The sequence below is a fragment of the Acanthochromis polyacanthus genome, chromosome 5 (genome assembly GCF_021347895.1).
Source record: "Acanthochromis polyacanthus isolate Apoly-LR-REF ecotype Palm Island chromosome 5, KAUST_Apoly_ChrSc, whole genome shotgun sequence".
Classification (NCBI taxonomy): domain Eukaryota; kingdom Metazoa; phylum Chordata; class Actinopteri; family Pomacentridae; genus Acanthochromis; species Acanthochromis polyacanthus.
In genome coordinates, this window is record NC_067117.1 from 37,479,743 (window position 1) to 37,623,921 (window position 144,179).

Consider the following 144,179-nt stretch of genomic DNA (forward strand, 5'->3'; position numbering starts at 1 on the left):
TTTGGTCAAATATGCTGTCCATGCAATTCCTTCAACATCTTCAACATCATTTGCCATCATATAGATCACATTTGAACAAGAAATTTGTGTGTCAACATGAACTTTACGATAATGACGCTTTCATGATTTTTCTGCTCTTGAAATGCTGGTCGTGAAATCATATGCACAGTGTGGTCAAATATTCTGTCCATGCAATTGGATCAAACCAGAACATCTCAAACATCATTTGCCTTCAAACAGATCACATTTCAAGTCATTCTGCACAAGAAATTTGTGTGTCCACATTATGTTCACGTTAATGCAGGCTTCATGATTTTTCTGCGCTTGAAATGCTGGTCCGGAGCTGAAATGCACAGTTTGGTCAAATATGCTGTCCATGCAATTCCGTCGATCCAGAACATCATAAACATCATTTGCCTTCTTATAGATCACATTTCAAGTCATTCTGCACAAGAAATTTGTGTGTCCACATTATGTTCACGTTAATGCAGGCTTCATGATTTTTCTGCGCTTGAAATGCTGATCCTGAGATGAAATGCACAATTTGGTCAAATATGCTGTCCATGCAATTCCTTCGAACCAGAACATCTCCAACATCATTTGCATTCATATAGATCACATTTCAAGTCATTCGGAAAAAGAAATTTGTTTTTCAACATTATGTTCACGTGAATTCGGGAGGCAGACACCCTCTCTATTTTTAAGACCAGGCTTAAAACGTTCCTTTTTGACAAATCTTATAGTTGGGGCTGACTGGGTGACCCACAGGGGTTCGGCTTGTGTCTTCATTTGCACAGCTGACTCCTTCTTGGACGTCCCTTCGTTCTGCCTCTAGTCATGCTGCTATAGGCCTAGGCTGCTGGGGGACTTTTCTTGACGCACTGAGCCCTTCTCTATCTACCTTTACATTTAATATGTATACCGTTATTGCAGTACATTCACTCTGTTTCCCCCTGTGCTATTTCTCCGAGTGTCCCTGGTCCCAGAGCTGGATGCTTCAGATCTGCGGTTGATGTTCCACCAGCTGGTCCAGTCTCCACCATGTCCACTGTGGGATGCTGCTGCTGACCTTCCTCCAGCCCTCTGCTTCCAACTCCCTTTTTCCACCAGTCAACTCTGCATTGCCTTCACTATACTGTTATGCTAACTTACATACTGTTTGAATTTTACTGCTAGCTATATATGGTGTATGTTTAATGTCAGAGCCGTACATCATAAGAGTAAATTATGAGTCAGTTTTCAATGTTAGCTTATACTTTGTCTGTGTCACATATCCTGTCATGCATGTATCCAAATGTGTGTTGTGTTTTCCTTGCTTTCCCACCCCTCCCTCTTCTCCCATCCCTCCCCCTTGCCCTCTTCTGTCCTTCTCAACCCGCCCGGCCAGCAGGCAGATGGGTCCCCCCTATATAGAGCCGGGTTCTGCTCGAGGTTTCTTCCCTGTTAAAAGGGTGTTTTTCCTTGCCACTGTCGCCTTTGGGCTTGCTCTGGGGGTCAGGCATTTGGGTTCTGTAAAGCGTCTTGAGACGAGTTGACTGTAATTGACGCTATATAAATAAAATTGAATTGAATTGAATTGAATTGAATTCAGGCTTCATGATTTTTCTGCGCTTGAAATGCTGGTCCGGAGCTCAAATGCACAGTTTGGTCAAATATGCTGTCCATGCAATTGGTTCAAGCCTGAACACCTTAAACATCATTTGCCTTCATATGGATCACATTTCAAGTAATTCTGAAGGAGAAATTTCTGTGTCCAGATTGTTTTCACGTTAATGAAGGCTTCATGATTTTTCTGCGCTTGAAATGCTGGTCCGGAGCTGAAATGCACAGTCTGGTCAAATATGCTGTACATGCAATTTCTTCGACCCAGAATATCTTAAACATCATTTGCCTTAATACAGATCACATTTCAAGTCATTCTGCACAAGAAATTTGTGTGTCCACATTATGTTCACGTTAATGCAGGCTTCAGGATTTTTCTGCGCTTCAAATGCTGATCCTGAGCTGAAATGCACAGTCTGGTCAAATATGCTGTCCATGCAATTCCGTCGAACCAGAACATCTTCAACATCATTTGCATTCATATAGATGACATTTCAAGTCATTCAGCAAAAGAAATTTGTCTGTCCACATTATGTTCACGTTAATGCAGGCTTCATGATTTTTCTGCTCTTGAAATGCTGGTCGTGAAATCATATGCACAGTGTGGTCAAAAATGCTGTCCATGCAACTGGATCAAACCAGAACACCTCAAACATCATTTGCATTCATATAGATCACATTTCAAGTCATTCTGAAGACGACATTTCTGTGTCCACATTATGTTCACGTTAATGCAGGCTTCATGATTTTTCTGCCCTTGAAATGCTGATGCTGTGCTGAAGTGCACAGTTTGGTCAAATATGCTGTCCATGCAATTCCTTCAACATCTTCAACATCATTTGCCATCATATAGATCACATTTGAACAAGAAATTTGTGTGTCAACATGAACTTTACGATAATGACGCTTTCATGATTTCTCTGCTCTTCAAATGCTGGTCGTGAGCTGAAATCGACACTTTGGTCAAATATGCTGTCCATGCAATTCTTTCGAACCAGAACATCTTAAACATCATTTGCATTCATATAGATCACATTTCAAGTCATTCTGAAGACGACATTTCTGTGTCCACATTATTTTCACGTGAATTCAGGCTTCATGATGTTTCTGCGCTTGAAATTCTGGTCCGGAGCTGAAATGCACAGTCTGGTCAAATATGCTATCCATGCAATTGGTTCAAACCTGAACATCTCAAACATCATTTGCCTTCATACAGATCACATTTCAAGTCAATCTGCACAAGAAATTTGTCTGTCCACATTATGTTCACGTTAATGCAGGCTTCAGGATTTTTCTGCGCTACAAATGCTGATACTGAGCTGAAATGCACAATTTGGTCAAATATGCTGTCCATGCAATTCCTTCGAACCAGAACATCTTCAACATCATTTGCATTCATATAGATGACATTTCCAGTCATTCTGAAGACGACATTTCTGTGTCCACATAATGTTCACGTTAATGCAGGTTCCATGATTTGTCTGAGCTTAAAATGCTGGTCCGGAGCTGAAATGCACAGTTTGGTCAAATATGCTGTCTATGCAATTCCTTCGACCCACAACATCTTCAACATCATTTGCATTGATATAGATCACATTTCAAGTCATTCTGCAAAAGAAATTTGTCTGTCCACATTATGTTCACGTTAATGCAGGCTTCATCATTTTTCTGCGCTTGATATGCTGGTCCGGAGCTGAAAAGCACAGTTTGGTCAAATATGCTGTACATGCAGTTCCTTCAACATCTTCAACATCATTTGCCATCATATAGATCACATTTGAACAAGAAATTTGTGTGTCAACATGAACTTTACGATAATGACGCTTACACGATTTCTCTGCTCTTCAAATGCTGGTCGTGAGCTGAAATCCACACGTTGGTCAAATGTGCTTGGACATGTAATTCCCTGAATCCAGAACATCTTAAACATCATTTGCCTTCATACAGATCACATTTCAAGTCATTCTGCACAAGAACTTTGTGTGTTCACATTATGTTCACGTGAATGCAGGCTTCATCATTTCTCAGCGCTTCAAATGCTGATCCTGAGCTGAAGTACACAATTTGGTCAAATATGCTGTCCATGCAATTCTTTCGAACCAGAACATCTTAAACATCATTTGCATTCATATAGATCACATTTCAAGTCATTCTGAAGACGACATTTCTGTGTCCACATTATTTTCACGTTAATGCAGGCTTCATGATTTGTCTGCGCTTGAAATATTGATCCTGAGCTGAAGTGCACAATTTGGTCAAATATGCTGTCCATGCAATTCTGTCAAACCAGAACATCTTAAACATCATTTGCATTCATATCGATCACATTTCAAGTCATTCGGAACAAGAAATTTGTTTTTCAACAATATGTTCACGTGAATTCAGGCTTCATGATGTTTCTGCGCTTGAAATTCTGGTCCGGAGCTGAAATGCACAGTCTGGTCAAATATGCTGTCCATGCAATTGGTTCAAACCTGAACACCTTTAACATCATTTGCCTTCATATGGATCACATTTCAAGTAATTCTGAAGGAGAAATTTCTGTGTCCAGATTATTTTCACGTTAATGAAGGCTTCATCATTTTTCTGCGCTTGAAATGCTGGTCGTGAAATCATATGCACAGTGTGGTCAAAAATGCTGTCCATGCAATTGGTTCAAACCAGAACATCTCAAGCATCATTTGCCTTCATACAGATCACATTTCAAGTCAATCTGCACAAGAAATTTGTCTGTCCACATTATGTTCACGTTAATGAAGGCTTCATGATTTTTCTGCGCTTGAAATGCTGGTCCGGAGCTGAAATGCACAGTTTGGTCAAATATGCTGTCCATGCAATTTGTTCAAACCTGAACACCTTAAACATCATTTGCCTTCATATAGATCACATTTCAAATAATTCTGAATGAGAAATTTCTGTGTCCACATTATTTTCACGTTAATGAAGGCTTCATCATTTTTCTGCGCTTGAAATGCTGATCCTGAGATGAAATGCACAATTTGGTCAAATATGCTGTCCATGCAATTCCTTTAACCCAGAACATCTTAAACATCATTTGCATTCATATAGATCACATTTCAAGTCATTCTGAAGACGACATTTCTGTGTCCACATTATTTTCACGTTAATGCAGGCTTCATGATTTTTCTGCGCTTGAAATGCTGATCCTGAGCTGAAGTGCACAATTTGGTCAAATATGCTGTTCATGCAATTCTGTCAAACCAGAACCTCTTAAACATCATTTGCATTCATATAGATCACATTTCAAGTCATTCGGAACAAGAAATTTGTTTTTCAACAATATGATCACGTGAATTCAGGCTTCATGATGTTTCTGCGCTTGAAATTCTGGTCCGGAGCTGAAATGCACAGTGTGGTCAAATATGCTATCCATGCAATTGGTTCAAACCTGAATACCTTTAACATCAATTGCCTTCATATGGATCACATTTCAAGTAATTCTGAAGGAGAAATTTCTGTGTCCAGATTATTTTCACGTTAATGAAGGCTTCATCATTTTTCTGCGCTTGAAATGCTGGTCGTGAAATCATATGCACAGTGTGGTCAAAAATGCTGTCCATGCAATTGGTTCAAACCAGAACATCTCAAACATCATTTGCCTTCATACAGATCACATTTCAAGTCAATCTGCACAAGAAATTTGTCTGTCCACATTATGTTCACGTTAATGCAGGCTTCAGGATTTTTCTGCGCTTGAAATGCTGATCCTGAGCTGAAGTACACAATTTGGTCAAATATGCTGTCCATGCAATTCCTTCAACATCTTCAACATCATTTGCCATCATGTAGATCACATTTGAACAAGAAATTTGTGTGTCAACATGAACTTTACGATTATGAAGCTTTCATGATTTCTCTGCTCTTCAAATGCTGGTCGTGAACTGAAATCCACACTTTGGTCAAATGTGCTCGACATGTAATTCCCTGAATCCAGAACATCTCAAACATCATTTGTCTTCATACAGATCACATTTCAAGTCATTCTGCACAAGAACTTTGTGTGTTCACATTATGTTCACGTGAATGCAGGCTTCATCATTTCTCAGCGCTTCAAATGCTGATCCTGAGCTGAAGTACACAATTTGGTCAAATATGCTGTCCATGCAATTCTTTCGAACCAGAACATCTTAAACATCATTTGCATACAGATCACATTTCAAGTCACTCTGCACAAGAAATTTGTGTGTCCACATTATGTTCACGTTAATGCAGCCTTCATGATTTTTCTGCGCTTGAAATGCTGATCCTGAGCTGAAGTGCACAATTTGGTCAAATATGCTGTCCATGCAATTCTGTCAAACCAGAACATCTTAAACATCATTTGCATTCATATCGATCACATTTCAAGTCATTCGGAACAAGAAATTTGTTTTTCAACAATATGTTCACGTGAATTCAGGCTTCATGATGTTTCTGCGCTTGAAATTCTGGTCCGGAGCTGAAATGCACAGTCTGGTCAAATATGCTGTCCATGCAATTGGTTCAAACCTGAACACCTTTAACATCATTTGCCTTCATATGGATCACATTTCAAGTAATTCTGAAGGAGAAATTTCTGTGTCCAGATTATTTTCACGTTAATGAAGGCTTCATCATTTTTCTGCGCTTGAAATGCTGGTCGCTAAATCATATGCACAGTGTGCTCAAAAATGCTGTCCATGCAATTGGTTCAAACCAGAACATCTCAAACATCATTTGCCTTCATACAGATCACATTTCAAGTCAATCTGCACAAGAAATTTGTCTGTCCACATTATGTTCACGTTAATGCAGGCTTCATGATTTTTCTGCGCTTGAAATGCTGGTCCGGAGCTGAAATGCACAGTTTGGTCAAATATGCTGTCCATGCAATTCCTTCAACATCTTCAACATCATTTGCCATCATATAGATCACATTTGAACAAGAAATTTGTGTGTCAACATGAACTTTACGAACATGACGCTTTCATGATTTCTCTGCTCTTGAAATGCTGGTCGTGAAATCAAATGCACAGTTTGGTCAAATATGCTGTCCATGCAATTGGATCAAACCAGAACATCTTAAACATCATTTGCACTCATACAGATCACATTTCAAGTCATTCTGCACAAGAAATTTGATTGTCCATGTCAGAGTGTAGCTCCGCTGAGAGCTCCCACATATCAAATGAAGATATTCACTGAACCAGAAAGAAACGGAGACTGTAACTTTTTACTTGCAAGGGTAACAGCACAGTGTAACAAGACACATTAGTGCGAGCTACAAAGACTGCTCCCATACGAAGTTTATTTTATACACAAGCAGAAACGAAAACATAGCATAAGATAAGAAATAGCTCGAGTTACACAAGGGGGTGTGCTCAGCTGTAAGAGTGGAAATATACTGACTAGAGGAGCAAGATGTGTGTGTGTGGGTATGTAATGAAGATTATTCTATAAAGACACTATATACAATCAGTTAATGCCCTAGGGCTTGATTATGATAAATATATTCTCAAATTCAACTCTAACATTCCCTCCTGTTTATCATGATCAAGAAGTGTAAAGCTCAGTTAACAACATCTTGTAAAAACATATTCTGCTGTCACGTCATTAAACTACACTTCAACATCATCATTCTCATCATAAGAGTCACATTGTGGTTCTTCCATTTCAAGTGCAGCATAAGCAATAATAGAAGTAGTTATCATTTTAGAAATTATGGATCTCAAACATGGTAAAATGCAGGTAGCAAAAATGCAAAATAGTAACAAAATACATATACTTATAATTACAAATCTTTTAATAGTCTGAAAAATACCACCAGATGTAAACCAAGAGGTAAAATCCCAGCCTGGAAAAATACCTTTGTCTTGGTTTCTTAAAATGTCTATTTTAATCTCATCCAATTTCTGTCTGATTAAAGTGTAATTGCCTTTGTGATCAGGGATGTATGTACAACAATGGTCATTAACAACTTCACAAACTCCTCCTTGTGCTGCTAAAAGAAGGTCTAAAGCTATTCTGATTTGGAGTGTCATTTGCTTGATAGCCTTAAGTTCAGGATCGTTTTCTAGCTGATCAGTTATGTCGATTAGTGCGTTAGTGAGATTATTGAGAGAAAACCAAAGTTTATTTACACTTGCGGATAATCTTGATGTACCATATGAAGGAACTAAAGACATAAGAAAACGTTTTGGTTTACTGAAAGCAGGTTGTTGTTCTTCTTTAGTTTCATGGCTTTGGATTCGGTGTGTGTGTATATATGTCCTGTTCTCTAATTGTTGGTCAGTAATGACAATTACAGCAGGTTGCAAATGAACTAAGGTACAAGTACCGCACCAATCAAATGGCAAATACCAATAAAGAAGTCCTCCACATTGCCACATCATTTTGGGTGGAGTGGAGATTTTTGGTCCGAGATTAAAGGTTGTTATGTTTCTTCCAGTCCTATATTTATCTTCAGAAAACCACCAAGATGTGTTAAATCCTCCAATAAAGGGAACTGATGATAAGATAGCAGACGAGTTACTGGAAAGTGATATTATATGGATGCAATTAGGTGTTCCTGGTAAGTGATGCCTGTACATATTGCCACAGGTGCGTTGGAGACACAATGGGAAAGGAATGTTAGTTCGTAATGGTGCAATTCCCACTCCTAATGTGGTGTTCGTAGCCTGTGAAAAATTAGTGGGATCCAGCCATTTTTCCTCACGAATAGTACAATTTGGAAACCAGTATGACATGTTACCAGTGAAATTTTTTAGCATTCTGAGTGTGCTTTCACCAAACATACACAATGTTTCTGATTTATTAAGTCCTACAGGAGTGAAAATGGTCTGATGTGTAGCATGATGAGGTAATTGTGAGCACACGTAGCAATTGGTGACATTATTCTGTTGTGCTGTAAAATTCATAGCTTTATACCAGAAGTTCTGTTCCCAAGTCGCTGCCATGGAGTGTTCATGGGTCCTTTTAGTCCTGTGAGTTCCTGTAGAGGAGAGAGAGAGGAAGAGGAACCACAGGAGTGACAAAGTCACCCCTGCGACTAGCAGAAGTCGCCAGAGAGCCATTCTAAAGTTGGGCGCGGATTAGTTGGGTTCTTCACCGGATTGAGACGTCAGCACCCTATTGTGCTACTGACCCCTTTGTATCGGACTTCCACCACTACCCCGTCGGTTGATCTGGCTCGGCTTCCAGTTGTATCAGCTTACAGTGCGATTGGTGGATCCACGAAGGCCGTTCAGCAATTTTTATTGCCGTGGGTGTCGTCAGCAGTATTTGATACGGCCCTTCCCACCGAGGCGACTTCCAATTCTTTCTCCTCAGGACTCTGATCAGGACCCAGTCTCCAGGCTGGAGCTTCTGTGTAGACAAAGGAGAAGAACACTCTGGCAGATTATTGGAACTCTGAACTTCTCTCGTTTTTAACATATGCATCATCCAATCTGCTAAAGTTACTTCTCTCTCACTATGATTCAGTGGATTATTGTTTTGTGGAAGTGGAAAAGGTCTCCCATCCACTATCTCAAAAGGTGTTATTGTTGTGTCTCCTGTAGGCGTAATTCTCACCCACAATTTAACCAAGGATAAACAATCTGGCCAAGGCCTCTTGGTTTCTTCCATAGTTTTGGCTAGCCTGTTCTTTATTGTCTGATTCGTACGTTCTACAAGGCTGGCGGAATGTGGATGATATGCGCAGTGATTTTTTAGTGAAAAACCCAATGCCTGTGAGCAATGTGTCATAATTGCATTTACAAATGTGTACCATTATCTGATCTAATTATGGCGGGAATACCATAAGTTGGAAAGTAATGGTTGCAGAGAGCTTTTGCTACAGTTATGGCTGTTATCTTTGGTTGGGTATATTTCAACCCATTTTGAAAACACATCTACAACCACTAAACAATACTTTAGTCCTTTTGATGCTGTTAGCTCAATAAAGCCCATATGAATTGTGTGGAAGGGGTGTTGTGCTGGAGGAAATTGCCCTCTCTTTGGTCTCATATTTCCTTGCAGATTGTTCGTACAACAAATTAAACAATTCCTACAGTATTCCTTGGCAAAGACAGAAAAGTTTACAGAGAAAAACTGTCTCTGTACCATGCATACCATCCCTCCTGTTGAGACATGGGTAAGACCATGGCTCACGAGGGCGGCTGTGGGGAACAGAGAACGCGGAAGAACGGGCTTATTATGAATATGATAAAGGCCATTTTGCAAAACAGCTCCACGTCTGAGCCAAGAAGCTTGTTCAGCCGTGGGAGCAGTGTTTTGTGCGTCTGCCAAGATGTTTAGGTCTACTGAGAGGAAAAGGTCATTCTCAGAACATGGTGTGCCAAATGAAGCTTGTTTCGCAGCAACATCTGCAAGGTTATTACCCCGTGTTATGGCGGAGTCATCCTTTAGGTGAGACTTACATTTACACAGCGTCAATTTAGCAGGAAACTGAATCGCTAAGAGAAGATTTTCCGACAGAGAGGCATGTGCAAGAGGTTTCCCACCAGAGGTTTTCATGCCCCTGTTATTCCAAATTCGAGCGAAATGGTGGACAGAAGAATACACATATTGACTGTCTGTGTAAATGTTAAGTGATTTCCCTTCAAACATCTTACAAGCGTTAATGACTGCTAGAAGTTCAGCCGTCTGTGCAGAATACGTGTGTGGCAGGCGTTCTGCTTTTAGGACCGTAGTTACTGTTGTTATTGCATAACCTACACAATTATTATTATTATTATTATTATTACAGGGCTAATTTCAGATTTTTAAAAGCTTCCTCAGCCTGTACAGTCCAAATAATCTCATCTGTTAACGACATGTTCTTGCCATATATTAAATCTTGCAGTGGCTGTGAGAACACTGCGTAATCTGGAACCCAGGATCTGCAAAAATTACAAAGTCCTAAAAATGACATCATTTGTTGTTTTGTTCGCGGCTTTGGAGCATTTTGGATTGCAGTTTTTCTGTCAGTGAGGAAAGACTTCCCATGTTTTGAAAGATTATGGCCCAAATACACCACCTGCGGAGCCCACAACTGAAGTTTGTTTAATGAAACCTTATGACCTGTTTCACGTAAGTATCGTAACACTGCCATCGTTGTCTGTTTACAGTGTTCCTGCGTGTCTGCAGCCACAAGAATATCAACATACAACAGAATTTGGCTGTGTTCTGGAATTTGAAATGTTGACATGGAGCACCTGAGAGCCTGAGTGTATATGTGGGGGCTTTCCGTAAAACCTTGTGGTAATCGTGTATAGGTGTACTGTGTACCTTCAAATGTAAACCCGAACCAGTGGTGCGAGTTTGAATGTAGTGGTACAGAGAAAAAAGCATTACTTAAATCTATAACTGAAAACCACTTTTTATCTGAAGTTACTTCATTTAATAATGTATTTGGGTTTGGAACATCAGGTGTAGTTTTCTGTACAACATCATTCACCGCTCTCAAGTCTTGAACCATCCTCCATTTTCCTGTATGTGCTTTTTGAACAGGGAAAATGGGTGTATTACAAACGCACTTTTCCTAATTCACAATAATCCCTGATTTTTCCATATCTGCAATAACAGGTCCTATACCTTCTATCGCTGATTGCTTCAGAGGATATTGAGAAATCTGTGGTCGACACGGAGTGGCTGCTTGTACTTTAACAGGTGGAAAATGTTTTATCAGTCCTACATCTGTAGGGCTGTTGGACCAGAGATCACTGGGCAGGTTTTTTTTTTCAAATTCTGGGTAATCCTCTATGGACAAACAAATTAATGATCAGGTTTCTTTTCCATGCAAATGTGTGGAGGGTGTGGTGTTTACACACCACCCAAGAGGCTGTTTCATGAACCGCAAAAGTTGTAGTAATTTGGGTGTTTAGCTCTATTACTCTGGTTTTCAGGTCTGCACTCTCATGGGATAGAGTTTGTTTTTTTTTCCGTCCGTTAAGAAATATGCAACCACATCTATATATTAATATCTTTATATAGTAATACATTTATACTTTATTACATCTATGCTTTATCAACATGAAATTTTACTTTAGCTTGATCTGTTGAACCGTGTGATAATTGTTCCTGTGGTCTTAATACTGCATACAGAGTGAGGTGTTTGAAATGTACCAGGCTGAGCTGCATTCCAGAGATAAAAAGAACCTTGAAGCAAAAGCAGCTGAAAAGAAACCATTTTAAGCACTGAGTTCTCATTGTGGTACGAATTAACAGCAAGAATACAGTCTTGGTCTTACAGGAACAATTATCTCACACACCTCATAACAGCTCGTTAGTGAAAAATCCCAAATCTCGAAACATATGAACAACTGAAAATTAGATTCCTATTTCACTGACCCTATCGCAGGTGTCTATAATCAATGTTACAAAGCAAATCTGACCATAAAGAAAGAGGTCATTTATCTGGTGCTTCAGCTGCCGCGGCGCCTTCGGCCTCTGATGCACCAGGCCATCGTTGTTGTCTTTGTGTTTTTGTACACTATCTTATCACCTTCTGCTCTGGCTGCACAGGCCTCAGTTTTTTATTTGTTGCTGTATTTCTTTTTTTCCTCTTTGTGCTTCTTCCAGCCATATTTCTGCGTAATGAAGCTGTTTTTCAGTTTCTTTTGATTTCTTTTATCAGTTTGTTGTTTTGCAGTTAATTCTGTAAATAGCTCTGTGCAGCCTCCTACTATTAATTTGCTATTAAATTCATATTTCTTTTCCCAATCTGACAAGAATTGTATCGAATCTGGATGCTTCTGTTCTGTTCTGCTTATTTTGCATCGCCTTATAGTGAATTTTTTTCCTGATTATTTCCCATTTTTGTTTTGTTTTGTTCAAAATTATTTTTATTTAGAATTTGTGGGAAACAATGTGTCATATGCCAAAATTCAGCCCTTGGAAAACAAGCTCCTCGGCCAGCTCTATTAGCTAGTCCGGTTTTCCACTGGGGGTCCAATATCAGGACTAAAGGTCGTTTTAGAGTTTTCACAAAGTCCTCCTAAATCTTAATGACTGTTTACACTCAGTGATTTACTTCAACTGACAACAGCCGTATGTTCACACCGATAGGTTTCAGGCTGTCCGCTGCTTCAATCACTGACCAGTCCTTTCACACTCACAGTTTTACACATGCACACATTTTGTAAGTTTTGGCTTCTCTTAGCTCAGGACTTCACTTTCCTAAAGCGCTTTGTTCGGATGCCGTCAACCTGGAACCCCGCAGAACCCGGACAGGGTTTTAACCGGCCGACGTGGAATTCAACCACGGAGGGCTTTCGTCCCCAAACCTAGTTTCAGGGGGCTGTGCACAGACTTCGGTCTCCCTCGAACAGCTCCTTAGGTTCCCAGGTGTATTGGCATCCTTTCTGCGCTTTTTTTTTGTTCACTCTTTATCTGAAGGATTTCAGTTTTTATTTTAATATGGAGTTCTAAGATGTCTCTCTCATCTAATTTGCCTGAGAAAGTATGTTTCTTTCTCCGTCTTTTTTGACTTATTTTTCCTGATTCTTCCACATGTCCTTCCATAAATTTCTCATCGCCTTCTAATACGCTTTGTTTTTGTCCCATAGCTGCTTGTTGTTGAGTTCTCTGGCACGAGACAATGGGAGGACACTAACACATCCTTCTACTGCAGATAAGCTGCAGCGGTGTTAGTTTTTATGAGTCTAGCTCGCCCTTAATCCCCTTGTCACCAGTACGTCGTCAACAACAAGGAAAATAATAAATCAGAAATTCAGCAAGGTATTCTAGACCTTATAATATGCTTGAAGTTCTCAATCACTCTTCACATTCACACCGTGTACACCTTGTCGACGGAATCTCTTTCCTTATGTCGACGGAATCTTTACACTCACACCTGTGTACACCTTGCCGACGGAATCTCTTTCCTTATGTCGGCGGAATCTCTTTTATCATGCTAGCGGAATCTCTTTCTCACCCGTGGTTCTGATCGGTGTCACTTCCTGGATCGGATCCTTGGATTCACACCCAGCGCCGAGGGACCGCTTTTCCTTTCACCGACCTGGCCACGAATTCACGTCCCAGGATTTTCAGATCTCGCTGCTTGGAGACGATCGCTGTCGACAGACTTCGGTGTCGGCTCTCCTCGATGTCGGGAAGGAATCCTCGGATCCGGCTCGAAGGACCAAGTTATATGTCAGAGTGTAGCTCCGCTGAGAGCTCCCACATATCAAGCCCCCTAAACAACTCGACCCCCTAAACATGCTCAAAAACTCACTACATTTTGCACAAAATTCAGTTCCTTATTGACCCTTCCTACCTGGACACATTGACAATGAAATTTTCACAATCAGCGTTACAGCGCCCCCTACAGAATCAAAATAAAATCTGTATGGGGAGTAAAATTATTAGTTTGTCAGAAATGAATGAAATTTGGGTGACTATTCCCTCATGTGGTCTTAATCAAAAAAGCAAATGGTAACCATGTCGTAATTTTAACGGTGTTGCCATGGCAATAGCTGAAGTTCCCCATGTTAGTCTAATGGGTCCAAGTGAAAAATCTCCCATCGTCATAGTTTTCCAGGACGTCGTACAAAATGTTCGTTTTGATGGCGCGCTTCTCCAAATGAGCTGAAATTTGGTGGACACCATCTACACAAGTAGACAAAAGTTATCCAAATCATAAAATTTCATTTCATGGTTTCCACATGGCAACACCGCAAAGTTGATGTCCAATTTTGCCATTTTTTGTGCGTGATAAATGGCTGCCATTCGTACATAGCGACTCCAATCCGAACCAAATTTTAAATACTTATTGACCCTTCCTACCTGTACAGATTGACAGTGAAATTTTGACAATCGGCATTACAACGCCCCCTACAGAATCAAAATAAAATCTATATGGGGAGTAAAATTATTAGTTTGTCAGAAATTAATGAAATTTGGGTGATTATTCCTTCATGTGGTCCCGATCAAAAAAGCAAATGGTAACCATGTTGTAATTTTAACGGTGTTGCCGTGGCGATGGCTGAAGTTCCCCATGTTATTCTAATGGGCCCAAGTGAATAATCTTCCATTATATTTAATTTACCTGTTACCATGGAAACGTTCCATATTTGACACATAAATTCTGACACATGCAGGTCAAAAACATCAATGTATCCATGCAGTATTTTGGACGGTGTTGCTGTGGCGATGGCCAACATGTCACATATTGTCATAATGCAGCAATGAAAGAGCATGGCTCCTGTTTGCTGCTGTTTGCACATTTGTAAATATTTTGATGAAATTTTGATGTACGCTCGCCAGAAAAAAAGGGGGCGGATCAGGTCGGTGGCCAGCGAGGTCCTTTTGATGCTGCTTGTGGCTTTAATATTATTTATTTATTTAGTTTTCTTCTTTCTTCTGCTCTTTAAAGTGGAATTTGACCCCCTAAACATGCTCGAAAACTCACCAAATTTGGCACAAAATTCAGTTCCAGCGAAAAAGTTTTTAAACAGGCGTTTCAAAATTGGGACTTAAAAGTTGGCCCTACAGCGCCACCTACAAAAATCAAAATGCATTGTGTCAATGGGAGGGGGTCCGACATCAACTTTGTCATACAGCCACCAAATTCGGCACACACGTGTCTTGTTCGGACAAACAAAAAATATTATCACCCCGCCCTCAGACAAACAGTAAGGCAGCTATTTGGGATTGAAATTTCAAAAATGCTGAGTCAACATTTTCCAGGATGTCGTACAAAATGTTCGTCTTGATCGCGCACTTCTCCAAATGAGCTGAAATTTGGTGGACACCATCTACACAAGTAGACAATTTAAAGTTATCCAAATTGTAAAATTTCATTTCACGGTTTCCGCGTGGCAATGCCGCAAAGTTGATGTCAAATTTTGCCACTTTTTGTGCCTGATAAATGGCTGCCATTCGTACATAACGACTCCAATCCGAACCAAATTTTAAACACTTATTGACCCTTCCTACCTGGTCACATTGACAGTGAAATTTTGACAGTCGGCATTACAGCGCCCCCTACAAAATCAAAATAAAATCTGTATGGGGAGTAAAATTGTTAGTTTGTCAGAAATGAATGAAATTTGGGTGACTTTTCCTTCATGTGGTCCCGATCAAAAAAGCAAATTGTAATCATGTAATTTTAACAACTTTGCATGCATCCCATGATACAGATGGGGATACATCACCATTATCATTTAGTTCTATGTATTCAGAAATATCCTTTTCAATTTCTTCTTTCATTGCCATTGAGGCCATTGAGCAGGCTTGAGTTCAACCGCCACATTGTTGATTTCCTTTTAGGTCCCATGCATAGTTTTAAGAATACAGGGCAATGATCAGATAAATCCATCACTCCAATGTTACAGCTTATTACCTTACAACGATCCTTAATATGCAATAAACAATAATCAATCCTTGTATATACAGAGTGAGGAGCAGAGTAATAGGTGTAATCCTTCTTATGTGGATTAAGCTCCCTCCATATAGCGAAAATTCCGAGTTCTTACATTAATTTACAATTTTTTACAAATAATATTTTTTTGAAAGACCTGATGAATCTAAGTGTGGATTGAGCCTCTGGTTAAGATCACCTCCAGCAACCATCACCCCCTCACTCTCTATCGTCACTAGATCGAAGAAATGTTTATAGAATCCCCAGTCAGAGCCTGGCGGGGTGTAGATGTTAAACAAAGTTACCAGGACTCCCTCCAATCTTCCTATTACTCTTCAATTTTTCATGCTCTTTGTCCGTCATATGTGTCTCCTGCAAAAAAAGTACCTCCACTCCATCTTTTTTCATCGTATTCAGAACCTTGCTCCTCTTAATTGGGCTGAGCAGCCCATTAACATTGTAAGAGGCAACTTTTAAATAGTTATTTGGTGACACCATTTTATGCATAAAGCAAAAGAAAATAATCCTGCTCCACCCCTTGTGCTACAAGTAAAGAAACTTTGAGTACAATAGTAACCAATGAACATTACAAGAAAACAGAAAACACAGACTTCCAAACATGAGGTCCAAGATTTAACCTTTTCAGATCTAACTCTTAACTCTAAGGGATAACCCCATATCCCAAATGGTAGGGGGCCCTCCTGGCCACTTTTGGCCCTGTCCATTTCAACAAGTCTTTTTTTTAATCTCAAACATAGAAAATGCTCACCTCCCTGATCAGTGCTTCAAGACATTACTGAAAACCCTCATTTGTCCATATTTCTTGTCCACTGGGTTACTAATTATAGCAAGTTACCTTAACCTTCCAGTTATCACCTTGCTGGTTATTGGACTCCTGCCCTCTTGGTGCTCTCACACTAGACCTCCTCCGTGTTTCTTCTGAAGGCCTGTAATTTTTGTTTATATCCCACTGACACCTGGTCCGACCTATTTTCCCCGTGGGTGGATTGCCACATCTGATACAGTATCTTCTCCATGGGGTCATCTGCGGGCTTGACAATGCACACCTGGAATCCTCTTGCAGCCATATCTTTAGTTGCTTCTGTTGCTGAATACACGGAGCCTTGCAGAAAAAGGTGTTTGAAATCTTTTTTTTTTCTCTTTCAACACCCTCTTTACTTCAGTGTATTCCTTTCTCTTTTTCATCACATCAGGTTATGGTCCACATACACTCGCTGCCCCTCATAAATGAAGCCTCTCTTCTCCCATGCTTTCTTGATTATTTCTTCTTTGCATTTGTAGCTAGATAGCTTCACAATAATCGACCTCAGAGGAGCATCTTTGGGGGGGGTGAACTCCCAGCGCTCTATGTGCTCTCTCGACATTCAGCGGAAAAGTCGTCGGTAGCTCCAGCTTTTCTCTGGAAGGGCCTCCACAAAAGACCTAACGGACCCCACACTGTCCTCCGCCCCCCTCCTTAACACCGTGAAGACGTATAGTGTCTCGCCTGGCGCGACCCTCCTGATCAATCATTCTCTCCTCTAACCTTTTTCGCCGTTTGATGAACTCACATGTTGCACCCTCAATGCTCTGGACTCGCTCCTCTGTGCTCACAATGCACCATTCAGCTTCGTCAATCCTGCTATTAGCCTTTTTAATTTCGTCCCTTATGCCTCTGAGGGACTCTTTTATCCCCCGCAAAACGGTTTCCAAGTCGGACATGTCCACAGCCTCTGGACTTATCTCGGGAGAGTCTGGCACTTCCTCTGTATCCCCGCCTCAGCTTCTGTTTGCTCCGGTGCTAGCTTGGCTTGTTTCTTGTTGTCGTTCGTGTCGAACCCAGCGGTATAGCTTAACTTTTTCTTGGTTTTACCGTTTGTCATCATCAACGGCCCCGATAATGTCTTAATATATAGTATTTTCGCTTCAGAATTTGGCCATGTGGGGCTTATTCTCAACTCAAAAATGGGGAGCGAACGTTTTAAGCTGTCGCCATGTTGAAATTCCGGCCAGATGTCCGACATCTGTTTCATTTTTAAAAGTGAATAACTTTTGCAAATCTTAAACTGGCAACACAAAACAAGTAATCTGAGACAATAACATCAAAGTCAAAGGAAATTCAATCGCTGCAAACTAGAATTTTGCAATGTGTTTTAGTCCTACAAGACTAAACAATTTACTTCGGTGGTATTCACAGTTTTTAATAATTTCAACAAGAAAATGGTATTTTGGGCTGTACAATGAGAGTGTAAGCTCTCAGTCATGAATGAGGGGAGCTCCCCTGCTAAAAACTATAGATTCAGTCATTAACAAGTATTCACCATAGTCATTTCAGAACTTGGTGAGTTTGAACTTCTTTATAGCTGCAACAATATGGTGACTGGGCAATTTAGAACAGGTGAGGTTTTATGATGCTTTCAAGGAGTGTGGGGGGAAAAATGAAAGATTCAGGATGTGTCAAAACAAACGTTCACCCAAAGGACAAAAACACCCAGACACATTCACAACAATGTTCACTCTCAATGCAGTGAAGTAAACAGTGATGCAACAAAACTCAGCAATCCACCTGCACCTGAAAGAAGCAGGACACTCCTTTGAGGACAGGAATGTCCAGGTTGTATTCAGGGAAGACTGGTGGACAGGTGGACTCAGGAGTTAGACATTTTTTGTCAAACTGGAGACACCATCTCTGAACAGAGGAGGAGGATGCATCCAGGTGCAGCTGCGAGTTGTGGATTTTTGAGACAAAGTTCAATACTGCATTGTATAATAATCCTTTTTTTGTCTGCAAGTCCGCTCAAAAATGACACCAACCAACCATGGTGTCATTGCTTAAGCTTCATGCAATTTTTTTTCTTCTTTGTGACTGTGACCATCACCTGCCCTCATGGCAAATTAACCTATCATGTTTATTTCAAGCTGTTTCCTACATTATGCCATTGAGGGCTGTGCACACCCAAGTGAAACATAAAACAAACACAGGACAGACAGAAAGGTGAGGCATAGACAGTGTTCTAAGAGAAAAGGTGCATTTTATTTGTTTGTGCTCTTTAATTCACACCTTAAAACCAGTTACAAATCTAAGACCCTTCACAAACACCAAATACGACAAAATCCCAACTGGATCAATCATGAAGATGTCAGGAAACCACAAGATGGATAGATAAAGCAGAGTGAGATCCACAGACACTAACCCAGCAACCTCCACTGACTCAGCGCCCGGAGGAACAAACTCTATTGAGTTTTGGTAAGTGCCGGTGTGGTGAGTCTGGCATGCATGAAAAACCTCCACCAAAAGGAGGGAGCTGTCTCCTCCAGCACAAGGAGGTCCACACAGCCCCCCCGCAGGAGCCACCGAGCGGAGAGCCAGCCCAGGAGCCCGGAGCGACCCCCGCCGACACAGCCAGAGCCCCAAGGCCCACGCAGCAGAACGGGCCATAGCAGACCCACACGGCGCCCCACCGGCCCACAGCCCCACTTCCCCCACCCGCATACCGGAAAACAGCACCAAGGGACCGGGCAACAGCACTGCAAGGGCAAACGAGCCCAGCCCACCCCTGGCCGCCCAGAGAGATGTGATCCTGAGGGAGGGAGGGAGGGAGGGAGGGAGGGAGAGGAAGGAGCACCAGGGGAGGCACAACGACCCGGGCCCTTGGGCCCGGCAGGGAGAAGCCCCGGAGGTCACGCCAGTAAACCTATTGTGATTTACCCTGTTACTCAGTTCACCAGTTCCCCGACTGGTGAACTGCACCGTGAATGTGACCCACCCAAGTGTATATGCAAGTGTGTGTGGTGCCTTAAGATTGGGGGTCGGTGAGGCAGAGCAGACGGTAACGAACCCCCCCCTCAGTCTCCCCGCAAGCCCAAAATGTGAATGTGTATGGAGTGCGTTAAAATTGTGGGAAGAAGTGTCAGGGTGGGGGCATAGACGGGGGACCACAGTACAACATTGCACTGGGGCCTATCCCGTCTAATGACATCCCACCCCGTAACCACCAATCCCCCAGGTAGTGTGGTGCATTAAAATTGGAGGGGAATTGTGGAGTAGGAATAGAGTGGGCAGCCCTGTCTGGTGCCTCTCTGTAAGGTGAAAGTCTTTGAGGCGATTCCATTAGTGGTGACAGTAGCTTTGGGAGAATCATATAGTGCTGACACCCAGTGAATAAATGACTCTCCAAAGCCAAGCTTATTTAGAACAGTAAAGAGGAAAGACCAGCTAACTTTGTCAAAGGCTTTTTCTGCATATAACGATATGATAACTGCCTTTTTTCCCTGCCGTGACATGTTAATCAAATTTAAGAGCCTTCTTACGTTGTTGGTAGAGTGTCGACCTTTAATAAAGCCGGTTTGATCATTATGGACAATTGTCGAAATTACTGTCTCTAGTCTAGATACCAAGGCCTTTGCAATCATTTTAATGTCGGTGTTAATTAGTGATATCGGGCGATAGCTTGACGGAAGGGCAGGGTCTTTATCTGGCTTTAATAAAAGTTTAATTGCTGCTGTGTTCATGTGAGGCCGTATGTGACCACTGGTTTTAATTTCTGTTACTAATCTAAAAAACAGTGGAGCCAGCATTGACCAGAAATGCTTCAAAAATTCGGCCGGAAAACCGTCCGGACCTGGTGCCTTACCATTAGGCATACTGTCTAGAGCACTGGACAGCTCATTTATGGACAGTGGAGCATCTAGGGTATTTTTATGTTCAGTAGATAACTGAGGCATATTTAAACTACTGAGAAATGCCTCAGTATGCTCAGGGTTGGGTTTGTTATTTTCTGAATATAGATTCCAATAATAAGTGTAAAAAATATGATTAATTTCTTCTGGTGATTGCGTATACTCACCAGTTGTCCCTTTTATCACTGTTATGAGAGATTTTTCCCGATTGCATTGGAGTTGGTTTGCAAGAAATTTACCTGATTTGTTATTATGCTCAAAGTTGTTGTATCACAATTGTTGTATTATGAACTCGGTCCTTTTGGATAACATATCATCTAGCTGTATTTTTGTATTTTGTAATTCAGTCCATATCTGATTATTTTGGTTTGTTGTATATTCATCAGTTAGTTGTTTAATTTTATCTTCTAGATCTCTTTCTAATTTTTGATCTTGTTTCTTTTTATAAGATGAATATGATATAATTTTACCTCTAAGTACTGCTTTCCCTGCTTCCCAGAGTAAAGCTGGAGATGAGTTTGGGGAATCATTCATTTCCAGATAGTCTGCCTACTCTCTCCTTATGATCTTATCGAACTCTTCATCTTTTAACGGTGAGATGTTAAAACGCCATGTCGGAGGTGGTTTAAAGGTGAGGTCAGTTTGTAAGGAGAGGGAGACTGGTGCATGGTCGCTGATAATAATGGGATGTATTCTTGTAGAAATTTTCTCGGCAATAGAATTATTTGTAAGAAAAAAATCAATTCTTGAAAATGATCGATGCACCGAGGAATGGAAGGTGAATTCCTTCTTTGTTGGATTTTTTAGTCTCCAGCTGTCGTCAAGGCCAAAATCATCCATATATTCCTCTATTACTTTAGCAGATTGAGATTGCCTTGTATGTGTTGTGTTATTGGAGCGATCTACTAATGGATTTAGGACTGTGTTGAAGTCTCCTCCAATGATAACAGTTGAATTTGCTGTTAAATCAGATAGTTGAGAGAAAAATGAATGAAAAAAGGCTGGATCATCATTATTAGGGGCGTACAAATTCCCAATAGTATATTCTTTATTGAATATAGTTGCCTGGATAATAATGTATCTGCCTTCTGAGTCAACTATTATGTCATTTAAAGTGAAAAGTAGCCTCTTATGAATAAGTATACAGACTCCTCTTTGTCTGCTGCTATAAGAGGCAGAATAAACTTGATTGAAATTCATGCCAATAAGTAATTTTTTTTTCAGATTTTTGTAGGTGGGTTTCTTGTAGGAGACAAATGTCTGCTTTTAATTTTGAAAAATGGTCTAGAATTTTTATTCTTTTTGCCTGTGAGCGAGTGCCACACACATTCCAGGAGACCAGATTTAGTTTATACATATAGAAAGTTCAAATTCAGCCTTGGATGTATATCTATGTGAGCTGCTTACTGGTATTGGCATGTTATGAAATAAAGTCAGTCTACTGATAATGTTGGATGGGTGTATAGCGGGATTTTAATCTATGATGGGTCTGGATAAGAAGACTGTAAAACATGTCAAACGTGAGCACAAAAGAACAAATAGCACTGGTGCCTCGACATATACAACACACAAAAGATTTAAATAGGGAGTTTGTGTGGGGAGAGAGGGGAGGTGTGAGTTTAGGTGGTTAGGGAAAGGAGAGAGAGGGGAGATAGACATGAAGGTGAGCAGAAGGGGGTCAAACATAAAACAGTGAGCCAGTATTCTAAGTATAGTGAGATTAAATATATACATATATATATATATATATATATATATATATATACACAATATACACATTATTTTATAATAAATAAACAAAGCTCTTTTATTTCACCAGCACTGATCAGAACAGCCAGGGAGTGGTATTGGGGTCCCGGTACAGTTGGTCGTCGATATAAAGTTTATCAACGACCAACGTAGACTGTTTACCCTTCTGCCTGTTCTGTCTCAGTATCGGAAATAGTACCTTCCGCCCCTCGTTGATCTCTCTCGGGAACTGATCGTTCATACCGAAAAAGGTTCCTTTAAGCTCCCGTCCTTTGCTTTTAACTAATTCTTTCTTTTTAAAATGCTCGAATTTAGCTATAATAGGACGGGGCTTGTTGCCTCTGTGGGCTCCGAGCCGGTGAACTCGGTGAAAGGAAATATTATTCACCGTTTCCTGGGGAATTTTTAACGCCGTTGTCATGAATTTTTTGATTTCTGTTTCCAGATTGTCTGTGGTGCTTTCAGAAATGCCTGAAAATATTAAGTTGTCCCGCATACTATGGGATTGGACATCCAGTACAGTCTCTTTAAGCGCTTTATTTTCCCTTTTAATTGTCTCCAACTCGGACGTAACAGCTGAAAAGGAAGAACGTAGTTCAGCGTGGTCCCGCTGGAGCTCACTTACCTGCAGGTATGTGTTTTCCAAACTTACCTTCAAGTCCCGGATTTCGTCTCGAAGAATGCCGAGGACATCTAGTTTTTTGTTTATGGACTCCAGGATATTAACCGGGATGTCCGCCGTAACTAAATCTTCCGTATCAGTCGAAGAGTCATTCTTCCTCTTTTTAGACGGATTGTCGCGGCTTGGGTCCTCCATGACGCAACTGTTAAAATATTCATCAATAAATCGCTCGAGGTCCTCCACGCTGGATGGTACTCCAAATCCGCAGTTTGAGGGAGAAAATATAAATGAGTAAACTCAAGTAATGCGGTGATTGAATTAAATTTTGTTTAGAAAGAGCTGAGAATAGCGAATTCTACTTCAGCAGCAGGGCGCCGCCATGTTGTCTTCCAAAATCTCACTAGCGGTCTCGCGATAGTTACAGCATAGCGATCTCCCCCATTGTATAATAATCCTGACGAGACCTAGTCCCTGGCTAAACACAGAAAGACGCTCCAGAAAACACCAACAGTCAGTCGTGAGCTGTTGAAGGTACAGAAATTGTCCAGAAATGTACTGACCAGTCTGGTCACTGAGACTGACAAGATCCAGAATCACTTAACAGTGATGTAACACTATACCAAACATGTCACTCAGTCTGAACAAAGCATACATAAACAAGAAAAGAACTCAGAGCATAGACCACCAAAATGTAATATTTTACCCACTCCCACTCTGGATCCAATAGAGCCATTTCAACTCTATTCCACGCAACATGTGAGCTGGGATTTTTAAGCATGATTCTAAAAAAAAATCCAAAAAGAAACTCGGAGCATTGAAGCACATCTTTGTGTGCATTTCCCCCCAGTTCCTGCAAGAATATCAACTTTCTGTTCTACAAACAGGGCCAGATTTCACACCGAAACAAAGGGAGAATACTGTTTCATTCTATTTCATAACATATCTAAAAATATGACGGTTTTTCTTGTGATTTTTTTAATGTAAAATATGTGTCATGGTTAAGAAAAAAGGTTTGGGAAACACTGACTTAACACTCAGAACAATTCATCCAATCATTCCACTGAGCATCATGTCACCAAATGGCTGCCATTATAGCATGAACAAACTCACATTCTGCCATCTTGTGCTGCTGAGACAGAGTCTGGCACCATGCCAAGCTCTGCTATGCAGTGCTGCTAAAAGACCACACCCATTGTTAAGCTGCTAGCTAGCGCAGCCGCATATTTGAATCATACACTTCAACATTCTCAAAATCTCTATGTATCATGGTTAAGAAAAAAGGTTTGGGAAACACTGCCTTAACACTCAGAACAATTCATCCAATCATTCTACTGAGCACCATGTCACAAAATAGCTGCCATTATAGCATGAACAAACTCACATTCTGCCATCTTGTGCTGCTGAGACAGTCTGGTATCGTGCCAAGCTCTGCTATGCAGCGCTGCTAAAAGACCACACACATGGTGAAGCTGCTAGCCAGCGCCACCACAGCTAGCAGCATCATAAACTTTAACATTCTCAAAATCTCAAAATGCAGATAACAGTGTGCCACTCAACAGGTCACCAAAATACTTTGCAAGTTGTATTACTAAGACAATATTTAATTGATGAATCTCGAAGCAGGCCACACCCAATTTTTATCACTAGCTAGCACAGCTCGACTGCAACATGTGCTCAAAATCTTACAGTGCACTCACATAAAAAGCTAAGAAAAGCATTGAAACTAAGCATACGTTTGGAATAAAGCATTACAAAGACAATTTCTTACCTTTCTGCCAAACAACGGTGTTTTTGCTGCAGATCAGATGAAGTCTGTGCAGTCAAAAACAAATCCGGTGGCATAAAAAACACAAAGACAAACCTACTCCAAAAATGTTATAGTGTAAAAAAAACACTTAGACAACAACAAAAAAAACCCAGTAAATCCAAGCTCCCACGATCAGTTCTTGAAAAAGTGAAGCAGTGCAGTCCATCCAGCTCAGAGATTCTGAGTGGAATACGAGCTGCGCTTCTTCCAGGCTTAAATAGAGTTACATGAGGTGACCTGTCTCAACCAATCAGGAGTTAGGAAGACAAAAGTCGCCAATCAGAATGCTCTGACACCAGTGACAAATATGGCTGCTTCGTTTTTGATGGAGAGGTGATTCTCTGCAGTCAAATTTGGTCATATACATCAGAAAATTCAACACATTTTTAGACATATTTTGATTTGTTCTACTTCATCCCAATGTGTGAAACATTGTTTTTATTTTAACAAGAAACTTTAGTTAGAAAGAACAAAACTACATACAATATAAACAATAGCATATATCCAGTATAAATGCAACATTAATAACTAAGCAGATGTAAATGAAAATTAAGAAAGGCAATAATATAGGACAGGAAGATAAGTAAAATTTATAAGAGTGTAAGAATTCTGAGTAGGACATAAGTTGACCATTACTATTAAATAACTGAATTAAAAAAAATGTTTCAACCAAGCTGAAACAAATAAAGATTTATTTTTGTATAATATATTCTTATTATTCCAAATCAAATATTTAAGAGGTGGAGAAGCATTAACTGATAGTGGTTGTCATGAAATTACATAATTATATATACCGGGCTTTGCAAAAGTTCTGTTACACTCAGTTTCATGATCTTTAGAGACGTTTACATGTTGGAGTGAAAAATTCCATTAAATAAACTGAAAGTTCTACCTTATAGGCAGGTGTCCTTAATACAAATTTTGTTCTCCGGTGAAATTGTATCAAGATGGAAGTCAAAAGAGTTGCGATATCTTCTCTCCTTTGTGCTGAACATCAGCCGGATGACCGTCCACAGAGTCGCGGAGAGGCTAAAGAATGGTGAAGATCTTTCAGGTCTTCACCATTCTTGAAAGATCACTGAAAGATCTTCACCATTCTTGAGCCTCTCCGCGACTCTGTGGACGGTCATCTGGCTGATGTTCAGCTGCTTGGCTCTGTCAGACTTGTTGTGGCCAGCATGAAGGAGAGCAGATATCTCAACTCTTTTGACTTCCATCTTGATACAACTTCACCGGAGAAAAAAACTGTATTAAGGACACCTGCCTATAAGGTAGAACTTTCAGTTTATTTAATGGAATTTTTCACTCCGACATGTAAACGTCTCTAAAGATCATGAAACCATGTAACAGAACTTTTGCAAAGCCCGGTATATATATACCGGGCTTTGCAAAAGTTCTGTTACATGGTTTCATGATCTTTAGAGACGTTTACATGTATATATATATATATATATATATATATATATATATTTTATATATATATATTTTTTTTTTTTTGGTCTGAATATCTGAATATTTTGGTCTGGCATTCAGGGGAAAGCATTTCCATCACACCACAAAAAAAAGTTGTTTTTCAAATAAAATTGCTATCACAACCCATTTTTTCAAAACATTTAATGAAATTTTACACATAGATGTACCCAGCTGTATAACTGTACTTATTTTAAACATTTATAAAGTAAGTTTCTCATAATCTAGATGACAAATACCTATTTATTAACATCTTAGTGAGGTCTTTCAATCAAGTTTTTACATGGGAGAATCATGACTTTTCTAATCCCAGACACAAATTGCAACCATACATATGTGATAGTACTCTACCAGTCACTTCACCATGGCATTAACTTCATGTTTGCTGGTCTATCTGGAGTCTCCAGTCACTCTTGCAATTGAAATCATGTTAGTCATCGTGTTTCTGATGAGTCGGCAGAAGAGTTCCTTGGATAATGGCTCACACACTTTCCCCACCTGTTTCTGCTCAAAGTAGGACCGTCTGGCTTGCTCAAGCTCACTGTCTGTGAACAATATGTATTGTGGGTTTGACAGTCACAAACTTTGAAATGTCCTTGGAGAGTTCACTTCCTCGACTGGTTGGTGGTGTTTTCTCAGTTGTGTCCTCCTAAGATACAATTAGACAGTCATTAAAGATTTAAAAAAATTTCAAAAGCAAATCTCAAAGCATAAAACAGAAGAGATTATGTGCATTACCAATAAAATGTAAAACAATTATTCATCCAGGACACTAAATACCCATCCATTTTTTCATTGTTTATATCTGTTAATGATAAAATAGATCAGATATTACTCTGGGACATCTACTTAAAATATAATTGGTGTCATACGACTGCCATTAAATTAGAATGTTAATATTTTACCTATTCAAATGCTGATTTAAATACTTTTACAACTTACAAGTGTTCTCTGAGCAAAACTGCTAAATATGAAGAGAAAAACTTATTTTAATAAGACTCTGAGTCATAAGCAGAGCTGTCTGATGAAAAGCTTTACAATGCCATTGGTTCCTTAAAAGAACTGTTTTTTTTCCGTCCCCAGCATATCATCATCATTTTATATTAAATTTTTGTTATACAGAAATTACATTTTCATGTTGATTCACCAAACTACATAGAGCCTGCACGCCTGAGGAAATTTTGTGGACCAGGAAATAGTTCTTTGATGTCATCCCGGGAAAGCGTTGGCAGTAAATCTTCTCCAATATTTGCATCTGCAACAGAAAAACAGAAAAGTTAAAATTATCAGGGATATATTAATCAGAGAAAATAACTACAAATCACGCAGCTTGTTCCATATATTGAACATAGTATTTTATTTGAGAGATATGTATAATTAAATTAAATTATGAATTTTTATATTTATTTTTTCACAATTTTGTAAATGTTATTCTTAACAACAACTGGGATAGGCTCCAGCACCCCCCGCAACACTAGTGAGGATAAAGCGGTGTATAGAGAATGGATGGATGGATTACAATTATTAAGACAGATAAATTACATTACATAAATGATATTTGCCTACTTTATATAATCTTCTGTAAATAATTATTTGACACTGCTATTATAAGTTTGTGAAGAGTATTTTCACACATCCACTGTCAAGTGTACTCCCACTTTCAATGATAGTTGATTCTCATTGACAAGGGCGTAGGTTTGGTCTCAACATTGGTAGGGACGATATAACAGCATAACCTGCATGTACACTTTTTGCTGGGGATGGGATATTAATAAGACCAAACAGATTGGGTGAACGGGGGTCAGGGCTACATTTCTCACGAATATTAACCTAATTAATTGATAAGCTAAATGATCAATGCAAAATAAATCTGTATTGACTTATACTAACTTTCATGTGTATTGGTTCAGGTGATAGTAATTAAATACATTTTAATTAATAAATAAATGCACTAATAGGTATTTGGTTTCAAAAGTGTAAAGTCACAACATGCTCTAGCCTTCTTTCCTTCTAAACCAGGCCGTTTACAAGAAGAAAAGCAGCAGCATGTTTTTTTTTTTGACTGTCAACACTTTCCTGTGAAACACAGACTGGGACCTCCCTCTCTAAGCAGCTTCTTGCTCACGTTTTTCTGGTTCTATATTTTCCAGCAGAGTTCACTACATTTCTCACAGTTTAATTAACGTTAACAGTAGAAAACACATACAGGAGCACAATTCTCTCTAAGCAGCTTCCTACTTGAGTTTTGCAGGTTAGCAAGTTCACACAGTTTAATGTTATGCTAACTCTGATGCAGGTCGGACTTTCAGTAGCAACATTAGTGGTGTGTTCCCCACGTCCACAACATTGACGTCTTTTTACATTACTTTACATTACTTTTACATTACATTGTCGTCTGCTGCTGCTGCTGCTGGCCGAAAAAACTTCTAATATCCCTCCTCTTCGAAGGCGGCGGAGAAGGCGGCATGTTTATTTCTTGTGTATTTCTGTCGGGGCTGTGTGAGTGTGCGTGTGGGTGGGGGTGGGGGGTCAAGTCATCAGCCAATCAAACGCACGTTTGATTGGACCGGCACATTCAGCAAGTGAAAAGGGGTAAATGTAAGTCTGAACCTGGTCTGAACATAATGAAAATAATTCACTTAATAATGGTAGGGTCAATTCTATCCTTACAACATATGGGAAGACAATCAAAATTACCTATATAACTGAACTCATTATATAATGCAAATAAGGTTGCTTAAAAGTTGGTGGGGACAATTTGACCCTCTTGAAAAGTTGGTAGTGTTATGTCCCTACCGTCCCTATGTAAACCTACGCCCTTGCTCATTGATGATTTTCCTGAGAGTTTGTGTGCAGTTTCCCCACTTGAAAAAGGATGTTCATCTATCCAGGGTTTGAGCAGGACTCCACTCATGAATCAGACAGTTGCTTTCTTTCTTTTCCCTCTTTTATTTTGCAGTGGTCGCAAATTCATGAGATACAGAGGTGACTTCCAACTTCCATAAGTCCATACGTTTAGTTGTTAGATTAAGGTGAAAAACTTTTAAACAGAACACAAAAGAACACAGTTCGCATTACTGCATTCAGCAAATAGTAATCATTCATTTGTACATTTTCACCACATAAACTAAAACGACAAACAATGGCATGAGCAATATTCACCCCCATCCTGTACCACACATGAATGTATCTGCATTTTAAAGAGTCATTTTTAAATCACAGTTTAACAAATTACTCTTAACATTTTTATCAAATTTTTCTAACCATTTTATACTTTTTACTTCATGTTTTTTTTAAATTATTTAAAGTGCATAAAGTCCTTTTAAAGTGCAATCCTTTCCAGATTCAATAAATAAATAAATCAATAAAGTGCATCGTAAAACCCCACCAAACAGGATGAATGAACTAGTCTCAGCTGGAACCCTCTAGTTGCACCAATTAGCCTGCAATCTTATTCCCAACTGAACAATTACAAGACAAACGGCAGTTATTGATAAACAGACAAAGTTGACAGCAAGTGGTTGACGCCGATCTCTGTGGCTAATGCTAATGCTAACACACACTGCAGCGGCACACATCGGCAGCTCAAACAGTCTCTTAGAGTCTTCATAATTCTGCTCTTACCAGCTGCAACCCGGATTTTGTAGATGAAAAACAATCCTGCACAGTTTACCGCAGATCTTGACGCTTTTTCCCAACAGAAACTCACGGCCACTTTGCTTGAACACGGTCACTTCGTCTCAGTTCGGCTGAATCCCAAACCGCCCCCTACACACTATCCCTACACACTACAGCTGAATCCCAAACCACCCCCTACACACTGTCCCTACACACTACCCCTCTGTTTGCGCGTTCCCGCGGAGGGTCCTCCATATTAAGGGCCGTCCCAAACCGCGTAGTGCGGAGGGGGAGTGGACTGTTCAGCCCTTAAATAGCGAGTCTGCATCGATGCTCACTCTCGACAACTTTTTCAGGAAGTGCAACACCGAAATGGAGGAGGAAACAACATATCGATGTAAGTTCCACATGCGTCCATTATTTCTCCCACGCCTTTTTCACACTGACAGAACATCACAAAAAGAGTGGTGAAAAAAGATAAAACAAAAGAAGCAAATCTTTTTCTCTACTGACATCTGATTTAATTGTGCACCCCCTGACACCTTAAAATTTGAACACAACTGACAGAATTCATTTATTCATTCATTTGTTGGATTTGAAATGCCAGGTAATAGGATTGGAAAACATGTGGGATGACTTCAAATTATTTGAAGCAGAATTTAGGCCCTACATCATTGCCTGCAACCTGTGCCACAGCGCTACAGCCATGCACAGTAGGCGTCTTTGTGTTACCATGGCGATGACGTCTTCCATTTTCCGGTGAGGCGACAGGGCGTCCCATTCCTGACGATCGTATTTATACCCTCCCCCTTCAATTAAACTTCCCTCCACAGCTGCGAGTGTGACTTCTTTTGGAGTGACACTCGATATTGTAGGGGGCGGTTTGGGATTCAGCCAACATATCGATGTAAGTTCCACATGCGTTCATTATTTCTCCCACGCCTTTTTCACACTGACAGAACATCACAAAAAGAGTGGTGTAAAAAGATAAAACAAAAGAAACAAATCTTCCTCTCTGCTGACCTTTGATTCAATTGTGCACCCCCTGACACCTTAAAATTTGAACACAACTGACAGAATTCATTTATTCAATTCAATTCAATTCAATTTTATTTATATAGCGTCAATTACAGTCAAATCGTCTCAAGACGCTTTACAGAACCCATATGCCTGACCCCCAGAGCAAGCCCAAAGGCGACAGTGGCAAGGAAAACACCCTTTTAAAAGGGAAGAAACCTCGAGCAGAACCCGGCTCTAAATAGGGGGGACCCATCTGCCTGCTGGCCGGGCGGGTTGAGAGGGACAGAGGAGGGCAAGGGGGAGGGATGGGAGAAGAGGGAGGGGTGGGAAAGCAAGGAAAACACAACACACATTTGGATACATGCATGACAGGATATGTGACACAAACAAAGTATAAGCTAACATTGAAAACTGACTCATAGTTTACTCTTATGATGTATGGCTCTGACATAAAACATACTCCATATATAGCTAGCAGTAAAATTCAAACAGTATGTAAGTTAGCATAACAAGTATAGTGAAGGCGATGCAGAGTTGACTGGTGGACAAAGGGGAGTTGGAAGCAGAGGGCTGAAGGAAGGTCAGCAGCAGCATCCCACAGTGGACATGATGGAGACTAGACCGGTTGGTGGAACATCGACCGCAGATCTGAAGCATCCAGCTCTGGGACCAGGGACACTCGGAGAAATAGCACAGGGGGAAACAGAGTGAATGTACTGCAATAACGGTCTACATATTAAATGTAAAGGTAGATAGAGAAGGGCTCACTGAGTCAAGAGAAGTCCCCCAGCAGCCTAGGCCTATAGCAGCATGACTAGGGGCAGAACTAAGGGACATCCAAGAGTGAGTCAGCTGTGCAAATGAAGACACAAGCCTGTGGGTCACCCAGTCAGCCCCAACTATAAGATTTGTCAAAAAGGAACGTTTTAAGCCTGGTCTTAAAAATAGAGAGGGTATCTGCCTCCCGAACCCAAACTGGGAGCAGGTTCCACAGGAGAGGCACCTGATAACTGAAGGCTCTGCCTCCCATTCTACTTTTAGAAATTCTAGGAACAACAAGTAAGCCTGCAGTTTGAGAGCGAAGAGTTCTACTAGGATAATATGGTACTATCAGATCTTTAAGATATGATGGAGATTGGTTACTAAGAGCTTTATATGTCAGAAGAAGGATTTTGAATTCTATTCTGGATTTAACAGGAAGCCAGTGAAGAGAAGCAAGTATAGGGGAAATATGATCTCTTTTGCTAACTCCTGTCAGTACTCTCGCAGCAGCGTTTTGGATCAACTGTAGATGTTTGAGAGAGCTATTTGGACAACCCGATAATAAGGAATTGCAATAGTCAAGCCTGGAAGCAACAAAAGCATGAACTAATTTTTCTGCATCACTCTGAGACAGAATGTTCCTGATTTTTACAATATTACGCAGGTGAAAAAAGGAAGTCCTACAGACTTGCTTTATGTGTGAGTTAAAGGACATGTCCTGGTCAAAAATAACTCCAAGATTCCTCACAGTAGTACTGGAGGCCAATGTGATGCCATCCAGAGTAATTATTTGCTTTGAAAGCGAGTTTCTAAGATGTTTGGGGCCAAATACAATGACTTCAGTTTTGTCTGAATTTAGCAGTCGGAAGTTAAAAGTCATCCAGGTTTTACTGTCCTTAAGACAATCTTGCAGTCTTGCTAACTGATCAGTTTCATCTGGCTTCATAGATAAATACAATTGTGTGTCATCTGCATAACAATGGAAGTTAATACAATGCTTCCTAATAATATTGCCTAAAGGAAGCATGTATAATGTGAAAAGTATCGGTCCTAAGACAGAACCCTGAGGAACTCCATGATTAACTTTAGTATGCGCAGAAGAGTTATTGTTGACATGCACAAACTGGAACCTATCTGATAAGTAGGATTTAAACCAGTCCAGTGCTGTCCCTTTAATGCCAATTGAATGTTCTAGACGCTGTAATAAAATTATGTGGTCGATTGTGTCAAACGCTGCACTAAGATCTAACAAAACAAGTATAGAGACTAGTCCATTATCTGATGCTATGAGAAGGTCATTAGTAACTTTCACCAGAGCTGTTTCTGTGCTATGATGCACTCTGAAACCTGACTGAAACATTTCAAACAAATTATTCCTTTGTAAGTGTTCACATAATTGATTTGCAACTGCTCTTTCCAGAATTTTAGAGAGAAATGGTAGGTTGGATATTGGTCTATAGTTAGCTAACACATCTGGATCTAAAGTGGGCTTTTTAAGCAAAGGTTTGATGACAGCAACCTTAAAAGCCTGTGGTACATAGCCTGTTACTAGAGAGAGATTAATCAGATCTAACACTGAAGAATTAATTAAAGGTAAAATCTCCTTGAAGAGTCTAGTTGGGATAGGATCTAAAAGACATGTTGATGGTTTGGATGTAGAAACTGTTGAAATTAGTTCAGAGAGACATATAGGAGTGAAGAATTCTAAATATTCATCAGGTCTAACAGCCAATTCAAAAGCATCTGTGACATTTGTAGGAAGGGCCAGATTAATTTTATCTCTAATCATAACTATTTTATGTGTAAAGAAGCTCAGGAAGTCGTTACTGGTTAAAGCTAAAGGAATACAAGGTTCAACGGAGCTCTGACTCCGTTGTCAGTGTCAGCCTGGCTACAGTGCTAAAGAGAAACCTAGGGTTGTTCTTGTTCTCCTCTATTAAAGATGAATAATCCTGTCCTGGCATTACGAAGAGCTTTTTTATAGATTACTAGACTATTTTTCCAAGCCACATACACTTCCTCTGAATTAGTGGAATACCACTTTCTTTCCAGCTTTCGGGATGCCTGCTTTAAAGTCCGCAGCTGGGAATTATACCAAGGAGCAAGTCTTCTCTGAGATATAACTTTCTTTTTTACAGGTGCAACACTGTCAAGAGTTATACGCAGTGAGGCTGTAGTATTATTAACATAATAATCCACTTCTGTGGGGGTAAAATTATAATATTTGCCTTCTGATTTATCAGTAAATGTTGCTGAAGTAAACAGTGAGGGTATTATTTCCTTAAATTTAGATACTGAATTGTCAGACAAACACCTACTGTAATGATATTTGTTCTCAGCTGCTAAACAATCCTTTACTTTAAATTGAAATGTTATCATAAAATGGTCAGAAAGAAGAGGGTTCTGGGGAAATACTATTAACTCTTCAATTTCTATGCCATAAGTCAGGACAAGGTCAAGAGTGTGATTAAAACTATGAGTTGGTTTATTTACATGTTGAGAAAACCCAATTGACTCTAATAATGAATTAAAAGTTGTTGTAAGGCTGTCGCTGTCTATGTCAGCATGAATGTTAAAGTCACCCGCAATAATAACTTTGTCTGAACTGAGCACTAATTCAGATAAAAAGTCTGAGAATTGAGATAATGACTCAGAATAAGGAGCAGGAGGACGATATATAACAACAAATAAAACTGGTTTCTGAGCTTTCAAATTTGGATGGGAGAGACTAAGAGTGAGATTTTCAAATGAGCTGTAATCAGGTTTAGGTCTCTGGTTCAATTTTAAACTAGAATGGTAGATTGCTGCTACTCCTCCTCCTCGGCCTGTGATTCGAGGAATGTGACAGTTAATATGACTAGGGGGAGTTGATTCGTTTAGGCTAACAAATTCTTCCTGCTGCAACCAGGTTTCAGTCAAACAGAGCAAATCAATCTGGTGATCAGTTATCAACTCATTTACTAAGAGAGATTCATTTGTCGGATTTGAAATGCCAGATAATAGGATTGGAAAACGTGGGATGACTTCAAATTATTTGAAGCAGAATGTAGGCCCTACATCATTGCCTGCAACCTGTGCCACAGCGCTACAGCCATGCACAGTAGGCGTCTTTGTTTTACCATGGCGATGACGTCTTCCGTTTTCCGGTGAGGCGACAGGGTGTCCCATTCCTGACGATCGTATTTATACCCTCCCCCTTCAATTAAAGTTCCCTCCACAGCTGCGAGTGTGACCTCTTTTGGAGTGACACTCGGTAGTGTAGGGAGAGTGTGTAGGGGGCGGTTTGGGATTCAGCCTTCCTCCTCAGTGCTGCGTGTGTCCCCATTTATGCCGCCAGTGGCAAACCTGCAACCGCAGATTGGTTCCGCCCCAGCTGAGCGTAGCACCTGTGTGTAAATACTTCTCCTTGGAGTTTTCAGCTCCTTCCAGTTTGACTTGACATCCACTAATGGACTAAACCATGTCTTCAACCCTGTCAAGATGTTGTTGCAGAACATTTTCTCTTTTGATAATGTGTCATTGTTCTCTGGATTTGACCATGGACTCCACACATCACCAAGACACCCGTCGTCCCAGATTATGGATATTGTTTGCCCCCGTTATTGGTTTACAGTTGAAAATACTAATAGAACAGCATTTAAAACATGTGAAAAAGCTTTTCCCAGACAACGATATAACACCAAAACAACATTATTTGATTCATATTCCATCCCAAATTAAACAATTGGGACCAATGGTCTGGCACATGTGTATAAGGTTTGAATCAAAGCACTTCTTTTTGTAACAACGGGCCTCAAAACTTAATTTTAAAAATGTCTGCAAGTCATTAATGAGACATAATCAAATGTATGAATGTTGTCATAATGTAAGTAGTTTTGAAAACCCCATTTTTTGTAATGAGTGTACTTTGGGCCCAACATCAGAAGTAAGTGTCAACCGCCAAGTGGTTTTTGGAATTAAACAGGAAAATGACCAAATTAATAATATTGCAAGAGTTTTGTACTAGATTCTTTAACGATTGGGTGGAGCACCTTGTCAGCAACGGTAATACACAGAGGGCGAGAAAACCAGATGCCGGTGGCAAACAATCATTTAATCACAAAATGAATTCTTCTCATACAGTACAGTTCAAACTCCTATGTCACGTTCCTCGGGCCTGTAGCTAGCAGGGAAACAGTTCAACGCCACCTCAGTCCTTCGTTAAAATCCACTAAAAGATAAAGTCTCTCAGTAAAATCCACCATCCAAATCGTCTCGGGGACCGTGGGACGCGGGGCACTCAATTCGGCCGTCACGGGATCCGTCCACCTTCCTCCTAAGCCTGGGCCGTGTCCAGGGGGAAACCACCTAGAAGACACAGATCCACTGCCAGTACGGAAGTCTCTTTCTCTCAAAGCCACAATCACAACAACGTGCACACACCAAAATGCTACTACAGAGTCCCCGAAGGATACTCACCCGCCAGGCAGAGCTTAATCGCCCTGCCGCTCCGAGTATGTCGCGTCGTAGCGCTATGGTTTCCTCTCCGGCTTTTTGTCTCTGTGTCACCGTCTGCCTCTGCCCTCCGTGTCGTCCCTCTCTGCTGGGCCACCCTTTGCAGCTTTTCTCCTGGAACGCTCTCTCCTGTTGTCCTCCGTCAACTCATAGCTCTCTCCACCAGCCGCTGGCACCTCCAGCCCCGCTACCTTTGGCTCCTGTGGAAGGAAGGGAGAACCCAATAGGTGCAGCCTGTTGTCTCAGAGGTGTTTACGGGTAGTGGGAAACCCAAAAATCAATACAAAATCCCTGCAATAATACAGAAAACATGCAATACAACCAAAACACCAACAGTAAAGCCCCAAAACATGCAACATATACAAAAATGAAAATATCTAACAGACAATAAACACAGTCCCCACTACCCCCATAACATAAGCAACTTAAAAGAAAAGATGAGGGCATTCCTTGAACTCCAGGCCTGCACCTATCCCATCAGCAGGGCCTTTCCCATGTCCTGCCTGCAGAAAGTTTCAAGTTATCCTTTTGAATCCAATCTGAAAGGGAATTTTACTCAAGTTTTTCTTGGACCTGTACCAGGTGGTTGGCCCATCACTAACAACATGCAGTGTGCTGCATGTGCTACTGAGTTCAGTGCTTTAAGGTAGGGAAGCACTGTGTTCAGATGAGCCCAGATGGCTCATGGCGCACTGATGGAACAGAGAGACACCACCCCGTTTTTAGTGTGAGCCACACCTGTATGGAGAGTGACCTGTTGGTGGGAATCACTAAAATGTACTACTTGAATCTCATTTGCATATTTACATTTATAGTTTTCTGCAAAATAATATCTTCTCTCATGGTTTCCTTCAGGGCCCTGAGAGCAGAATACTGATGAATGATGTGCTTCCTTTTTTTGTTGTTGTTAAGTTGCTCTGAAAAATCATCCAGCAGTGTCTATAGTCCCATGGACTTTTTCCTTGGTTGTGGGATGAACTTTGAAAATTTCTTTTGTTTCCATCTTTTTTTAGTCTTTTCCCTCTCTTTAACCTTGCTTCTCCATTCAAACCACCAGGTTTGTTCTCCTGCGTCAAAGTCATAGGTTGGCAATTCCTTGGCCTTGCGGTCAGGGCACTCCCTGTACATGTAATGGGTTATGGGAAAGGGGTGAATCATGGAATGTATGAGTAAATGACCAAGGGAGCAAATATTGCAAAGCTTGGGTAATGACCGGGTGGAGCACACTTGGAATTTGCCAAGGAGGACAAGACAGGGAGGTGCAATTATTCAGATTTAATACAAAACGTTATTAAAACCCATTTAAAAATGCCCATGAATAAAAATAGTTTTATCCTAAAAGCCCATTAAAATACAATAAAAACAGTGGGCCAAAAATGCACAATGTGAATAAAAACGCTTAAAACAAACTAAAAATGGCACCGTCCTTAAGCAGGGGCTAAAGTGCAGTCGGGGATGCAGGCAGCCTTCCGATCCAAGTCGGTGAAGTCCCCTCAGTCACACACACCAGGTCACACAACCCGGTCTCACGGGGATTCGTGAAACTGTCACGTAAGTTTTAGTTTCGGTTTCGTGCGCACCAACACGATTTCGTCATGTTTTTCGTGCCGCTCACCACGAAATGTTTTTCGCTGTGGTAATCACATCTGAAAGTGGTTTATACCGGCGGATTCATGACGATCTAAGCTGTCCATCGGCGTATACTGCTTGTGTGATCGCGTTTGCGGCCGCCGGACATTCTTGAAATTCCTATGCAAATTGGTAAGTGTACCACCGGCTTATGGTTAGGTTATGGTTAGGGTTATGTTTAGGAACGATGTCATGCAAAATATAGCGTTGGATTCGCCACGGTTTTACATTAAAAATATAATATACACATTCTTTTGAAATACGTTCTGAGTGGCACGAAAAGTCCGCCGTTTAAAATACATTGGTGCGCATTTCGTGGTGAGCGGCACGAAAAACATGACGAAATCGTGTTGGTGCGCACGAAACCGAAACTAAAACTTACATGACAGTTTCACGAATCCTCGTGAGATCGGGCTGGGTCACACCAGAGGTGAAGGAAACCGCTGCCCCTACGTGTGTCAGCTCACAACGCCGCTTCACTCGTCTCAGACTTCCACCCAGCTGGCCGCTCCACTGGCACGCTGGGAACCCTTACGTAGACACAACAACAGCGGCAGTATGCGTTCTCATACGACAACAATATTAGCTTAGCTCATGCCCGCCAAGTGCTACTACTTTCTCTCTCGGTACTTACACGGCAGGCAGGGACTTCTCCCTGCCGCTGCGTGTGAATCACGTCGTAACACTTGCAGGCTCGCAGTCTCCAGTGCGTGTGCCTTTCTTTCAGCCCCTTTAGCCCGGTTGCGATGTGGCTTGGCGTCTCTTCGCTGCTCCCGGCATCTTGCTCTCTCTGCTGCTCTCGGTGTCGGCTTGGTCTTCTCCTGCTGCTCCCGTTCAGCTGCTTTATTCTCCCTGGCTTCAATCACACACAGCTGAGAGTAATTGCCTGGGACTCAGTGATTGGGGAAAATCATCATGTGGCCTGGGGCAGCCACGGCAACGACAGGTAGGTGGCAACTACTAATTTAACATGCAAATAAACCCAAAAACACACAGCAACCCAGTAAATCAATACATGCACAAAAAAAACCCCAATAAACCATAAATACATGCAAAACAACCAAAGGTATAAGGAAAAACACAAATTAAATGCCACATCCCCTTGTGCTGGCTCACATACATGCATAACTTTAACTGATTAAACATTTCGAAATACCAGTCCTTGATGTAACGTTGATGTAAAATTTTGCCATTTTTTGTGTGTGATAAATGGCTGCCATTCTTACATAACGACTCCAATCCGAACCAAATTTTAAACACTCATCGACCCTTCCTACCTGGACAGTGAAATTTTGACAATCGCCGTTGCAGCGCCCCCTACAGAAACAAAATAAAATCTGTATGGGGAGTAAAATTATTAGTTTTTCAGAAATGAATGAAATTTGGGTGACTTTTCCTTCATGTGGTTCCGATCAAAAAAGCAAATTGCTGCCATGTTGTAATTTTAACGGTGTTGCCGTGGCGATGGCTGAAGTTCCCCATGTTATTCTAATGGGCCCAAGTGAAAAATCTCCAATTATATTAAATTTACCTGTTACCATGAAAACGTCCTGAATTTGACACATAAATTCTGACACACTTGCAAGTGAAAAACGTCAATGGTATCCATGCAGTATTTTGGATGGTGTTGCTGTGGCGATGGCCAACATGTCACATATTGTCATAATGCAGCAATGAATGAGCATGGCTCCTGTTTTCTGCTGTTTGCACATTTGTAAATATTTTGATGAAATATTGATGTACGCTCGCCAGCAAAAAACGGGGCGGGTCAGATCGGCGGCCGGCGAGGGCCTTTTGACGCCGCTTGCAGCTTTAATTCTTTTTACATCCTTGTGAAGACGTTTATCGGACTGATCGGTGGCACGATGAGTCAGACTGTGGTCTCTAATTTTATTGCTGGATTCCATCGTTTCCTCTCACCGTTCATAAAAGTATGTGTTTTTTTGTTTCGGCCAGCACATTTCTTTTTACTGTCTGTAGGTGATATTTACATGATATAGACTTTATTATGCAGTGATGCCGAAGTTTTTCGGCTAGGTCTTCTTTATCTAGTATCTTTTTTTCCACACACAGCGAGGTCAAGTCTGGTCAAATCTGCGATGAAACATCTAGAGACGGAAACTATCACCAGTTAACCTGATCACCAGTTAAATTGGAACAGCAGCACCAATAGATGACCAGTATCCCGTCATAAACTGTATGTCGGACTTGTCTGTAAAACACACTAAAGTGAAAAGTAACATTCTGTAGTTATTAAAGTATGGCACTGAAAATAACTTAACAAATTACAGCTCTCTCCAAATCAGCATTGGACACATGGTTGCATCTTCTTACATTGTTCTCCATGCAGAACCTCCTGACACTCATTACAGACTCTATAATATAATTATAAACTTGGTAATATAGAACAATGTGGAGCTCCATGGTGATGCAAAATGTCGCTGATTTCTGTGTGGGTTTTCCAATCTCAAAGATAATGAAATTGGAAAAGGGCTCGAGTACAGCCATTCTTGATGTTCACGGTCCAGACCAGCTTTAAACTGTTCTTCCTCAGCGACTTCCGGTGTTGCAACAAGTTAAAACAAGAGCCATATTATTGTCTAATAAAATTCTACTTGATGCAATCACCTTTTGTTCTTTGTTGTCTTACCCTCTATCATTGATTAACAAATATATGCAAATTAACCACTGTTCACTTTGGGATTTACATACAACCCGTTCCTACCCTCTAACCCACTCTTTCACCATCCCTGTAAAAAGTCTACTCTGCGAATGTTCTGGGTCAGCTTACCTTTGCAGACTCATAATCTGTGTCGGTAAACCCACCATATACTGGAATATAATAAACACCCCACTCCAGCAAACTTCAAAAGACTAAGCGAAAAATTTCTTCAACAGTGCCTTGGTGGCATCCCTCACTAGTATATTCCTTCACTCAGTCTTTGAGGATGACCTACTCTGGGCAGATTTACACTAGTCATATTCCTTCCATTTCTTAGTGATGGATTTAATTGAACTTCATTGGAAATTCACTGACTTTATCCCTGTAGTTATGCTTTTCAATAACCTTTTTACTTTCTTATGGTAAGTAATACAATTATTTGAAATGAAAAACTACGTATAATAATAATTGGAAAATGTAAATAAATTTAATGTAATTGTTTTACAGTGTACCAAAGTATCAATACAACACCCCAATACAGCAACTTTAGATTAGGAACATTGATTGATTTCTTTCTTCTTGACATAAGTCATCATCTGATTTTCTTTATCATCTTCTGTGTATGTCAGAATTTCACAAGGGAGCTCAGGTGCAGGGAATACACAGACGGATGTTTAGAAGGAAAGAGGTTTATTTCTCCTCACAAAGACTACAAATTCCAGAATGCAAACTCAAAACAGGAAGTAGTTAAACTGGCACTTGGGCCGAGAACCACAGCGAGGGAGAGAGAGTTTTGGTGGAAACGGAGGGCTGGAGTTTTTTTTTTGGCTGGTAGGAGCGAATTGGTTGGCGGGTCGCATAAACTGTACTTTGACTGTATCATCATGTCAGCTGAGTCAGATGGTGTTAACGAGAATGAAATGGAGTGGATGATATCCAGATCTGCAAGACAGAAAAGGGCTGCTAGAGAGAGGAACAGGAAAGAACGGGAGTTAAGCTGGTCTGATGGTAGTGAAGTAGAACCGAATCAGAGGAAAAAGTCAAGGCATAGTCCTCAAAAGCAGTCTGGATATGAACAAACAAGTGAATGGAAGGTAGTGATTGAGTTTAATCAAGATGGAGGTCATTATCACCCGATAAAGATTACTAAAGCAATCGAGGAGGAGATTGGTAAAATCAAGTTCGCGAGGTTCATGAAAAACAAACAAGTTATGATTTATGCAGACAGTAAGCAACAGCAAGAGAAAATCCTCGGCATGAACACCTTGCTTGGGGAGAGAATGAAAACTCACGTTCCTGGGGTTATGGCGAGTGCTCGAGGTGTCATTACGGGAGTACCGTTAAGTATGAAGACAGAAGACATTAAAAAAGAAATTAGAGGAGGCAAGGTGGTTCAGGTAACAAGAATAAAAACTAAAAGGGATGGAGTATTGAAAGATACTACAGCTGTAATTCTTCAGTTTGAGAAAGAGTTACCTGGATCAGTACAAATGGGGTACATAAATTTCAGTGTAAGGGAATTTATTCCAAAACCTCTCAGGTGTTTTGCTTGTCAAAGAATGGGGCATATAGCCAAACACTGTAATGGTAAACTTAGATGTGCTAGGTGTGGAGGACAGCATGAGTATGGGAAATGTGAAAAAGAAGCTAAAGTTAAATGTTGCAATTGTGGTGGGGATCACAGCGCAGCTTATGAAGGCTGTATAGTGCAAAAAGAAGCCAGAGAAGTTCAGAGGGTTAAAATAACAGAAAGGCTGTCATACTCAGAAGCACTCAAGAAAGTCAGAGTGAAGGGAACTAATCAAAACATTGTAAGTGAGCTGGTCCAAAGGAAAACATGGCAAGACAAGACCCATACAAGAATGAGCCAAATTCAGAATCCTGTACAGAGTGACTGTAGTCATAAATGCAATATTGGAGAAAATAACATAGTTGTCAATAAAATCCAGTTTGTGGCCTTTATCTGCCATACCATTAATGTTGCCACACAAATGACGAGGAAAAGTGATAAAATCAAAACTATTGTGGAAGCAGCAGGAAAGTTCTTGGAAATGAAAGATCTAAGAGCTGATCAAATACATGCGTTATTATCAGCAGAGGAAGCAATTGGAAATGGACAAACAGTTGAGTAAAACATCAATTATGGTTCTCTTTATTCTCCAGTGGAATGCGAGGAGTCTTATAGCTAATGGACAAGAACTCAAAAGTTATATTTATTCACTAGAGACTGTCCCAGATATTGTATGTATTCAGGAAACTTGGTTGAGACCCCATTTAGATTTTATAATTCCTGGATTTAGTTCAATTAGACAAGATAGGACTAGAAATCAGAGTGGTGGAGGGTGTGCTACTTTTGTTAAAGAGGGATTAGCTTACAGGAGGATACCAACAGCTAGTGATATTGAGGGTGTGAGCCTTGAAGTATGCAGTGGAAGAACTGAAGGAAATATTAAGATAATAAATTTCTACAACCCGTGTAAAAATCTGGAGGTAGAAGTGTTAGAACAATTAGCTGGTAATCCACACAGAGGAGAAATATGGTGTGGTGATTTTAATGCTCATAATACCTTATGGGGTAGTAATCATACGGATAGAAATGGTTCAATAATAGAAGAAATTTTAGATGAAAGGTCACTGGTTTGTCTAAATGATGGACAAGGGACTAGAATTGATGTAAATAGAGGTGCCATTTCATGTATAGATCTCACAATAGTGTCTGAATCGTTAGCTAATTGTTGTGAATGGAGAGTTAGGAATGAGTCTCTGGTAGGTAGTGATCATTTTCCAATACTAATTAAAATTAATAAAGAGGTATCCAAACAGATGGGCTGCACCTTTACGAGATGGTGCTTTGATAAAGCTGACTGGAAGAAATTTAAACATAGGTGTGAAGTCACAGTAGGCCTCATTAGTCTAGAAGGTGATATAGAGGATAATGCTAAACAGGTTGCAGAACATATTATAGATGCTGCAAACTTGAATGTTGGTAAGAAAACAACAGGGAGTAGGAGAAGGGTAGTTCCATGGTGGAATGAGGAATGCACTAAAGCAATTAAAGAAAGAAACAGGGCTTTTAGAAAGCTAATGAAAAATATGATACAAGAGAATTTAATAGAGTTCAAAAGAAAAAGGGCGTGTGTTCGGAAAATAATTAAAGAGGCAAAGAAGAGATCATGGAGAAATTTCTGTTCCACCATTGGGAGAGAAACCAAGTTAGATCAGGTGTGGGCCATGTTTAGGAAAATGAATGGTAACAGGAACTCAGGTAAATCCTCAGTACTGATTCATGAAGATGAGGTGATTACTTCAGATAAAGGAAAAGCAGAATTACTTGGGAAAACCTTTGCTGCCATTCATAGTGGTGATCATCTAGATGATTTACACAGGGAAAGGAGAGAATTGGTTCTTAGGGAACATGGAAACATCTGGGAAATAAAAGAAAATTGTAGCTCACCATTAGATATGGAGTTCACAATGAAAGAGCTAAAAGCAGCCTTGCAAGGCACAGGTAACACGGCTCCAGGACAAGATCAACTATGTTATGCAATGTTCCGACAGCTTCCTGAAGTAACAATGCAAATAATATTGAATCTTTTCAATAAAATATGGAGAGAGGGACAGATACCTAGGAGTTGGAAGGAGGCAGTTATTCTGCCTTTTAGCAAGCCAGGAAAAGATCCTGGAAATCCAATCAATTACAGACCTATTGCATTAACATCACATATTTGCAAATGGATGGAGAGAATCATAGTAAATAGATTAGCTTTTTATTTAGAGCAGAAAGGATTGTTGAATGTTAGGCAGTATGGGTTCAGGAAAGGGCGATCAACAGTGGATGCCTTAGTTAGAGTGAGTAATGAGATTGAAAAGACTTTAAAAATGAAAGAAGTTATGATTATTGTTTTTTTTGATATTGAGAAAGCATATGATTCAGTGTGGAGAGATGGTATACTCATTAAACTTAATCAAATGGGTATTGGTGGAAGAGTTTATAACTGGATAATAAATTTCTTAACGGATAGAAAAATTAAGGTAAAAGTAGGAACAACGTTGTCTCAGGATTTTGAGGTAGAAAATGGTATTCCGCAGGGAAGTGCCATTAGTCCAATATTGTTTAATGTCATGATTAATGATATTTTTTCAAATTTAAACTGGAATGTTAAATCAGCCCTCTATGCAGATGATGGTGCTATATGGATGAGAAGCAGAAATGTGGCTCATGTAACCAAAAATGTGATGAATGCGATTCAGGAGGTAGAGAGGTGGTCATATGAGTGGGGGTTCAAACTTTCAGTCAGTAAATCTTGTTACATGATAATAACAAATAAAAGGGAGATTAATAATATAAATCTAACGTTGTATGGGCAACCTTTGCAGAAAGTGAATGAGTTTAAGTACCTAGGTCTATGGCTGGACAATAAATATACATGGAAAACTCATATTCAACATTTAGAAACAAAATGTAAAAAATCAATAAACCTTTTACGAGCTGTTGCTGGGTGTAATTGGGGAGCAGATAAACAAGCATTACTGGACATATATAAAGCATTGATGAGGTCAGCCATAGATTATGGTTGTATAATATATGGAGCGGCAGCAGTAACTACTCTCAAAAAATAGACAGGTTACAATATAGGGCTTTGAGAATCTGTACAGGACTCATTAAAACAACACCAACTAATGCAGTCATAATTGAGGCAGGAGAAGTACCACTGGAGATAAGAAGAGATATATTTGCATTAAATTACTGGGTAAAATTAAAAGGGTATGGAGGTGAGAATCCCGTGACTAATACATTAGAACAGTGCTGGGAGTATTCCACATTTAAAAGGAGAGGCTTTGGATGGGAGATAAATAATAAGGTGAAACAGCTTAACATGGAGAATTTGGATTTTGCAATAGCTAATCCAATAAGTAATGTGCCTCCATGGTTGTACCCAGAAATAAAAGTGGATATGTGTATTTTAGAAAAGAAAAGAGAATGGTGTAGGGCAGAAACTGGGATAAAAGTAAATACATATGTGAGGCAAAATTATTACAGCCACCTTAAAATATTTACAGATGGATCAAAAAATGAACATGAATATGTGGGTATTGGTATTTTTATCCCAGATTTCAATATATGTATATCTAAAAGAATTTCGAATCAGTTATCAGTTTACACAGCAGAGGTGGTGGCCATTATTGTATGCTTGCAGTGGGTGGAGGAAGTCAGACCAGATCGGGTGGTGGTGTGCACTGACTCTGCAGCAGCTTTACAAAGTATACAGACAACTAATTCAGACAGAGAAGATCTTCTAATGGAAATACAGCATAGCCTATTTAGACTACATCGGGGTGGTATTGATGTTCAGTTTTGTTGGGTACCAGCACATGAGGGGGTGAAAGGGAATGAGATGGCAGACAAATTAGCCAAAGCATCACTTAAGGGAGAAATAGCACTGCATATTCAATTAGGCAGAGGAGAAGGGAAAACAATAATTAAAAGGAAAGGACTGGAAAAATGGCAGAAAAAGTGGGATGAAGATAAGAAGGGTAGGGGATTTCATAAAATTCAAAAATCAGTGAAAGTTAATAATTACGAAGAAAGGAGCAGGAGGGAAGAAATTGTCATCTCACGTTTACGAGTAGGACACACTGGGCTTAACAATATCATGTATCTGTTAGGGAAACGAGGAGATGATCTATGTGAAACATGCAGAGTTAAAGAAACCGTGGAACATGTGGTGATGCAGTGTAGGAAATTTTCAGTGGAAAGGGAAATGTTGGAGAGGAAAGTTAAGGAGTCGGGTAGGAAGTGGAGTATAGTTGGAATGTTGGGAACAGAAGGAGAGGGGGAAGAGATAAGGAAAGGGAGGAGGGCGCTACTTGTGTTCCTGAGGGACACAGGGTTATTAAATAAGATATAAATAGGTAAATAGAAATGACTGAATGATGATACACACTCTTGTGCAGTAGGTGGCGGTATGCACCTTAAGTTGTTTGCGACCCGCCATTTAAAAAGAGAGAAGAAGAAGAAGAAGAAGAAGAACCACAGCGACACTAGTGGACTGGAAGTCAACTCAAGGAAACATAGAACAATAGTTAACGAGGCTCTCTAAACAAACAAAGCTACACTAAACGCTTAACTACGGTAGTCGAAAACGAAACTCACTTAATCCAGCAGCCGTGCAAGCTTAATCTTAACTATTACCAAGTTTCTTACTACACAAATCAGCAACACAGGGCTATCGGGGTTCAATACCACTTAGACAGAAATGAACGGAGATGCTCGAACTAGGTTCCAGCAAGCCTGGCGGAACGGATGGCTGTGGCTTGGAAAGCTGGTGACGTGGCGACAACAGGTGAGCGGAACGAACGTCTGACGGTGTGATGACGGTGGACAGAAAATCTCTTCGCTATCATCATTGTAATATCCTCAGTAAATATAATATACTCAGTTTTAACAATCTCATCTTGTATTCAAATTTAAGAACAGTTTTTAAAATTGTAAATAACACTGCTCCACCTCCATTAGAAAAAATCATACATTTTTATTCCGAACAAACAGCTCGAACATCTCGTTCCACTGCACACCAAAACTGTGCCATCCCAAAAAGATACTCTGCCTTTGCACAGACAGCCTTTTCATTTGAAACCATTAAACAGTGGAATTGGCTCCCAGACAGTCTGAAGGTGTCTGTGGATTTGAACATTTTTTCTAGGAACTTAAAGAAATACTTCCTTGATAGGCAACTGTGTTGCATCAGTCCACTTAAATTGTTCATTTCCTTATTTTACGTAAATTCCAGCCTAGCTTTTTTAAATGTACATACTGTAAATTGATTAGTATTATTAATATTGTATTTAGTGCTACTGTTAATTGTAATGTGTATTTTACTTGTGTGACCTGCCCAGGGACTGCAGATAGAAAATAGCAATAGCTAAATCTGGTACAAAGCATCTCTTCTTTTCAAGAATAATGTATTCGTACATGGTCCCTGACAAATAAACTAATAAAATAAATAAATAAATAAATGATGTCCACAGGTGACAGTGGCGTACTTGGACTCGGTCGGAGAGGTTGGAGACGGTTTGGAGCATGAACCAAACAGGAACAGCAGAGCCAGGAGCTGAGACAGAGAGCGAGGTTAGAGTGCTGACAGAAGTGTTTACAGGTGGAGTTGTACAGGTGGCGTCTGCTTATATGTAGAGAGGTGGAGATCTGGTTAAGCGCTCTCAGCTGCTCCTGCACCAGCCAATGATTACAGCGATAGGGAACACCTGTTGTCAGTCATGCCACTGGATGTCACTGGATGGATAGGAAGAAGAGAGGGAGAGAGCAGGGACAACAAAACTAACCAGGCCCAGCAGCTGCTGGCCTGACAGTGTGTTTACATTCTGTATGACCTGATTTTTGCAAGTCAGGTTTATTTTATTGTGAATTAGAACAGAATCTTCCAAGCAAGCAAGGTGACCCACGAAAAAACAATATCTGAGTAATAATAATAGATTACATTTATATAGCGCTTTTTTGGCCACTCAAAGCACTTCACAATGGATCCATTATTCATTCACTCACACATTCTCACTCTGGTGGTGGCAAGCTACATTTGTAGCCACAGCTGCCCTGGGGCAGACTGACGCAAGCGTGGCTTCGGCCCCTCCGACCACCACCAACATTCACACGCATTCATATACCAGTGTGAGAGCAGCACTGGAGACAAGGCGGGTAAAGTGTCTTGCCCAAGGACACAACAGCACATGACCTGACAAAAGCGGGAATCGAACTGCCAACCCTTCGATCATTGGACGACCTGCTCTACCACCTGAAAGTTTTCTTTCACTTCACTTGTTAAGCAGCAAGGCTTGTGTGGGTGCATGCGTGTGTGTTTGTATCTTAAACAACTGTAATGTTATTTGGGTATTTCTGTGTTTTGTATTTGTAAACCACTTCCTGAGTGTCAATGCATTGTGGGTTCATGTTGTCTGCTTTCTGTTCCTGCAGAGCAGCCCAGAGTAGACAAACATCCTCTCTCTCTTCCTCTCTCTCTCACAAAAATACATTTTAATATTCCCTTTTTGACCATAAAATATGAATGAAACAAGCTTTTTCTCACACTTGAGTGACTCATGGTTCTTAAAGCAGCTGGCAGACTCCGTCAAAGAGACAAATCTTTCTACAAATTTTGTGTTTTCACACACAGCAGGAAATCATTACAAGGGCGGCTGCTTGTTTTGCTTTTTTTTATCTGGTGTCTGTCCAGCTATTGGTTGGTTTTTGGCCAATCACATTGACTGAGGACACCCTCTGTGGAATGCTTTTGGACTGACAGAAAAGGCAGAGCTTAAAGCTTTCATTGTTCAGTCAAAGTGTTGCGTCTCTTTCTTCATTAACTGCCCTTCTGACTTTGAATAAGCGCATCTAACTGAAGGCTCAGCAGCAGATTCTCCTCCCCCTGCAGGTGAGAAACAACTTGTTTTTTTCCCCCACAGTAAGCTGAATACCTGATGTGTGTGTTAGACGGCTCCAAACAATGAAACAACATTCCTCCTTCTGTGTGTTGAAAAAAACTTTACAGGTGGAATAGCAGCATGTAACTTTTGTTACACGCTGCTGATTTAAATTTAATATTTGAAATTTAAAAAAGAGCAACATTTGCAAATATTCAAGTACATCATTTTATACAGTTATTAATATACAGTATTGCTGGCATCTTTATTTTTTAATGTCCCACCTCTACTCTCCATGCTTTATATTTTAAAGAGAAAAGCTGTACTTTTCAAACCATTATAGGTGAACACATAATTAACACATAAGCACACAATTTAGACCCACTGATTGTGAAAACCTCTACTTTTGAAAAATTTGTCATTTTTAACTCCTTTTACAATTCCTGCACACACAATATTCTAAGTGTGCATTTGCAACTTTAACCAATTCAAAGAATTTGACTATTTTTCCACCTTTTGCCTGTAATTGTCTGCAGCTCAGCTGATCACCTGATACTGATCAAGAAGACCAAAGGCTGTGAAACCTGAAGCCCTCAGCAAGCTGTGTGCTTCATTCGTGTGTGAAACACACCGTTTCACACACGAATATTTGTGTTAATATTCGTGCTGTCACATACAGTTTCACTGTGGATGGCATGTAAAAGATCAGATATTTACAAACTTCCAAAAGCTGCATCCTGAGGCAGGTACCTGAAAAATGACATGTTGTTACATAAATTTGAATGGCTTATTCTCTATACAAAAGCTATTTTAGGTAGCTGTTTTATTTATTTTTTTGCTTTTTTCAGAGACTTTCTCTTTGCTCACAAAAATCAAAACTGTAAGCCAGTACGGGATTTATGACATTACCACTAGCAGAAAAAAACAATGTAGCTCATGAAATTGGGTGATGGACAAATAGAAATTTGTACCTGATGGCAGATTGTATATAATTTATGTTTAATGTGGTGGTGTCAGATCAGAAAATTTCAGTTTTATGCCAATTATTGTAACCTCCCCCTGAGAATCTTTAGAAATGTCAGTATGGGTCTTTCTGGAAGGAAACTGTAAACATCACATTTTGTTGTTTAGTTAATTAGCTGCATGAAAAGCCCAAATAATTTGAGTCAGTCTCTGGGGGCCATGAATATTCATATATATGCAGCACAACTGAAATACATCAGCATGTCTGATTGTTTGACAAACATAAACAAGGGCCTGATTTTTAGTAGTTTCTCAGAGTGCAGCTGTTCATTGTGTGGAGCTACTATTAGAAACTGAATGAGACTAGACTTCAAGATAACTATGTTAGATTTCTGGGTAAGAGGCTTTAAAAATAAGGAGAATGCTAGTGGCTCTAAAGTAAAAAACACAAGTGAAGAAACACCTTTTGCCACTATCTTTTGTGGAATAATGTGTATTTTTTAAATATGTATAACTGTCACTTAAACATCAATAAGCAGGCAGGAAAATTCCATTGCAAACTTTCATGTTGACACTTATTTTAAGCTCTAGATTACACCTCCAAAGAATGCTGTTCACAAGTTGTGACATGTTCTGACCACTGCTATTAACTCCACCTCCTGACTGAAAAAAATTAAACTTAGAGGAACTGAAACATGCAGGTAAAGTTCTTCTTAAAGATGGAAGTGAACAGGAAACCTGAAAGGTCCTGTTGCTGCAACATTCATGAAGATATGACTGATTGTGTTTATCCAAAATATATATTTTTTCACAGACATGCCGTCACTTGTATGAGATTCATGATCAGAGACAAATTCTATTTTAGTCTGACAGTTTCACAGCAGGTGAACATCTGATTCCAGTATTTACACACATCATTTTGTTTTAGTAAGTGCTTGCTGGCAGCTGTCTACTAGTGTAGTACTAATCTCTTGAGCAACAGCACAAATAGATGGACGAGTTGGACAACTTCTATAGCACACATGCAAGGGATTTAGTTATGGTTTGTAAGTCAACCAGCTCATCCCCCAGATGTGTTGTTGAGTGTTGTGGGGGCAGGGAACATAATCAGACAAGCCTCACCCTCACGTTTCTCAGTCAATAGAAAAATAGACGCACAGATAAATGCAGATTATTATCTTGATTAAGTAAATTAGACTGTTAAAGCTGAAAAGCGTTTTCTGGAAGTTTATGGCTCAGTATATTTAAAACTCCTATTTTACATCAAATTATAATTAAATGCATTTTCAGTCTGTCAGGGTCCCTGCCTGCCCCCCTTTCTGTCTGTTGTTCTGTCTTCCTCTCTCCTTCTCTTCCTCATTCTCTCTTCAGCCTTCTCTCTCTCTCTCTCTCGCTGTCTCCCTTTTGACTCTGTCTCTCTCGAAACCACCTCTCTCCTATCTGTGTCTCTCCTGTCTGTGTCTCTCCTGTCTCCGTCTCTCCTGTTCTGTCTCAGTCTCTCATCCTCCTCTTCTTCCCAGTCTGTCTGTCTACCGCTCTTTCTCTTGGTCTCTTGCTCAGTTCGGTAAAGTTGGAAAGATATTGACAGATTCGGACTTTCAGCATCAATAACTCATTAGATATACGTTGTTAAAACATAAACAATGCCTTTTTCCCGTCGTTGTAAGGTAGTGTTACACGAGTTACATACCGGGATAGACACAACAGTATAGTTTTTAACAGTATAGTTTTTAACAATTATGTAGGAGAAGTGGGTGTCCCCGTTTACTTCATCACTTTGTCTCTTAACCTCGTCGAACCTGATTAATTTTACAGCACCACAAATGGCGGATCAACCCGCAGGTATATAACATGCATGAATTCACTCCAAACTTAGGGCACAGCAAAAGAACTGCAAGCTCATACACCACACATGAAAACGCACCACAAGATCGGGTATGGGGAGTCAGAGCACAGATGATACTAAAAGGGGAAGTGACCCAAACAAAACAAAACATAAAACAAAAGACAAGAATAAGGAGTTAGTTCGCCCGCACAAGTTCTTTATACTTTCCCACAGCTATAGTGTATTACTGGGCGAACTATCCATCCATCCATTCTCTATACACCGCTTTATCCTCACTAGGGTCGCGGGGGGTCCTGGAGCCTATCCCAGCTGACTCGGGCGAAGGCAGGGGACACCCTGGACAGGTCGCCAGTCTGTCACAGGGCTACATATACAGACAAACAATCACTCTCACATTCACACCTACGGGCAATTTAGAGTTATCAATTAACCTCAGCATATTTTTGGACTGGGGCTGCACAGTGATGTAGTGGTTAGCACTTTCACCTTGCAGCAAGAAGATCTCCGGTTAAAATCCCAGGGTGGGCCTTGGATCTTTCTGCATGGAGTTTGCATGTTCTCCCTGTGCATGCGTGGGTTTTCTCCGGGTACTCCGGCTTCCTCCCACAGTCCAAAAATTTGGATTTTAGGTCTTTATTGACTTTTTAATAGTTTTTAAACTGTAAATATTAGCCTTTTTGCTCAATAGCTCGCAGGTCATGTGACCTATTGACCCCAAACCAGTGCAGAATGATAGTTCTACTAAGAGTCTGTCCGAGACATTGCCCGTCACTTTAATGTCAACATCACCACCATTTACCGTCTTCAGCGTCGATACAACACCACACAGAGCACCGATGACCTTCCCCAAAGCGGACAGACTCTCCAGCTTGCAGACGTCCGATGGCTTGGTTCCTCTCAATTTGGTTTAAGCGTGGCATAGTTAAACAGCAAGTGAAATGCCCATGATCTTGAATGAAATTTATACCCACTGAAGGTGTCGATAAATTGTGCATATTCAACTGCACGTGCAAAGTGTGAATCATGTCCACATCATCAATGCATTGGTGTATTGCGACGAGTCGTTTTCCGTTTTCCGTTTTCACACCAACCTTACAAAACCCAACAGAAAATGTTAAGAACACACCATGCATTTTTGTTTTGGGAAACCAAATTTAATTTTTCATCGGGTAAAAGAAACTTGCGTTTCTTTTGCGTGTGAGTATACTTCAAGCTATTTATTTAGTGTAAATATTAGCCATACAATTCGATAGTTAACAGTTAAGTTGAGTCAGTTTCTTAAAACATCGCTGTATAATACATCTGCGAATGCAGCGCTTTATTTTTTAAGCCGGAAATAGTTGCTGCGTATCGGTCGTGCATTTACCGTAAGCTGACGGTAAGAGTGCACTGAAAATGTAGGAGCGGCTGGCTTGACTACGGAGAAACGAGAGGTGGCTGGCTTGACCGCAGTACAGGAAATTGGCGTCTTCTCCGGCAAACAGCCAACTTCCTTTTTAAAGGAAAATGCCCAGGAGAAGGGCAACACCACGCGGTGTCATATGCTACAGTAGACAATGTGCTACAAGCCCATTTTTATTAAAAGTCGCTGTCTCTTAAGCTGCAGAAACAATGTTGGTGTTAATGCGCAGCCGACTGTGCGAAGAGTGAACAAGGACTGTCTGCAAATTGAGAAGAGAGACACGACACAAATATTCAGTAACTGAACTCTTATACACTATAGTGTCACCAAAATCACTGCAGCCTTCAACTGGCTCCTGTTGATTATACTACAACACTTGGTTTGGTATATAAAAAAAAATAAAAATCTGAATTTTAAGGAATTTTTATAGGTAAAAAAATCAATAGTTTCACTCATGTACTGTAGTGTCACCAAATTTACTACAGAAACAAAGGTTAAATGCAAAGATACTAAAAACATCCCATGACATGAATGGCATTATAAATAAAAAGTAGATAAACACAGCAGAGTTCAGAGTACATTTCTCATAATAAATGTGGTACCTTCATAATCATCTCACATTTCCTGTGCCTCTTAAATATCACCCTTTCTTAAAAGGTGTGAAGTATAAAAAGCTATTCAGTGCCAAACCATTTGTGGATATTTTTTCCAGCTCTAACCAGGGCAAGAATATATCATTAGAAAAATAAAACATTGTGGCTCTTAACTAACCGCCCAGTAGTACCACTGCAAATTGGGCAACTGTAATCCTCCCCTGTCATGAGGGAAATACAAAAGAGAGAGTCTGAGTCTTGGCTTCCTGCTATTCCAAAGAAAATTTAACAAAAACTTTCTGACTTTAAGGAAAAATGAAGGAGTGGGAGCTAATGGCCTATTCTTCCCACTATAGAGGCAATGTCGTCTACCTTGTTGAGCTAAGATTGTGGATCTTTGGGGTTATTTTGATGCCTAGGTAATCAAATCCCTCTCTCCCTTCATTAAACAAAGTGCTTTTAAACAGCAGTTTTCCCTTTGCACAGTAGCAGTAAAAACATTTCTTGTAAATCTCAACCTAAACATTAATGTAATCAAATCACATAAAACCAAACGTTTTATCTAGTTTATTATAGAGTTACCCCTCGAGTCCAGAGCCAGGATCTTTATAACAGGAACCTTCCCAGCACCAGCAAGTTAACATTTATACATCTGTATTCTTATTTTTCTCTGAACAGGTGCCAGCAGAAACATTTTTCTTTTATCAGGGAGCAGAATAAGCAGTCTGTTCAGTAGTAGCTGTCCCTGTCAGAGTGAGGCGAAGTGGTCAAACGCAAAAAAAAGTACACAGCTGGGAATGACTGTGCAGAAGACTTTTTAGTCTGTGAAGTCCTTCTTTGTACTTCTTTTTCTATTTTGGCCTATTTAGGCTTTAATATATAGGACAGATGGAGAGTGACAGGAAACGTGGGTAGAAGAACAAATGGCTGTGGGTCGGACTCAAACCCATGACCGTGGCGTCAGGGACTAGTCCCGGTTTATATAGTCACACACAAAACCTTGCAGTGATGCAGGTTGAGGCTCCTACATGCCGTCATTCATTGCAATCCTAAGAACGTTCCTCAGATAAACATCTTCCACAATACTTATCAGAATTCTGTCTGTAGCTAACTACTTTGCTACAGCATTAGCTTGTCTTGTTTTAGTTTATCTCTATTTATCCCACAAGCTGCATCCAACCAGTCTGTCAAAGCCTCCCTCCACTGTTAGTTTGGATGAGACATGAAGTCCATCCCAAGTCCTGGTCAACATCCAGCCCTTCTGTGATCCATGGTTTGTCTGTCTGTGTATTCAGAACCAGTGAGCAACAGACTTTCGCATGTAGTGACCCTCTGTGATGAATAAGTGAGACTATATCTCTTTCTCTGGTCGTTCATTGAACCTTCACACAGGCTACTGTGGGCTGTAGCCATTGCCAAAAATAATTACAAAAACCCTATTACTTAGCTCCAGAATTATCTGCTGTTCCCAGCTCTCTCTTTCTCTCGACACATACACCGGACTCTGAGCCAATCAGAGGTGAGCTAACTAAACATGGAGCACCCGGTGAGAACCCAGCAGGGAGAATAGGTAAGTTCCACACAGAAAGACTCCAGGCCCAGATTCAAATCTAGGACTTTCTAGGTGTAAGGGGACAGTGCTAACCACTGCCGTCCTATAAAGTAACATATAAACATTAAATAAAAATGTTCAAGATAAGCAGAAGTAGGGCTACACAGTAGTGGCGTAGTGGTTAGTACTTTTGCCTTGCAGCGAGAAGATCTCCGGTTCGAATCCGAATGTGCATGGAGTTTGCATGTTCTTCCTGTGCATGCATGGGATTTCTCCAGGTACTCCGGTTTCCTCCCACAGTCCAAAGATATGCTGCTATTGATTATTCTAAACTGCCTGTAGGTGTGAATGCGAGTGTGAGTGTTTGTCTGTATATGTGGCCCTGCGACAGACTGGCGACCTGTCCAGGGTGTCCCCTGCCTTCGCCCGAGTCAGCTGGGATAGGCTCCGACACCCCCCGTGACCCTAGTGAGGATGAAGCAGTGTATAGAGAATGGATGGATGGATAAGCAGATGCACATCAAAATTGTGCATAAATACAGCACAGCAATTGTGTTTAGTTACTTTTCACCACTAAAAATCCTTTTTTTGTCTTACGTCAAAGTCAGTGGCTGCTCTATCAAACTTTAGTATAATAAAATATATACTGTGCTGTATAGAGCTGTTTGACATTCATGTATTTATTTTTCTCTGCACTTAGTTTCTTTTTCCTTCAAAAGGGACATTTCTTTAGAGTTATGAAGTAAAAGACAGACTACAATGGTGTCCATATGATCCACTGACAGACTGGTGCTTAAAGCTAATTATACAGTGCAATGTTGGTACAGTATGTCCTATGTTGATGTAAAGCAGATGGCTGCATGTAGACTCAATGAAGACAGGGATTTGGGACGAGGTTTTGTAAAGGCAGTGACTGTTGAAACAAGTCTTCTGCTTTGTGGAAGCACTAATCTCAACAGTAGTCTGTCTGGAAGAAATTTGGAATTTAGAAAGCTGTTAATTCCTTTGATACATTAATGACTCATCAGTAACACAAATGTAATGTTTTTAATGTGAACTTAGTTTTTAAAAAGGCTAATTAAAGAGCTGTTATTTTTAATTCAGTTCATGACTCTTTTTGCAACTTTGCCACAAATTGGCAGATTGTATTGAAATGTACAGTTTATATTTAACTTATAAAGCCATGTAATACCTGCTCAAATTCAGTAGTCCACACATGGAGGATGTTGGAGCAGGATGGATTAGCTATACACCTTTATAGGTGTGTTTGTTTTTATTTTCTTACTTAAGTATAACCTACCATAAGTTTTTTTTGTGTGTGTGTTTCATATTTTCATTCCTCATTGTATTTGAAATGTTCTAGTTGTTTGATTTAACATATTTATTTTCATTTTACTGTTCTTCTACCTTTAGTGATTTCTGGACTACTCCTCTCTAATGATGATTTAGCAACAGTCAACAGTAACTGAAAGAAATAGCAAATAAATGACATAAATTCCCCCTAATAATTTTTGATATTAATAAATTTAAATTTAAATTTTGCTAAACGTCTTTGACATTGTATATGTTTTATGATGCCTCCTTTCAGGTGTCAAGCACTGCCATCTATGTAATATACGTGCATTACTGTTGTTTCTTCATTGAAATGAAGGTGAAACACGTGTTGCATAAAAGGACAAAACACCGAGACAGGCTGCCAACTGACTTTTATCTTTATAGCCTGCACTTAAATCACAACAAATATTTTCTTTTCCTTTGAAGCCTGATACTCAGGACTTTAACATAGAGCTTGTTTACTATGTATACTGTAATATCACGCATGTCTGGGCATGTTTAGAAACAACAGACTTATTAAAATTCCCTAAATATATTCTTTTCTTTTCCATCAAGTTTTCATTCTGTGCAGCCATCATGAAAATTGCATCTTTCAACATTCAGAAGTTTGGACGGAACAAAGTGTCAGACCCAGATGTTCTCAATATCTTAGTTAAGGTAACAACTAGTGTGAAAGCACACACACAGACACACACACAAAATATAAAACTGTAAGACTTCCAGCACAGGCTCTCTTTAAAATTAGTTTTTTCATTTGAAGAAGAGTACAAGCACTGCCTTTGGCTCACTTCTGCTTCTCTTTATCTCCCAGATAGTGTCTCGATATGACATCCTTGTGATCCTGGAGGTTGTGGACGCCAGCGGAGCATCTGTTAAAACCTTAATGGATGCACTCAACAAGTAGGTGGATCATTTAGCTCCTTATTCTTATTAGAACTACTGTGCTTGATTTAAGTTTGTGCACTCACAATGCATCCCTACCGCCTAAAAATTACACTCCCATACAGCTAAACTGAATTCTCAGTTATATTCTGAGGAAAATTAAATAATCATGGTTACATTTGTAACACCCAGAGAGCACAGTAGTCCACCAAGGCTGCTAATTCCTTGTATTATTTCCAATGACTGAAATCTTTAAAAAAAATTTGGTTGGTCCTTGTGACATTTCTGACCTTCCCTGAAAATTTCACTGAAATCTGTGAGTTTGTTTTTGAATAATGTTGCTATCAAACAGACAGGCAGACAAATCAATGGCAATCGTCACGGAACTCCACTGACGCACCGCCTCCTTGAGTAACAGCGCTAGAGCTGAGTAATAAAATTTTTATCAACATATTTTCACCATTTTTTTTATTGCTTTATTGTCGGGCTCCTTTTCAGCCAACCAATCATATATGAGGGTTATTCACAAGGTTCTCAGACTCACCTGCATGGCTCAGTGGGTAGAGTGGCCGTCTTGTAACTGGAAGATTGCCGGTTTGATCCTCAGCCCGTCGTGCTCATGTCGAGGTGTCCCTGAGCAAGACACCTAACCCCTAACTGCTCCTGGTGGGTCGTGGTTAGCGCCTTGCATGGCAGCTTCCGCCATCAGTGTGTGAATGGGTGAATGTGATGTATCATGTAAAGCGCTTTGGATAAAAGCGCTATATAAATACAACCTGAAAATAATAGGCGTAATTCCTATTTTGGGGAATAGCTTTACGGTAGTGTAATGTCTGTAGAAACTTATCTTACTGACATAAAATAATGAGTTGACTCCAGAGGTTTTGTTATTTCACATCCAACGTTTACCCGTGTCTTCTTCACCAACATAACATATATAACGGCACTTCCGCATACTTCATCTCTAACACGCAGACGCACCTCTGGTCTGGATAACCCAATAACGAGAATATTATAACTGGACAACTTCCATTCATTACATCTCCCCCTCTAAAATGTTTATCTGTGAGATCTCTCTGAACAATAACCCTAATGAACTATACCTTTGCAGTATAACACTTCTCATAAGTTTCTCTGCATTGTGAAAATTAACAAGCATTTCTTTCTACTTTTTCATACTCTTTAACAAAAAATAACAAATCACTGTTCACTGTCTGACGTATGACAGGTATAGGGTACAAATCCTTCTTTCTAAACAAAGCTATAACTTAACCAAAATACTTCAATGTCAGTGTTAACTGTACCCAAATCCTTCATTCTCTCCCCCTTTCACCAGGTTAAAAAAGGAAAAGAAATTCTCACAGTTCATAATTTCACAGGTCCAGTCTGATTACTGGTTTGCTCACTCTGCCAGAGCGAGTAACATTAGTCTCTTGTGTGAGAGTCCCCATTGTCCTTGCGGCTGGGGCCACATCACTGTCCTTGTCTTTGTCTTTGTCTGGCCCTACCGGGCCAGGAATCCCACCAGAGGACATAGGTGGTTTGGGAGTGGCCAGCAGATGGCGCCTGTTCCTTCTGTAACGCTCGTCTGGCCCTGTCTCCACAATGTAAGATCTGGGAGTGGAGCTGGGACCGTGGACAACAGCTGGAGATGTCCATTGTTTGTGTCCATCCAACTTTGTAAGCACGGTGTCACCTGGGCTCAGTGGAGGTAGAACCCTCACTCCATTTCTGCGGTTATAGTAAAACGCCTGCTTCTGTTTGGCCGAGGCGTCCGCCTGTTTTATCACTTCCTCATTCGGCCAGCCTGATCTCAGATTGTCCTGTAAGGTGGGCAAGGTGGTTCTGAGCTTCCTGCCCATCAGAAATTCTGCTGGAGTGGCTCCGGTAGAACAGGAAGGTGTGGCTCTGTATGTTAATAGGGCTAGGAGGGGGTCTTCCTGTCTCAGTATCCTTTTTGCTATCTGAACAGCCCTCTCTGTATGTCCGTTACTCTGAGGGAAGTGTGGGCTTGACGTCATGTGGAGAAAGTCATATTCCTTGCTAAACTCCCTCATCTCTGTGGACGCCCATTATCACTCACTACCACTTCAGGGATACCATATCTTGCAAAAGTAGCTTTCAGCCTAGCTACCACCTGACTGCTCGTGGTTGTTGGCAGATGTCGGATCTCCAAATATCTAGAGTAATAGTCAGACACTATTAAGTAGTTTTGCTTCTTGAACTCAGAAAGATCTATTGCAATTTTCTGCCAGGGTCTAGACGGGAGCTCGCTTGGCATTAAAGGCTCTTTTCTCTGTGTGTTTGTGCATTCTCTACAGAATGGACACTGCTGCACTTTTGTTGTGATCTGTTCTGAAATTTTAGGCCACCATATAGACTGATTAGCTCTCTCCCTGCACTTAACTAGTCCTTGGTGCCCGTCATGGATTCTGTCCAAAATCATTTCTCTCATGCTGACAGGATTAACGATGCGACGCCCTCTGATGACTAAGCCCTCTGGCTCAGATAACTCCCCTCTCACCTGGTAAAAGTCCCTCACTGTCTGAGGCACCTTTTCACTGTACTCAGGCCATCCATGTCTGATGAAGTTCAGGACCATCTGGAGTGTGCTGTTTGATCTCTTTCATGCGCTGGGGTGTGGCAGGAACCTGCCACACGACTGCATCAATGTGTGCCGCCACATCGTCATGAGAAGCTCCATCACCACAATGTTGCTCTGGGCCCCTGGAGAGAGCGTCAGCCACAGCCAATGTTTTGCCCGTTGCATATTCAGCCACAGCATTGAAACGCATTAATCTCATCAGTAACCTCTGACATCTGATGGGGACATTGTCCAGATCTTTGCTGTTCATGAGAGGTACCAAAGGCTTGTGATCAGTGATGAGCCTGAAGACATCGAGTCCAAACAGGTACTTTTTAAACCTTTCACAGGCCCATACACTGGCCAGGCACTCCTTCTCTATCTGCACGTACCTGGTCTCTGCATCACTCAGACGTCTGGAGCAGTAAGCCACAGGCTTCCAGTGGTCCCCATGTTGCTGGAGCAGGACTCCTCCCAGCCCGTAGCTGCTGGCATCTGCTGAAACAACTGTAGGCTTGTTAACATCATAGAACATGAGTACTGGGGCAGTGGCTAGAGCGGCTTTAAGTTTGTGGAAAGCTGTATGCTGTGCAGGCCCCCATAGCCACTCTGATTTTGCTTTTAACAGCTGGTATAGTGGCTGACCCAATGTGGATAGTTCCGGTACATACTTTGCCAAGTAGTTAACCATCCCGAGGAACCTCTTTAGCTCTGTCACATTTTGTGGTTGGGGGAAGTTCTCCATTCCAGCCACTTTGTCTGGGTCGGGTCTGATGACTCATCGAGGAGGTGGCCGAGGAAGCAAACCTGTTTTTGCTTGAATTTGCATTTTGCTTTATTCAGCTTGAGACCTGCTGTCTCAATGACCTTCAGTGCTTCTGCCAGACGCTGGTCGTGGATTTCCTCATTTTCTCCATGTATGACAATGTCGTCCATGTAGACTTCCGGACCTTCAAGTCCAGCCAAGGTTTCTGCCATTTTCCTTTGGAAAATTTCTGGAGCACTTGTTATTCCAAAAGGGAGACAGCGAAAGGCGTACCTCCCAAATGGGGTAATGAAAGTCGTCAACTTCCTGCTGTCTGGGTGCAGAGGGATCTGGTAGAATCCACTTGCTGCATCCAATGACGTGAACACCTCTGAGCCTGCTAGTCTTGGCATTATTTCCTCCATGGTGGGTAGTACATACTTTTCATGTTTCACAGCTCGGTTCAGTCTTCTGAGGTCTGCGCAGCAACGTACCTCTTTCTTGTTAGGTTTCAGCACTGGTACCATAGCAGCACACCACTCAGTTAGCTGAGTAACCCTTTCCACTATGCCCTCATCTTCCATGCGCTGCAGCTCTTTCCTAACCAACGGCACCAATGGCAAGGGTATCCGCCTGGCTGTATGCACTGCGTATGGTTGGGCGTCCTCCTGTAAGGCTATTTTTACTGGCTCTGTTTTCAGAAGTCCACCTGAGCCGAAAATGCTGCTGATCTCTACCTCACAGCTTTTGAGTGACATACTCGTTCCCAATGTCCCATTTTGTGACACTTATTCCACTTACTCTTCAAAGCAGGGCACTTTCCTTCATCAGAGTGTCGAGGCTTGCCGCACTTCCCACATTCCTCCTTTTTGTAGGTTGACCGACTGTTGCTTGCTTTCCACCGCTCACCTTTCTGTCGGAATTGATGGCCATCCCGCTGTCGGACGGTGTTAACATTAGCCAGCTGAGCCTCCGGTTGGTTGGACTGAAGGCTAACCTGTTTGGCTATCTGCTCCGCCTGGCGTACTTGTTCAATTGCTTGCGCCAGCGTCAAATCCGCCATGAGCTGGAAACGCCGGGAGAGCTCTTTATCCTTAATGCCGACCACCAGACGATCTCTGATATGCTCATCCCTCTGTCCCCCAAACTCAGTGTTCAGCCAAATCATACAATTTCCGTATATACATCTTCGCTGTCTCCTCTGGTTGCTGGCTCCGTTGATAAAAACATGCACGTTCATGTATGACGTTGTGCCGAGGGACGAAGTAATTTTCAAACTTTTGCAAGACTACATATTTGTCCTTATCCTCCTCTCTGGCGAACATAAAGGAACTGAAAATCTTTTCCGCTTCGCTGCCCATTGCATATATCAACAAACTCACTTGTATCTTCCCGTTGTCTTTATCCAGCTTGGTAGCTAGCCTGAAGCGTGAAAATCTCTGTTTTCACTCCGGCCATTCTGCGGGGCAGTCAAACTTCAGTTCACTCGGTGGATTAAACTTCGGCATGACAAAAGTCCGTGTTCTTACACCATGTAATGTCTGTAGAAACTTATCTTACTGACATAAAATAATGAGTTGACTCCAGAGGTTTTGTTATTTCACATCCAACATTTACTCGTGTCTTCTTCACCACCGTAACATATATAACGGCACTTCCGCATACTTCATCTCTCACATGCAGGCGCACCTCCGGTCTGGATAACCTGGTAACGAGAATATTATAACTGGACAACTTCCATTCATTACAGGTAGTAAGCCTTATATCAGTGTCAACAAAATCTTTCAAAACAATCAAATAAAAAGAAGAGGAAAGTTATAAGCTGGCTGCTGTTGCTCCAGGACAGTGTGTCCATCTATACAGGAGAGGTGGCAGAAACAGCCAAATGCAGCTTTAAGTGTTTGCTTCATGAATCTTAGTCATTCGATCTGCACCATCTGACTTTTGTTTTCCAAAATTGAATCCCACTTGCATGGTCCTTATTTTTCTATTGACGATGAAGTCTTGCAATGCTGTTGAGGAGCATCTGGAGACTAAGGATGTGACATTCTTGTGTGAAGTTTGAATATCAGTGGATTAAGTGCACTGAAGTTAAAGGAGACAATGTTGAAAAATAACATCTCTCTCCTTTGATGTTTTCTGGTGAGCCAGAGAACTTTTTGAAGTACCCTCGTATTTAAAGGGGCTGGACTTGTCGCCTTGGTAACCCAAAAAATGGAGAAGAAAATTAAAGCTAAACCTAAACCTAGTGCAGTAGTTTTGGTGAAAAAACTCAACCAAACAGCAAGTGAAAACCAAACTTAAGTCTAAGAATATTGGTCCTCACAGGAATGCAAAACCCTGTCTCCTCTGCCTCACACCTCATAACCTTTTTGAAATAAAATAGGCCTGCTTTTCTTTCCAAACAAAAATGAGAATGCATTTTAGTCCTTTACTAAAGTAGCGTTCTTTTTTTAAGACAAGGTTGCACAATGACAACACTAACAAATGCCAATGTTAAGCAGGTTTAATGATTTTCATGTCTATCTTAGTTTAAAATTTACACAACTAACACTTTATAACAACTTGCAAATTACACCTGGATCCAATAGGAAAGTTGGGCAAGTATTTGGTTACTTGAACAATCTAAATGTTGACTTGATGATTAAACTAAATTAAAATCGCATCTCGTAACAGCTCATCTAACAGTTCTTGATTTCTGTTTATGTCTAAATCACATGTCGATGGTGATGGATGAGGTCCAAGATTCAGAAAATTTACCAGAATTCATCCTTTGATGACTATGACTGTATGTACAAAATGTCATGGTTATCCAGCGGATGGTTGTGGTGTGTCTGAATCATCTGTGGACTGACAGACCCACGGTGCTACCGGCATGTGTGTGTCTGAACTAAAAATGATGTTTTAACTTTGAATTTCTTTCAGCATACACAATGTGTGACGTTTCTACACAGTGCTGGTAATGAGATATACAGTGAACCCTCGTTTATCGCGGGGGTTACGTTCCAAAAAGAACCCGCGATAGGCGAAATCCGTGAAGTAGTCAGCTTTATTTTTTACAGTTATTATACAATACTGCACTTGGGGGAGTGCTGCAGCTGCAGCCAGGTGGACGCCGTGGCGGTACTCTTGCCTCAGAGAGTGGGCCGGCTGAATCAATTGGAGCAGTCGGGGGTGGGGAAGGCTCGCGCTCTTCTCCTGGGGAGTGCGGCTGCGGTGGCCAGAGACGGCGGGGGGAAAGAATAAAAGGCTGCTCCGTCAGCTGTCTTTCAGGGTGTCTCTCTACATGGAGACCAAGGAGAGAAATGATCCAACGCTCCACAGCAGGCAGCGCTGGCCTGTATGGCAGAGGAGACGAGGCGCGGAGACTGTTCACGTTGGTCAGTCCCTTAGCCAATCAGGATGCAGAACACAATGCACTGTTTAAAAAAAGCATTAAAAAACTGCACTAAAAAAATCCGTGAAACAGCGAAGCCGTGAAAGGTGAACTGCGTCATAGCGAGGGTTCACTGTACTGAAAATGTTGTAGAGATGTCTGATTTAACTTCAAATCTATTAGATGCTAATGAAATTAAAATTATATTCCACATCTTTATGTCTGCTCAGTTCCAGCAGTAAACATCACTACACTCTGAAAATCAGCAGTCGCTTGGGTCGAACTCGCTACAAGGAGCAGTTCATGTTCCTGTACAGGTGAGAGTTCCTGAGAACGTAGAGCAGTTTAACAGACATAGAAGTTAATCTGCAGATGCCTGTTCTTCATGCATGGGGAAACAAATTAATTGTAAGAGATAAACGAATGGGTGCAAGAGCAAATCTCTGTTTGACGCTGGCTCGAATTCTTGCCAGCAACAATGGGCAACACATCCCACTTGTGCACAAAGTTAAGCTCTCAGATGTTGGATTGAGCCATTTTGGGGTAAAAAATGTAAAACATGGGTGGAGGAACTATTCAGACTCTACTTCAGTAAAGGCACCAATACAGCAAAGCAAAAACACTAAAAAAGCAAATTTCTAAATGAAAAGTTTTACTCAAGTAACTGTACATAAGTGTTAGCAGCAAAATGTAGTCAAAGTGTTAAAGTTCTTTGTTCCTTTTGACTGATACATGATTATATCTGCCATCATTACATTATTAACAGTGAAGCATCAGTGTGTTAGCAGATTGTTACCATTGTAACTGCTGCAGGTTTGAACTACTTTATATCCAGTTTTTCACTTCCCCCCATGTTAAAAAGAATGGAGAGAATTTCATAAAACAGAACAAGCAGTGTTTGTGTTTTTGTTTAGAGTGTATCGTATTGATTAACATGTTTGTGTGTGTGTAGGGATGATCTGGTAGACTTGGTGGGCTCCTATCAGTTTGATGATCAGGTGACTGAGGGAGGAGACATTTTCGCCAGAGATCCCTACATCCTGAGATTCAGATGCCTTAGTACAGGTAATAGATGTCTTTGGTCCACATTTCATTTAATACAAGAGCAAATATCCTTAAAAACATTTTAAACACAGATACAAAAAGACCACAGGGTTAAGTGTGGGTATAAATTAGTCAAAAGTGAAGTCTGCAGCAGGGAATATCTGCTGCTGGTTTCTTCTCAGCTGCAGGTGTGTGTGCGTGCGTGTGCGTGTGCGTGTGCATGTGCATGTGCGTGTGCCTGTGCCTGTGCCTGTGATCCCTCCACCACAGTCCTGAAGGACCTGGTGATGATCCCAGTTCACACCAAACCAGAGGACTCAGACAAGGAGCTGGACGAACTTTACGATGTCTTCCAGCATGTCAAGAAGAAGTGGAGGACTGATGTAAGGACAAACATAGGCAGCAGCAACAGAACCTGGTCTTATACAGTGTTTCTTAACAGGTAGAGTACAGTGAGTACGGAAAGTATTCAGACCCCTTGGAATTTTTCACTCTCTGTGTCATTGCAGCCATTTACCAAAATCAAAAAAGTTCATTTTATTTCTCATTAATGTACACTCAGCACCCCATCTTGACAGAAAAAAAACAGAAATGTAGAATTTTTTGCAAATTCATGAAAGAAAAACTGGGATATCACATGGTCATAAGTATTAAGACCCTGTGCTCAGTATTGAGTAGAAGCACCCTTTTCAGCTACTACAGCCATGAGTCTTCTTGGGAATGACGCAACAAGTTTTTCACACCTGGATTTGGGGATCCTCTGCCATTCTTCCTTGCAGATCCTCTCCAGTTCTGTCAGGTTGGATGGTGAACATTGGTGGACAGCCATTTTGAGGTCTCTTCAGAGATGCTCAATTGGGTTTAGGTCAGGGCTCTGGCTGGGCCAGTCAAGAACGGTCAGAGAGTTGTTCTGAAGCCACTCCTTTGTTATTTTAGCTGTGTGCTTAGGGTCATTGTCCTGTTGAAAGGTGAACCTTTGGCCCAGTCTGAGGTCCTGAGCACTCTGGAAGAGGTTTTCCTCCAGGATATCTCTGTACTTAGCCGCATTCATCCTTCCTTCAATTGCAACCAATTGTCCTGTCCCTGCAGCTGAAAAACACCCTCACAACATGATGCTCCCATCACCATGTTTCACTGTAGGGATTGTATTGGGCAGGTGATGAGCAGTGCCTGGTTTTCTCCACACATACCACTTAGAATTAACACCAAAAAGTTCAATCTTGGTCTCATCAGACCAGAGAATCTTATTTCTCATAGTCTGGGAGTCCTTCATGTGTTTTTTTGGCAAACTCTATGCGGGCTTTCATGTGTCTTGCACTGAGGAGAGGCTTCCGTCGGGCCACTCTGCCATAAAGCCCCGACTGGTGGAGGACTGCAGTGATAGTCGACTTTGTGGAACTTTCTCCTATCTCCTGACTGCATCTCTGGACCTCAGACACAGTGATCTTTGGGTTCTTCTTTACCTCTCTCACCAAGGCGTTTCTCCCACGATTGCTCAGTTTGGCTGGACGGCCAGGGCTAGGAAGAGTTGTGGTCGTCTCAAACTTCTTCCATTTGAGGATTATGGAGGCCACTGTGCTCTGAGGAACCTTGAGTGCTGCAGAAATTCTTTTGTAACCTTGGCCAGATCTATGCCTTGCCACAATTCTGTCTCTGAGCTCCTTGGGCAGTTCCTTCTACTTCTTTTCCCTTCGGCTTTTCACTTCAGGGGTCGCCACAGTGAATCAATTGCCTCCATCTAACCCTGTCTTCTGCATCCTCTCCTCTCACACCAGCTACCTTCATGTCCTCTTTAACCACATCCATAAACCTCCTCTTTGGTTTTCCTCTAGGCCTCCTGCCTGGCAGTGGGAAACTCGGCATCCTTCTACCAATATATTCACTCTCTCTCCTCTGGACATGTCCGAACCACCTCAGTCTGGCCTCTCTGACTTTATCTCCAAAGCACCTAACATGTGCTGTCCCTCTGATGTACTCATTCCTGATCCTATCCATCCTGGTCACTCCCAAAGAGAACCTCAGCATCTTCAGTTCTGCTACCTCCTGCTCTGCCTCCTGTCTTTTCCTCAGGGACACTGTCTCCAAACCAAACAACATGGCTGGTCTCACCACAGTTTTGTAAACCATTTTAGCTGAAACTCTACTATCACACATCACACCTGACACTTTTCTCCAGCCGTTCCAGCCTGCCTGTACACTCTTCTTCACCTCTTTTCCACACTCTCCATTGCTCTGGACTGTTGACCCTAAGTACTTAAAATCCTCCACCTTCTTGATCTCTTCTCCCTGTAACCTCACTCTTCCACCTGGGTCCCTCTCATTCACACACAGATACTCCGTCTTGCTGCGGCTAACCTTCATTCCTCTCCTTTCCAGGGCAAACCTCCACGCCTCTAGCTTCTCTTCCACCTGTTCCCTGCTCTCACTACAGATCACAATGTTATCTGCAAACATCATAGTCCATGGAGACTCCTGTCTAACCTCGTCTGCCATCCTGTCCATCACCATAGCAAACAAGAAGGGGCTCAGAGCTGATCCCTGATGTAGTCCCACCTCCACCTTGAACTCCTCTGTCACACCTACAGCACACCTCACCACTGTCTTACAGTCCTCATACATGTCCTGCACCACTCTAACATACTTCTCTGCTACTCCAGACTTCCTCATACAAAACCACAGTTCCTCTCTGGGCACCCTGTCATAAGCTTTCTCGAGATCTACAAAGACACAATGCAGCTCCTTCTGACCTTCTCTGTACTTCTCTATCAACTCATCAGCTTTATTCCTCTATAGTTGCCACAACTCTGCACATCTCCCTTGTTCTTAAAGATGGGCACCAGCACACTTCTCCTCCATTCCTCGGGCATCTTCTCACTATCTAAGATCCTGTTGAACAACCCAGTCAGAAACTCTACTGCTCCAAGACACTTCCATACCTCCACAGGTATATTATCAGGACCAAGTGCCTTTCCACTCTTCATCCTCTTCAATGCCCTCCTCACTTCATCCTTACTAATCTTTGCTACTTCCTGGTCCACAACAGTCACCTCTTCTACTCTTCGTTCTCTCTCATTTTCCTCATTCATAAACTCTTCAAAGTACTCTTTCCATCTTCCCATCACACTATTGGCACCTGTCAACACACTTCCATCCTTATCCTTTATCACCCTAACCTGCTGCACGTCCTTCCCATCTCTATCTCTCTGCCTTGCCAACCTGTACAGATCAGTCTCTCCCTCCTTACTGTCCAACCTAGCATACAAGTCATCGTAAGCCCCTTGTTTGGCCTTTGCCATCTCTACTTTCACCTTACGCTGCATCTCCCTGTACTCCTGTCTACTCCCTTCAGTCCTCTCAGTGTCCCACTTCTTCTGAGCTTACCTCTTTCTCTCGATCCACTCCTGCACCTCCTCATTCCACCACCAAGTCTCCTTATCTCCTTTCATTCCAGATGACACACCAAGTACTCTCCCACCTGTCTCCCTGATCACATTTGCTGTAGTTGTCCAGTCATCTGGAAGCATCTCCTGACCATCCAAAGCCTGTCTCAACTCTTTCCTGAAAGTCATACAACACTCTTCCTTTTTCAGCTTCCACCATTTGGTCCTCTGCTCTGCCTTTGCGCTCTTCATCTTCTTCACCACCAGGGTCATCCTACACACCACCATCCTATGCTGTCTGGCTACACTCTCACCTGCCACTACTTTGCAGTCACTGATCTCCTTCAGATTACACCGTCTACACAAGCTGTAGTCTACCTGTGTGCTCCTACCTCCACTCTTATAGGTCATCCTATGTTCCTGCCTCTTCTGGAAGAAAGTATTCACTACAGCCATTTCCATTCTTTTTGCAAAGTCAACCACCATCTGTCCTTCTGCGTTCCTAGATACCAAACCTGCCCATGACCTCCTCCTCATCTCTGTTTCCTGCACCAACATGTCCATTGAAGTCTGCACCAATGACAGCTCTCTCACTTCTAGGGATGCTCTGCATCACTTCAAGGTCCAACCAGAATTTCTCCTTCTCCTCCAGCTCACATCCTACCTGTGGAGCATACCCACTAATAACATTGAACATCACACCTTCGATTTCTAGCTTCAGGCTCATCACTCGATCTGACACTCTTTTTACCTCCAGGACATTCCTAACAAATTCCTCCTTCAAGATAACTCCTACTCCATTTCTCTTCCTATCTACACCATGATAGAACAACCTGAACCCTGCTCCTAAACATCTAGCTTTACTACCTTTCCACCTGGTCTCCTGGACACACAGTATGTCCACCTTCCTCCTCTGCATCATGTCAACCAGCTCTCCACTTTTCCTGTCATAGTTCCAACATTCAAAGTCCCAACTCTCAGTCCTACACTCTTGGTGTTCCTCTTCTCTCTCTTCCTACAAACACACCTTCCTCTCCTCCTTCTTCGACCAACAGTCATCCATTTTCCACCGGCACCCTGTAGGTTGACAGTACCGATGGCGGTCGTTGTTAACCCTCGACCGATCCGGTATGGAAGTCATACATTTCATTTGCATGTTTGATTTGGCCAAAGTTTTACGTCGGATGCCCTTCCTGACACAACCCTCTGTATTTATCCGGGCTTGGGACCGGCACAATAAGACACTGGCTTGTGTCCCCTTGTGGCTACATTTCCTTGGGCAGTTCCTTCGACCTCATGATTCTCATTTGCTCTGACATGCACTGTGAGCTGTAAGGTCTTATATAGACAGGTGTGTGTATTTCCTAATCAAGTCCAATCAGGTTAATTAAACACAGCTGGACTCCAATAAAGAAGCAGAACCATCTCGAGGAGGATCAGAAGAAATGGACAGCATGTGAGTTAAATATGAATGTTGCTGCAAAGGGTCTGAATACTTATGACCATGTGATATTTCAGATTTTCTTTATTAATATATTTGCAAAAAATTCTACATTTCTTTTTTTTTCTGTCAAGATGGAGTGCTGAGTGTATATTAATGAGAAATAAAATGAACTTTTTTGATTTTGGCAAATGGCTGCAATGACACAGAGAGTGAAAAATTTCAAGGGGTCTGAATACTTTCCGTACCCACTGTAGGTGAACTAAGGAAAAAAAATATCAATGTTTGATGAAGAAGAAAAACATTCGAGCCAGCTGCGTAATGAAGATTATGTATGCTCTTAGGAATGCATAAAATGAGACAGCAAGAGAGCAGAGAAACACATGACTTACACACGTGGACAAAATTGTTGGTACCCCTCAGTTAAAGAAGGAAAAACCCACAATTCTCACTGAAATCACTTGAAACTCACAAAAGTAACAATAAATAAAAATTTATTGAAAATTAAATAATCAAAATCAGCCATCACTTTTGAATTGTTGATTAACATAATTATTTAAAAAAACAAACTAATGAAATAGGGCTGGACAAAAATGATGGTACCCATAACTTAATATTTTGTTACACAACCTTTTGAGGCAATCACTGCAATTAAACGATTTCTGTATTTGTCAATGAGCGTTCTGCAGCTGTCAACAGGTATTTTGGCCCAGTCCTCATGAGCAAACAGCTCCAGTTGTCTCAGGTTTGATGGGTGTCTTCTCCAAATGGCATGTTTCAGCTCCTTCCACATATGTTCAATGGGATTCAGATCTGGGCTCATAGAAGGCCACTTTAGAATAGTCCAACGCTTTTCTCTCAGCCATTCTTGGGTGTTTTTGGCTGTGTGTTTTGGATCGTTGTCCTGTTGGAAGACCCATGACCTGCGACTGAGACCAAGCTTTCTGACACTAGGCAGCACATTTCTCTCCAGAATGCCTTGATAGTCTTCAGATTTCATCGTACCTTGCACACTTTCAAGACACCCTGTGCCAGATGCAGCAAAGCAGCCCCAAAACATTACTGAGCCTCCTCCATGTTTCACCGTAGGGACAGTGTTCTTTTCTTCGTATGCTTGGTTTTTGAGTCTATGAACATAGAGTTGATGTGCCTTACCAAAAAGCTCCAGTTTGGTCTCATCTGTCCAAAGGACATTCTCCCAGAAGCTTTGTGGCTTGTCAACATGCATTTTTGCAAATTCCAGTCTGGCTTTTTTATGAGTTTTTTTCAGCTGTGGTGTCCTCCTTGGTCGTCTCCCATGAAGTCCACTTTGGCTCAAACAACGACGAATGGTGCGATCTGACACTGATGTACCTTGGCCTTGGAGTTCACCTTTAATTTCTTTGGAGGTTGCTCTGGGCTCTTTGGATACAATTCCAACGATCCGTCTCTTCAATTTGTCATCAATTTTCCTCTTGCGGCCACGTCCAGGGAGGTTGGCTACTGTCCCGTGGGTCTTGAACTTCTGAATAATATGAGCCACTGTTGTCACAGGAACTTCAAGCTGTTTAGAGATGGTCTTATAGCCTTTACCTTTAAGATGTTTGTCTATAATTTTTTTTCGGCTGTCCTGGGACAATTCTCTCCTTCGCTTTCTGTTGTCCATGTTCAGTGTGGTACACACCTTTTCACCAAACAGCAGGGTGACTACTTGTCTCCCTTTAAATAGGCAGACTGACTGATTATGAGTTTGGAAACACCTGTGATGTCAATTAAATGACACACCTGAGTTAATCATGTCACTCTGGTCAAATAGTTTTCAATCTTTTATAGAGGTACCATCATTTTTGTCCAGGCCTGTTTCATTAGTTTGTTTTTTTAAATAATTATGTTAATCAACAATTCAAAAGTAATGGCTGTTTTTGATTATTTAATTTTCAATAAATTTTTATTTATTGTTACTTTTGTGAGTTTCAAGTGATTTCAGTGAGAATTGTGGGTTTTTCCTTCTTTAACTGAGGGGTACCAACAATTTTGTCCACGTGTGTAAGTTTTTGGATATCAACAAACGAGTCAAGTTGAATGTAACAGATAAGTCAGTCCCTCAAGGAATTTGCGATGTTGTAATCGCACAAATTCAACCAAATCAACCAATCTCTGTGAATTTTGCGCGGCCTTGCAATTTTCTCCAATCACTGCAACTTGCCCGCAATTTTGGCCCGCCTCCCATGAGTTCCATCAATAATAGCAGTTCTTGCGCAAACGTAATACACATACATCACCAAATTCCCTTCCTTGTTTATGGTTTGAAGATGCAGACATATGTGATATCGCACATGTAGCTGTGTGACTGCAGTAATTTTTATTTACCAATAAAAATTTTTTTTAAAATCATCGGTTGATAAACACTTTTTAAATTTTTTTTTTTTTTTTTTACCACCAAACATATTTTAACGGCTGAAATGAGCGGACAACAGACCAGACAAATCACCATGATGGAAACTGTTCCAACCAAATCCGTTAGAGCACTGAAAGAATGAAGGTAAATTAGCTTATTTATTCCACCAAAGAACATGGCGGAGTTATGTGACGATCGGCATATGTGAATCATTCCTCTGTTAGCAACACTACTCAAAAACGGACTAAGGGATTTGAATGAAATTTTCAGGGAAGGTCAGAAATGACAAGAACCAAGTGATTAGACTTCGGCAGTGATGAGGCTTAAAGTTTGGATGCATGGATTTGTTAAGGATTTCCCATTGAGGTAGCGGCACGGCATCTGATAGCAGCACGGTAACCACGGCAACAAGTGAACGCTACCTCAGCGGCCTGCTGACGATCACATCATCCTACTACATCCACCACTGTGGACGAATGGAAAGGATATAAGGAACAGTTGATTAAATTGTGGGGGTGTTTCTGAGTCCCATTAATTCTCGTCGCCCACTACATATTTAAGTAACACTATTCGGTATGTACACATTTATAACGCATGCCTGTGTTCAGCCCAAGGTCAGAGAATGAACAGTCTTGGTGGAGTACCAAGAACAGCTCCCAGAGCTGTTCTTGTTTGACGTGACAAGCCGTGAGAGTGTGTGGGTGAACACGTGTGTGCCAGGAAGTGAATTAACTTTTGGAGCCACTGACAGATAGGCCTATGTCCAAATATGATTCATTCACTAGTAAATTATCATTTTGTGCCACAAATCTACCAACCATTTCATGTTAAACCAGTATCTGGCTGCTGCTAATTTCCCACCATGGTGTGCCAGTGTCGTGGGCCAAGCAGTCAAGCACAAAATAACACGTTTAAAGTTTAAAAAAAAAAGAATTTATTTTTCAAAAGCAACTTTTACAAAACAAATGACTAAAGCTAATTAAATCAAAGCTTTGGGGACCTTAAAAGAAGTCACCAAAATAACTATTGAAAGTAAGACTGACAGAACCTAGACACCAACTGTTATTTAACAGACCTGCCAGAATGAGACACTGGGGCAACATATATAGTGATGGATCAGACCACACTGAACACATCGGGGTAAACTATATACATAACAAATAAAACTAACTAAATGAAACATAGATATGCCAGCGCGCTGTAGCAGCCTATGTGGTGGCCATCTTGGAGGGGGCAAAGTTCCCATTCAAAGCAATGCATGTACATTGAAAATAAATCATAATTTGCTCATTTCTCAACCGATTTTCGTGTGGTCTACTTTATTGTCAACGTCAAAACATGTGCTATTGACAGAGAATATTTGATCTGAAAAAAAAAACACAGAAAAAGGCTTCCTCCAAATGTAGCCTGCAATTTTAGTTATCTTATTTAGGTCCAGAAGCCAGGGAATCTTTTCAGTTCAGCCATTACATATATAAATGTAAATACTTAGATATGTAGAAAATGTTTTGAGATCAAAAGATTTAATTGCAAATGTAATCTGTTATCTCTTTTTAATATTAATTTATTATTGTTTATTATTTATTTATATATATAGATATCTGTCTAGGCTGTTATATACATATAACAAGGAACTAGACTAGAACAGGATAGAGTTTATTTGCATTTACAATAAACAACAGAATTATTATTAATATTAAATATTTATTTATATCTCTCTCTCTAGGCTGTTATAAAGTTGCAGCAAACCCCTCTCTCCTCAGAGCTGTTTCCCACTTCTTCCTCAACCCATAGTCTTTGGGAAACCTACATGGAGTAAAGAAAAAAAAAAGTAGAAGTAAATAAGTATGTACACAACAACATAATCAAAAAGAAATCATGCAAAAAAAATAAGTACAAAGAACTGCATTAGCCAATATACTGGAGCCCAAAGCTATTTCATTTGATAAGTATAACCTTGTTTAGTAATATTTCAATTATTTGAGAGCAGTCCTAAAGAATTGCCTATAATCCCAATCATAAAATGGGTTTGGAGGAATAACATAGATGCTAATCTGGATATATAGGAGTTAGGTTTTATTACTACTATTGGTAGTATTGTTGGTCCTAATAGCAATGCGACTACTTGTAGTAGTAGTGGTAATACACCAACTACTGCTACTGATATTGTCACTGCTACTACAACTTCTAATACAAGTACGCATGCTAATACTACGTCTATGACTCCAACAGCTACTTATACTACTGTGTGTACTTTTAGTATTACTACTACAGCTTGTACAACTATACTACAGCTACTATTAATCGTCTGGTATTCGGTTGTCCAGCTGTAAGCTCCTGTTAGTGTTTTGCTAGTGGCTAACTAGTTAGCTCTCATAGACTCTCAACAAAATTTAATAGTGAAAAAACAAGAACTATTCTTACCTGTGGAAAGTTATTCCAAGTTTCCTTGTCTTGATCGTCCGACGTAGTGTGCAACTGTATGCAGCACAGCGAGCCGGAATTCTTCTTGTTTTAGTTTTCGTGCCATTGACATCAATGGAAAACACTGAAACTTTGCCCCCTCTAGCTTAGTGTCTCTGTAGGCATGCCACTCTGAGGGGCGTGTCTTATCGACTCTTCTATGTATCTATGAAATGAAACCCTGATTCCCCCCCCCCCCCCCCCCCATGCTGTAATAGCTCTTGGTTTGGTCCATGAGAGAGTCTTCAGTATAAAGCCCTGCTCCACCCTAGCCCCATCTTTTGTTTGTCCAAGCACGAAAAGCAATGCAGCAGCCAGGTAACTCAAACAGAGAAATGAATTACCTTTGTGTGGCTGTGGGCACGGCCATCACTGCCAGCTTTTGTGTAAATGTGTTGGAACATTAAATAATTAATTTCGGAATAAATATTGTCAATTACAGTGTTGATACGTGTTCTGCAAGCTAGTAAAAATGCAGCTTTTTAACAGCTGTCACTGTCTCCCACAATTTCATTGCAACAAATATGTCATGAACCGATGAGCGAACCCAAGCAGCAGGCACAGACAGGCGGGTGAATTAATGATGATTTAATAAATAGATATACATACATTTATAACAAAAAAAAAACTCTTAATCAGGGAAGCAAGGGGAAATAACAGAATGGAGAAATGAACTGAACTGAACTAAGGGCGGACCCGAAGGCCGAGGTAAAAACTAAACATAAAACTAAACTAACCAAGGAGGGAACTCACTGAAAGGTCCGGAGAACGGGAGACAAGGTCAGGGGGAGCGGAGCAGAGGGAACCGGAGATGGGGGGGGCATAGCGATGGCCGAGGAGCAGATTGTCCAAGAGCAGACGGAGGTGGGAAAGCGGAGCCGGCAGGGTAATCAAACTGAGTGAAGTGGAGTCCAGGTAGTGGCATATGGTGAGAAGCAGGTGGCATGAGGCAGGGCGTGAAGCATGAAACAGAGTCCAGACAGCAGAGTGTATGTGAGAAGCAGGTGGCATGAGGCAGGGCATGAAGCATGAAACAGAGTCCAGACAGCAGAGTGTATGTGACAGCATGTGGCTTGTAGAGTCCAGAGTGCAAGTGTAATGATCCAGCACTGAGGAGTGGAGAGAGCTGGGCTTTATGCAGTGCTGATTGTTCATTCGCTCCGGCTGTGCTAGAAGCACAGCCGCTCTTCATTAGACTGACGAGCCAGATCACAGGAGTAGGAGGGGACGTGACAAAATAAGCCTAAAACATCGCAACTTACATCGCAATTTTTTAGAAAAGCTGCCACGAATTCAGGCATTTTAGGCCACAATAATCTCGAAAAACACGCGAAATCCTGGAGGGACTGAGAAGTGTTTGAAGACAGCTGAAAATAATGTACTTACATTTTAAATTAATACCGCGGAGGGAAGATTAAATAGTCAGAATGGGTAGTATTAAAGAAAAGCACTGGAAAAACATTCAAAAAGCTGCTAAAAGCAGTGAATAAATTAGTGGAATAATCAGTGTAGCTAATGAGTGGATACATGCAAATAAAGGATTAACCGTTGGATAAATACTGGAAAAGCTAAAAAAAAATAATGAATAGATTAATTGAGGTTTACTGCGTAACTGATAAATGCCTGAAATAGCTATTTAAAAGTAACAAATAAACAATAAAAAGAGTTGTTGCTGTGGATAAATACTGTGACAAAACTAATGTAGTGAAGAAAATTGTTGTATTAATTAGTATAATTAAAAAATGGATATTTAAAAGTAAAAGAAAACCAGTTACAGTAGTTGTAGGTGATGGATAAATGCTGAAAAATGTAAATGGAAATAAGCAAACGTACCAAACGTATCATTTAAAGCAGAAACACACAGTGTCTGCCTACAGAACCACTAATCTGACAGCAGGGCCATGAAAATAATGGCAACTGGCTTAAAAATCTTTAATATTACTGAACTGTTTTTCTTCTTCAAAGATTTCATATATAGATCATTCCTACATTATGAAGAAAGGAAACCTGTCTGTCTGACTGGATTGCCTCTGAGTGGTACTGATCTACCGCCTCTGTGCTGCAGAACATCATGATCCTGGGAGACTTCAATGCAGACGGTTCCTACGTTACCAAGAGCGATATGAAGAACATCCGTATCCGTAGTGACAAGAACTTCCACTGGCTGATTGGAGATGATGTCGACACCACAGCCAGCACTGGAAATGACCACACATACGACAGGTAGAGCACACTGATGGGAGTAGACAGCAATTAGAAGAAACATAAGTAATTCAACTTGCCTCTATCAGCTTAAATGTTTCAATGCAAGGTTTAAAAAACTACATATATTGTTAAGAAAAAGGTTCATTAAGTGGTGAACAAAATAAACTTATTGATTATTTTTAACATTGGGCTGCACAGTGGAGTAGTGGTTAGCACTTTTGCCTTCCAGCAAGAAGATCCCCAGTTCCAATCCCGGGGTGGGCCTGGGATCTTTCTGCATGGAGTTTGCATGTTTTCCCTGTGCATGCATGGGTTTTCTCCGGGTACTCCGGCTTCCTCCCACAATACTGAGCACAGAGTCTGAATACTTATGACCATGTGATATTTCAGTTTTTCTTTTTTAATAAATTTGCAAAAATTTCTACATTTCTGTTTTTTTCTGTCAAGATGGGGTGCTGAGTGTACATTAATGAGAAATAAAATTAACTTTTTTGATTTTGGCAAATGGCTGCAATGACACGGAGAGTGAAAAATTTCAAGGGGTCTGAATACTTTCCGTACCCACTGTACATCTAAATATAGATGTATATATACACACACACGTGTGTGTGTGTGTGTGTGTGTACATATATATAGGTGTAAATTACATTTCACCATTTCATTGTGCATTATACTATGTATAATCGCATTTGTGATAAATAACGGTCTGGAATCCTGAATTTTACTCTATGTTTCATTCACAAATTACATTTCAATCATGAAAAAATAACTGATAAATGCGTAAAAAAAAAAAAAAAAAACCCTGCCCTTAGAGGCCATAACTGACTGAGCCATAAATAGGTTTTGTCTTGTGATTACAAGACAAAAGTTCAGAGATTGTGTCTACACAGAGCACAGAGAGGAAACAACAAGAGAAACTGAGGCGAAAATAAATGTATTTGATGTATAAAATAAATGCACCATGTCTCCTAAAGAGTATGTAGAGAGACAAATTATGAGCAAGTGGTTGAAAGATGGAGCAGAAGATACATTCAGCATGGTAAAATATTTTATTAGAGCAAATGTCCACAGTAATGTAAAAAAAAAAATCTAGTTTGTATAAGTTGTAAAAAGATAAATAGGCCAAGTAAAGAAGTGTATCTCTATCATGTGGAGCCCCTATTTACTTCCAGCATTGGTGACACTTGTGAAATATTGTTACAGAGTAAACTGGGGTACAAAGTGCCCCTCAACATAATTTCCTTCCTAAAGAAATTTGGTCTTAATTTCAATTATGCTAATCTTACTGATCTACGGAGCCCCTAAGGTGCCACCGACGAAAAAAAAAATATAAATCGTGCTCACAAGATACTATTCGTGCGCACGCGATATGAAAGCGTGCTCACGAGATACGTATTCGTGGGCACGCTTTAGCTTAAACGTGGTCACGTTTAAGTTAAAACGTGAGCACGATATGATAAAGTGTGTGCACGCTTTAAGATAAAACGTCAGCCGGCGGGAGGAGGACTCAGATTTGGTAAATATCCCTGTGCGCACTGACCGTGCGGGAGCCGTCTCTGCGGCTGGCGTCTGTGCGGAGCTGTTCATGGTCCTGAATGCTATACTGACCTTTTGACCAGAGCTGTCCATACTCCCCTTATTTATTCAGACAAGCAAATTAAAGTAAGAATAATTTTGCACAACAGAAAACAGAGCACAGAGCTTAAAATAATGTTTTAAAACAAAATAGGTATAGTTTATGTTGCGGGTCTGAGGTGAGAGGGGAGTGAACCTGGAGATGAGTTCGGTCCGGTGGAGGGGGACGAGTGTGGCGGCTGATGGTATTTGGATCCCTGGCGGCAACGGAGTTGGATTGGGGCGGAGATCCAGGAGGATTGGTGCCGGCAGGACGGAGCGGGCAGACGTAGATGAGCAGTGGAGAGGTTCCTTCAGTCAATGATGCAGCGTTGAAGTGGTGGAGAGCGCCAGGCTTTATGGGGGCGCTGATTGTTAATTTTACCCAGCTGCGCTTCTCCGCACAGCCGTTCACCATCACACTGATGAGCCGGCTCGCTGCAGCCAGAGGGGCGTGACAGTTTCTGTCAGAACCCTCTCTTCTCCCCGTTTCCTATCTGGCATCCAAATACATTTTCCCCATCTTTTCCCCACTTCTCTCTCTCTCTCTCTCTCTCTCTCTCTCTCGGTTCCGGTCGGGTGTCTTTTGAGAGAGTGTGGTTTCGTGAGGAGAAAAATAAATATTTTTTTGGGATATACTGACTTTTCTCACCCGTTGTGCCTAGTGGACCTTACCTGTGTAGGTGTGCGCTGGCCGCCGGGTGAGCATCATGCCCGTGCCGGCCGGTGTGAGTGACTTTGAACAGCTGACACGCCGGCACGCTGTCAAGCTAGTTCCTAGCGGTAACTGTTCAGTGGAGGAAGCCGCCCTCGCAGTGAGAAAGGAGATTGGATATACCAATGTCAAATCAGCCTCCCGGATGAATGGAGCGATTGTGATTTTCTTGTCCAGCACAGAGAAAGTTGCGGAAGCGGTGGAAAAAGGCGCTGATATCCAGGGCACATACACACCTGTGCTTCCGTTGGTGAGTCCTGCTAAGCGAATCATCATCTCCAATGCTCCACCGTTCATTAGAAATGACATTTTAGTGAAAGAACTGTCCCGTTTTGGTCAAGTTGTGTCTCCAATAAAGATGCTGTCGCTGGGCTGTAAATCCCTGCTCCTCAAGCACGTCATCTGTCATCGCAGACAAACGCTGATGGTACTACGGGACAATGAATCTGATCATAATGTTTCATTTAGTTTCAAAATAGATGGCTTCAACTACATGGTTTTCGCTACATCAGAGACTATGAAGTGTTTTGGGTGCGGTGCAGAGGGACATTTAATCAGAGCATGTCCAGAGTGAGTGGATGGCAATGCGCCCGTGCGTAATTACGCACAGGCTGCTGCTCCTGCAGCGGCCTCCGCCGATCCAAGCGTGGCGGAGCAGGTCACAGAGGCTGAAGTAGATGATCCGGATGTTTTAGCTGCTCCTTCTGTAGAGCCCACGGACGCACCATCGGGCCCCCCGCCTGCAGTGGCGGGTTCGAGTACAGATCTCTCTCTCTCTCTCTCTCTCTCTCTCTCTCTCTCTCTCTCTCTCTCTCTCTCTCTCTCTCTCTCTCTCTCTCTCTCTCTCTCTCTCTCTCTCTCTCTCTCTCTCTCTCTCTCTCTCTCTCTCTCTCTCTCTCTCTCTCTCTCTCTCTCTCTCTCTCTCTCTCTCTCTCTCTCTCTCCCGCACCGAATCCTCCAGACGCCGTGAAACCCCCTGAATCCCCTCCTAATTCCGGTACTCCTAGTGCCCCCCTGGAAAGCCTCCATCTCCGTTCAGCTGGTTCTTCGTTCCTCCCTGCCTGGATCATCTACGTCTGCCCGCTCCGTCCTGCCGGCACCAATCCTCCTGGATCTCCGCCCCAATCCAACTCCGTTGCCGCCAGGGATCCAAATACCATCAGCCGCCACACTCGTCCCCCTCCACCGGACCGAAGACGGCCGCCGATAAGACCCGCAACATAAAGTATACCTATTTTGTTTTAAAACATTATTTTAAGCTCTGTGCTCTGTTTTCTGTTGTGTAAAATGATTCTTACTTTAATTTGCTTGCCTGAATAAATAAGGGGAGTATGGACAGCTCTGGTCAAAAGGTCAGTATAGCATTCAGGACCATGAATAGCTCCGCACAGACGCCAGTCGCAGAGACGGCTCCGCACGGTCAGTGCGCACAGGGATATTTACCAAATCTGAGTCCTCCTCCCGTCGGCTAACGTTTTATCTTAAAGCGTGCACACGCTTTAACATATCATGCTCACGTTTTAACTTAAACGTGACCATGTTTAAGCTAAAGCGTGCCCACGAATACGTATCTCGTGAGCACGCTTTCATATCGCGTGCGCACGAATAGTATCTTGTGAGCACGATTTATATATTTTTTTCGTCCGTGGCACCTTAGGGGCTCCGTACTGATCTTTAAATAGCACTGAAATATTTTACTGATGGGAGGAAATCTGAAGAAATAGTTTTGAGGTAACTTGATAACAAATTTTGACAACATTGAATAACTGTTTTTTAATGTGACTATATATTTACCAACTTTCTTTAATGTTAGAATGACAGCCATATGGAGGTTTATCAATTAGTTTTTAATTTTTAAAAATGGAAAACTTTTTCTTCGTGTTGCCTGAAATAAAGTTGCAAAATTCCTCGATCCTTTTTTAATGCCATGTTTCTAAATTTTATTTTTTGCCTTTATGCATTTCAGTAGTTCCCTTTTATTGTTCCTGTTTTCTAACATTTCGATGTATTTGTTTTATTTTAATGTCTTATTTTTGTTGTTGTTGAAGTAAGTAGCATACAACCTGTGACACTGTGTGAACATCAGATGAGACCAGCTCTGGTAATATGAGCTGGTCTCTATATGACTAAAAATACATGTCTTATATCTTTGTTCAGGATAGTGATCTACGGAGACGACATGTTACAGGCTATTGTACCAAGCTCTGCCAAACCCTTCAACTTCCAGGAGGCTTATGGACTCAGTGAGGAGCAGGTCTGTTCCTTTATGCTTTCCACAAAGCCTGACATTAATTATTGCATACTTTCCAAGAGGCTTAGCAATAAAGTCGGATCTTACTCTGGCATTAATTCAAACAGGTTCTCTCTGTATGGGAGCTACTCTTTGGTGCACACACTACTCCACACAGGTTTCATCCTCAGATAAGCTTTACATATATGAGCAGGAACTCTGACGGTTGTTTTATGTATTAAATTATTAAATCGATGTTCTATATTTTTTGTAAGCCAGTCTCATTAAAGACGAACTTAATGGTTGGATTTCTCAGCAACATTAAATACAACTGTGAGTGTACAGAGATGTTTGCCTGAGCGTGGAGCTAGAGTGAAGCTCTTGGAGTGAAGGTTACGGTACTCATTAAAATTCCTCCAGAGACCATCCATATCCATCAGGAATGTTTTTGAAATAAAGTTTTCCTTGCAACTCTGAGCAGCTTTGACTCTTTAATTCCAGGGACCAGAACAACAAACTCAAGCTGAAAAAATAAATGAATACAAATAAACTTGAATCATCTCCTTTTGCAAGTGTCTTTTCAGATATCTGTGTAAATTGTACTTGAGTACCTGGGTTGTTTATTTTCCAGGCCCTGAAAGTGAGTGATCATTATCCTGTGGAGGTGGAGCTAAAGTCCATAGCTGCAACAACAGATGAAGAGATTGGTAACCATTATAATTATACTTGCATGCTATAATTTTTTTTATTATTTTAAACGGTAAAATCAGAGTTTATGTTTTGTTTGTGATAAATGATGGTTGCTTTGGGTCTTTGGGGCCTGATTATGCACCACAGTAAGAATGACTGGTCCACAGAAAGCAAAGCCTTTTTGTATTGGTATTGGTATTGGTCTCTAAGGTATTGGTCTACAATACCTTATTTGACACAAATATATGCATTTTCCTGCTATTTTTGATAATTTGAAGAAAAAATGTCCTTTATGCTCAGGTAAATGAAACCCTAATTAACAGAACAAATTTAAAAATTTGTTAAATGGAAACTTAATGTATGTGAGGAAATAAATGAAAGTAAGGAAATCTCTCAGCCCTTGGATGCATTGAAGGAAACAATGCCAAGTTGCTAATGCTGAAAATAAAGAAAAATAAACATGGGTTATGTTTCCAGATACAAGCTACAATTACAGTAACTTTAACTCCAAAAGGGATTCAATTGTCCAACCGAGCACATCGGCTTGGTCAGAGTTAAACAACTGTGAACTCTGACCTACGAAACCACCAGAACTGGGTGGCATTTGCAGTGAAACAGGAATGCACAGTTGTACGTGTAAACGTTAAAGCATAAGTGAATGGCAAATTGAGCAAATATTTGTTTACTGAAATTTCAACGTGACTGCCCTATATCTTTATCAGTTGCCCAATGAGAACTAGGGATACACGTGGCCTCCAAAGGATGCAACATAAAAACTTCAACATAAAATAAATAAAATAAAATACATAATAATCATATGCTAGACAAAAGTCACTAAAAGTGCAAAATTTTAAATCTATCATTAAAAAATGCTTACTCAGTTCAAATAACCTTTGTTTTCCTGCTTCAAACATGTATACCTCAAACTCTCAAAAACCTTAAGTGGCAACCACAAGGCACAGTTTGGCACTCATGAGAACCATATTAAATATTAGATTGCATTGTTGTGGCCTAAAAATGATTATGATCTAAAAAATTTTGTTTTTTGGTGAGTGCAGTGTGCATCCAAAACACTCAGACTCTGTTGGTTTACGGAGGTTTGGAGGTTTTTCGCTCAACTATTCTTGCTAAGAACCTGTGGAAATGTTACAAGGTCAAGAAAAATGTGAACTGCAGGGCTGAGAGAATCTGACTGCACATACACTAGACTTGGTAATCGTGCGATGGCAGATGTTATTGACATAGGTCAGATGTAGATAGTACATCACAAAGAATTGTGGGACAGCATTATCTATCCTTAACTATCCTTTTACAAAATATGCTTCAGTGAATCCTAAGCTAAAGGAGATGAGGGGAAAAAGAAGCACTGAAGCACCTTTCCTTAGCATTTAGAGAATTCAAGTTTGATACCTCAGATCATTTCATTCATTTAGGAACCTTAATAAGCAAAAAGCAACAAGTCCTCCAATTCATACGACCGCATCGGTCGTTTTCACCGTGCACCGGAATACGACCTATGCGGTCGTATGAACGTTTGCGCCCCTACGGGGAAAACGAACGCATTACGGGATTTAATTCGCAAAACGGCTTTTCCGTCGCAAAACGGCTTTTTTCTCACTTTCCCAACACGTTTTTAGGGTTATGGTTAAGGTTAGGGTTAGAGATAGGGACAGGGATAGTGTTAGATAAAAGTTTGTTCATGATGACGTTTCACCTGCGACTCCAGAGTGTCGATATTTACTCAACCGCTAGAGGTCGCATAGTCAAAACGTAACACTGGGTCGTAATACTGGCATGTACAGACGACCTATGTGGTCGTTTTTTGTTTGAGGACATGCTCATATATATATATATATATATATATATATATATATATATATATATATATATATATTTGAAAATCTACTTCCTACCTGAGCTCACATAGCTGCAGGACTCAGTGGATCATGTGTTTATTCCTCTGCAGATCTGAGGAAGCCGAAGCCACAGCAGTTTCAGTCGCTGGGACTTGTGCTCATGGACGGAGATCTACTGGAGCTGAAAAAGGGAAACCTGCTGCTGGAGAGGGAGAAGCTCAGCCTGGAGATCCAGATCCTGCAGCTGAAGATGGCCAAGATGAACTGTAATGATGCAGTTTAATCTGAATAAAGTGCCAACCAAACAATATATCTCTACCTTAACCCATTATCCACAGAACCACTAATGACTGTATCACTGTTACAAGCCATGACAACAGTTATTCTGGGTTTGGTGTACTGTACTGAACTATCAATCCTGGATGGCTGCTCTTACTCAATTTTCTGGATGACTACAAATATGCTTCGCCAATATGAACTGAAAGATACGGAGACTTTCCTGTTTTCACTTTAAATTTCGACTGAATCTAAGTATTGAGTTATCCATCCTTTTCATCCATGCTACACAAAGGTAAAATTAATTGTGTGGGTTGTGTGTAATTCTTGTCTAGAGTGTTGTTTTTAAATGTAGAAGGCACATTTCACATTTTTGTAATCAATCACAGTTCTTCTCAGGAGGTAAAAATCATTTTATTGCCCGTTTTCAAATTTAATCTTCTACTTGTGGAGCACTGAATAAATGTTCTTGTTAATCTTCTGTCCTAACTGTAGGTGCACAGCTGTGCAGCAGAATAAACATATTTGCAATAAAGGTCAAAGACAGTGGTCACCTTTGAAGTTTTTACTGGAAGCCAGGGTTTTTGATGGGAGCTATTTTTGTCAGTGTCAAAAAAGCTAATTTAAATCTCAACTACAGTTCTGTTTTTCCTTGACCACAGTTTGCGTGAAGGCATGTCTGAGACTCAGAGTTGTGTAGCAGATGAGATCAAAATAGAGCTTTTTGGAAGTCAGATTAGACACTAAACACTGCACAACAGCGCAAGCATCATCCCTACAGTGAAGCATGGTGGTGGCAGCATCATGATGTGAGGAACGTTCTTAGTGAAAAGGTAGAAGGTAAAATAGATACAGAAAAGTACAGGGCAAATATGAATACATTTATTTTGCATTTTATTTTAAAAATTATGTTGTACAAATCTGGTTTCTACTTCAATGTTGAAAAGCAGTAAAAGGGGGACATTTCCAAGGAGGCTTCGATACTTTTAGACACAGTAAACTGACAACAGTATAACCATCCATCCATCCTCTATAGACCGCTTTGTCCTCTGGTGGGTGGTGGAGAGGCTGGAGTCTATTCTAGCTGACACAGGGTGAAGGCAGAGTTCATCTGGACAGGACAGCAGTCTATCACAGGGGTCATATGGACTCAGACAATCAAGCACACTCAAATTATTCACATCTATGGACAATTTAGAATCACCAATTAACCTCAGCGTATCTTTGGACTGTGGGAGCAAGCCAGAGAACCTAGTGAAAACCCGTGCAGTGAGAACATAAAAACGCCACACAAGAAGACCCCAGGCCCAGATTCAAACCCAGGACCCTCTAGCTGTGAGAAAATTATGGAATCATGAAAAAAACAACAAACACAACGCACCACTAGTACTTTTTTACACCACTTCTGGCTTTTGTAACAGCTTGTAGTCTCTGTTACTCGTTAAGTCCATGCCTCAAGCAGTACTCTTAATCAATCTGGCTCCAACTTGAAAAATGATGTCATCCTCCCCAAACATCCTTTCAACTGATGGAATAGGAAACGTGTCCAAAATATCAACGTAAACTTACGCATTTATTGAAGATGTAATGACAGCCATCTAACCAGTGGCTTTACCTGACATGCAACTTCAGATCATCAATGAATGTGGAAATTTGCATGTTTTCTTCAAGCAGTCATTTTCATAAATCTCATTGGAATGGCATCAAACCAGCTTCATCACCTTGCCCAATGCAGACTAGCGATTCATCACTGATTGCGACTTTCATCCAGTCATCCCCTGCCCATGATCGCTTTTCCTTAACCCATTGCAACCTTGTTTTTTTTCTGTTTCGGTGTTAGTGATGGCTTTCGTTTAGCATTTCTCTATGTAAATCTCATTTTCTTTAGGTTGGTTTCTTACAGTTCGGTCACAGACATTGACTCCAGTTTCCGCCCATCTGTCCCTTATTTATTGCGGTGCATTTTCTGCTATTGCTTTAAGTTTTCTGTCTTGACACTTTATCTTCCTTGATCTACCAGTATGCTTCCCTTCTACAGCTTTCCCATGTCGTTTGTACTTTGTAGAGATTTTGCACATCTGACTATGCTCAACCAAGATCTTTTGCAACATTCCATGATGATTTACCTTCTTTAAGAAGTTTGATAATCCTCTTCTTTGTTTGAGTTGACATCTCTGGTGCTGGAGCCATAATTCATGCCAATCCACTTGGTGCAGCAGCTCTCCAAGGTGTGAGATTCCTTTTTAACTGCAGACTAATGAGCAGATTTAATCTGATGCAGGTTTTAGTTTTGGAAATGGAAACATACAGGGTGGTTCAATAAATCCTGACACAGATGAGGCAGTTAAAATGGTGTAAAAGAAAAACTTGATTACAGTTATCACTCAAAATGTTCGTTGATAGTTGGGCTTCTTGACTATTTTTTCCCCCCTCCGTTGACCAAGAATTAAAATAACATGCTGTAATTACAAAAAACTTTACTGGTATGTTTTTCTTTACAATACAACAAAATCTTCTGCAGATTTGTATTTCCGATTATTTTTTAACATGGACACAAAACAAAATAAAACAGAAATCAGGATTTTTTTCACACTTTCCATTTGTAAAACTACAGACCTTCATTTCTATATTTGAAAATTTTGGTCAATGCAAATGCCTCCTGAAAAATCAGTGTGAAACCTCTAATTAAGCATCATTAGGGAGTGATGGTTTGTGTAGTGGGTCTGACCAGCAACAGGTGCTCCTGCCCTTAAAATTGTGAAAATTGTTAAATTAATTTCTTGTACTTGTACTGGATGAACTCAGCACTGATTCAGGTCTTGACTTGGACTAGGTTCCTGTCTAACAGAGAAAAACATACTGGAATCTTTCAGCATACAGAAGCAGGAAGCAAAGCCATGAGCAAACTAATACAGTCATCAGATTTTACTTCTTGCCCGATTTCTTGATGCCACTGCCACCTGGAGGAAACAAAAAACTGTGCGTTAAAGAAAACCTCGACTATGATCAATTGACTCCAGTGCTCACAATTAAGGCTGCAATTTTGTATTTTGAAAATCTCAGATTTTGAAATAACTGAATGAATGACAATAGAGAAAGCTAAAACAGCTGGTTCACAGGCTCATATTATTATGAGAGTAGCCTCGGGAGGACTCAGCTGTCACTATAGCCATCACTGTAATTTGAATTGTTCGATTCTGGTTGTGAAACATTGATTTTTAATGGCTGTAACACACCATAGCGTTGGTGACTGAGCATTGTAGCAGCACAGCTGTTTCTGAACACCTGTAGTGCCCTGGCAACATCTCTCTCTCTTAAAAAGCACTAAACAGAAGCAGCTAAAGTACAAACAATGGGCGTATATCCAGCCACAGCTTCACCATCACAGAAAGTAGAGCAGCTACATTGTTGCTCAGAGCCAGCAGCTGGATACTATTGGAGAGTCACTGTTTTTTTTTTTTTTTTTAAATGAGGACTAAATGCATCAGGGGAAGTGCCATATAATAACCAATTTCTGTAGTATCTGTTGTTTCCCCTAAACTGGCAGTGTAATATTACTGGACTGGTCAAAACCACCAACTGTTCAGATGGATCATAGGACCATCATAGCAAGGTAACACAAAATGGGGCATAAAAAATCTTGCCATTACACCTTAGGAGCTCCATAGGTTTCAATCTGAAGCTGAACACTTGAGTATGTGTTACATTCAGTCACAGTGAAGAGTACCTCTGTCCTGACTGTCCGCTCTGACACAGTCCAAGGAATTTATAGTATATTGAAATCAAACTCAGATTGTCTAATTTGGATTGCTAAAACTACAAACATTCAGATGAACATTTTGATGTTTTTCTACATGGAACACAGACTTGTCCTGCCATATTTGTTACAGGCACAGTCCTGACGATGACAGACTGGTACTGAATGATGAACTGGACAAATAAAGTCAAGCTTGGGTTCAATTATCACTGTGTAATAAGTCTAAAGTATAATGTCGCATTATGAGAAGAAATACCATTAACAGTGTAACTATCACAGTGGGGAGACATCATATTATAAAACAATTACATTATTTTAAACCCTGTGTCAGACGCGCTGCACCCTAAATTGTAGCTTTTGCAATTGGTAGTGTCTACAGATACGGACCCGGACCCGTAGCCTGTGGGCTACGGATACGGCACTTTCCATTTGCCAGACAGATACGGACCCGTACGCGAGTCTCGCGAGTCAAGAAGCTGCTAACCACTGCAAACTGTTGAAAGGTAAGCAAAGGTTAAGGTTAGGGTTAGTGTTAGGGTCAGGTTTAGGGTCCGTACCTGTAGTACCGATGCTACGGGTCCGTACCGCTGGCGTCTACCGGGAGTCACGTGACCAGATCTCGCGTATCTGATTGGCAAATGGCATATCCGTAGTCCACAGGCTACGGGTACGGGTCCGTACCTCTCGCAACAACCTTTGCAATTTTAGAATTGCATTGTTTTTAATCATGATTTCAATGTAAAGTTGATTAATTGTTCAGTTATGAGACAGATTTTAGAGACAAATAAACTGGATTCATTGTATTTTACTCAGCTCCAGACCTATGGATAAAGCTGATATAGTCATATACACACGTGGACAAAATTGTTGGTACCCCTCAGTTAAAGAAGGAAAAACCCACAATTCTCACTGAAATCACTTGAAACTCACAAAAGTAACAATAAATAAAAATTTATTGAAAATTAAATAATCAAAAACAGCTATTACTTTTGAATTGTTGATTAACATAATTATTTAAAAAAACAAACTAATGAAACAGGCCTGGACAAAAATGATGGTACCTCTATAAAAGATTGAAAACTATTTGACCAGAGTGACATGATTAACTCAGGTGTGTCATTTAATTGACATCACAGGTGTTTCCAAACTCATAATCAGTCAGTCTGCCTATTTAAAGGGAGACAAGTAGTCACCCTGCTGTTTGGTGAAAAGGTGTGTACCACACTGAACATGGACAACAGAAAGCGAAGGAGAGAATTGTCCCAGGACATCCGAAAAAAAAATTATAGACAAACATCTTAAAGGTAAAGGCTAAAAGACCATCTCTAAACAGCTTGAAGTTCCTGTGACAACAGTGGCTCATATTATTCAGAAGTTCAAGACCCACGGGACAGTAGCCAACCTCCCTGGACGTGGCCGCAAGAGGAAAATTGATGACAAATTGAAGAGACGGATCGTTCGAATTGTATCCAAAGAGCCCAGAGCAACCTCCAAAGAAATTAAAGGTGAACTCCAAGGCCAAGGTACATCAGTGTCAGATCGCACCATTCGTCGTTGTTTGAGCCAAAGTGGACTTCATGGGAGACGACCAAGGAGGACACCACTGCTGAAAAAAACTCATAAAAAAGCCAGACTGGAATTTGCAAAAATGCATGTTGACAAGCCACAAAGCTTCTGGGAGAATGTCCTTTGGACAGATGAGACCAAACTGGAGCTTTTTGGTAAGGCACATCAACTCTATGTTCATAGACTCAAAAACCAAGCATACGAAGAAAAGAACACTGTCCCTACGGTGAAACATGGAGGAGGCTCAGTAATGTTTTGGGGCTGCTTTGCTGCATCTGGCACAGGGTGTCTTGAAAGTGTGCAAGGTACGATGAAATCTGAAGACTATCAAGGCATTCTGGAGAGAAATGTGCTGCCTAGTGTCAGAAAGCTTGGTCTCAGTCGCAGGTCATGGGTCTTCCAACAGGACAACGATCCAAAACACACAGCCAAAAACACCCAAGAATGGCTGAGAGAAAAGCGTTGGACTATTCTAAAGTGGCCTTCTATGAGCCCAGATCTGAATCCCATTGAACATATGTGGAAGGAGCTGAAACATGCCATTTGGAGAAGACACCCATCAAACCTGAGACAACTGGAGCTGTTTGCTCATGAGGAGTGGGCCAAAATACCTGTTGACAGCTGCAGAACGCTCATTGACAAATACAGAAATCGTTTAATTGCAGTGATTGCCTCAAAAGGTTGTGCAACAAAATATTAAGTTATGGGTACCATCATTTTTGTCCAGCCCTATTTCATTAGTTTGTTTTTTTTAAATAATTATGTTAATCAACAATTCAAAAGTGATGGCTGATTTTGATTATTTAATTTTCAATAAATTTTTATTTATTGTTACTTTTGTGAGTTTCAAGTGATTTCAGTGAGAATTGTGGGTTTTTCCTTCTTTAACTGAGGGGTACCAACAATTTTGTCCACGTGTGTACGTCAAAAAATACAGAAACTACGGAAACAGCATGTAAAGACAACACGTAATACGATGAGTCAATTTTAGTAGCTTGTGTTTTGTCTTGTAGGCTCATTCCATGCCAATTCACCCAGATTTCAGAACTTTTTCCAGTTCATGTTATGTTTTTTTTAATCATGTAAAAACTTCTATCTTGTAAAATCCTACAGTTTGACTCCAAATATTTACCGAGTTATGAATGTTTGAAAATAGGCCAACATGACAGAGTTAAGCTGTTCACACTCCCCAGATCCAAATCTTATTGAGCATCTGTGGGATGAGCTAGGACAAGCTTGCTCAAGGTAGGTCCTTGCCACCATCCCGGTGCCATAGGATATCCCCAGAAGTCCTGTGTCCATATCCTACTGGGTCACAGGAGTCTTTCCCTTTAGGGCGCACATACAGAATGTATACATTTTCTGGTCTTACCTAGAGGTCCTTTCCCTGACGCTTTGGCCTTCATTGCCTCCAGGGCCTTCTGTTCTTCCTTTTGCTTCTGCTTGAAAGCCTTATCATCCTGCAGACAGACACAAAGTTTACAATTATGACTTGTCTCATCTTTCAGTTCATATGTTTCAGTACATTCATCTACAACTAGTTTTGCCCTTTAATGATTAGAAAATCTTCTCCTGTCGAAGATGGACATTAAAATTTTCAAGAGCCAAAACAGCAAGCAACCTCAAAAATGAACTTTGCATCAGGTCATTTTCATCCATCTTTTACAATAAGATACTCAACACATTAGGCTCTGAGGAATAGTAAATGGGATATATTTGTCATTATTTTCATGTTTTATTAGTCGACAAAAAAACCCCATCACAATAACTTACCATAGAAACAACCATAAAGTCTAATAGGAGATACACTTACTTCATCCACGTCCTTATTTTGTTTCTTAGGCGCCTTCAGTGGTTTCTTTTTGCCTCCTAATAAAAATAAAAGTAGAAATATAATAATAATGGTCTGTTAGGAAAGCTTATTTGTAAAGAGATGCTGAACGTGTTTGTTGGATAATTAAATGGTTAGTTGAGCTCACAGGACTTAATTCCAATACGAGATTGTAAAAACAAGTCATACAAACACCACTGACAAAAAACGAATCCCAGACCACCAAACTGACTTGTAAGAAGACTCGTTCTTTAGCTATACATGTGTCCAGTGCAGCCTGAAGCATCTGCTACTGTTGACAGTTTCAAATGTTCGAATAATCTCGCACTAATCTGTCTGTTGATAGCGTAGAGAAATGAAATTCACATTTTTAATAAATTATCTGTTGGTCAGAACGTAATTCAGTGCCAGGTATGTCTCAAAGGAACACAGAGACTCGTCTACGGTCAGACAAAATCGTATTTTCTTATGTACATACTATACGACATAGAAAACACGTTAACATGGCAGATTTTCAACGTAGTTTGATGAAAGACAGTCGTCGGCAACAGCTAGCTAATCCACTCAGAGAAACACGCTTCACTCAGTTTTGTTACGTTGTTAAAATCAGTCAAAATCTGCATTTTCAGTTTGTTCCGTGATGAAACGACATCTCACCTTCTCTTCCAGACATATTTACAGCTGGTTGAAAAGATATATAGAGGAAAGAAATAAATTTGTATCGAACACGGAGGACTAAGCCGCACTGCGAGGACCCCGGTGAACTCTAACCCGGAAACAGGACGACCGTTATATGCCTGAACGAAAACTACTGTTAGTGGTCTCAGTTAGCATCAAGATGAGAGCAAACTAAGAAACTTTATCCACGTGGCATGTGTGCTCGGAAAGGATTCAAGAAAACAGGTATGTTTCTCTGGATATTTTGTTGTGTGAGTGAAATAGACAGGATTCTTCAGATTGTTTTACATTGTTGAAAAGTCAGCACTGGCTAACTGTAGCGGCGTGGAGCTAAACGTTAGTCAGTTGAGAGTGATGCAGCTAACCTTGAAGGAAAAATTGAAATTTAATTTTACCAAAGAAGTCGCTGTAAACTGTGTGTTCCTCCAGTCTGTGTGATGTATCATTCAGTATATTGGTATTTTCCGTGTTGAAATTATCCATCATGCTGAATGTGCAGTCCATATTAATTACGTTTTCTTGCAGTGTAGCAGTTTGATGTGTGTAGGAAGTTAGCCTTGAAAATGCCTATAACTTGTCGCTTTCGTCTGATCTTAAATTAAAAGACAATAAGGTCCTTGTTAATTGCTGTCACAAATACATCTCTGGATTGACTTTGCTCTGTATTTTGAACGTAATAGTTGCATTTCAGCATGTAAACAATCAGGTTTTGTCAAACGTAAAGAACATGTGGTTTTTAATTTGAACCCCCCTGGATTGCTTAGTGTTATCAAAAATATTTAACGAATCTGAATAAAATTTACCCATTGTAATTTTCTCCCCTTTTCCTCACAGATGCCCATTCCAGTGTTTGCCCTGTAGCTGCAGTGGTGAGGAACTCTGACTGTTTTTAAGCTGCACTTATGACTGCTGCCCTTCTCAATGAGGTACTTCTACACTGAAATGTGGAGCAGTTTTAAAAATGTTTTCATTGTGATGCCAAGATAGGGGCACTGGAAATCCAGGGGTGCCACTAAAATACCATAGTCCATAACTAAATTTCAAAGGCTTTTACTATGCTGTTGTTGTGTATAGTTAAGTGAAAACTATGTGAATATGAGACTTAAGTGATGACACACTTTGGGTTTATGTTTTACAGTTAATGTTAATTAATGGTAATTATCTGATGTACATAGACTAATATAAACACAGTGAGCATTTTGGTATTTTGAGGAATCAGCATTGTTTAGGAGAAGAGTATTTGAGGGGGGAAAATTCACCCATAAACAAGACATCCGTAGTTTATTCAACAGTGAAAATTCTGTCCATGTGTGATGTAACCGATCAAACTACAGCAAATTTATAAAGTTACTGCCATGTTGTTGTGCATAAATATGCAAAGTTTTCTCCTTTGAAATCACTCAGGATCTTCCTGCTGTTTGATGCTGCAGTTTAATAAACTCAAACTCCTAGAAGTAGCTGGAAATAACACACAAAAGTTCATCTTTGTTTTTGCGTGTGTGTGCGTGCGTGCGTGTGTGTGTTGTGTTTGTGTGTGTGTGTGTGTGTGTGTGCGCTGCTGTGAAAAACGCACACAAACTGTCTTTTGTGACTGCTGGTCCACATAGTTATTACTTCTTCCAGTGCTGATTTCATTGCCCTCAAACACTGCAGTTGAATCCAGTTAAAGTTGGACATACCGTAGGAGTTTTAGTGAATGAACTTCATCTTGATAGATCTGGGGTGGCCACAGGACTGACCAATTAATAAAAAAATGAGATTTTAGGGTTGCTCATGAGCTGATGATTAACAGTATGTCATGTGCTTTAGGTATAGAGGAGCTACAATCTGTCTCTGGGCACAAGGCTCATGCTGTCTGTCCCGCCTCTGCCCTCCCAGGGGAATCACTCTGGTCCGAACCTATAGCACTCATCATCAACCTGGCTTACCACCTCCCTCTAACCCCTCCCCTCCTGATGGTAAAGGAGGAGCTGAGGTGGTGAAGGAGCGCACACTTGCAGCCTTACAGGTGGAGAAAATCTGTCTTCTCAATATTCTTAGCTATTTTCCAGACCACAACCATCACTTGCAATATGCTGTGTGTGGCTGACCAGTTTGAACTGCATTAATAATTTTGTAATTAATATTATCCTTGAATACTGCAAAATAAATGCAAATCTTAACACAGCTATCTTTTTATTCTCTTCTCTCCATCTTCTAGCATGCAGGTGATGTGGGGCGGCAGTGGGGTCAGAGGTCGGCGCAGACAGCCACTTCCACGGTCAACTACTGGTGGGAGAGATACGAGGAGTTTGTGGGCTTGAATGAGGTCCGCGAGGCTCAGACAAAGGTCACAGAGGTCAGCAGACAGTAGGAAGAATCTCAGCTTTCATGTTTTTAAGGGACCGAATACAATTTAACTGCACTGAAAACTAGAGCTTCCAAAATCAACATAAAGTTGATTCAACACCTTCAAAAAACTCACTAAGATTTCTGTTTTTCAGTAAGTATCAGGTACTTACTGGTAGTCTAGGAAAGTACTGATGCATAACAGATGTGTTTCTTCCAGGCGGAAGCAGGGTTCATGGTGGCCAGGGGAATGGTGCGTGAGGCACATGGCAGCCTGGAGGCCCTGCAGGGCAGGCTGAAGGAGCTCAGGGATCGGCTGGACAGAGTCTCCAGGGAAGAGGTTCACTATCTGGAACTGGCCACACTAGAGCACAAACTGCTGCAGGTTAGCTGAAGCATTTTAAAATACACATAAAACCCAATGTTATAGTAACTATTAGCTTCGAGTTTGTCTTTGCAATCCAAATATTTTGAAACCAGAACTTCTTCTGTGCACTACCACTTCTTGTAGTGCACTAATTCTGCAGAATAATATCTAGACTTAACCACAGTATTATTTAGTAAGTATTCAATTAAAATTAGGATTGTTTGCAATGATATTATAGAAAGTACAGCAACTAGTTTATTCAGCGATATCTGTTCAAAAAAGTACTAGAGTACAATAACAAATTTGTTTTATAGAATTTATTGATAACAAACTGCCCACCTGTAATGCTTTGTCCTGACCACAGGAGGAGCGTCGTGTCCGGAAAGAGTATGAGAATGCAGAGGGTTTGGAGAGGGAGAAATTTGCCTTGTTTTCAGCAGCAGTTAGGGAAAGCCATGAGAAGGAGAGGACGAGAGCTGAACGCACCAAGAACTGGTCCATAATTGGCTCAGTGCTCGGAGCCCTGATTGGGGTCATGGGATCAACATACATTAACCGCGTCCGCCTGCAGGTGAGGAGAGATGCTACATCCTGTACTCTGTAGTTTTACATTTGGTTAAACTGAAGTAGTTTGGTTTGTACTCAAGGTGTTCAGTGTATGTGCTAGAGTTTTACACCAAATTGCTAATCTGAAGTGACTATGGTGAATACTTGTTAATTACTGAATCTGTAGTTTTTAGCAGGGGAGCTCCCCTCATTCATGACTGAGAGCTTACACTCTCACTGTACAGCCCAAAATACCATTTTCTTGTTGAAATTATTAAAAACTGTGAATACCACAGAAATAAATTGTTTAGTCTTGTAGGACTAAAACACATTGCAAAATTCTAGTTTGCACAGATTGAATTTCCTTTGACTTTGATGTTATTGTCTCAGATTACTTGTTTTGTGTAGCCAGTTTAAGATTTGTAGAAGGTATTCACTTTTAAAAATGAAACAGATGGCGGACTTCCGGCCGGAATTTCAATATGGCGCCAGCTTAAAACGTTCGCTCCCCATTTTTGAGTTGAGAATAAGCCCCACATGGCCAAATTCTGAAGCGAAAATACTATATATTAAGACATTATCGGGGGCGTTGATGATGACAAAACCAGGAAAAAGTTAAGCTATACCGCTGGGTTCGACACGAACGACAACAAGAAACAAGCCAAGCTAGCACCGGAGCAAACAGAAGCTGAGGCGGGGATACAGAGGAAGTGCCAGACTCTCCCGAGATAAGTCCAGAGGCTGAGGACATGTCCGACTTGGAAACCGTTTTGCGGGGGATAAAAGAGTTCCGCCAGGAAAACGCGGAGTCCCTCAGAGGCATAAGGGACGAAATTAAAAAGGCTAATAGCAGGATTGACGAGCTGAACGGCGCATTGTGAGCACAGAGGAGCGAGTCCAGAGCATTGAAGGTGCAACATGTGAGTTCATCAAACGGCATAAAAGGTTAGAGGAGAGAATGATTGATCAGGAGGGTCGCGCCAGGCGAGACACTAAACGTATTCACGGTGTTAAGGAGGGGGCGGAGGACAGTGCGGGGTCCGTTAGGTCTTTGGTGGAGGCCCTTCCAGAGAAAAGCTGGAGCTACCGACGACCTTTGCGCTGAATGTCGAGAGAGCACATAGAGCGCTGTGGGAGTTCACCCCCCCAAAGATGCTCCTCTGAGGTCGATTATTGTGAAGCTATCTAGCTACAAATGCAAAGAAGAAATAATCAAGAAAGCGTGGGAGAAGAGAGGCTTCATTTATGAGAGGCAGCGAGTGTATGTGGACCATGATTATGCACCTGATGTGATGAAAAAGAGAAAGGAATACACTGAAGTAAAGAGGGTGTTGAAAGAGAAAAAAATAAGATTTCAAACACCTTTTTCTGCAAGGCTCCGTGTATTCAGCAACAGAAGCAACTAAAGATATGGCTGCAAGAGGATTCCAGGTGCGCATTGTCAAGCCCGCAGATGACCCCATGGAGAAGATACTGTATCAGATGTGGCAATCCACCCACGGGGAAAATAGGTCGGACCAGGTGTCAGTGGGATATAAACAAAAATTACAGGCCTTCAGAAGAAACACGGAGGAGGTCTAGTGTGAGAGCACCAAGAGGGCAGGAGTCCAATAACCAGCAAGGTAATAACTGGAAGGTTAAGGTAACTTGCTATAATTAGTAACCCAGTGGACAAGAAATATGGACAAATGAGGGTTTTCAGTAATGTCTTGAAGCACTGATCGGGGAGGTGAGCATTTTCTACGTTTGAGGAAAAAAAAAGACTTGTTGAAATGGACAGGGCCAAAAGTGGCCAGGAGGGCCCCCTACCATTTGGGATATGGGGTTATCCCTTAGAGTTAAGAGTTAGATCTGAAAAGGTTAAATCTTGGACCTCATGTTTGGAAGTCTGTGTTTTCTGTTTTCTTGTAATGTTCATTGGTTACTATTGTACTCAAAGTTTCTTTACTTGTAGCACAAGAGGTGGAGCAGGATTATTTTCTTTTGCTTTATGCATAAAAGAGAGTCACCAAATAACTATTTAAAAGTTGCCTCTTACAATGTTAATGGGCTGCTCAGCCCAGTTAAGAGGAGCAAGGTTCTGAATACGATGAAAAAGATGGAGTGGAGGTACTTTTTTTGCAGGAGACACATATGACGGACAAAGAGCATGAAAAATTGAAGAGTAATAGGAAGATTGGAGGGAGTCCTGGTAACTTTGTTTAACATCTACACCCCGCCAGGCTCTGACTGGGGATTCTATAAACATTTCTTCGATCTAGTGACGATAGAGAGTGAAGGGGTGATGGTTGCTGGAGGTGATCTTAACCAGAGGCTCAATCCACACTTAGATTCATCAGGTAATGTCTTTCAAAAAAATATTATTTGTAAAAAAATTTGTAAATTAATGTCAGAACTCGGAATTTTGGATATATGGAGGGAGCTTAATCCACATAAGAAGGATTACACCTATTACTCTGCTCCTCACTCTGTATATACAAGGATTGATTATTTTTTATTGCATATTAAGGATCGTTGTAAGGTAATAAGCTGTAACATTGGAGTGATGGATTTATCTGCTCATTGCCCTGTATTCTTAAAACTATGGATGGGAACTGAAAGGAAATCAACAATGTGGAGGTTGAACTCAAGCCTGCTCAATGGCCTCAATGGCAATGAAAGAAGAAATTGAAAAGGATATTTCTGAATACATAGAACTAAATGATAATGGTGATGTATCCCCATCTGTATTATGGGATGCATGCAAAGTTGTAATGAGGGGAAAGTTGATAGTAAAATCAGTTCACGTGAAAAAAAAATGAAACAAGCAGAGCTAAAAAAAATTGCAAACTGACCTGGGAAAATTGGAGGAAATACATAAAAACAGTGTAAACAGTAAGATCATTGATGACATAAAGATGAAACGGGCAAGGATAAATGGTATTTTATCGCAACAAATTCAGAAGAAAATGATTTTTACTAAGCAAAATCACTACGAGGCTGGGAGTGAATCCACAAAACTATTGGCATATAAGCTTAACAACAGACAAGAAGACATGTTTAAAAGATGAAAGATCCACAAACAAAACAAACTGTGTATAAGAAAGAAGATATCCATACGTGTTTTGAATATTATTATAAGCAGTTGTATGCTCAAGTAAACAATGACAATATACCCCAAATAGACAAATTCCTGGAGGAGTTAAATTTGCCACAGTTAACGGAGGACCAGAACAATTAACTGCAGAAATAACAACAAAAGAAATCAACTTAGAAATTTCCAGGCTGCAAAATAAAAGTCCTGGGGCTGATGGGTATGGCTCTGAATGGTACCGAACCTATAGGGAAACTCTAATTCCATTACTACACAAAACTTTTAATTGGATTTTAAAAAGAGGGAATATTCCTGATTCTTGGAGAGAGGCATTCATCTCTGTGATTGCAAAGGAGGGTAAAGATGGAACAATATGCTCTAGTTACAGACCAATAAGTACTCAATGTGGATTATAGAATTTTTACAGCAATCTTAGCCCAGAGAATGGAGAACATTTTACCCGAAATTATTAGTTTAGATCAAACTGGATTTATAAAACAAAGGCAAACACATGATAATATCCGTTGGACTCTACATATCATACAGCATATCAAAGAAAAGAAATTAGAGGCGGCAATTTTAGGAATGGATGCAGAAAAAGCTTTTGATTCCGTTAGTTGGGATTTTTTTGTTTAGAGTAATGCAGAAGTTTAATTTTCACAAGGGTTTTATTAGGACAGTGCAGGCTCTGTACACAGATCCTACTGCAAGGATTAAGGTTAATGGTAGTTTGTCTGAAGTAATCAAGCTAGGGAGAGGGTGTCAAGGTTGTTCAGTCAGCCCACTCTTATTTGCCATCTTCTTGGAGCCGCTAAGCCAATGGATTAAACAGTGCGATCGTATTAAAGGTATAGCCATGTTGGGAGTTCAACAGAAAATTGCTTTGTTCGCAGATAATGTCTTGATTTATTTGGAGGACCCAAATTCATCTCTACCAATCCCGATGACTTTCTTGACAGAGTTTGGAAGGCTCTCAGGTTATAAAATCAATGTTCAAAAAACCCAAGCTCTTGCTTTTAATTACAAGCCAGATCAAAATATAAAACAAAACTACTCTATAAATTGGGATCAGCAGTCGATGGAGTATTTGGGTATTCACTTAACAAAAGATTTTGGAAGCCTGAAAGCAGTTAATTACAATCTAATAATTTCTAATATAAAAGCAGACCTTTCTAAATGGAACTTAATACCATATCTGTGGTTGGCATCAAGAGTAGAGGTGAATAAAATGAATATTTTGCCTCGTTTGCTATATATATTTCAGAATCTCCCAATTAAGTTAAGAAATAAAGACTTCAAAGAATGGGACAAGTTTATATCTAGATTTTTATGGGAAGGCGCAAGGCCCCGCATTAAATATAGAACTTTACAACTGCTAAAAAAGAAGGGCGGTTTATCTTTGCCTTGTTTTAAGAGTTATTATCAAGCTGCTCAGATGAAGGTCTTGATAAATTTGTGTGACCTAAAGTATGCAGCAAAATGGAAAGACATCGAAGAGAAAATGGCACCACCAATACAAGCCTTAACGTGTGACGTGAAATTGTAGCTTGGAAAATCCAAACTGAATCTCCATGTAATCTCCTATCTCCATGTTAGGAGATACAGGAGAATCAGTTTGGCATTGGGCGAATTGAATCGCGTTTCCCTCCTGGGGAAGTTTGGTACGACCAATCATAGCACAGGAGGCAGGAGTTAAGGCTGCGTCATCTTCAGCGCCTGGATTACGCATAAAACACCTGCGCACCTTTCGGCTTCCTGCCATTGTTTGTACAGAGGAAAATCCTGTTCCAAACGTGAGTAAATTTAGGCAACTTTTACACATACGCACCGACTTGGTTTGGCTCCGATTTAAAGTTATTCCTAATACCGCTAATCGTTCGGAAGGAGTCTTTTGTTGCTTAGCCTTTTCAAAAATAACTGTTGTACTTGAGAGTACCCCATGTATTCACATCCGTGTTACACTGATTGGTTCTTTCTCGTTCAAGCTGCATTCATTAGCCCCTCCTTTTTGAAATCGTCTCTTATCATCACAATGCCAGACTGCCTTTATTTGTATTTATATTAATGCATAAATAAAGTCAGTCTGGATTTTCCAGGCAAGTGAAATTGCAGACAGATTGTCAAGAAAGTGTTAATCCTTGAATGTGGGCGTCTCTGAAAATGTGGTCAGAAATTATGAAAAAGTATAACTTAACAGAACAATGTAGATTTTTGAGATGGATCGTATACGACACTGACTTTTCACCACATTTAAAATATGGGAGAATGGTCCAAAAATGTATTGGGAGATCATTAAAAAGGATAATGTGATGACTTTTCAGCAGATGAAGGATTTATATGGTCTGGGTAACCGGGATTTTCATAGATACCTGCAGTTGAGACATTATGTTAGACAAGAAATGAAAAAAGTGAAACTGGATTTCTCTCAACCAGGTATTTTGAAGATTATACTGGATGCCTACAAATCAGAGCTCAGTTGCAAAGTTATTTCAAAATTGTACAAGGCATTGGAGGATTTAAAAGAGGGCACCTCAGATTATGTGAGAGAAAGATGGGAAAAGGAAGCAAAAATCAGCATTGGAGAGGATTGGGAGTCTGTAAATGCATATCTATGGAAAACTACAAATTCTCTGTTTTGGAGGGAGCATGGATGGAAGAATATAATAAGGTTCTTCTTGACTCCTGCACAGAGAAAATATGCAGATACAAAATGTTGGAGGTCTTGTGGTGCTCGTAATGCAAATCATTTCCACATCTTTTGGGATTGCCCCATGATAAATCAATACTGGATGGAAATTAAAAATGTTGTAGATAAAGTATTAAATATTAAAGTTCCGTTAAGTTTTGAAATTTTGTATTTGGGTATGATTGATATATTACATTTAAGAAGAAGGGATGACTATAAAATAATGATGGCTGATAAAAAGGCAATCACCAGGGGATGGAGAACTGATTCGGTGCCTCAGGTGGATGAATGGCTGGATGTTATGCTGAGTATATATAACATGGAGAGAATTACTGCGGCTGTTAGGCTGGAAATGGACAATTTTAGTAATATATGGAAAGGATGGTTACAGTACATAAGACAATATAGATCAGACTTTGTATAGAGGGATCGAAACTATCCAAGCAGTGTGGCACTTTGATTTCTTGAGTGTGGGAGCTTGCTTAAATATTACCTGTATTTTGTGAGACACCAAGTGGTATATCTGTTTACACCCTGGTTCAATGCTACAGTGTTCCTTAGTTTTCTTTAACTTTATCAGGCATATTCAAACTGGATAAACTGTTGGTATAAAAGAAGGGCATTTTGTAATTTGGTTTGGAGCTGTCTGTGAAAATCTATTGTGAATGTTTATTATATCATGTGATAACTTGTATTATTTGAATTTGGAAAAAACAAGAAAAATAAAATTTTAAAAAATGAAACAGATGAACCATAAAACTGCACCTTGGAGAACCAAACCCAGACAACAGTTGAGCCATTTGCCCAGTCAGTGAATTAAACAGTTGATCTGTTAACGATTAAACTGGTGTAAAACTGATTGTCAAGATTCCTGAGAAGGCCATTGAATATTCAATTAGTTGGACTAACTTACTTGTTTTTACAGCAGTAATTATAACATTCTGAATTAAAATAGTTAAATTTTTTGCTCCGAGAGGTTGGTCTCAGTATGAGGGAATAACTTTCTGGTATTAAGTTATTTTTATTTGAATAAAACTTTACATTTTAAAGAATAATTTAAATGAATCATTTTTACCCATGCTTCTAGTTGTCAGTTGGTTAATTGGTTCACCACTTCTCAACAACTGTGGGTTATCACTTTTCATCAGCTCCATCATCAAATCAACATTTATAGTTTTTCTCTAGCTTGCTTTATGACTGAATACCAGCTAAACAAACTTGTCAGCCTCAGCAGGACTTTGTGTATAGAGTCAATTGACAGCTGTTAGCATGCTAAAATGTTAAGCTGAGATGGTTAATCTTCAACCTGCTAAACATTAGCATGTTATCATGCTAGCAAATAACCATCCTTTAAAAAATCAGTAAATGTCCATAATTACAATGTTGTTTGTAGCCTAAATTTAACGTAAAATTATTTATTCTTGAATGTTAGGATATTTCATGTGTTTAAACAACAAAAATACCTGTAATGTATCATATTAACATATAATGGCATAGATCAATAAATAGATGTTATGATGAAAATGCATTATTTTCCACAGTTTTGCTGTGAAAACTGTATTTGTGTAGCTAATTATGAGATTTCTCTGTTTGTACAAAAAGTCTATCTAAAATTACAGAGCCATTATATTTTATCAGTTAATTGTCACTGATTGTATCAAATTTTAGACATATTTTTACACTATTAAACTGCAATTTAACTAATTATGTTAAATGAAAAGGAAATATCTGTAAAATTTGTGAATGCATTTTAGCAGTCTTGTTATGACAAACTTTTTTTTATTCAGTTGTTCAGAGTCATAGGTTGTAAATGTTATTTTACAATCAACTTGTGAACTACTACAAAGTTCTTTTTTTTTTGTGCAGCGTACTTTTAAAATTTTAATGCTGCTTGTTTTCTGCTACCAAAAATCTCACGTAACATGTAAAGTTTCCCTCTGAAGCTGCTTTTGTCATCACACCTCTCTATTTCAATGGTCACTCATTTGTAGGAGCTGAAAAGTCTGCTGCTGGAGGCCCAGAAAGGTCCAGAGAGTCTCCAGAAAGCCCTTGAAGTCCAGGCTGGAAACCATCGCTCGCAGCAGGACGAGCTGCGAATGCTTATAGACAGCCTCAAAGTCGCCCTGAGTGACGCCTTCACACAAAGGAACACCAACCTGAAAGACAAAGAAGGTCCAACTTCAGATTCACATAATGTGCCTCTTTCAGCCTTTAAAGATCTCTACATTGGCAGAAGAAGAACTGAGTCCCTCCTGGAGTCCCTCACACCGCAACTGGGACAGCTGGAGCAAGGACTCGGGAGAGTTGAAGGGGGATTGTTAATGGTGAGGAAGTTGCTGGAGAGCCGGCCACAAAGGGAAGTGCAACCTGCTGAACTGCAATTTGAGAGACCAGAGAGAGGGGACCAGTGGGAGTCTGAGGCAGCGCTTAGGAGTCTAGAGGAGACCCAGAGGACGCTGGGAGAACGAATCAGGACAAACACGATATATAATGCCATGTTTACCTACACTGCCACTGCCATCACTGTGTCTGCTGTCTACCTTTTGCTCAGAGGAACTGGTTAGACTTCAGCTTAAATATGATCACATACACTGTAATACTGTCAGGCACTGGGAGCAATTATCTAAATGAATCAATGCAGAAGACAGCTTATTCAGAAACTGACTACAAGTGTTGGTTTGAGTTTCATCATCTCTTTCTGCTTTTTACTGCAGTAATGAAGCACATAAGTACTGTGGCTGCTTCAACGTATTCTTGGTACTTCTCATTTATTGCTCATCGATGTAGCTGGGTATTTTCCCCAATTGTCATACTGACACATATTTTCCCACCTACTTGCAGAAAACATCAGGTATCCTATTATAGCACATTACTACGTGTACTATTTTTGTGGTTCCCCACTGGCAAGCCCAGACATAAAATACAAAGCTTAAACATTTCAAATTTATTTTAATGTAAAGTCCTCAAACAAAACTGTGAACTTTTGCCCTGACAGGTATTATTTGCCTGTCAGTGGTCTTTTTGAGCCAGTGCTAAATTTTACTTGCTTTGTATCAGTGGTTCTCAAGCTTTTTCTGTCAGGCCCCATTTCAGAGGACAAAAAACTTTCGGGGCCCCCTTTGCCTTAAATACTCATGAAATAAGTAGAGTTTAAATTTTTTTAAATTAAATAAATATTACAAGCAGTCCAATTATGCAACAACTTAACATGTTCAGCGATTAGTAAAATTAACAGTAGGGCTGCGCGATATGGCCTAAACAAAGATCTCAGATTCTTTCACAAAAAATCGCAATTCACGATTTATTCGATTTTTTTGGACCCCCTACCTAAAATCAATTTGCAGATTACAAAGAAATTGTTCAAAACTAGTGATGTCACATAACCTGAACCAATTCCAAACAAGAAAAGCACTCAGAGAGTGCAGTACTCCGCCAAGGATGCTCAATTGACGTATCATTTCCGACGGATGACATCTTCAATAAACAATTACCCTGTGCTAAGTACAGGCATATGTTATGCATGTGCATGTCATGTATTTATACCGAATCACGTGTAAATTACTCTTTTAAAGGTCTGTTGATCACTTCATCAATTTTGGCAAGCCTTTTGCACTTGTTAAAATAAGCGTTCCCTCCAGGCTTTTATTTTGAAGGCGTATTTTGAATGCTACAGGCTTTTATTTTGTAACCATTACAGCGGCAGAGGAAGTGATTCTCTAAGAGAAGGTTACTTGACATGACGAAGACGCTGCAGAAAGTCCGAAAATTCACATAAAGAAAGAAAACGGTTCCACGCTGTTGCTGTTTAGCAAAGGATGTGTCTAAACTTAGAAGCAGCTGGAATGAGGACAAGGTCTCACGGTGAATTTGTGGTCACAATAAGGCTGATGACTGAGCTCAACGTGTCTGGCTGGGGTTTGCTACATCGTGACCTAAATATGTAGCGGGTGCTAGGAATTAATGAGACTCAGAAACTCCCCACAGTTTAATCATTGGTAGTGTCTACGGATACGGGTCCGTATGTACGGCACTTTCCATTTGCCAGACAGATACGGACCCGTACGCGAGTCTCACGAGTCAAGAAGCTGCTAACCACTGCAAACTGTTGAAGGGTAAGCAAAGGTTAAGGTTAGGGTTAGTGTTAGGGTCAGGTTTAGGGTCCGTACCTGTCGTACCGATGCTACGGGTCCGTACAGCTAGCGTCTACCGGGAGTCACGTGACCAGATCTCGCATATCTGATTGGCAAATGGCAAATGCCGTATCCGTAGTCCACAGGCTACGGGTACGGGTCCGTACCTCTAGCAACAACCTTAATCATTTGTTCCTTGTATGATTTCCAGTGTTTCCCCTTGGATTGGTGCCTTGGGGGGGGGGGGGGGGTGTTTGTTTTCGCGTCGGTCGTTGTCGCCGTCGTACAAAAACTCGAAATAAGGAATTTGAGTCATAATATGTTTTAATTACCTACCTACATTTATGTAATGTATGTATTTTTATTAATTACTTGCTTATGCCTAGAGCTAACAACACGATATCAGGCCGATTTTGGCTAGGTTTTTTGTCGGAGCTTGTCTGCTCTTGTCTCACCCGACACTAAACTAAAATTGGCCTGATATCGCGTAGTGTGCTCTTAGCATTAATTACTTACCAATATCAGTTTTGTACAGCCAGGGGGAATATTTCCCCTCTGACAACCAAGCTGGGTCAAAGCCAGGCATAAACTAACCGTGACGTCACCTGTTGGTTTCAACGCCGAGAAAATGAAGCCCGGATTTTGCTACTTCCTGGTCGCCGTTTTGGATTTTTTGGAGCCAGTGACGTAAAAACTGAAAGACTGGACCGGAGAGCAACTCGGGGCAGGATTGGCTGAGGACTCTCTTATCCCGCCCACATTTTACCGCAGAGGCTTCTGTTGCTGTCTATCCAGTATAGTCACGCCCCCTGGCTCCGCCAACTTTAACGATTTATTTAAAATTCAGTATTGATTTATTTTGAGATCGGCCACCTGATCTCTCACTTTGACCATGAAAACTCACGGGAAAAAAATCCTGAGCCGTAGAAAATCAGTCTATCAAATTTTATTTTTTCCAAAAATGAATTGGGGTCTATGGAGAAAAAGCTTTTTGGAGCCAACCCTAGCGGACGGCGTGATATTGCAAGTTTTTGACACTTCCGGGTTGGCTTCAATTCTGGAGCCAGATGCTACGTCCACTATATATACACACGTGGACAAAATTGTTGGTACCCCTCAGTTAAAGAAGGAAAAACCCACAATTCTCACTGAAATCACTTGAAACTCACAAAAGTAACAATAGATAAAAATTTATTGAAAATTAAATAATCAAAATCAGCCATCACTTTTGAATTGTTGATTAACATAATTATTTAAAAAACAAACTAAGCTCAGCTTTTAATTTTTTTTAGAGGGATTAATGAACATTTTGAGACAACGGAGGAATTTTTGACCATGGAATCTATGAAGGGGAAAACACGAGGATGGGACTTGTAGGATAGTGTGTCTGGGGTCATCCAGAGGATGAAGCTGCCGTGGTGTAAAGTCGCCAGTGTCACCATGGATGGATCGTCAAACTCGACAAGAAAAAACATTGGGCTGCTGAAAAGAATGCAGGATAAAGTGAAGGAGGAAAACCCTGAGCTGGACGTGATTTTCCTACACTGCATAATCCATCAGGAAGTGCTCTGTAAGTCTGTTTTGCATCTTGATCATGGCGTGAAGCCAGTTTTAAAACTCATTAACTTTGTATGAGCGAGAGGGCTTCAGCATCATAAGTTCATTAAGTTTCTTGAAGAAACATTATGCTGATCACCAGGACTTACTTTACTACTCTCATGTCTGCTGGTAAAGTTTGGGGAAAGTATGTCAGCCAGTGTGGGACCTCAAAGGCAAGATTAGCTCATTTTAGGAGTTAATCGGGAAAACCGATGATTTCCTGAGCTGCGCGACAGATTGGCTCTGTGATTTTGCTTTTGCTGTAGACATACTGTTGCACATGAATGAACTGAACGTGAAGCTGCAAGGGAAAGGTCAATTTGTGCATGAAATGTACACAAATGTGACAGCCTTCAAAGCCAAACTGACTTTATTCTGAAGACAAATGTCAAAAAAAATCCTTCACTCATTGTCGTACACTTATTATCCCTTAATGTTATCTCTTTAATAAGATTATAACAGGCAAAATGCTCTTAAAATACACCTGAATGCAGGAAATAGGATAAATCATTTTCAAAATTTTCTGGGGGAGGGCACCCAGACCCTGGTCAGCATCCTGCACAAACCAAATCTCACTCTAAGGTCTGGCCAAAAGTTGGCAACCCTGTGATTGGGGATGAAAAACTGTGACCTGCTGGTTGGGTCCTCTCCATTCTCATGTTTCTTACATGTTTGCCTCCTGATGCTGCCTTACTTCAGCTAATCCATGAGAAACAGAAAACACAGTTTGCCCTGTACGTATTGCCACTACTGCTGTCAGGCCAGGGGTTTGAGTCTTTCCACTCGCGTCGGTACATGTGCAAACGATTTTTCTTCTTTGGATATGGTGGAGTTCCGAGTGGAGACATTTTTAAACGCGCGGGAGCAGCAGCGTCTGTAACCAGGCAACCCACGACAGGACCGGACACACAGAGAAGCATAGATATGTATAGAACACTAGATACGCTAGTGCACCATAGCAGCCGGCTAACAACGGTGGCAGGCTGCACATAAGGACGCTTGTCAATGACATTGATTATTTGCATAAATACGTATGTGAATCGCATCATTGGCTGGAGCACCCTGTCACCGGTCACTCACTGACTCACATTGAAAAATAGCACATAATAAATTGTTATGTATTTATTTTATTTTCAATTTAGGTTGGATTTTTTTTGTGCGCAGCGCAGATTTTCTGTGTGCGGAGACCATGTCAGCAGTGCACAATTGTGCACACGTGCAGCTTAGAGCGAACAGTGCCCACTACAGTGGCATTGTGTGCAAACTTTACAACCGTGTTTGTGGAGCAGATGGCAGTGCAGTTGCTGGTGAATACTGTGAAGTGGGCTGGGCTGAACATGCCGCCCTGTGGTATGCCTGTGCTCAGGACCAGTGTGGAGGATGTACTGTCTCCCATTCTCACCATCTGAGGCCTGTTGGTGAGGAAGTCCCCGATCCAGTGGCACAGCGATGTGGACAGTCCCAGGTTATGGAGCTTCGGTGACAGTTTGTCCGGACACACTGTTTTAAAAGCTGAACTGAAGTCCACAAACAGCATCCTCACATAGGTGTTAGAAAGCTGCAGGTGGATCTGGGCTGTGTGAAGTGCTATGGAGACTACATCCTCTGTCGATCTGTTCTCCCTGTAGGCAAACTGATATTTATCCAGACCAGCAGGGATGACATCCTTGATGTGCTTTAGGACGATCAAAGCACTTCATAATCACTGGAGTCAGAGCAACAATACGGTAATCGTTCAGGCAGATGACAGCAGATCGTTTAAGCACAGGCACAATGATGGAGGTTTTGAGGCTAATGGGGACTGTGGCAAGCTGCAGGGACAGGTTGATAATGTCCAGAAAAACTCCTGCCAGTTGTTCGGCACACAATTTCAGAGTGCGACCCAACACCCTATCTGGTCTTTCAGCTTTATTGGTGTTGATTCTCTTCATGGAAGAGCTAACTTGGTGCAGCTGCAGGACCAGAGACTGATGCTGTTCCTCCAGTCGGGATAAATGAGCACTCTCTGCTGCCAGATGTGTCAAAGCAAGCATAGAATATGTTCAGGGTGTCAGGGAGAGTGGAATCGTGGATAACCAGCTGATGTTTGCACTTGTCTGTTATCATCCTGATGCCTCTTCACATACTTTGTGGGTTGTTAGTAGCAAAGTGCTCCTCAATGCGCTGTTTGCACCTGCATTTTGCCAGCTGAATGCCCTTGTCCAGTTTTTTCCGGGCCCTGCTGTAGGCCAGTTTGTCACCTGACCTGAAGGCAGCATCACGGGCTCCGAGTAGGGGCTTCACTGTGCTATCCAGCCATGGCTTTTGGTTTGGGAAAACCTTGATGGTCTTTGTGGGCAGGACAGAACTTACAGAACTTCACATATGACAGAACCGATGATGTGTATCCATCTAGATGTGTGCCCTCCTTGAGCACTCTCCAGTCAGTGCACTCAAAGCAGTCCTGTAATGCTGTAGATGCCTCATAAGTCCATACCTGTACGGTTCTGGTGGTCAGTCTCACCCTGCAGATCAGAGGTTTATAGGCTGGGATCAGATTCACAAAGATGTGATCCGACATGCCCAGGTGTGGTGCTGCAACAGCCTTGTATGCCCCTGGTATGTTACAATAAACCTGATCCAGGATATTATTGTCTCTTGTGGGAAAGATTATGAAGTGGTGAAATTTGGGGAAAACTGCCTTTAGCTCGACAAGGTTGAAGTCTCGGGGCACGATCAAAGCCACCTCTGAGTTGTCATTCATCTGCTGACTGATCAAGCAGTACAACTCCTCCAGTGCTAATTTAGCATTAGCTCGCGGTGGTATGAGCTAATAGACATCAACAGTAAGTTGCTGCAGATGTTTTATCAATCTGTGGTGGCAAGTGTTCTCTTTTATGCTGCAGTCTGCTGGGGAGGTAGTATAAAACACAAGGATGCAAGGCGTCTAAACAAACTGGTTAAAAATAGCTGGCTCTGTGGTCTGAATCAAATTCAACTAATTGGAGAATGAGGTGGAGAGACATGCACTGAGCAAGGTGGAGGCCAATCTGAGAAACATGGAACATCCACTTCATATCTCTCTCAATGAGCAATGAAACATCGGTGGTGGATGGCTCCTATCCATGCACTGCAGGACAGAAAGATTTAGAAAATCTTTCTTGCCATCAGCAATTAGACTAGTTAATTCTAAAGTAAACAGATGAGACCTCAGGCGATTGAATTTCCCTTTGTGGATAAATAAAGTTATTGTATTGTTCATTAAATGTGCCATATACTCCCACGAAAACATGTATTCTTTGTCACGAACTAGGGAGGGCTGGACCCGAGCAGAGAGCCACACTACCAAGGCTGGCTGGAATGAAAGTGCTTTATTGTTGGGGGGTGAATAGTGGCTCGGTGGGGGGAAAACCAGAGTGCAGGAGCGGGGAGCGGCTGGTGTAGTGGGGGGTTTTGGCCAGGAACGGGGGGTCCAGGCAGGAACGGGGTCCAGGCAGGAACGTGGGGGTCCAGGCAGGAGAAAACCGGTGATGAATGGTCTGGGGAGAGCCGGAGGGGAAGGAGGACGGCGGGGATCCCAGACAGCTGGGTCTGGCGGAGGCAGAAAGAAAAAAAAAACAAACAACGTAAGGCAACTGGCAAACTGAACAGATTTTACCGGAGGCTAGAGAGCGAACTGACTGTGGGGTCTTTGTTCAACAATCTGGCAGGGAGTGGAAGGATGAGCCGGTTCTTATTGCTGAGGTGAGTAATCAGGGTGATGTCTGTCAGCTGTCCGGGAGCCGTAGAGGTGGTTGATTGCCTGAGTGGAGTCAGCTGGGAAGCTGAACTCTTGGATCGGGGCCACTCGCTCCTACAATGCATTACTTCCATAGAGGAATGATGTGCTTATACAATCAAAGTTGTCATAAATCGCTCAATTCTCAAGCAATTTTGATGGAGTTTGCTTGTAACAAACGCCAGACACGCTAGATAGATAGACAAATAGACAGACAGATACAAATTTAAAAAAACAAAAAACAAACAAACAAAGTGCTCAGATGTGCTCAGGTTTTTATTAACTTTACATTTACAGCTTTACATTGCACTGGAGTACAATTATTATTTTTGTATTATTGTACTACTACTGTAATTCTGTTATTGCTATTCATTTAATTACGTATCATTATATTCCGATAATATTGTATGATTATTGTTTATTATTTTTTATATTACAGTTACTGGTATTATTATTATGATTATTATTATTACTACTACTATTATAATTACTCTTCATATTGTTACTGCTATTATTACTCTTATTTTTTATCGTTATTATTTTTATTACTGTTATTATTACTACTATTACTATTATATCACGTGTATAAATGACGTTCTTTGGGAAAGCTTAAACATGTGAGAAAAGTAGCCAGAGATAAAGAATTTTCTACAACAAAAATAATTCCATCATAAGTCAGGGCTATTGTTAGATCTATCAGATGCTGTATTCTAACCCACCAATTACTGCAGTAAGTCTGTTTTTTTCTGTGTAACAGGCAGTTGCTAGGAATGCTAGATTCATAACATCGGATTTTAAACAAAAAACTGTCTCAGATTAGCTATTTCACCGGTAAGCAGCTGTGTAATACACAGGATGATTTAGAGAGCTGGTTAGATCATGGGTAGAAGCCAGACACGGAGCTGATGGGGTTCTATCCGTCTTGTCGGCGTTTATTTCACTCCAGCTATGACAATCTGCTTACAATATATTATCCTTACATACATCTTACATGTGAAAAGTAATCCCACGAGCTCTTGTTTCCTTACAGCTCTCATTAGAGCATCCATAGGCTGAACAGAAGTCGGACATCTTTAAATAACTATGCTGGAGTCAGAGGGAGATGGTGTGTAGCTTAAGTGTTGAGTAGCAAAACCTGCATAATAAAAATAATCCGAGCAGCTTGTACACACGTGGACAAAATTGTTGGTACCCCTCAGTTAAAGAAGGAAAAACCCACAATTCTCACTGAAATCACTTGAAACTCACAAAAGTAACAATAAATAAAAATTTATTGAAAATTAAATAATCAAAAACAGCCATTACTTTTGAATTGTTGATTAACATAATTATTTAAAAAAACAAACTAATGAAACAGGCCTGGACACAAATGATGGTACCTCTATAAAAGATTGAAAACTATTTGACCAGAGTGACATGATTAACTCAGGTGTGTCATTTAATTGACATCACAGGTGTTTCCAAACTCATAATCAGTCAGTCTGCCTATTTAAAGGGAGACAAGTAGTCACCCTGCTGTTTGGTGAAAAGGTGTGTACCACACTGAACATGGACAACAGAAAGCGAAGGAGAGAATTGTCCCAGGACATCCGAAAAAAAATGATAGACAAACATCTTAAAGGTAAAGGCTATAAGACCATCTCTAAACAGCTTGAAGTTCCTGTGACAACAATGGCTCATATTATTCAGAAGTTCAAGACCCACGGGACAGTAGCCAACCTCCCTGGACGTGGCCGCAAGAGGAAAATTGATGACAAATTGAAGAGACGGATCGTTCGAATTGTATCCAAAGAGCCCAGAGCAACCTCCAAAGAAATTAAAGGTGAACTCCAAGGCCAAGGTACATCAGTGTCAGATCGCACCATTCGTCGTTGTTTGAGCCAAAGTGGACTTCATGGGAGACGACCAAGGAGGACACCACTGCTGAAAAAAACTCATAAAAAAGCCAGACTGGAATTTGCAAAAATGCATGTTGACAAGCCACAAAGCTTCTGGGAGAATGTCCTTTGGACAGATGAGACCAAACTGGAGCTTTTTGGTAAGGCACATCAACTCTATGTTCATAGACTCAAAAACCAAGCATACGAAGAAAAGAACACTGTCCCTACGGTGAAACATGGAGGAGGCTCAGTAATGTTTTGGGGCTGCTTTGCTGCATCTGGCACAGGGTGTCTTGAAAGTGTGCAAGGTACGATGAAATCTGAAGACTATCAAGGCATTCTGGAGAGAAATGTGCTGCCTAGTGTCAGAAAGCTTGGTCTCAGTCGCAGGTCATGGGTCTTCCAACAGGACAACGATCCAAAACACACAGCCAAAAACACCCAAGAATGGCTGAGAGAAAAGCGTTGGACTATTCTAAAGTGGCCTTCTATGAGCCCAGATCTGAATCCCATTGAACATATGTGGAAGGAGCTGAAACATGCCATTTGGAGAAGACACCCATCAAACCTGAGACAACTGGAGCTGTTTGCTCATGAGGAGTGGGCCAAAATACCTGTTGACAGCTGCAGAACGCTCATTGACAAATACAGAAATCGTTTAATTGCAGTGATTGCCTCAAAAGGTTGTGCAACAAAATATTAAGTTATGGGTACCATCATTTTTGTCCAGCCCTATTTCATTAGTTTGTTTTTTTAAATAATTATGTTAATCAACAATTCAAAAGTGATGGCTGATTTTGATTATTTAATTTTCAATAAATTTTTATTTATTGTTACTTTTGTGAGTTTCAAGTGATTTCAGTGAGAATTGTGGGTTTTTCCTTCTTTAACTGAGGGGTACCAACAATTTTGTCCACGTGTGTATAGTAGCTAAACCTGTGATGTTTCTAAAAAATCAAACAGTTTGGCAATCTGTTCAAAATTCAGCGAATAATTCCACTTTGAGATTCAGCAGTACCTCTTGCCTCCGTAAATGTCTATGCACCGCTGCCTCCGCTGGCCCCGTTTCAAGATGGCGGCGCTGTAAGCACGCCTCTCGACAGCCTATGAGGCGTCTATGTATATATGTCTATGTGCTAAGCTGCCTGCCTGGCTAAATACTGGAGCTATGTCGAAAATTCATTTCTCCATCACTCACATGTATGAAATGACATATGAAAACAGACCCCAGGTTGAAAAAAAACAAAGTTCCCCTTTAAGGCGAAGTGCGTCTGAAGTGATTTTTAATTTTTTATTTTCTATGTTAGTATTTTTTGAATGTCAGCGCTGGCCAATCATGTTCTACTGTAACATCATGTTATACTGTAACATGACTGGCCAGCGCTATCGTCATGGCATAGTTCTGACCAACCGGGTTGAGCCCTCATAGAAGACGGGAGCTGGCGGTCTTTCATTTCCATTGCGAGGAAAAGCTTGGTAAGTCGAAAATATAATATGAATGATATTCAAGTCAACGTGAGTCAAAAGCGTTAAACTTTAATGTTATGATATACATGTTCAAGTCAAGTGAGTATGTGTAGCTAACACATTGGAAAGCTAGCGCCGTTACAGCTAACGTTTGTAAATATGGCTAATTAGCTAACTTGTTACCCGCCTCTGACCTCCGCCACTTTGTGATTTAAATTACTGCATCTTGTTTAGTTTGTCTTAATTTGAAGTTTGCTATGTGTGTGTTTTGCCTGTCAGTACAGCCGATATTTTTCTGTTGAGAATAGGGCTGAAACGATTGTAATTTGATTACTAAAGAGTCTTTTTTGTAAGGCCTCCTTTAAATCTGAACAACTGTACAGCCCACTGTGTTTCACACTTAGGGGTGGATACTGAAATGATGTATTAAACGGCTGAATTAATGAAGACCGGAGTACTAATAAGCTTCAACATTTGAGTTTTTTTTCTCTGAAATATTTTTATTGTTTTTTTCTTCTGTCCAGTCTGTGCACATATAACATATACATCAGGGATGGCCATTATGCAAAAGGCTGCAGTAGTACACATTTGCTCAAACAGAGACAGAACAACAACTAATGTAACAGCAGTATAGACATGGCAACAGAATAAATCCCATGCGGTAACCCAAACCCCCACAGATCCACAATGTGCTAACAGATGCTTAAATGAGTAGGGAAAAAAAAGGTGAATAAATAAAGAAAGAAAATTTAAATAATAATACTAAGAAATAAATTAAGCTAAAAATAACTAACTAAATTAATTAATTAATTTAAAAAAGAGAGAGAGAGAGAGATCCTAATCTGGAGTATAGCAATGAAAAGAGCTGGAAGTCAGATGGAAGTCAGGGTATTTTGTAGTGGACAAGAAGGGAAAACATAGAGCACCACTACAGTAGATTGGGACAAGAGGAGAGGCTTAGTTGGGAGGATAATTCCTGAAGTATTCCAGGAAGGGCCCCCACACTTTTTTAAATTTCAAATTTGAGTTAGAGATTGAGTAGTGAATTTTCTCCAGTTTCAGATAAGACATAATGTCTCTGAGCCACTGAGCATGGGTGGGCGGGGCAGCATCTCTCCACCTTAGTAAGACAGCCCGCCTAGCAAGGAGAGAGGCGAATGACAGAGTACGCTGCTTACTTGAAGTTAGGCAGGTATCCTCTTCTCCAGTAGTACCAAAAAGAGCGACCAGAGGGTTCAGTTGTAAATTGAGGTTGAGAATTATGGAAAGAGTATGAAAGACCTCTCTCCAGTATTTTTCCAGGCTGGGGCATGACCAGAACATGTGGATAAGAGAAGCCTCACACAACCTACATCTGTCGCATCGGGGATCGACATCTGTACAGAAGCGGGATAGTTTGGCTTTGGAAATATGGGCTCTGTGCAAAACCTTAAACTGTAGCAGGCAATGACGAGCGCAAAGGGAAGTTGAATTAACCAGCTTGAAGATAGAATGCCATGTGTGACTCGGAATTGACATATTTAAGTCCTGCTCCCAGGAGGTCTTAATTTTGACAAGTGAGACCTGTCGTATATTGACCAGTCTGTCATATATGATGGATATTAAACTTTTTCGCGAAGGGTGCAAATTCAGAAGAGCATCCACAGCATTCAGATCAGGAGCTCTAGGGAAGCTTGGTAGCTGAGCCTGTAGAAAGTGCCTGACTTGTAGATATCTAAAAAAGTGGGTGCTTGGCAGGCCAAACTTTTTAGAGAGCTGTTCAAATGAGCCAAGGCTATTTTCTATAAAAAGGTCTTTAAAACATTTGATGCCCCTTTTGTGCCAATCTTGAAATGTAGAATCGGATAAAGAGGGTTGAAAAAGATGATTGGATAAGATAGGACTCAGGAGAGAGAAACCACCGAGATCAAAAAACTTCCTGAACTGAGCCCACACTCTTAACCCGTGCCAGACCACGAGGTTATCCACCGGTTTGTTTGGGGGTAGGGGGAGGGAGCTTCCAAGTAGAGCGGGGACCGAAATATTCATACAGGAGTTCAACTCCATTGCCACCCATCTCGGACAATCAGGTTGATTGCGAAAGTAGTACCAGAATGTGAAACAGCGTATGTTTGCCGACCAGTAATAGAAACGGAAATTAGGCAGTGCCATGCCTCCGTCATTTTTAGATTTTTGAAGATGGACTTTACTTAATCGGGGCCGTTTCCCCTTCCAAATATAGGATGATATAACTGAGTCTAGAGAGTCAAAGAAGGATTTAGGAATAAAAGTTGGTATGGTTTGAAACAGATATAAAAATTTGGGGAGGATATTCATTTTGACCGAATTAATCCGACCAACCAAAGTTGTAGATAAGGGTGACCACTGCGTTAGGCTCTTTTTCACATTATTCAGAAGGATGTTGAAATTTTCTTCAAAGAGGCACTTATGTTTTCTTGTAACTGTAATTCCGAGGTAGGTAAACTGTTCTTCTGCAATCTTAAAAGGGTGGTTACTGTGTTCAAATGTAAGTGCTTCCTCATTCACAGGGAAAAGCTCACTTTTGTGTAAATTTAGCTTATATCCGGAGAATTGACTAAATTGGGTGAGTAATGACAGTATTGGGGGTGTTGAGGTATTAGGGCTTGACACAAAAAGCAAAAGATCGTCGGCATAAAGAGACACCTTATGTTCGACTCCGTTCCTTCGAATTCCTGAGAAGTCCTTACAGCTGCGGAGCGCGATGGCTAGCGGCTCTATGGCTAGATCAAAAAGCAGAGGGCTCAGGGGGCATCCCTGGTGAGTTCCCTGTCCCAAGTTGAAAGGTTTAGACTGCTGGGAGTTCGTACGGATCGAGGCGGTAGGGTGCTGGTATAACTGTTTTATCCATGCAATGAAGTTCGGTCCAAAATCAAATTTTTCTAGGACTTCAAATAGGTAGCCCCACTCCACCCTATCGAACGCTTTCTCCGCATCCAGAGAGAGAATACATTCTGGAGCTGTAACTGAAGGCGAGTATATGATAGATGACGTGTGTTGAAATAAGAGTGGCGATGTTTAACAAATCCAGTTTGATCTTCTGATATGATTGATGGTAGGATGGATTCTAGTCTGCAGGCTAAGACTTTGGCCAGAATTTTCACATCAACATTGAGTAGAGAGATTGGCCTGTAAGAGAGTCTGTTGGGTCTTTACCTTTCTTTAGGATAAGAGAGATACAGGCTTCACTGAATGATGTTGGCAGATTACCTAGCTTAAATGAGTCGGAAAGAGCTAAAGATAATTTGGGTACAAGCAGCGTGGAGAATGTTTTAAAAAATTCTGTAGGAAATCCATCCGGTCCGGGGGATTTCCCGGATTGCATTGATGAAATGGCTGCCGCAATTTCCTCTTTAGATATGGGGTCGTCTAATTTTGTCCTTTTGTCAGGGGAGATCTTAGGGAAGCTTAAATGTTTTAGGAAATTTTCCACTGGGGTATTTTCAGAGGGATATTCAGAAGTATAGAGACGAGAGTAGAAATCCCTGAAAGTGTCATTAATTTCTGAGTGGTCAAAAGTAAGATTGCCATCCTTCGTTTTGACTTTTGTAATCAGCTGTTTCACTTTAAATCCTCTAAGTTGGCTGGCTAACATCTTGCCAGATTTATCACTGTGAATGTAAAATCGGCTCTTACTTTCCAAAAGCTGGCGTTCAACCTGATGTGTCGAGAGAAGGTCAAATTTAGTTTGTAGCTCCACACGTTTTTTAAACAGTTCTGGGTTTCTGGTTTGAGCATATTGCAGGTCTGTTTCTCTGATCTGATTGGCAAGTTCTTGTCATTCTTTATTGGCCTTTTTTCTCATATTTACAGAGTAAGCAATGATTTGCCCCCTGAGGAAAGCCTTCATGGCGTCCCATACTACCAAGTTGGAGGTTTCAGATGAGGAGTTGGTTTTAAAAAAAAAAGGTTATTTGCTCCTCCATAAATTTAACAAAATCACTGTCTGACAATAGAGTCGAGTTAAATCGCCAATGTCTTCTCACTTGAGGACTGCCCGGGAGAGTCAGAGATAGCGTTACAGGGGCATGATCAGATATCACTATGCTCTGATAGTCACAGGAATTAACTGACGAGAGCAGTTGGTTATCAACCAGGAAGTAGTCAATCCTTGAAAAGGTGTGATGGACATGAGAGAAGAAAGAGTATTCTCTCTTCTGTGGATGTAAACAACGCCACACGTCAGAAACACCATAGTTGGAAAGATAATCCAGAATAAAAGAGGCAGACTTGCTCATTATGCCGGGTTTGGGGGAGGAGCGATTTAGTACCGGATCCAACCAGCAATTGAAATCTCCACCTAATATAAGGGAGTGTGAGCCCAGCTCTGGCAAAGAAGAAAAAAATTGCATAAAAAATCCCACATTATCTGCATTAGGGGCATACACATTAGCTAGAACTACTAAAGAGTTATATAGCTTCCCTGAGACAATGACATAACGACCATTTGTATCTGAAATAACACTGTGATGGTCAAAGGGAATGTTTTGGTCGATTAGAATTGAGACCCCCCTGGCCTTGGCCTGAAAAGTAGAGTGAAAGTGCTGCCTCGCCCACCGCGACAAGAGGCGTATATTATCAGAGCTGCGGATGTGCGTTTCTTGTAAAAAAATAATCGCAGATTTAAATTGCTTCATGTGTGAGAGCACTCTCCTTCTTTTAACAGGATGGTTTAGACCCTTAACATTCCAGCTCATGAAATTTAAGGGACTAACCATCGTCCCTAGTTAGAGGTGCAGGTCTGTAAACAAGGATGATATTGAAACTCCAGATGTCGGATGGGAAATGAAAACATAAAGTAAATAACATTGGGGTCCGTGTATGACCAGGATCTATGTAGGCCACCCAACTGACCTTGCAGAACGATCCCCCTTCCACCCCCTACCCCCTCCCCAGAACAAGACAGCTGCTAGTGAACACAGCAGCAAGCTCTTCACAACATCCATCATTCACTAGTGAACAATCTTCCTGTTCCACTTAGCTCTATCTACAGCTTGTCAAGTGGGGCCTAGTTATTTGAGATCCCAGGAGCAACCACCACCTAAATAAAAGCTTTAAGCAAACCAATGAAAAGTTAAAATGAGAAACTATATAAGTTAACCACATGATTATGCTTATGCTTGATGCAAGAATGATTTTAATAGGCTGATATATATTCTGAAAATGATGATTGCTATAGAAGAGAATGATTTAAAATGAGTTATTTGATCATGCTAAGAAGAATGATTTAAAAAGTGATTCAATGTAACTGATTGTGTCTTTAAGCTGTGATATTAAGTGACTGTTCTGAGCTGTGTGCAGGGCAAAAAGCAGAAGTCACCATGACACTGCAGAAAGGAGGACATTGAGGAAGTTCTGTGGCCAAATATGGTCTTGGCAACATGTCTCAAGCAATGTGTGTGTGTGTTAACAACGGAAGGTGGATGCTGTGTATTTGCTGTAAAACCATGACTTCTGTATTACTGATGTATGTGATAACAAGTTGATTGCATGAGTTAGACGGTGTCAGGGGCGTACCTAGCCAGAGATGTGTGTATTAGAGGATGACACTATAAAAGAGAGAGTCAGAGACACTGAATTCGGAGTTCTCCCCTGGAGGGGGGAGATGCTGCTCGCCGGAGCTGCCGGGGAGCATCGCCAAAGTTCTGAAGAGTCGACACCGGACCCTTTTGCCCAAGAGACGTGAAGACAACGCGGGACTTAGGCTCCAGAGTTCGCTGAGAACATCGTTGGAGGCAAAGTCTTTGTCTGACTTTGTTCAACAAGCGAGGACCACACTCTGCCAGACGGAGAGTCCTGAGAGGTCTACAGTTGTCCAAAGAGATGAAGAGAGGCAAGCACCCATGGCATCCAGAGAGGCACAGGAGGCAGCAGCAGAGGGCTGCTCCACTCCAGGGGCTGGAGGACCCAGTGACCCACCACAGCCTGATGTGACAGGGGCTTTCCACCACCACCATCCGACTGAGAAGACAGCTGAGACGCCCGCACTTGTGTTCCAGCTGCTACTAAAGATAACTGCCAGACCAACGATTGGCTATCGGGACCTTTCCACTCCCCCTGCCTATGAAGAACACCCTCTGCCCACAAAGAAGACTTCGTACCGAGTCTGCTGGTCCACGGAGGAGTTCAACTAGACGCAGGTCAAGACCGGGCGTGGCAGCTAAGGCCTGGCTGTCCGCTCTCTCTCCTAAATTTACTAATCAGAGAAGATTCTTAGGTACGCTCAGCTTAGTTTAGTTTAGTTAGAAATAATCAGAAATAATTAAATTGTTTAATCATGAATTAATGCTGTGCCCCTGCTAATAATTGCTTAATAAAACGCTATATTGCATTTAAAGAGAAGTCTAATGAAATGATTATGATTCACCTATTCTGCATAGTGGTAAAAAGTTAAGTTGATTGTGTGCATTAAATCTAATGGTTCTTAAAGGTTACTTTAATCCAACTAGTTATTTAAACATTACCCCTGAGGTTAGTTATCCAAACCTCTAAAACGAACCTAGGAATATCAACAAGTGCCACAGTTTTAAGAGGAAAGCTGTCGTTAACAAACGTGGTCAATAAATCAATTCTACTACTTAGGTGGGCTGCTTAGTAAGAGAGTATTTATTGGAGTAAGAGGGGTAAGACGTTTGGAAGAAGACAGTTAGGACCTAGGCGAGTATTCCTCGACACCAGCTTAATTATTCTGCTGAAACCTGTTAGGTGGAATACTAATAGGCAGATAGAATCTAACCCTTTAAACGGAGAGCTGGTCCTGAATTAACCTGAGGAAAGGGTTAAAGAAGGCTATACTGACCGACAAGCTCCATTATTGTTATGGATGTACACTCTCCTAAAACACCATATGACATTGAGTGAAACACAACCACAGGGAACAAAAAGAAAACCAGGAAAATAAAGATTATTGATGGCTTAGCAGAGCACACTATAAAATAAATGTTAAACTGTAACTTACGAATCAAAATAAATTGAAACCAGCAAATAGCAGGCTAACAATGTTCTAGACAGAGAGCTCAGGTAGCTGTGTGAGTCCGTTAAGCATGGCAGTGAGCCCGTCCTCCTCGCCTGAAAGGTATATAGCCAAACACTGAAAATATTAACTGTAATAATAACAGTCAACGGTAGGGACTAGACAGTTATTTAGGGTTGATGAGGTGTAACTCCAGGCTTCATCAGGTGAGCGCAGCCACTTTTTATCCCCGCTGGGGAGCGTGATCCAGAGCCGTGCGGGGTATAGTAGAGAGGGTCTGAGTCCTCGGTTGTACAGCTCCGACATAGCTTCCTTGTACTCCGCTCGTAGGTTTAGGACTTCAGGGCTGTAATCCTCTACGATCCAGATCTGCTGGCCGCGGTAGTCCAGTTTCCCTCTCCGCCGGGCCTCTCGGACCAGCAGGTCTTTGGTCTGGTAGCGGTGCAAGCGGAGAATGACCGGGCGCGGTCTCTGACCCGGGGTCGGCTTGGCTGCTAACGAGCGGTGAGCTCTGTCGATCTCTGGTGGTGACGGAAGCATCTCCCTCCCGAACAACTCACATAGTAGGTTGGAGAAGAATTCAGTGGGGCGCCCGCTTTCCGTGGATTCGGCGAGGCTCAGAATACGTAGGTTTTGCCGCCGGCTGCGGCCCTCCAGGTCAGTGACTTTGGCCAATAGCTTAGTGTTATTTTCGCTAAGCCCGCTGCACAAGCTTTCTAACTCACCGACACGGTGGCTGAGGTCCTCTGTAGTGAGTTCTAAAGATGCCAGGCATTGGCCGTGATCTTCCACAGCGGACTGGACCGAGTCAAATTTGGCTTCCATCGCGTTAAAAGAAGTTTTAAAGTCGGCAGCCAGCGCTTCTCGGTGTCTCGGTGTCAGGACAAAAATAAGGAACTTTCTGAAGAGCTCAAACAATACGAAGTCTGAACCTGCGCTTGCAAGAGCAGCTCCTCAGTACCCCAGGTTTCTTCTCAAGTTTTTTTTCTTATTAGATTAAGGAGCTGTGTCCACCAAACACGCTTTTTAGCAACTGATTTCAGAGCGCTTAGCGCTCTCTTCAGAATGCCACAGTTGCTAAGTTACAAAATGAGTCCTTTCATATTTCCGTGTTCTCTCCAGTTGTGTTGCTGTCACTAACATATATATGCCTACTCCTTCTTTATTTTTATTGGTCAGTGTGAGAAAAGTGACATTGACAAGCATCACGCTGTTCCAAAAGTTGACCAGATTACAACTCATTATAACAAATAAAGTCAGCTCTGAGAGCATTATTTCTGCCAAGGGTGCTGAGCGCTGTGTGTGCCAAACTACATAGGATCAGAATGTAAAGTAGATGCTCAGAATTTGGTGGGCACGGCCAATAAATTAGTGCTTTTGTGTTTGAGTGCCATGTGCAGCAGCTTTATTATCCAGCCTGTTTGTCTGAGTGTCAGTTCATCCGAGTGTGAGAAGAATTGATGCAGTGCCTATACTGCAGCCACAACCAAACTCAGAGTTCATACAGTGCTACTTACTGGGTGTGTTTATTTTTATACAGTGTAGAATGTTATTCATATTTTTTATTCTATCCTACAGGGATCCTGAAGCAGTCTCTCCCCCAGTCTGGAGAAACAGGTCTGGAAGGACCTGACGTGATCACCCCAGAGCTGGACGAAGAAGGAAAAGTAACCACACACAGTTTTGGTTCGATAATGTCTTTCAAAGGAATGTAGTATACCATTTGAAAGATTGATCATTTATTAATAGGGTTGTACGGGGTCACGGTAATACCGTTTAATAACGTTGTTAAAAAATGTTGATGGTATTAACAATGCTGTCTGTGTCATCACGGTTTGGTGCGCCGTCACATACTGTAATGTTGCTGGCTACAGATTTCTGTCGTAGGCATGAGCACTGAGCAGTGTGTGGAGTCTGGATAGTCTCGACAGCAGATTGTCCTCAAATTTTTTCCAGTATTAACACTCAGTGACCTTAAGGTGTGGAGGCTGATATGACATTTGGCCGGAGTTCTCCTTTAAGTCTCAGGTCTAGCAGAACACTTGTTTTTATTTTTATAGATCAAACTTGGCCCAGGAGTTTCCCTGAACAAGGAGAAATGGCAGAGGGTGCAGGAGGCAAAATCAAACTCCCAATTCTGCAAGTCGTTGGCAGTTTGCATTTGGGGCACAGAGGGACTGAGGGAGAGAAGCGTCACCGGGGCCAAATCAAACGCGGTCAAAGACTCTGTCCCCAAGTGTCCCCTGACCCCAGAAAAAGTGGCTTTCATAAGAGGTAAGTACCTTATAACCCATTATACAACAGTTAGTTCCAACTGAGTAATTTAACTGGATGAGAGGCATTCTATGAGTGCTGATATACAGTACAACATCACTGGGACTTTTTACAGACCTATCACTCCAGTGTACAGTCATCCTATTAACTGTTAATTAGCATTACAGGGAACCCCGACACGCAGCAGAGGGAATTACAATCACCGGCTCAAAATACATGATTTGAACTCATTCTATTGATTAAAAAACTGCATGCGGGGACCCGTGACCATAGTGTCATATTGTCTCGGCTTGCTGCGGCGCTGTGTACGGAAGCCTGTGAGGGCGCGCAGAGAAACGGAAGGAACATCAATAAAAATAGATTTTTAAAAATTATGAATGAATTGAGAATTGTAAAGGATAATAATCCCGACTCTTATATGAATGGATTTTTTCTCCTTGCCCTACCTCTTTTTTCTTTTAAATTGATTTCTCACAGCAGCTTTGTCGTAGTTTACTAAGTCAAATACTTTGTCTTTGGAGACAGACTGCCTGAGGGACCGGCTTCAGAAGATGGGCTATCCAAAGGAGGCCATTGAACAGCAGCTGGCCCTAGTTAGACGACCCATATCAGAAAAGATTAGTGATATTAGGAAGAGGAGCCCTCAGACAGAGGTGAGTATTGTGTTCAAACTCTTGCTCGACTTTTTCAGCAGCAGTGGTTAGGGACTTCAGGTCCAAAGCTTTTTTCAGTGTATTCAGAATACACACTGCAGTCCCTTGCTTTGTACTGGAGCAATTGTAAATACTGAAAATCACACCACTCATTTAGTAGAGCTGTAATAGTTCACCTAACCTGTGGTTTGGTTCAAACCTTGGTTTTTGAGTCACGGTTTAGTTCAAAACTCGGTTTTCAAAACTACTAAAGAAATGTTTTGAAACTTTTGAGAGAAAATGTCTGGATTTTATTAAAGAAATGTTGCACTGCAATAAAGAACATGAACGTTACATTTGAGTGTAACACTTTTCATACCAGATCACCGAAAAAAAAAACTTCTCTTAATCTGTTAAAGCAGCACTGCAGAGCATTTTACTTTGGTCCACTTTAGCGGCCACCAATGGTCTTTCAGGTGCGTTGGAGAGGCCATTCTCTCTGTTACAGCACCAAGCTCCATAGAACAGACTTGAAAGAGAATATTTGAAGGTTCAAAAGTTCTGCAGTGTTGCTTTAGCTATCCAGGAATACAAAAAAAAAGTGGATGGGAAAATAGGACCAGGGTGGATAAAACTATACTTCCCATATAGTATTGAAATGTTCTTGAAATTGCTGTGTCACTTGAATGAGGCAGTGACTAAAATATTAACAACTTTCCTTTTTCTGTTTCTCTCTAGGGAAAGCAGTAAACTGCTGCTGTCGACGCCACATACTTCTTTGCCAAAGTTGTTGGTTGGTTTAAAAAATAAATAAAAATGACAAACTGCAATGAGTTGTCACACCCCATATGTCCTGTTCCCAATTCGGAGGGGAAAATATCCGAATACAGACACAATTACACACATGCATAGATGTCTCTGGTGCCCAGTGTTAAGATATTTTTTGTTGCAGCAATAGGTTTCAGTAAGTTTTAGTTTTCAATTGGACCAGTACATTCCTAATGGTTTCACATCCTGATGGCACCAGTACATTCCTAATGGTTTTACATCCTGATGGGACCAGTACATTCCTAATGGTTTTACATCCTGATGGCACCAGTACATTCCTAATGGTTTCACATCCTGATAGCACCAGTACATTCCTAATGGTTTGACATCCTAATGGGACCAGTACATTCCTAATGGTTTTACATCCTAATGGGACCAGTACATTCCTAATGGTTTGACATCCTGATGGCACCAGTACATTCCTAATGGTTTCACATCCTAATGGGACCAGTACCTTCCTAATGGTTTTACATCCTAATGGGACCAGTACGTTCCTAATGGTTTTACATCCTAATGGGACCAGTACGTTCCTAATGGTTTCACATCCTGATGGCACCAGTACATTCCTAATGGTTTCACATCCTAATGGGACCAGTACATTTCTAATGGTTTTACATACTAATGGGACCAGTACATTCCTAATGGTTTTACATCCTAATGGGACCAGTATGTTCCTAATGGTTTCACATTCTGATGGCACCAGTACGTTCCTAATGGTTTTACATCCTGATGGAACCAGTACATTCCTAATGGTTTGACATCCTAATGGGACCAGTACGTTCCTAATGGTTTCACATCCTGATGGGACCAGTACATTCCTAATGGTTTTACATTCTAATGGGATCAGTACGTTCCTAATGGTTTCACATCCTGATGGGACTAGTACATTCCTAATGGTTTTACATCCTAATGGGACCAGTACATTTCTAATGGTTTTACATCCTGATGACACCAGTACATTCCTAATGGTTTCACATCCTGATGGCACCAGTACATTCCTAATGGTTTTACATCCTAATGGGACCAGTACGTTCCTAATGGTTTTACATCCTAATGAAACCAGTAGGTTCCTAATGGTTTCTTCTAATGGTGTTCCAATTCCCATTAGGCCGGTAGAATCCTAATGGTTCCTGATGGTTTTACATCCTGATGGGACCAGTAGGTTCCTAATGGTTTTACATCCTAATGGAACCAGTACATTCCTAATGGTTTTACATCCTAATGAAACCATTAGGTTCCTAATGGTTTCTTCTAATGGTGTTCCAATTCCCATTAGACCGGTAGAATCCTAATGGTTCCTAATGGTTTTACATCCTAATGGAACCAGTAGGTTCCTAATGGTTTTACATCCTGATGGGACCATTAGGTTCCTACTGGTTTTACATCCTGATGGGACCATTAGGTTCCTAATGGTTTTACATCCTCATGGAACCGGTAGGTTCCTGATGGTTTTTTCTAATGGTGTTCCAATTCCCATTAGACCGGTGGAATCCTAATGGTTCCTAATGGTTTTTCCTAATGGTATTCTACTAGATTTTTCAGCAGGGGTGCCTGGTTTTCTCCACAAATACCGCTTAGACTTAACACCAAAAAGTTCAATCTTGGTCTCATCAGACCAGAGAATCTTATTTCTCATAGTCTGGGAGTCCTTCATGTGTTTTTTGGCAAACTCTATGCGGGCTTTCATGTGTCTTGCACTGAGGAGAGGCTTCTGTCAGGCCACTCTGCCATAAAGCCCCGACTGGTGGAGGGCTGCAGTGATAGTTGACTTTGTGGAACTTTCTCCTATCTCCCGACTGCATCTCTGGAGCTCAGCCACAGTGATCTTTGGGTTCTTCTTTACCTCTCTCACCAAGGCTCTTCTCCCACGATTGCTCAGTTTGGCTGGACAGCCAGGTCTAGGAAGAGTTGTGGCCGTCCCAAACTTCTTCCATTTGAGGAATATGGAGGCCACTGTGCTCTGAGGAACCTTGAGTGCTGCAGAAATTCTTTTGTAACCTTGGCCAGATCTGTGCCTTGCCACAATTCTGTCTCTGAGCTCCTTGGGCAGTTCCTTCCACCTCATGATTCTCATTTGCTCTGACATGCACTGTGAGCTGTAAGGTCTTATATAGACAGGTGTGTGCCTTTCCTAATCAAGTCCAATCAGTTTAATTAAACACAGCTGGACTCCAATAAAGAAGCAGAACCATCTCGAGGAGGATCAGAAGAAATGGACAGCATGTGAGTTAAATATGAATGTCGCTGCAAAGGGTCTGAATACTTATGACCATGTGATATTTCAGTTTTTCTTTTTTAATAAATTTGCAAAAATTTCTACATTTCTGTTTTTTTCTGTCAAGATGGGGTGCTGAGTGTACATTAATGAGAAATAAAATGAACTTTTTTGATTTTGGCAAATGGCTGCAATGACACAGAGAGTGAAAAATTTCAAGGGGTCTGAATACTTTCCACACCAACTCTAAATGTGAGTTATCATTCAACAAGTGAGCAGAGGTCTCCGGCCTCACAGCTTGAAGTTCTTGTTTGGATTGGCATTATTTGCTTAGGAAGTTGCAGCATACACAGAGAGACTACTTGTGAGCACTGTTTCCTCTAAACTGTGTTTAATTTTCAATCTAAATTGAAAATTAAAGCTGCAAGCAGCATTGAACGGGTCCTCGCAGTCTTGCTGGTTAGCGACCCCAAGCATGTCCATCAGGTGATGCTGCGACTGAGAATGTATTTAGGCCTATGGATGTGATGAGGGCTGGATTATGAGCACAAAGGTTAAATTTCAGGCAGATTGGAGCATGTACAGGCTATTTATGCAGCACTTCTTGTCCATCCACCAGGTGGCGCTATCACTGTGACCAGTGGCGGCTGGTGGTGAAATTTGTTGGGTGGGCTAACAAATGCATAATACCAATTAAATGGTTAACACAGCTGCAAAAGCAACATCACAACATCACCTATGATACACACAGTTACATCAATTACAGATACACTATACTTTTTTAGTGCTCTACATCAACACACTCACTCTCTCTCTCTCTCTCTCTCACACACACACACACACACACACACACACACACACACACACACACACACACACACACACACACACCACTACAAAACGTGTTCCAACTGCAACGACTGCCCACAGATAGCCTGCTGCAACTGTCTTATTACAACTGTTTGGCGACATGTAGTGCAAAACACGCCTTCAGCACAACAGATGACCTCAGCAAAAACAAGGTGCCACAGTCCTTTAACAGGTCAACATGGGCCTACCTTATTTGAAAAGAAGCTCAAATCGACGGCCGATGTGATCCCAGTCTCTTAACTTCCAGCTTTTCCTTCAAAGACATTGAGGAAAATGGACATGAAAGCAAATAATCCACCTCGTTCATGCTAACGCCCGCCATAGCTTAACCTTTTCTCCCTCCTTCCCAAGTCTGGCACAAATGGCAGCACTGCTGCGTCAACTCGCTGTTATTGGTCAAAGTCAGTGGCCTGTGGGCTGACTGAAGTTAGCCCAAATGATCAGTAAATCACAGGGGCGGGACATGACACCTGTCAATCACTTACAAGAACGAAATGAATGAAAGCCACCGCTGTGTTAACTCGCTGCTATTGGTCAAAAGTCAGTGGCCTGTGGGCTGACTGAAGTTAGCCCAAATGATCAGTAAATCCCGGGGGCCGGACATGACACCTGTCAATCACTTACAAGAACGAAATGAATGAAAGCGGACTGTATCTGCTGGGGCTGTAAAAAATAAGCCCATTTAGAGATATTCTATGTTTTTCTTTTGACTAATTGGTGCTGTTGCTACCTTTGTTTTCACCTAAACTTAAAACAATCTGTTGTAAGTTATTTAAAAAATAATTTTCTCATCTTTTTTGTGTTGGCCTGGGAGGACTTAGCCCTGTTAGCCCAATTATACCAGCCATCCCTGACTGTGACTGTGTATTGGTCTATGAAATTCATCAGGACTGGACTCTGATCACATGTAAAGTTTGAGGCAGATTGGAGCACGTACAGGGGATTTACACAAGACTTCCTGCTTCATGGCGAAACATCAAAGTTCAGTCGGCCGCCATGGCCACGCCCTTTGGATTTTGTGTACAATTTTCACAAATATTCAACCTGAACGCGTGTTGTATGAATCATCCCAATTTCAAGTGTTTTGGAGTTACAGCCTCTGAGAAATTAATTGTTGAAAATTACCAAAAACACCAAAAATCCGACATTTAATTCAAAATGGTGGACTTCCTGTTGGGTTTAGAGGATGAGTCCAAGGCTGAATCCCAAACCGCCCCCTACACACTATCCCTACACACTACCCCTCCGTTTGCGCGTTCCTGCGGAGGGTCCTCCATTTTAAGGGCCGTCCCAAACCGCGTAGTGCGGAGGGGGAGTGGACTGTTCAGCCCTTAAATGGCGAGTCTGCATCGATGCACACTCCGGACAACTTTTTCAGGAAGTGCAACGTCGAAATGGAGGAGGAAACAACATATCGATGTAAGTTCCACATGCGTCCTTTATTTCTCCCACGCCTTTTTCACACTGACAGAACATCACAAAAAGAGTGGTGTAAAAAGATAAATCAAAAGAAACAAATCTTCTTCTCTGCTGACGTTTGATTTAATTGTGCACCCCCTGACACCTTAAAATTTGAACACAACTGACATAATTCATTCATTCATTCATTTGTTGGATTTGAAATGCCAGATAATAGGATTGGAAAACATGAGTGAAAAAAAAGTGGGATGCTTTTGTCTTCTGGAAGCAGCAGCGATCCTTGTTAGTTGCAACCTGTGCCACAGCGCTACAGCCATGCACAGTAGGCGTCTTTGTGTTACCATGGCGATGACGTCTTCCGTTTTCCGGTGAGGCGACAGGGTGTCCCATTCCTGACGATCGTATTTATACCCTCCCCCCTTCAATTAAAGTGCCCTCCACAGCTGCGAGTGTGACTTCTTTTGGAGTGACACTCGGTAGTGGAGGGGGAGTGTGTGGGGGGCGGTTTGGGATTCAGCCCAAGAGACTTTTGTTTGCACTGACATGTTACATATGCATACCAAATTTCGTAGTTGTAAGTTAATCTTGCTGTGGAGGCTATTTTTTTAAAATGCTGCAGGGGGTGCTCTGGCACATGCTGTGAATGTATTTGGCCATATGGATGCGATCAGGACAGGACTGTGATTAAAATGTGAAGTCTGAGGTAGATTGGAGCATGCAGAAGATAGCTACACAGCAGTTGATGTTTCATGGCAAAGCATGGAAGTCACCATGGCCACACCCTTTGACTGTTGCAGATGATTTTGAGAAGTTGTCATCATTATGACATATATGTACTGGTCAAATCTGAGGTCTCTTGGAGTTATCCCCTTTGAGTAGGTAACCACTGAAAATGGCGAAAATTACCAAAAATCTCACAATTAATCCAAGATGGCAGACTTCAAGTTCAAGTTTATTTTATTGTCATATACATTAGGGTACAAAGTACCATAAGAATGTATGAAATGCAACTAGATATAGCTAAACTAAATTCTAACTAAATATATACTCTCCCTAACTTCTCTCAAAATGACAAATGCACTAGCATGATCTCCTCCTCTCAAAAACCCACAATTTGAGGAGTGAATCAGACCCCTATGCCTTTTAAGACCTGGACAGATTGAAATGTCCAACCCCTTCAAAGTTCGCTCGAAGCACCGCGACACGCAATGTGACATAACGAGGCCTCGTTCTCGATAGTCACGCGATTGTGGGCGTGCTGAAGCAGGGATCAAAACACCGTCTCGGAACACTTTGGCTTTTAAAGCTCGGCACTGTGTCGAGCAAACTGGCTCGAGCATAACATCACTATTATTAATGTTACGGGGGACCTGGAGAACCCAGGCACAGACACAGAGAGACTTGCAAACTGGTGAAATCAGGAAAGGATTTTATTTAAACTAAACAACAGCTAAGACAATACAAAGGAAACCTAGCCTAGCCGCGCTAGACAACCCACGGCAACGAATTTAATTCTCTGCCAGGGTGGGTCTAGTTACCCTCCATAAGGCTCGGGGCTGGATTCTCCAAAAACTGGCCAGACCAATCACCATGAAGTGTAGAGTCAGAAGGCGGGCGTAACGAAGTGACGACAGAGGCGTGACGATTCTGACAAACAACCAGCGCACAATAAACAGTTATCTTTCGACTCGGCTTTGGCCACAGCCCTTAAAGATTTGAAGCTAAAATTCAACTTGAAAGATAAACAAAGGACGGCACTGAAGTGTTTCATTGAGAAGAAAGACGTATTTGGACTCATGCCGACGGGATATGGCAAATCCTTAATATACCAGTTCGCTCCGCGGCTCCGCGGGTTGGGAAGCTAATGGGACTTAGCCACAATCCGCCGGTGCTCTCGGAACTATGTCAGCCTATTCATTGCGTTGATTGGTTGTATACCTACCCAATTGCTGCAGAGGGATTTGATAGACAACCTTTTAGCCCGCCTCCCTCCCTGTCGAGCTTCCCTAGACCCTTGTGCCATCAGAAACATGGGTGTAGCATGGCTAGGCTAAAAGAAACCAGGATTGAGGGGAAAACCAAAACTAATTAATATGAAATATGCAAAGCTAAACTGAACTGTCAAACCCAACACTTAAGTCCAATGGAAAAAACCCTAACACTACTACGCTACACAAACAAACAGTACTCACAAACCAAGGGGGAAAAAAACTAGATGGAAGGACATGAAAGCAAGCTCAGGGAATCCATGAGGAGCTGAGAAGAGTCCATGGGGGCTGAGGCAGTCAAAAGGTAACAGGGCTCAGCAGGGAGAACAAAATCCAGAAGGGAAGAGATGCTTCGGAAGGCATGTATGTTGATGATCCAGCAGGGAGTGAATGAATGAGCAGAGTACAAGTAGTGAAGGTGAGGTGGAGAACAGGTGAGTCAAGTGAACTAATTACTGCAGCTGATGTGAATTGCAGCAATCAGCAGAGTGCAGACAGGTAAGTGGGACAAGGGAGGCAGATACCAACAGAGGGAGCCAGAGGGACAAGACAAGGAGAGAGACAACAGGGAGAGAGATGACAGGAATACCAAAGAGACAGCAGAAAAGGACAGGAAGAAGGAGGGAGAAGGAAGAAAAGAGGAAGAAGAAGAAGGAAGGGCAGGGCTAGAGCAGGATCATAATTAAACTCTGAATTTATTTCCCATTAAGAATTTAAAAGGTGAAACTTGTGCTTTTCATTACCATAGGTATGACATGTAACCATATCTTCACTGTGACATTTTTTTGTATCTAGAGCACATTCACATATAGTTTGAATGAATTAAATAACTCATGTATTTATTAGCCTGTATAATCATGATTGTGTTCACTTTTGGTTGACAAGATTATGATGAGAAATAAACCGATTACGTTTGCACATTTAATACCATGCATTTTAGTTCGTTTTGATAAACATCATCTCCCCTTTCTCCTGAAGACAAAGGGAGAGTAATCAGATTATTTAAAATCGTGTCAAAGTAACACATCTCCGCCCAGGCCCTCCTGCACTGATAAAAAGGGACAACACCCTTGTCCGTCCTCTCTTTTTCCCTTTTGATTTGCTCTGAGAACGTTGCTGGGCATCTCAATTTTTCCTCTCTAGACGTGCCTTTTCTTTATCTTCTGGAGTTCCTTTGTTCCAGCATTCTTCTTTTGGCTAGTTAGCCTTTCATTTTTGTAATTTGAGTTAGACATTTTTGCTCATTTTCAACACAAGCCTGTTTTTGTTCTTTTATCTATTTTTCTGACAAGAACTAATTGGAACCAGTTTTCCTTTTTCTAAATTTTGTGACAACTCTCTAGTCAACATCCATTTATTACTCGGCTAACGCCGGCTGAACTCGCACGAGAGTCACCATTTTAATCAAGTGACTTTTTCATCAACCCTGGAAGAAGAGCTTGACACTGGCTCTGCTCATCGCTCGCGGTATCCAACATCTCAGCGGTCTGCTGGTCCAGACCCACTTATGCCAAACCAAGCTCCGGGCAGGATTCAAGTCGTTGCCATAGCGACGACATGACGCTCCGGAATCAAAGAAGTCCTGACGTGTTCTGAAGCGTCACTGGCCTGCGACGTTCCAGCCTAAAACGGAGACTTTGACAGCACTGCTAAAAAGTAAGGAACCGCTGTTCCTGATCTGGGTTGATGTCACTAACCACTTGATTATTTAAATCCAGCAACTTCGTTCATCTATCACGTATCAATCGTAGTCTAAATTACTGAGTCAGGTTGTCCGCTATCTGGCTCGATCTGTTGACAAAGTGTTTTAACAGAAATGTAAATGCTATAATTTGATTCTTTCAATAAACCATGTAACTTGTGTTGAGACGGGAAAAACTCTTGTCCTGTCAATCATTGATCCCCTCCGTCTCCCCGAGTTGGTTGGTGAGGAAGAACAGGTATTCAAAAATTAGTCAGTTGTTTGGTTGAGTAAATACACTTTATTGGATACAGAAGTCAGAACATCATTTCTTGCCAGGGTACTCACACAATATAATCTGCTCTGTCAAAAGCCACAGCCTCCTCCGCGTCTGTCGATGTCGAAGTACCAAGAAAGAACTACGTAGCCGGGGACTTATACTCCTCTCCTGAGTGTCCTTTCCCTATTTCACCAACTGTAACCTTTCTATCTGACTCTCCAGTTGTCTTGCATATCGAGAGCACATAGTGTGCTAGTAGAAGAGCTGCATGTTCCTGTTCTTGCAACATTGTCTAGATATCTTGTACAAAATAACCCTGTTGCTATAACCGTAAATATGCGTCACACTGAATAATAATCATTCTCAGAACACTCTCTGCAATCTTCAAGCCTTGAGTTACCTGAGTTTTACACACACACACACACACATCTGCTAATTATTGGAACACACTCTGTTAATGGTTCGTAATCTATGTCTAAAATGAGTAGTTCATAATTGAATACCATGTATGTACATTCCGAGCATATTGCTCTCACACTTGGATGGATGCAATGCTGGCGTGACCAAAGTGCACACGTCTGATGTTGCTCACAGTGGTCCAAGGGACCCGCTCAGGGAGTTTGTATGTTTGCTCAGACTCATGAAAAATTAGAGGGAACATTGCTTGTGAGGCACAGGGACGTGTAATTTGTAGTTACAGAAAATAACCTTAGTTCCTCTACATTGTGTGTCTTTGCACGTGCATCAGTGAGCTTACTTGTCTCCCTGTGAAGAGTCCCAGCCATCGATTAACCATGTCTTGGACAGCAGGCTCCCTTTTCACAGTCTCTCGTCTGCACAGTGGGAATGTCTGGTTCATCGGCTGTGACATCAGGGTGCCATTTGGTTATTTCTTCATTTCTTCCACAAGAATTTTTCTAGCATTTTCAAGGCTTGTTTCATCATGTCCTTCTGGTAAATTAGGGAGTGTGACAGATCACCTGTCTGTGGGTCCTCTCAGTGCAATAACCGCGGCAGTTCGTCAGTGCAACACAGGTTTTTATTCTCCACCAACCACCATACATACACAGTCTTCCTTGCCAGGCGCTACACCGGACCTCGTCCGGTAAACAGTCTCAATGTCTGCCCGACTCTCCACCGGTTCCCATCCGGTAAACAGTCCCAGTGTCAGATCGACTCTCCACAGGATCTCGTCCGGTAAGCTGCCCGCTCCACCAGACCTCGTCCTGCCCCTGTCCCCTGTCCCCTGTCCCCTGTCCTCTGCCCGTGCGTTCCACCGTCCTCTCTGTCCGCGTGCCTTTTATCCTCTGCTCCAGCCTGCTGCTGCAGAGAGAATCAGGTGAATCTGATCGCTAACACCTGCGTCAATTAACCTGACGCTGCTCCCACGCACTCTCCTCCACACCTCTCTCCCCTGCAGCTGAGCTCTCCCACGCACATCGCCACAGGGAGATAATTTGCTTCACCTCTTTTTGGCCGTTTGATATTTTTGCCTGATGCTTCTCCTGTTGGATTGCCTTTGTTTCTTTTACCCCCATTGATTGCTACATCCTCATGTCCAGATTTCCTGAGCTTTGGGTGGTAATTGGCCATCTTAAATTTCAAGCTGTTCTTCCAGCCAAGCTATCCTGGCTGATCACCTGGCTCCGTAAGGCAGGGGTACTTACTAATCGGTGCTTTTGCCACAATACTGAAATTGCTGTCTTCTGGATAAGCCTTAAAACTGTACATGGTCTCAGCTAGCTTTTCAAGGACATCATGCTTCATATCTCGTGATGGAGTCATCCATGTTTTATCTGTCATAAAGGCCAGATCAGCCTGTCTAAGTCTGTAGTTAACATCAACTGAGAAATTTGGGTATGTTCAAGAACTCCAGCCACTGCTGTCTCCTTACCAATGGTGATGTTCCCAGAGTTGACAAGATCTCAGTGTCTGCTGTGCTGCACCCAGTGTCAGATAATGTGATAGGTGAGGATAAGTCTGTTAAATTTAGAGTCAAAAGAGGGATTATTTTGAGCATAGCTCTCTGAGGCAAATCTGCAATTTCTGTCAAGTTGCAGGTTACACCATCCCTGTAAGATCTGTATCCCTGGGACAAGCCTGACTCTGGTGGCATGACCTTATCCAAGATTTCTCCATTGTTCGGCAATGTCTGCAGCATTTTAAGTATGGGGACACATACTACTGTCTGCTTTTCATTTTTTATTATATATTCAATAGGCATTACCACAGTGAATTCCCTTAAAATATATATGAACTTGCTAGCAGTTGACAAAGAGCAGAACCAGCAGAAGTGAATTTCAGGAATACATTGTTCTCAGTGACGACTCTAGCTACTTCATGCACTACAGAATTATCATGCTGGTTTAGTATTCTTTGAATTGAGGACTGTAACAATGGCTGTGACAGCAAATAAAATCGGTTGATTGGCTCTATAATCTCTTGCAGGGCAGATTCAGAGATGTTAAGAATTGATGACATTTTCAGAAAAAGAGCAGCTACATTATGTTTTAACTGATTCTCCAGGTCTTCCACATCTTCATTGAACTCAGTAAGCTCAGACTCAACATCATCAGCCTCAGGGACACTAGTCTCAAATCGTCCAGACTGGCAGGGAACTGATCAAGTAGGTTCTCAACAACTTCAGTGCACTTGATGTTGTTTGCTTCTATGTGCATTAAAAGTGGAATAAACATTGCTCTGAACGTCACATCCTTGACATAGACAAATAACGTTTTGCTGTAGCTTCAAATGTCTTCGCAAATCGGTGAAAAAACCTGGGATCTTTCTGCATAGAGTTTGCATGTTCTCCCTGTGCATGCATGGGTTTTCTCCGGGTACTCCGGCTTCCTCCCACAGTCCAAAAATATGCTGAGGTTAATTGATAACTCTAAATTGCCCGTAGGTGTGAACGTGAGTGTGATTGTTTTTCTGTATATGTAGCCCTGCAACAGACTGGCAACCTGTCCAGGGTGTCCCCTGCCTTCGCCCGAGTCAGCTGGGATAGGCTCCAGCGACCCTAGTGAGGATAAAGCGGTGTATAGAGAATGGATGGATGGATTAAATACTCTAAATGCTGATGGTAAGAAAGATTTTCTAAATCTTTCTGTTCTGCAATGCAGAGACAGGACCCATCCACCACCAATGTTTCGTTATTCATTGAGGCAGATATGAAGTGGATGTTCCATGTTTGTCAGAATGGCCTCCATCTTGCTCAGTGCAAATCTGTCCACCTCATCCTCCAAAGTTATGGAGGATGAGGTGTTCAATCCGATGTCAACCACAGAGCCCGCTTTTTTAATCTGTCTGTTCAGACGCCTTGTATCCTTGTTTTTAATACCGCCTCCCCAGCAGACTGCAGCATAAAACAGGACACTTGCTACAACAGAATGATAAAAAATCTGCAGCAACTTACTGCAGATGTCTAATGATTGAAGTCTTCTGAGGCAAAAAAAAAAAAAAAGTTGGCTCTGGCCCGTTTTGCAGAGGAAGTCTACATTTTGAGACCAGTCCAACTTACTATCAAGTTGTTGATACGATTTTACCACCTCGATGTCCATGCTACAAATGTTCACTGGCTGAAAAGGGGGTTTAGATCTGCGGAAATCTATGATCATTTCCTTTGTCTTTGTGGCGTTGAGTAGCAGGCAGTTTTTGTGACTTCAGTCACTGAAGGCACTCATCAGATCCCTGTATTCGGTTTCATGTCCATTTCTGATACATGTCACGATAGCAGTGTCATCAGAGTATTTCTGAATGTGGCAGGACTCAGTGCTGTATTTGAAGTCAGATGTATACAGTGTGAACATGAATGGAGCCAGGACTGTTCCTTGTGGTGCCCCAGTACTGCTCATTAATGTCCCAGAAACACAGTTCCCCAGCCTGACAAACTGTAGCCAATCCGTGTTTCTTGGATCTATGATCCAACAGGAAGGATCCACTCGCATCTCCGTGAGCTTGTCTTTAAGTATGGTGGGTTGGATGGAGTTGAATGCATTTGAAAAATCAAAGAACATGATTCTCACATACCTCCAGATGAGACAAGGCACAGTGAAGCATGAAGAGGATGGCGTCATCCATTCCACAGAGAAGGGTACAGGTGCTAGAAGGGAAGTGGTTGCAGCTGTGGCGACATGTAGGAGACAGAGAGGGAGAAGAAGGAGCTATAGTGGGGATTTTCATATGTTGAGGAGAAGAAGTAGGTGTGTTCACAGTTTCAAATCTATTGAAGAACAGGTTGAGTTCATCAGCTCTTTCTACATTATCCACTATTGTCTCCCTTTTCTGTTTATTGTCATGTCCAGAGATATTACTGATTCCTCTCCACACATCATGGATGCTGCTGTGTTGAAAATTCCTCTCTACCTTCTTTTTGTATTCCAGCTTTGCCATCTTCAGTCTCCTCTTCAACTCATGTTGCACTTTGCAGGTATGACTGTGTCTCTATCGAAGTTGATATACTCAGTAAAACATCAACTTGTCTGTCAATGTTCATACTGTCCTCGTCTGTTTCCAGCGGCATATTCCAGTCTGTTGATCCAAAGCAGTCCCTTAGAGCTTCACTAGCTTGAGGAGTCCATCTTCTGGTTTTGATTTTAGTTGCAGGCTGTCTCAGCACACAAGGTTTGTAACAGGTCTGCAGATAAACCAAGTTATGATCTGACCTGCCCAGTGGTGGTAAGGCAGTAGCTCTGTAAGCTTCTTTGACATTGGCATACAGCAAGTCTAGGGTTGTACTTTGTCTGGTAGGGCAGTTAACAAACTATGTAAATCCAGTCAGGTGAGAGGAGAGGCTAACATGATTGAAATCTTCTGATATTATTACAAGTGCCTCAGGATGTTGAGTCTGTATCTTAGCAACAGCATCATGCAAAATATCACACGGAATCAAGTCAGTTGCCTTGGGTGGGATATATGCAAGTATTGTCATGATATGACTGAACTCGCTTGGAACATAGTATGGCCAAAGGGCAACTGCCAACAGTTCAATATCTGGACAACACAATTTCTCCTTAACAGTTACATGTGTTGTCCAGATATTGAACTACAAGTCTACTGCATTTCAATTTTTCTTTTTGGTAAATCTGAAAAGGATTATTGGGTTTTAGTATCAAGACCCAATAAACAAACACAAAATATGAAAACATTAGATAGACCACACATTCCTAATGACAAGGTTTTAAATATGTGACTCAAAATGTATATACATGGCACAATATTTGTGTTTTAAAATATCTTAGAATGAATTAGACATCTGTATATTTCAGTAAAATGTTTTTTTAACAGTCAGTCACAAGGTATAACTCAACAAATTTCTTCATCTGCATTTTTCTTAAATGGTTTGTTTTAATCCACTTGTAGTGATGTAAGCACATAACCTTAAGGTAAACATTTGTTCAAAAATATCTGTCTGGAGGACAAAAACACCTAAGTGCGAATGCTGGTGGCTGACTTCAGTTCACCATTTACCACGATCATCCCTCAGCAGCTGATAAGTAAACTGAGCCCACTGGGTATCAGCAAACCCATGTGCAACTGGCTGCTAGACTTCCTCACCAACAGACCACAGTCAGTGAGAGTGAGAAACACAATCTCCAGCTCCATCTCTGTCTACATCGGATCCCCACTGGGATGTGTTCTGAGCCCACTACTGTTCACGCTGCTGATGCGTTACTGCAGCTGTGCCTCCACCTCGAACCACATCATTAAGTATGCGGATGACACAACAGTAGTGGGTCTTATTCAGGACAATAACGATCTGTCTTACAGACAGAAGGTGAAACGACTGGTGGACTGGTGCAGCATGAACAATCTGCTCCTGAATGTCAAGAAGACCAAGGAGTTGATCATTGACTTCAGGAGGAAGTAGCCCAGTCACCTCTCATCATTGACAATAAAGCTGTGGAGGTATTCAGCAGCACCAAATTTCTGGGGGTACATATTACGGACAATCTGAATGTCACGCCCCTCTGGCTGCAGCGAGCCAGCTCGTCAACCTGATGAGGAGCGGCTGTGCAGAGATCACAGCAGAGACTAATGAACAATCAGTGCTGCATTTAAGCCTGTCTCTTTGCACAACCCGACGCTGCATTATTGACTCACGCTCCCCGCCATGCCATGCCCTCTGCTACCTGCTCCACGCCGTTTGCCGTCTCTAGACGTCACCCCCCTGGACTCTGCTTCCCCCCCTGGATCGTTGACGCTATGCCCCCGCACCTCGGACTCCGTTGTTTCCCCCCCGGATAACCTTGCCAGCTCCCAGCCATCATCTCATTCCCCGCCTGCTCTGCCTATTCAGCCTTCCCCGTCCTCCATAACCTGGACTTTCAGTAAGCCACCTTCCCCACATTCTAGTTGGGTTTATGTTTAGTTTTATCTCGGCCTCCGGGTCCACCCTTTGTTTAGTTTCGTTCTGTTTTATTTAATTGTTTTACCTTGGCCGTCTGGTCCTCCCTTAGTTGGTTTAATTCAGTTTAGTTTTTTCCCTCCTGCTCTCTCCCCTCCTGCTTGTTTAAAGATGAGTCTTATTTTGTCTGTTTTCTTTTATTAAATAATTATTAATTTACCCTCCCGCCTACGCCTGCTGCATGGGTTCACACACCCCGAATCGTGACACTGAACTGGTCATTACACACATCATCACTGGTCAAACGGGCTCAGCAATGTCTGCACTTCCTGTGATGGATGAATTCAATTCAATTTTATTTATATAGTGCCAATTACAGTCAAATTGTCTCAAGACACTTTACAGAACCCATATGCCAGACCCCCAGAGCAAGCCCCAAGGCAACAAGGAAAGGACCCTTTTAACAGGGAAGAGAGGGAGACCACCGTCCTGACCACCTTGTACAGAGGCACCATAGACAGCGTGCTGACCAGCTGCATCTGCATCTGTTTTGGCAGCTCCAGGGCCTCAGATAGGAAGTTGCTGCAGAAGGTGGTGAGGATGGCAGAGAAGATTTTCAGGACCTCTCTTCCAGCCATCCAGGATGTTGCACACAAGCGCTGTCTCAGCAGAGCCCGCAAAATCATCAAAGTCTTCACACACCCCCACCAAGGACTGGTCAGGTCAATATGACGTTACTCGCGAGAGCACGGCTCGATGTCACGTCCAGCATCCAGGCAGCAGGTCAGAGAGTCAGAGGAGTGCTGTCTTGAAAAATAAGGCAGCGACTTACCGGAGAAAAGTTATTAGCTTAAGATAACTCATAATAGAATCTACAAGTTAAACAGACATTTGCAAAATATTGATTTCCAGCTAACACTATGTAACATATGAGGTCCAGAAGCAAAAATGACATTAACCAAGTAAGATAAATATTAGTGTTAGGACACAGTTTAAAAACATGAATCTATCTAATTAGAGGCTTTGTAATTAATTAGTCACGACTGATGGCATCAATTTGGTGAACAGACATATACATTAACTTAAACAACAAGTATATTTCTTTTATATTTATCTGCATTTTTCATCTGTCTACTACATTTACAGATTACTGCAAACTCAAAATTCATTTATAGCAATTATATTCAATATTTTAAAGCTTTTTGTAAACTCAAGCACCTTTAGCATCTCGAAAAGTGGTCTATTATGGGATGGATACACTGGCTTGAAATGCTGCGGTGATCAGAAAACTATTTGTTGCACAATTTGCAAATAACCACGCTTTTATCCAAGCTGCCATTAGGAAGATTTTTAAAAGAAACTTTCTGCCCAACACACTCAGTGTTCTCATCTTCAATCACTGTTCACCAAACTTTGTTGTGCGCTTTTCTGTGGGGAAACGGGTCGAAATGGCTCTTTGAGTGTTAAAGGTTGCAGACCCCTGCCGTATTTATATATATATGTATGTGTGTGTGTATTTATATATGCATATTTATATATATTTATATAGTTGTTTACATGTATATATTGGAATTGTTTTTTTATTTTAGAAATGTTTTTGTTTGTTTTTGTATTTATCAGGCCGATGGCAAGCTTGTTGCGTCTGAATTTCGGTCATATTGTGGTGCACCAGCTAGTGTATGTTCTGGTTGACAATAAAGTGGCTATTCTATTCTGTTCTATTCTATTCTAATTGTGGCTTGTCAATTTTAACCTGAATCTCCATTCCATGCAGACAAAAACAACAGAACAAATTAAGGCACAAATTTAAATGCACAAACGTGTTAACTTAGATACCACTTAACAGTAACCACGAACAACCACACATCACCATACTTTAAAAATGTAATTTTTAAGTGTGTCATTTAAATATTAGTTAGATATATATTACATAAGGAAATTAAACAGAATAGGTATGTAGAAATTACACACATATTGATAGTTTACTACATTTAAGAAGTTGCCATTGTTGGATATTGTTAGGATTTTATCAATACTGATAATGCTTATCAGAACTGATACTTAACGATACTCTTATCAATACTATTCTCCATAATTTAGAAGAACACATTGAAAAGAGGTGAAGAGATTCAACTGTTTTTTTTAATCATTTTTTATGCTGAATTACAAATTGCTAACAAAACTGTGACTCACATTCCATGAATTCCTTCATTATTTCAACAGATAATGGTCGGTTAGTGAAACTACTGAAGAAGCCGCTCGGATGAGAGGCGAAACGTCTTCAAAATCACAAGAATAAGTCCAGTTGCCTGAATTAAACCCTTCACTGTTAGTGAAACTAAATACACATTATAAGAAAAAATGATAAGGGTATTTATTAGTGCTAGACCTTATTCAGCAACATTATGGATATTTATTGGTTGCAAAGGCACATACTCACATAATGTCTATTAACTGAAGTGTAACCAGTTAACTCACGATGACTAATATTATCCAGTCACCATGAAGCTGTTTTTTTCCACTGTGCAAACAGTAACTTTACTGTAGAGCTCGTCCTAATAGCAATTTCTGGGTTCTGGATAGCATTATCCGACAGCGTTAGCATTAGCATGAATAGCATGTCAGAGTCCGACAGCATTAGCATTAGCATGGATAGCATGTCCCGCTATGTCCATCCGTTTACAAACACAGATGAAGTGAAGTGTGACATAACGCTGACCCCAGAGGTCCCTGCAGTCCACAAGACTGATGTACACCAATGCTTCATTACAGTAAAGCAGCTACTTGACGACGGCGGGGAGGAGTATTCCGAGTACGCGGATCTCAAAATTCATATTCAGATGCCACAACAACGACCGAATATTGGGATATTCAGGTCCAGTCCTTAGTCATATGTTTCAGGGCTATGTCCTGCATCTCAACAAGAAGCGAAAACAAGAAGAAATTTGTGCACATTTCTGTTTGTACATGCACTAATGTCTATTGATGCATACACATTACTCCCTTATCTCACTTTTATTCGCTGTTGCTTTATTACTTTTTTCCAGAGCCCTAAAAGCGGTTTTGCCTTTAGCTCAACAGCTATCTACCTAATGCTATTTCTGTGAATTAAACACAAGCTAATGACCAGACCAAAACAAACCCCTCCTCAGCCCCCTTCATCTACACCAAAGTTGTACTTAATGTAAGATAAGATAAGATAGACTTTATTGATCTCACAAAGGAGAGATTTACTGTTACAGGGCTCTTAGGAACAAAAAACAGAGGAGTGCAAAAAGTCACAAAAGTGCAAGTAGTAATGTAACTGTAACATGGTGAATTTCACTGAAAGACGATGTGGAATTTGCATCAAGTTTTACAAGTTCTAGGTTAAAAATGTTAATATTTATGGGCTAATTTGCAACAGAATAACCTCATGGTGGGCTGCACAGTGAAGTAGTGGTTAGCACTTTCGCCTTGCAGCAAGAAGATTCCCGGGGTCGGCCTGGGATCTTTCTGCACGGAATTTGCATGTTCTCCCTGTGCATGCGTGGGTTTTCTCCGGGTACTCTGGCTTCCTCCCACAGTTCAAAAATATGCTGAGGTTAACTGATTATTCTAAATTGCCCATTGGTGTGAATGTGAGAGTGATTGTTCGTCTGTATATGACACCGGCGACCTGTCCAGGGTGTCCCCTGCCTTCGCCCAAGTCAGCTGGGATAGGCTCCATCACCTCCCGTGACCCTAGTGAGGATAAAGCGGTGTATAGAGAATGGATGGATGGATGGACAATCTTATGTGTACAACTTAAAGCTTCAAGAGATACTTAACATGTAAACGTTTTTTGAGCCGTAAACTAAATGACATGACTGTACTATGATGAAGCACATCAATGTTGGTGTTATTATGACCTTGACACCAAATTTATTAAAAAAAACAAACAAAAAAATCCCAACAGCATTAAACAAGCAGGATGTAATTTTCAAAACAGTGCATGAAAACCTGGTGTGACTGGGGGTTTAGTTACACTTTAATTTCATGTAAAGTATTAGTGAATGTGCAATTTCTTTTGACTTACAGTCTGTTTTCAGAATCACAGTTTGTAATGACCAAAAAAAAACAACAACAAAAATAGAAACACCTTCCACAGACAATCCCCCCCACCATCCCTCTGTGGCTGTTAGCTAGCTATTAGCAAGGCCCAGGCTCACTGGAAACTGTGGCTCGTCTCGCAAGCAAACACGTTATGTGAACTTAGACAGTATTAGTGTTACATTGTGTACAGTTACAGTGGTATGCAAAGGCTTGAGCACCCAGTGATATTTAAGAAGTCAAATGAAGTTTATAGGATTTACAGAAAGTGTGCAATAATTATTTAAACAAAAGTAGGCAGGTGCATAAATTTGGGCACCCTTGTTGTTTTATTGATTTAAATACCTTTAGCACTAATTATTGGAACACAAAATTTGTTTGGTAAGCTCATTGACCCTTGACCTACATACACAGATGAAGCCAGTCATGAGAAAGGGTATTTAAGGTGGCCAATTGCAAGTTGCTCCTCTTTGCATCTT

At 41.2% G+C, this 144,179-nt stretch overlaps 4 protein-coding genes across 7 annotated transcripts in view; 2 read left to right on the plus strand and 2 right to left on the minus strand.

Moving 5' to 3' along the window:
• LOC127534170 (uncharacterized) overlaps window positions 1-14,891 on the minus strand; it is a 29,523-nt gene extending 14,632 nt beyond the window's left edge. Inside the window, exons 1-2 of the mRNA XM_051948706.1 lie at window positions 13,499-14,891; window positions 7,403-8,946 (exon numbers count right to left, since the gene is read on the minus strand). Of these exons, the coding sequence (XP_051804666.1) occupies window positions 7,403-8,654 (1,252 nt within the window). The 5' untranslated portion in view covers window positions 8,655-8,946; window positions 13,499-14,891. The remainder of the gene's footprint in view (window positions 1-7,402; window positions 8,947-13,498) is intronic.
• A 31,614-nt stretch (window positions 14,892-46,505) lies between these two features.
• On the plus strand, window positions 46,506-84,982 carry dnase1l4.1 (deoxyribonuclease 1 like 4, tandem duplicate 1). 3 transcript variants are annotated; one of them, XM_051948083.1, is made up of 11 exons: window positions 46,506-46,782; window positions 47,468-47,567; window positions 57,118-57,219; window positions 57,374-57,462; window positions 64,380-64,466; window positions 65,102-65,214; window positions 65,464-65,576; window positions 76,920-77,077; window positions 81,546-81,642; window positions 82,250-82,325; window positions 84,275-84,982. In XM_051948083.1, exons 2-11 carry the CDS (start codon window positions 47,520-47,522, stop codon window positions 84,445-84,447), a joined length of 1,056 nt encoding a protein of 351 aa, XP_051804043.1. In that variant the 5' UTR covers window positions 46,506-46,782; window positions 47,468-47,519; the 3' UTR covers window positions 84,448-84,982. The 3 variants fall into 3 exon arrangements, with proteins under 3 accessions (XP_051804043.1, XP_051804042.1, XP_022075590.1); XM_051948082.1 differs by lacking the exon at window positions 47,468-47,567; XM_022219898.2 differs by lacking the exon at window positions 46,506-46,782 and having other exon boundaries at window positions 47,468-48,882.
• Window positions 84,983-85,300: 318 nt separating this feature from the next.
• tma7 (translation machinery associated 7 homolog) lies at window positions 85,301-92,380 on the minus strand. The gene is made up of 4 exons (XM_022219900.2): window positions 92,252-92,380; window positions 91,577-91,632; window positions 91,136-91,223; window positions 85,301-87,400 (listed from the first exon to the last, which is right to left on the minus strand). Exons 1-4 carry the CDS (start codon window positions 92,265-92,267, stop codon window positions 87,366-87,368), a joined length of 195 nt encoding a protein of 64 aa, XP_022075592.1. The 5' UTR covers window positions 92,268-92,380; the 3' UTR covers window positions 85,301-87,365.
• On the plus strand, window positions 92,373-104,789 carry ccdc51 (coiled-coil domain containing 51). 2 transcript variants are annotated; one of them, XM_022219901.2, is made up of 7 exons: window positions 92,373-92,497; window positions 93,107-93,198; window positions 94,082-94,280; window positions 94,473-94,610; window positions 94,821-94,985; window positions 95,332-95,538; window positions 103,264-104,789. In XM_022219901.2, exons 2-7 carry the CDS (start codon window positions 93,194-93,196, stop codon window positions 103,834-103,836), a joined length of 1,287 nt encoding a protein of 428 aa, XP_022075593.1. In that variant the 5' UTR covers window positions 92,373-92,497; window positions 93,107-93,193; the 3' UTR covers window positions 103,837-104,789. The 2 variants fall into 2 exon arrangements, with proteins under 2 accessions (XP_022075593.1, XP_022075594.1); XM_022219902.2 differs by having other exon boundaries at window positions 94,151-94,280.
• The last annotated feature ends 39,390 nt before the right edge of the window (window positions 104,790-144,179 follow it).

What these genes read in the sequence shown, in the direction of transcription:
- dnase1l4.1 (XM_051948082.1), top strand. Translation starts at nt 46,696, where the DNA reads ATGAACGGAGATGCTCGAACTAGGTTCCAGCAAGCCTGGCGGAACGGA. An exon ending in TTCTCAATATCTTAGTTAAG is followed by an intron (nt 57,220 to 57,373) that starts GTAACAACTAGT and finishes TTTATCTCCCAG; the next exon opens with ATAGTGTCTCGATATGACAT. An exon ending in CAGTTCATGTTCCTGTACAG is followed by an intron (nt 64,467 to 65,101) that starts GTGAGAGTTCCT and finishes GTGTGTGTGTAG; the next exon opens with GGATGATCTGGTAGACTTGG.
- tma7 (XM_022219900.2), bottom strand. An exon ending in AAAATAAGGACGTGGATGAA is followed by an intron (nt 91,224 to 91,576) that starts GTAAGTGTATCT and finishes GTCTGTCTGCAG; the next exon opens with GATGATAAGGCTTTCAAGCA. An exon ending in GTCAGGGAAAGGACCTCTAG is followed by an intron (nt 87,401 to 91,135) that starts GTAAGACCAGAA and finishes TGTTTCCTCCAG; the next exon opens with GTGGCAGTGGCATCAAGAAA.
- ccdc51 (XM_022219901.2), top strand. An exon ending in GCACACTTGCAGCCTTACAG is followed by an intron (nt 94,281 to 94,472) that starts GTGGAGAAAATC and finishes TCCATCTTCTAG; the next exon opens with CATGCAGGTGATGTGGGGCG. An exon ending in TTAACCGCGTCCGCCTGCAG is followed by an intron (nt 95,539 to 103,263) that starts GTGAGGAGAGAT and finishes ACTCATTTGTAG; the next exon opens with GAGCTGAAAAGTCTGCTGCT.